At 40.2% G+C, this 121,896-nt stretch overlaps 1 long non-coding RNA gene across 1 annotated transcript; it reads left to right on the top strand.

Annotated features, from left to right (window-relative positions):
- Positions 1–17,993: 17,993 nt before the first annotated feature.
- LOC135315636 (uncharacterized) lies at positions 17,994–100,489 on the top strand. The gene is made up of 4 exons (XR_010375124.1): positions 17,994–18,070; positions 73,123–73,219; positions 91,442–91,612; positions 100,407–100,489. It is a non-coding gene; the product is annotated as an uncharacterized LOC135315636 (long non-coding RNA).
- Positions 100,490–121,896: the final 21,407 nt, after the last annotated feature.

Raw genomic sequence — 121,896 nt, 5'->3', positions numbered from 1 at the left:
AGAGCTTATGAAAGGTTTCCTTAGGCAGATTGGAGGCAAAAATCATACTTTGGGTTTGGTTTGGGCCCCCCCCAAAATTTGAACCATTACAGAAGGTTTTTTTTACCCTTAAATTTCCACATCTGACATGGTGTAGTGTCATGAATGGCACATACATGTGAGCCACGGGCTGCTGTAGAGCATAAGGAGCTTTCTCCTTCAGCCTATGAATGAACAGCATGAAGAATATCTACAGAAGTGTTTAATTTGAACTCCCTGTGGACGTGTAGTAGCGACCATGGAGAAGTGCATCATCAGGGGAAATCATCTGTGGGTAAGATGTCTCTCCAGAGTTCCTCCAGGTCTCTTAGAAGTCAACCAGAATTGTACATGCATTCAGGATTAGCTGTGTAGTAGACCTTGACTGAAAAATGGTTGGGTAGGAGAAGAAAAGGACTCTGCCATGGAGTGCATCTGCTGTAACATGGACTCTGCCTCAGACACCCTATATGGTACTAGAGTTGCCTCTTAAGATTCTGTACTGGTGGGAAGAGTTAGTGTGGAGAGGTAATGTAGGGACAGGTCTCAATGACAGAGGGTGTCATGAAATAAATATGCTTGTCTGAAGTGATAGACAGCAGTGGATGAAGCTGGAGATATCCAAAGGTGTCTGAAGGTATGCTGGGAGCCTGGGATGCTGACACCTAACTGCAAACGGGCTGAGGAACAGCAGTGTAGTAGAACGATGCTTGTCCTTGGATACAAAACTAAAGCTGGATTAATTAGCTGCTGTTATAGGCTACTATTTTGTAAGAGTATCCTCCTAAACTTTAATAATTCCTTTAGCAAAATTGGTCTAATTTCTTCCACGCTGGTTGTTTCCCTTCTGTCTACCTGGGATTGTGTAGAGGATGCTGGGTAACCACGTGAACCCTGTCTGCAGGTGTGACCCTGAGCCGTGTGTTTTGAAGAGACCTTTAGTTAATCGAACTAATTTGTTGTTGATGCCAGAATCACCTGGCAGAACGATACCAAATACATATATGTTTCTGCCCACATAACTGATGCTTCTGTAGTCAGAAGTTGGCTGCTTACCCAGGCCGTTACTGATGGAGAAGAAATGAAGCAGGTGGGTATAATCAATTGTTGCCTTTTTCAGAGCAATTAAAGTGACAGTAATTGACATTCACGCACGTCCAGAGAGCCACAGACTCAGTAGATTATTCTGTAGTACAGTTCATTTTACCTTTCACGTTGCTAGAAAAGTCACTATATTGCCAACTCATGTTCCTATCAACAAGGCATGAATATTGATGTCAAAATGAACATGAAAAACGTTTTAAAAGTAGGAAGGACCCACTTAAAATCTTTCTTTCTTTCTATAGCCTTGTCCTTTAAATTCCTGAGGTGATCAGGTCTTTGCAAATTCTTTTCTCTGCCGAAATTTGACCCAATGTGAGATCTAAAGGAAGAACAGACTCAGTTTGTCCCCAGCTCAGCTGGGAGGATGGCTGCGATTGCTTTGGCAGTGAGCGTTTGATTCAGAGTAGCAATGTGGAGTAAGTTCTCATTCCGGCTGCGCTTGTACAGCTTGATATTGCAAGAGCTGCATGAGTAAGACTCTTTCTCAGACATCTCTTTTGTAGAACTACTAGCTGATGACAGGAATGTTATTTTCTGGAGAGGTTGGTTGACATCCATCTTGGGAGCTGATAGTTAGGGTTTGGATATGCCAGAATAGTCCTTAGGAAACCAATTGCCAAAGTAATTGGAAGTCTTTGCTCCACAGATAACGAGCAGGTCAAAAATTAAATTAAATTGTAAGTCAGAATTTAGTAGGGTTGCGTACAAAATAGTGCGAGCGCATTTGTCTGTAGCTGCCACAGAGCCCAGGCTGCCTGGGGAAGCGGTGACACCTGTATCATTGCAGTATTCAAAACCAGTTCACGCAAACGCAAGAACACAAGAGGGCATCCAGAAAAGAGAACCTACTTCTACTCTGAGTGTGGCTGCTGTGATTTCCTTTCTTTCCCATGTGCAAAACAGTCACTGAATGTGTGACTGGAATGAGGTCAGAGCCAGTACTTTTCCTTGACTTATCATTGAATGCAACAAAATCACTTAATTGTAGAGTCACGTTTTGGACTGTTTAGTTTTAGCTTTGAAGTAGCTGGGGACCTTCCAAGAAATTACCGAAATCTCTGGAAACCACTTTTTTCCTGAGTTCTTCTGAAGTTATATATGCCATGTACTTACTTCTTACTCTTCCTCATCCAAGTTATTATTGCTTCTCAGTTCCATCCCTTCACACCTCTTTGTCTTCACTTGCAGAGAAAGAGAGAACAAAGCGTTCTTGTTTTTTTTTTTTTTTACTTTGCCTTTTTCTTCCACAGGCATACACTTTTGTGATCGGTTGCAGTTAAGACTCCAGCTGAAGTTACACTTAAGTAAAAATTTTGCACTTCAATGTGGATGGTGAAAAAAATTGTTATTTTAAACTCCAGTAACAAATTCCAAGCATTGGTCCTGCTATATCTCCTCTCACAAGATTTACTTTGAGGTTGAAGTAATGGGGTTTGAGTTCTGGAAAGTAATATAGACTCGAGAGAAACTTTAACCTTGACCGTTAAGGGCAAAACTACTCCAGTGATGATCTGCTGGATACAGAAATCGTTGATTTACTAAGTACAATTCCAGAGTACAAATCCACTAAAAAAGTTGCTTTTGATCTTTTTTGGTTTTTCTTGTTCTTTTTCTATTTTTTCTATTCTTTTCTTTTTTTTTTTTTTTTTGGTCAATACTGAATTTGCAGCCTGTACTATTACATTTGATGTTAGAAATGTATTTATATCCAAGAATCTGAACTTACTCTAACACTGGTGTATTGTTTTTGAATTGCAGCTATTATGTCCATAAAGTCATTCATATGAAAAATGATGATATTAAAACGAGTGAAATAAATGGTAGGAAGGAATGCTTCACCTGAAAAGGTGCCCGTACACAGCTGCCATTGGCTGTAGGTAGAGCTCTCTTTCTGCTTACTTTAAATATGAGGAATGACACTGAGGGAGAACGCAAGTGGGCCATGTAAAAAAGAGAAGGGATGTTTTTTCTGCAGATAAATAATCTGTGACATTAACTGGTGAGAATATTTCATGATTGCTGGACCTGACTGAAAACCTGAAATTTTTATTTCTTAGGAAACTGGTAAGATAAAAAAAAAAATATCCATGTTGTGAAAAGATGAAAATTCTTTAAAATCACAACTTAGAAAAAAGGCACTGCGTCGGATCTATTTCGTTCCTATACCACAATGCAAATAAACCTATGCCGTTTTTGGTTTTGCCTGCACTGGCTCTGACTACTCCAATGGCATGGCATTCTCAGTTGCCCTGGCAACCTATTCCAGTAATTCATTATTTTTGTTGTTAGAAAAATTGGGGTTTTTTCCCCCCAATATATCACCACAATACATTGACCGTTGCTTTTTTGTCCTAATCATGAAGAAGGGGAGATGACTAGTCCCTTCCTTTCTCTGCAACAGCTTTTTAAGCAATTGTGTCTGCCCACATCTCATGTTCATGAGGTGAGCAACCCATCTCTGAAAACATTTGCCTCTCACTATATTGTCATATGAGAGGATACTTTAGAAAATGGATGGATGGTCTTCCCGCGGAGTATTCAAGTGAACTCTGCAGGGCTGTACCAGCGAATCAATATCCCTGAGCATCAAGGAGATGATCTCAGGTTTCTAAAGCAATAACCTTGATATATAATATGTGCTACATGATTTTACATGGATGCTGAGCCCTTGAAAACAGATGTTGTGACATAGTTGTAATAGCGTAGCTTAGTTTAGTTGCAGTTTCCATTGAGAAACAGTATTTTGGTGTCCGAAAAATTCCTGAAAAAAGAAAAGAAATCCCCTTGGTGCAGTTGTTTTTTAAGGACTTGAGCCCGAATTTTTTGGTTTAGGTTTGTTTTGGGTTTTTTCCTCTTTTAAATTGTGACAAAAAAAATTTTAGTCATTGTTGCTTTTAGAAGGCTTTTGCAGTCTAATTCGTATATGGTTATAGAACCAAAACTCTCAGCTTTTACCTGTAACCAAGAAAGACGAAAGCTCAAAGGCTGAAAAATTTGTAACAAAACATTTTTTACACTGAAAAATGAACGCTCCATTCAAATGCTAGGCTAGCAGGACTTTTCCCCACTTCTTTCCTCTTCCTTTCCCAATGGAAATATGTCTGTTCTGGTAAAATTTCTGGAAGAGTTCATCCAGATGAATGAAAATTCACCTCAGATGTTCAACAGTTTCAGATCCAGCCAGTATTTGTGGTTAAGACTCTTCTCAGAAACCAGGTTCAAATTTGTGCCTTAAGCTGGGTGATGAAGAGACTCTCCCTGACCCAGGGACTGGGGAAGGCTGCCATATCAAGTGTTATTCCAGATTAGTAAACTGTCTTGATTACTAAACTGTTGGACTAGATGATTCCTGAGGTCCCTTCCAACCTGTGACTCTGTGATTGATTTTCAATCACCATAGAACCCAAATAAATTTGAAGTTTTTTTTTTTTAAAAAAAAAACCAAACCCCAAGAAGTTTGTAGCTGCCAAGGGAACAGATAGTTCAATAAAGGGTATTTATGTGGGTTCTGAGAGAAATTGGATGCCTTTCCTCAACAGCACACAACAGCTTTTATTAGAGACTGGCATGAGCGGATGTCTACTTTTTATTCAAAAGCATTAAAAGTACCCCGTGGCAAGTGCACTCACACTGAGGGTACGCTCAGACCGGTATTTGGGTAGTGCTAACTGTTCCAGGAACCTGGGGTAGCTCAGATTGGGTGCTCAAAACTGGAAAACATACATCTCATTTCCTTTTATATAACATTGATACAAACCCCCACATCAAGACCTTTCTCTAAAATCTTAGAGCTCTCCCTGAAACATTGTGGAAGCAATTCTCTCAACCCCAGGCTAGCAAGACTGACTTTGAATCTTTTTCAATTGATGCAGTGTTGGGAATGATTCAGGAGGAATAGAAGTTGCAAATTTTTTGTTTAGTTAATGAACTTAGTTTGTTTCAATGAGAGAAATGTGTTTTAGAATGCATTGTTCAGAACCTTGAAAGTCCAAATAATTGTATCTGTTGTTAACAAAATGCTTATGTACTTGTACCCCAGAAAAAACTCGTTAATCATCTGTCATTTGCTTATCTCCCCAGTGGGTAAAGCTTAGAAAATGCAGCTTGCTCCACCGAGCTGGCTTTTGTTGCTGGTGGAATTGGTACTTGGTGCCACGCCAGTTCACTTCTGTAGGGGAAGGGGGTAACATGGCCTTGCCTGGCAATGGAGCTATTTTGGGCTCGAGAGGTAATGAGAGGTTAACAAGTGTGAAGAAACGTTCCGGCTACCTGGTTTTGATAGCCCATGCATCCCGGAAATTTAATTACATATTAATGGCTGTTTTCTGTGCTACTAATGTTGTGAAACGGCCTGTGAGGGAGGTGGTCTCAATTAGCCCTTGCATTAACATTTTGTCATTAACGTGTGCCAGTATTGATGCTTTTAATTGCACGAGACTTGAGGAGAGCTCTGAGTAATCACACAGGGATGCCCGGTTTGACTGAAGTCTAGCCTCTGAGGTCACAGCAATAAAGAACAATTTGGTTTGGTTTTTAAAAAAAATGCAGAAATAGGGCAATCAGTGGAGATATTCTATTTTTACAACACTAGAAGTGTTTTAGAGTCAGCTATTATTTCTAAGTCAACCTTTCCTCTTTAATGGTAGAGAAACTGTCTGTGACTTATTTTTAAAATCTTGGGAAACTTCAACTCAGTTTCCTTGTCTGCCCTTCATTTCTTTTCTGTTGACTCTCTCTCTTCCAGTGGCTCAGCCTTTTAAATATTTCCTGCCTTCCTGTCGGACACCCGCTTTGTTATTCAGCACAGTGACAGCATAGCCTAGTCACCATGACATCATGCTCAAGGGTCAATATTTTTAATTCAGGTAAAATTAAAGGGAAAATTTTTAGTGCCAAGTGATTTTTATCTGCTTAAAACCTCCTGATTTAGGAAGCACAGGACTGTGAAAAGGATATGCTTGGTGTATGGGAGAGGAGGAGGCTGCGAGGAGACCTTGTCACTCTCTGCAACTGCCTGAAAGGGGCTGTAGTGAGGGGGGGTGTCGGTCTCTTCTCCCAGGTCACTAGCGATAGAATGAGAGGAAACGGCCTCAAGCTGCATCAGGGGAGGTTTAGACTGGATATTAGGAACAATTTCTTCACTGCAAGAGCGGTCAGGCGCTGGCACAGGCTGCCCAGAGAGGTGAGGGAGTCACCATCCCTTTAGGGGTCCAAAAAATGTGCAGATGTGGCACTTCAGGGCATGGCTTAGGAGACATGGGGTGTTGGGTTGGCAGTTGCACTTGATGACCCTAGAGGTCTTTTCCAACCTTAATGATAATTTAATTAAAAAAATTAATATAAAGATGTGATTTTTTTTTTTTCTTTCAACCATACTGAATAGATCTATTGAAGTCACAGCAATACAAGGTTTTTGTTTTTAGGGGAAAGTATTAGTCTGGAATGTTTCACCCTATGGAATTATGTCTCATTTACCTCTAAACCTACCTGTTTTCCCTTGAAGTTTACATATTACTGACACTAGAATATGTAGTTTGCAGTTCCTTAACATGTTCTTTATATAATAGGGTTTATGAAGTTTTCTCTTCTCTAGCCAGGTCGTGCATCATCTGACCAGGTCGCAGATCATTTCACATAATCAGAAAACCTGGTTAATGCATTTACAATGTCACAAAATGAGTTCCTTTGCAATCTGAGCTGGAGCTCATCCAGTCTCCACTTACCCTGATGCTGCTTTTCCGAGTTTTACTTCCACATCAATGTGGATGTTTCCATTTCAGTACACAGATGCTTCAAGTTCTGTTTTATCAGTCTTGTATGGAAAAAAAGGCAAAGGATTTATTTAACTTTTCCTGGTCATCTTCCAAACGTGTGACCACTGCTATTTGTTTCAGTATAATTCAATATAATTTCCAAATTTTAACTGGCACGACTTTCAACACTTTTTACCTCTATTAGAGCAATTTTTCAAATATGTTTTAGTCATCCCTACTTCTTTTGACATACAAAGTGTACCATTTTTCCTTTTTGTCTGAGGTAACTTGCTCTTGCTCCACCCAAGAATATTTTCCAGTCTAAGACTGTTCTTCGCTAAAGCCAGTCTAACAAAAAAGGCAAAGAAATTTGTTGGCTACAACGTCGACAAATATCTGGATCATCACTGTTAACTACGTCCCCCCACACACTGGAAAATTAGTCTTCCAGAATAGCACAAATCCTCGTTCTTTCTGTCTCTCTAGTAACAATGCAATGTGCTTATATTTAATCCTGATGATATGCAATACTGTCTCAACTTTCTTCCAGAACCACCTCTCTATAATCATTCCCTAAAGGGATATTATATAAATTGACTCTGTTTTAGCCATGCTGTGGCTTTACCAGCAGAAATGCTGCCTCACTCTCAACGTACAGATCTGTTATACTCACTTAATCTTTCCTTGCACGCAGCACACGTTTGTTAACTGTATATGTGTTTGGTCCCTCAGAGGCTGACCTCAATCCTCTGCTTTTGCCTTGTTCCCTGCTCTCGCACGTGGTATTTCAGCGCGCCTTAGTCCCCTTCAGCAGCGAGCACTGATTTCTCACCAGCGTTGGTTCGGTCTCAGTTGCCACGCAGGACGTGGCTAGGCGTACGTCCCAGTGTGCCTAACGGGCCTAGGGTTGCATATTAACCCCTGAGCTCTCCAGTGCCACGTTTTAAACCGTACATCTATGAGATCTTGCTGCTCTTGTACGCGTATGTATTTCAGGAGTAGTGTTAAAAAGTAGGGTATGCAGCATCACAGTTTAAGTGGGCTGAAATACATTTTGGGTTGGCCTGGATGATGTGAAATAATGCTGCAAAAAATTTTAGAAATATTAATTAAAGGTAACTCTCAAATAAAGATGAAATGCCTGTTTTAACAAATAATTCGTTTAATAAATGTTAGGAATATCAACAGCAGTTTAGACAGGCCATTTATCAAGGACAGCCACTCCCCCTTGACATAGAAAGGATATGGGTGTGGAAAAAAGTTCATTTATTGATTTTTAAACCCAGAAAGTGAGAGAGACAGTAGTGAAAAATTCCAGCAGTCTTTTTTTGGTGTTTGCTTGGTGGTTTTTTTGTTTGTTGGTTTTGGTGGATTTTCTTATTTTGGGGAGGTGAGGGGGTGTTTTGTGTTTGTTTTTTTTAAACAAAGATGACTTTCACCAAACTTCCAAGAAGTTCCTGTTATTAAAAAAAGTTACCACTTACTTGAGAAAAGTTTCACAGTAGCTGCATGGATGTTTGCTGTAGGTATTCTTGTGTATATATATATATAAATCTTGAGGCAGCGGTTGTCTGGCTTCTTCCTCAGCTGAAACATTAGAGCTGAATAAAAGGCTGATATTTTTTTTTCCTACTGTTTGCATGAATTTAATTTTATTTGTATTATTTTACATTCATTTATTTTTCTGTATTAATATTTATGTCAAAATCATTTCATACCTTTATTCATTGTAAATTGACCGGTTGTTTCTAAGCTTGAATAAACTTGGATGTTAGGAGAGAACTTCTTTGTAGGTGCTCCTAAAATATCTTTTAAGAATAATCCACACCCTTCTAGTTTTGATTTATATGGTAGTAAATCTAACCTGAAACTAGCAACTGGAAGAAAACTTTGTTCTTCTGCACCATGAGAGCTTTATTACATGAAGAAGAATATTCTTGTTGTGATGTGTGTATGTAGTGTCACTTCGATTTTAAGTCCTCAGTGACTTTGAAATTAGTGGTGGCAAATGAAGTGCTTTTATTTATCAGCCCCTAATGCAGTCAGGCTTCTGCAGTGTGTATCATATTTTTGTAAATGTCACTGGCCTAAGGCCCCACCACTTCCTGCCGCATCCTCAATTCCATGTAATAACTTACCGTTGGGGTTTGACTATAGAAGTCATCGTTGGTTTTCCTTTCATTTCTCACCTTATTTACTGCTGTCATGTTTAGTCTTTCTTAGTACCATGCAGAAACCTACAGAAAATGGGCTGGTGAATATCAAAGGTAAAAAGCACTGGAAACACAGGAAGATGGTTGCCGTGGTTTAAGCCTAGTCAGCATCTAAGCACCACACAGCCACTCGCTCGCTCCCCCTCCGCCCTGTTGGGATGGAAAATTGGGAATCGGAAAATAAAAAAGCAAAACCTGTGGCTTGAGGTAAAGACAGTTTAATAGGACAGCAAAGGCAGAGAAAATAATAATAATGATAAAAGAATATACAGAACAAGTGATGCACAATGTAATTACTCCCCACTCACCGACCAATGCCCAGCCCGTCCCCGAGCAGCGATGGCTGCCCCCCGGCCAGCTCCCCCCGCTATACACTGAGCATGACGCCATATGGTAGGGAATAGCCCTTTGGCCATTTGGGGTCACTGTCCCGCTGTGCCCCTCCCAGCTCCTTGTGCCCCCGGCAGAGAGGCACACCTTGTGCTTCTCAGGGAAGCTGAGAAGTCCTGGACCTAGTATAAGCACTGCTTAGCAACAACTAAAACATCACCATACTATCAACACTATTAACCTCCCTGGGCTGCAGGTCCCAGCCTGCCTCACCATGGTCTTCCCCACGGGCTGCCGGGGAATCTCTGCTCCAGTGCCTGGAGCACCTTCTTCCCTCCTTCACTGACCAGGGTGTCTGCAGGGCTGTTCCTCTCACCCATTCTCGTGCCTCTCTCTCCGGCTGCAGTTGTGCAGGGGTATTTTTCCCCCTTCTTAAATACGTCACCCCAGAGGTGCTCCCGCCGCCACTGATGGGCTCGGCCTTGGCCAGCGGCGGGTCTGTGCTGGAGCCGGCTGGCGCTGGCTCTATCGGACATGGGGGCAGCTTCTAGCAGCTTCTCACAGAAGCCGCCCCTGCAGTCCCCTGCTACCAAAACTCTGCCATGCAAACCCAATACAGAATTAAAATATTAAGTTTTATAAAGAAAAAATGTATTTCCCTTGGGTTTTTTTTTTTCATGTGAACATGCATGAACACACACAAATCTAATTCTTTATCAGAAAGATGCTCAGCACCTGGTTAGAATTTAGCAAAGTGGAGAAAGAGTCTTAAAATGGGGGATTTTGGAAGAAAGCCTTTTTTTGGTCTCACTAATATTTTTTCCTCTTAAATATGCTATAGTAATCAATGACTATTATAAATATGAATAACAGCCAAAATGAATAATACATTATGCAATTAACTGTCTAAACCAAATGCAATGCTGCTATTTTTACTGTAATTTAGGGAATCTTGTGTAAAGGATTCACGCTAGGCTGTTACACATACTAGTCAGAAATGGTTTGTAGTATCATGGATATAATAATGTATAATGGCAGAAATGGAGAGAGGTGTAAAGAGAGTGTCAGTTTGATTAATAATGACAATTCTGAGTGTGCTGTTTCCCAGCCTTGCCCAATTATGACATTTGGACGTCATTTTTAATTTTCACAAGTTTGAGCTAGTAGAAACAGTAGTGTTAGTCTTTCCAAATTCACAAAGACCAGACCTCTACACCTGTTAGACAAACCACGGCTGTTTCTTTTGGTTACCTTTCTAATTGAATGGTGGGTGAGATTTAAGTGCAACTGTATTCCTGTCATGCATGCTCGAGCGCTGGATAGAAATATTTTCTCCTCACTGCTGAGTAGGTTTGCATCTATTTTTTCACTGCAGAAGCTACAATCTGTATTTTGATATGTATGGTAAGATTTAAAAATTTGAAAAGAAATAATCTGGGTAATTTCACTAACTGGAGAAACTTGGAGAGTTTCTCTGATCGTGTTATCTTTGATGTCAGCAGAACTTGAATTCTGGACATCTATGCATAGGATGTTCTTGATATAATTTTAAAAATACATGCTTTTGTTGGTATTGAGATAACTGCTGCAGATAAAGCAGAACAAACAAAAAGAATTAACTTTCTCAGGTGCGGCACCTGCCAGTTCTGGTTCTTTCTGTTCTTGTCCTTCCTACACGGAGGCGATCGTGCAAATGAAGATCAGAAAAATAATCTGGGCATTGTGTGTAGGGCCAAAAGCTGATAATTAACATAAGCCTAGGTAACTTAGAAGTTACCTTGTATTGTAGCCTTGTTGTTTTTTTTTTTTCCAGAATAGTTTACTTCAGCCATGGTTCAAGTGTTAGAAAAAGAACTATAATGTTCCTGTTGTGAGGAGCTGTTCTTACATCCAAGGCTTGCAGTGGAGGCATATGATTCCCATTTCCTCTTACTGCTCCAGTCAGGAGGAAACAATACCTAAAACTGAGTAGTTCTGGTCCTTCTGTCCAGCACTGGGGGCTGCTTGAGGAGTCCTGGCTGGCCAACGTGGAGCTTCTTCCAGATGCTTGACTCTCCTCTGGATTGAATTCTGTTCTTGCCTTTCAAGAAGGTAATTCTTGCAGAATTTACCACCTCTTCCCTACATCTGTCCCACAACCTGAGTTTGTCCCATAACTGCAGCAGTGTCCAAAATACCAGGCACATGGAGGAGTATAGCTTGTTCTTAATGGTGGTAATTAATGTTAGATTTGTAATATTTTTAATTTCACACAGAATTCAGAATAGTTACTAATTTGACTGGTCTCCAGGTGAAAATGTATTGCGTTTCAAGGGGATGAGATGGGTTCTCAGCCAGTCTTTTAGCTGCAGGGAATGGACAGCAGATACTTGGGGGAGCTGGTGTATATAAAGAGCTACACCCAGGAAACCATTTGCACCACACCAACTTTTATTAGCCAGAGACAAAACGTGTAACTACTAAGAAGCCTTTATTAGCACCACTTTTAATACCGCTACCAAAAATACCTACACGCAGAGCCACCGAAAACATCCCAATTTGTAAGACTGGCTTAATGAATTTTGGGTGCGTTGCTCTCCAGGGGCAGACAGGAGGGGCCACGGCACCAGCCGCCACCGCGGCAGACGGCAACTGACTGCTGTTCTGCGCCAGCTCCGCGCCACAGCACTCACCGTGCCTGTGGGAATAAGGCACACAGTAGCTGTGACCAGTTTACTTTATTATGTGAAATTACTTTAATAAAAGAAGTTAATTAAACATCTCGCATGGGTAATCTCTTCCAGTGTAGACTTTTGGAGAATTTATTGCTTTTCCTTTTCGTTGCTTTTCTTTAATTGATACTTTTGTTTCCTTGAATTCCAGAATCAGTCTGTCTGCATTAAAAATTATTTCAGTTTCTGAACAGAAAATCTGTATCAGGAGAGGGAGATGTTCTGAAGCTAGGAAGTATAAATCAGGAGATGTTCTGAAGTTTCTCATGAGTTAAGGATTCATTTCTTTGTCTCAAAGAAATGAGCCAAAAATATCCTTTCCGAAGAATGTTTGAGGTTGGATTTTATTTTGGTTTGGGTTTTTCCTCAAAAAGACCAAACAAACTGGGTCTGGGGCTTTTTAAAAATTTCCCAACAAGCTGATATTTCTCCAGGGGACAATATAAATTTTATTTTGTGTATTTACATGAAAATTTGTTTTGTAAATGAAACATCGTATTAGTGCTACACTATCGGTATTTGAGACTTCAAAGATACAGTCTTTCTAAAGAAAAGCAGGGAATACGGGCATATTTTCCAGTGCAATAAATACTGCTTTCTGTTTTTTCAAAATAGGACCTGTACAAGTTAAAAATACATGAAACTTTAAAACTCATTGATAAAAAGTTTACCAATCTGAGTCTTCATTTCCCCCACCTTGGCATGTTAATTTGTGGAGCCAACTCCTCCACGTTTCAAAACATCCAGGAAACCTGTTAGGCCTCAAATCTGTGTTCTACTCCCTGGCTTTGCATGTATCTATGCAATTATCTCAAATTTTTCATCTTGTTCACCAGGTTTTGTGCCACTTCTCAGTTAAATGGGATTTAATTTCTTCTGCAAATGTTGTTTGATTAGCGGGAGTAATTTGTTTCCTATGTGAGTATTTCTCAATTAACTGATGAGCAAATTTGGCTGGGAGGTTTTTGTCCTTTCTTTCTGCTTCTGTATTTTTTCCCTGTTTGAACCAGAGGTTTCAAGAATCCCCATTACGCTATTGCTCTCTTGTTGTTTACTTCCTAACAAAAACCTGCCTTTGCAATTTATTTTCAATAATGTCAGCAGATAAAGACAGTTTTGGTTTTCTCATTTATCAAATAGATTTTGTTCCAAAATCTGTCTTAGGTAAGGAAGAGCCTTTACTAAAAGATCTTAAGGGTCAGCTGCCACCTTCTTCTTCTGTTTTCCAACCATGTATATCTTCCACTTCATCAGCAAAACAGCGTAAAACATCTGAATATGGTTGGCAATTTTTTATTTTTAAAAATTGGCCAAAATATCTGAAGAAAATTTGAAATTTTCCCACATGATTAAAAATATAGAATGTTCTTGACCTACTCTTCTTGAAAATCTTTACTCTCTTTTATATATTGCCAGGGATTGTTATTTACAATAGATATTGCTGCCTTTCTTCTTGTTGCACGTTTCCAACTACACAAAGATATTTACCCAAAAGAGTTCCCCAGATGTGGCATGTGTCTTGGGGGTAACTGCATTAATTTCTCCCTTTATTTGGGTATTTGTTCTTCTAAAAATTTAGCTGCAGCTGCAGCCACTATGTGAATTATGAAAAATATTGAGGCCAATAATTAACATCTAAATCCTTTCTTCAAACTGAAAGGGCAATTTAGGTTTAAAGAAAATTATATTTGGTGTTTAGAAGATTAAACCTTCTCCAGGCTAGAATATTAGTTCTCCCAGTCATGCAGTTCAATAACTGACCCTTATTAGCTATCTCTGTTAGATCAGTTTAACCATGAAAGGTGAAAACCTACTTTTATTAAAGTTGTTGGCAAAGCTCCCAGTGACCTCAGCAGAGCCAGGATTTAGATGTAGAAAGGGCCTCTCAGAATTATGGTCGGGTTAGGAGAAAGAAAAACTTCACTCCTATTTCCACAAGGAAAGAAAACCTGGAAATTTAGTGGATGAATGTGTTTATCACAAAATTCTGCTGGTCTCTTTTTTTCCTGTGTATGTTTCAGCTGGATGACATTTTTGAGTCTTTACTTGTAGCGTTAGTACTGAGTATGTAGGTCTTCACAAAACAAAATCTGAAACCCAACTAGCTTTATCCTGTGAAAAAGCTTCCACTGCTCAGTAACAAGCCGGAAACTGCAATAAAAAAACCCAACAGATTTTTGGATTCTAATTTGAAAACACTTTTTCATTGATCCTATGGAAGAAAAGAACAGCACAGAATTTTAAAATCTGTACTGCAGCTCTCGCTATAAACTCTAGCAGGGTTGCTTTACTATCTGAGATGCATGTTTGAGTGTGTATAATTGCATAGATTAAACCCAGAGGCTATCAGTTTCCCTGTGTCTAATAAACATGATCTGTGCAGAACTGATTTTTCTTGGCCAGTTTCAAGATGAAAACACACTTTTATCTGTTTTTTCTGAAGTGTTTGTTGAGGTCATTTCACATACTGCAGCAGGAGAGGTGAATATTCAGTGTTTTCATGAGATAGACAAGAGGAAAGATGATAAAATGCCACTCAAATGAGTTGGCCTGCACCAAATGAATCCAATCTTAATGAAGAAATGAGACTGGAATAAAACATATGGGCAAGAAAGGCAAGGCACAAGCACAAAGCCTAATTTTTTTCATAAGCCCCATGTAGCACTTCATCTTTCATCTTCCCCTTTGGACGTTATTCTGGAATGCGCGCCACGCTCCCATCAGGTGTTGAAATGTTGGGGTGGAGGCAACTTGGATCCTTTTATCTTTTATTTATTTATTTATTTTCTCCCTTTTTAATACTCCTCTGAGTCCCTCTGTATTGTTCCTTGCCCTTCAGCTGCACAGAGACGAAATGCAGATGAAGAAGCCAAACAGGGTGACTCTGTACAGGTTACCTGAGCGATGGCTAGGTGGTAGGCTCTTCCGCCGGTCGTCTAGGGCATGCGTCCTACAGAACCTCCAGTGAAATCGGTCTTATCAGTCAATTGGGTTTGTTCCTCCTTCTGACTAATTGTCCCAGCCAGCAGAAAAGACACTACAATAACACGGGATCTTGAACAATATAACCCTATTGTTACTTAATGATGTATTGTAAAGGCTGTAAAGAGTGTCTAACATTGATCCAGAGCATGGATTTACACAAACTTTCAACTTTCAACATTTTTTTGCAATGCTTTTTGCCCTACCATTTATTTGAAGGTATCAAACGTTATCTATTCCCTTAATAAACATCTGAAATACAGAATTTGGCAAACTTGGTGAGACGTTTGCTGCATCCACACTGACCCATTTTCCAGCTAGTCTCTGACTGAAACACTAGAAAGAATCCAAAAAAAGCAAAAGGAAAGTTTCTCTCTGCTGTGGACTGACATTTCTAAGAGCTGCTAGAAGGAAGCCCTGCCTCTGATAGTTCACGTAGCTTTTCTTTTTATGTCAGAAATTCAGATGTAGACATTCCATAGAAAAAAACCTATGCTATTAACATGTTGAGTTGTTAAATTAACGTTCATTCCAAATCCCATTTTTAATATGAGGAATTGTCTCCAGTGAGAAAGGCGCTTCATTTGAAACTTTATAAATACATTCTGCCTTTTTACTTCATTGTGAGCTTGATTAAGTGAGGCTGTGTTTGTTACTTGATTTTGAACCTATTGCTTAATCTGTTTTTTTAAAAGTGCTTGGACTACATTAGCATCTCAGCTACCTAAATAATTATTTTAATTTTGTGACCATATGGCAGAAAGGGAGCGTTAGCGCATGTTTTCGATATCTATAGTTATTGATATATGTAAACCTGTAAGGAGGGGTGGGAAACCAGTTATTTAAAGTGACCTAGGGCACCTTTTTCAGATAAGTCTGTGCTGACAGACTGGAGCGAAAAGAATCATTCTAGGCAATTTTCAGCAATGTATAAAGAGCTGAAGATTCTAACAGCTCTGTTATAAATACATAATTGACTTTTCTTTAGATTATTTTCTGGATGAATACTGTAGAAAAATGAGGAAGCACATCAAGATAAGTTTTAATGATGAAGATTTTCCGCTTGTTCACACATGCTAAATAAGCTTTAAGCATCGAGGATGTAAATACAAGCGTTCGTTGTGGCATCCTACAGATCAAAATAACTGCACTTAGATCTTTGTGATAATATAGCGTGCATAATATCTTCTTCCTCAGATGACCATGTGTTAGCTTAATCTATTTACCACTGTTTGATTACACAGCATATAGTACCAGTAGTAATTTTGCCCAAGCAGGGATAAGTTAAGATTATTATAATGGATTTTTCAGCTCTTGAGTACTTGGTTTCTCTATTAACAGGGTTTTTATTAGGGGAGCTACGGATAGATATGATGACCTAGGAGAGCATCAGGATTTCTATTTACCTCTGAATTCATCTTGCTTCCCTATCTACTAACAGAAGCTACTAGGAAAAAAATAGATCACTATCAGCTAGTTAATTGGAAATATAATATAGGTAGAAACAGAATAGAGATGTTTAAAAGTTGCATACATACATTTTAATAAAAATATATTTTAACTTTTAAGCCCAATACTTTTTAATTGATATTGTATAAATTTAATAACAATATTTTTATAGCACGGAAACCTTAGGCGTAACTTTCTTATCAGTAAGCAGCAAATGTGGTGAGCTGGCCGTGACTCTTTGATTGTTTTAATTCAAAAAACTAAAAAAATCATCTCATTTGTAAATATTACTGAAGAGGTTCCTAAAACATGGCAGTAAATTTTCCTCTTTGCTCTTACAGCTTGAGCCATCAGTAGGGTTAAAAAGAGAAGTGGTTGTCTAGCAACACTGACATCTTTATTCCTTGTTTTGATAGTACCAACCTAACAGCATCTGCAACTAATGGGAACACAGAGGTTGGAGTTCTTTCTATGGCTCCATATATGAAGCAAAATGCAATTTTAGTTGTAGGCAAGAACCTAAATATGACCTTTGTTTCAAAAAGATAGTGTTGTCATTTTTAAAACCACTTAGTAATGCACATTTACAGTAATTTTTAAGAAGTGATTTTAAAAAATTATATTCCTCAGAACTGATTCCTTGCTGTAGATTGAATAATTTAAATTCATAAATTACAGTATATAACCTTTGGATTCATTTATCTATCACTAAAAAACATATGATATTTTCAGCTCTTTTTTTGTTGTTTTTTTTTATCAACTTACAACTAGATTTATATGATGATGTTTTCTGCTGAATTAATTAATTTGCACTTCCTTTCCTCAGTAGTCTGAGGTGTCTAGTGACAAAATTTCTTTAAAGCAGAGGAAGAGTAGGCTGACAGCATAAGGGAGGAGATGGCTGAGCTTGGGAAATGGATGATTTCAAGATATTCAGCGTAAACAAAAGACATTCTTAAATGTGGAGAGGGTTCAGAGAATAAGACAAGACTGCAGAAAGATGGTGCATCAAAAGAGAACCTGGCAGATGCAGTCAAAATCTAAGAGGAAGCAAAAAGAGGTAGAGAAGGTCTGGAAACAGGAATGTAGTTCTGAATTGGATTCAGATGTGAATTCAGGTGTGGAAGATGTAGTTAATGAGGTCCTCTGTGACTAAGTTAATAGCTTATTGCTGTTAGGCTTGCAAAGGCAGGACGTCAGTGAAATGCTACTAGTAATGCTGCTCCCAGGAAGGCTGAATGCAGTGGTTTTGTTTGTTAATGGGTAGTTTTGTGTTTGTACAGAAAAGGACTGTAACTTGCAGGATAGAGGTGAATTTTTTCAGAGGTAGTGGAGCGGTAGTGGAGTTTTCTTTAAACCAAGTATTTCTAAATCAATATATTTGATTTTGAATTATAGAATTTTGAAAACAAACAAACCAAAAACACCCAAACACACAAGAACTAGGATATTGGATTTGATTTAAAGTTCTCCTGGCTCAGCATCCTGCTCGTGACAGCAACCCGTGAAGGTAAGAAACATTATACGTATAGAAAAACTTGCCTTCGGTACAGCTTTCTCGCTTCTGGGAAGTAGTTTTAGAACGTCTCAAATCAGAGGCTGGATGTGAATCATTGTTTTCATGGGTACTGTTGGATATGTTTTCCATTAATTCCTCTCTCCATTTTGGATCAATTTATACCTTGGGTCGTGGTGCTATCTGAACAGGGAGCTGCAAAATAGTCTTGTTTTGTACTCTTTTTGTGCTTGTTTGAGCCAGCTGCCTCATAACAACACTGATTGCCTACATATCTTGTATGATGAGAAATAGTAAATATTAATTTCCCACTCACTTTCTCTGTTTTATTAATGATTTTATAGCTTTCTGTGATAGTTCTTCTCAGTCATTAACTCCTTGAGAAATGCCTCTCTTGGGAGGCAAGCCCATTGCCATGAAGCCAAGGATAGCTGCCTGCCTCAGCCCAGCAGGTAGGGCATGGTGCAGGCATCCATTTACACTGGGTCCAGGGAACAGATGGCCAAGGAATGTGACTGTGGGGAACCTTTAAAAAATGGAAATTACAACCTGGGACATGATTTATCCCATGAATGGTGAGCAAGATAATCAGAAGTACTTTATACCTCATTAAGAGGACTTGTTACCTGCAATTGCTAACATTATGAGAAGTCTTGGAGTAGTGCAAGGTTTTTAATAACTCTCTTATAAGAAAAAGAAATCTCTCCTCTTTCTGAAGATAACATTGGTGCTCACTGATTTTCTGAGGTATTCCATTTAAGTCTCCCAGAAATTTTTGTAAATCTTAGGCAAATATTATCGGCCCTAGATAGATTTTTTTTTCAATGATCTGAATTCTTTTAGAATATTCTTTCCAAGATATGTGTTAATACAGTGGATTCTCATCCGAAGCTGAGAGAGTCAATGTCATATCTCTTATACTTTGAGAATGTACATGTGATTATCACAGAAAACCACTAAGTGTGAGCATGACCGAAAAGTCGAAATATTGGAGTGTAATATCAGAAATGTATAAGTTGAGCAGCCTTGGTACATTTAATTATGCGTCTGATGAAAGTTTCACGGAACAGTTATCTCTCCTATTTTTGCTGTCCTTTTATTAAAGATTTAACAGAGGAGATACAAATACGTAGTTGTACCGTATTTGCACTCTTTGCTGGAGTCCATAGCTATATGGACAGCACTAAGTAATCTGTTGTAAGTGGTCTCCTGGTCCCAGGGCTTTCAGATGACACTGTGTACACAGCTGCTTTCTCTCATCTGCGGGTGGGCTAATCAGACACTCCGAGCTGGTGTTTCATCTTTTGGAGACAGGAAAATGTTGAGGTCCTGCTTGCGCATGGTTATGGAGAAACGTAGCACATTTAGACATGACTGAAGTTCCCTTGCAGAAGTTTTCTCTGCAGTTTCAACAGGATCAGATTTGAGCAAGAAGGGGCTAACCCTCCACCCCACCCCAGACCATAGCGATGGGTCAGGCTTTAGGAACTTGGAAGCAAATGGGATGAGGGAGAGTAAAATAACTCAGGGCAGGACTGAAGATGTAAGATGATGTTTAAGGAATGAGATGGGACCCAAAACGGTGGGAGTTCGAGGAAGGGGGTCTTCCTTTGTTTCCCTTCCTGGAGATCTGCTCGCTGGCCCCATCGCTTGGGTGGGTCATTGTCCTGAGAGTAACAGGACCTGGCTCACCCCTCCGCCAGAGCAGCCCATATACTCTTTGGGTCTGTCTGTGGCTTTACTAGTACTTGTAAATAATGAATAATAGCAGTACTTCCCTACCGACTCCTTATATGAATAGGTCAATTTTAAGCTCCAAAATGTGCCAAAATGAGTGTGATTAGGCTGATACAAACCTTGCAATGGAACGGGACAAGAAATGTAGTGAGGTTTCACAAGTGGTTGAATGGTGGTGGTCCCAACACCTGGTCTTAAGAGCAAAAATTTTTAACTTACGTAGCTATAATAGGTGTAGCACCATATTTTTTACACAATTTTGAATTGAAGAAGTACATTACAAGGAAATACAGTCAGCATCAACAAAGCAAGCATAGGTGCTCACTGCAGGGTGAAATAAAACAAGAAAAAAGTCTGAAATCCTGAAATATTTTCTCTAGAGATCAATGGATCTTTTCCTTCCCTTCTATCACCTTGCCATCTCACAGTCATTTTTCCCTTGCTCTTAGTTGTTTAAGCTTGTACTGGTTAGAACTAGGACTTCATTCATCGCTGTAGGAATTGTGGCTCTTCGAACGAAAGCTTGCTTTTCAGTTTCTGCTAATGCATTTACTTTTCACACATTCAGATCATTGGGTTATTCTGTTGTATAGAGCCCATTGCAAGGGTTTTTCTTCATGTTTCAGAATAATATTGCCAGCTTATACCTTAAGGAAGTTAGAGTTTGGAGGGCTGTAGGTTAGAGCAAGGGTTTAACTGGTGTCATTTCAGCAATGTTTATTATACTCATCTTTGAGCAAGCAAATTTATTTATTCTTCTGAGCACTTCTTTGACTCTGGAATCGTCACTGCGTATTAAGGCTACTGTGACCGGTCATATTTAAGTGAACGCCTGTCCCATATGACCTCTAGAACTATATTGTAACACAATAATTGGCATATCAGAGCACGGTCTCCACAGCTCACTACAAATTAGCAAAGGTCTGCTAAATGTGTCAGTGCCACTGTAGGATGCCTTGTTGCCTGAATTTTCTCCAGACTAGTTTTAAACTTCCCATACACTGAGAATTATGTTGTTCTTCCTGTAAGATCATTCATTTCACGGTGGTGTTCTTATTGCCCCACTGGGTAACAGTCTTGGGCTCAGTATTTAAAACTTTTACTAAACCTGTATCCCACACATCAGTATATTGCAGACATAGGCGTGTGTAATCCATCTTCTGGCTTCATTGTTAATACGCTTTCAGGTGTCTGCAGACTGTTATGTCTTCCCATCCTGTCTCCATTTGCAGCTAGCCAGCTTAATAAATATTTAATTATATAAATTTCCCATCATAAATCAGTTCTTCCATGCTCTGAGCTGTTCTGCTGGTCTTTTCTTAACTCACTGCAATTTGTCAGTATTACAGCTAACATTATGTCCTGCACTGAATTCATTCTTTATAGTGTGCTCACACTAAAAACCGTCTAAAGGTCAGGCAATTATCATTTCTGCACTCAATGATGCGTTGTCTTCATGGATTTTAGTCTGAAGCTGGACTAAGCCTGTGCTGGGTTTTGGTATTGCTGCAACATGGGAGTGTCAATCTCCCACGCTTCTCTTTTGTTGTTAGTGTTTCCCAGATTTCTTCCACTCAGTGAATAGCCAGCCACATGTGGATTTCTGTCTCCCTAGGTGTTTTTTATGTGCATTTTTCTAAACTGAAATTCATGCTGTCATTTTCTGCCCACTAATGCCTCTGGCTCTGCCACTAACGTTTCTAGCTCTAACTGATGTTCACAACTCTTTCTGATTTAGTATTGTCTGCAAATTGCACCAGAGCATTATAAAGATATTAAAAGAAAGGCAGAGCTCATTAAAGGATTCTAGAAGTCATCTTCCCCAAAACTGAAAGTGTTCTCATCAACCATCTTGTCTGCTGTCTCCAGAGGTTATCATACTTTGCCATATCAGAAATCAAAGCTCATGCTTAAAAAGAATAATAATCTTCTCTTTCTGATCGGTGTCTTATTTCTTTTTTTTTAAGTATTCTTCCCTGCTCTTTAAAATACAAAATTGAATAAATTTGTGGTGTGTATAAGAAAGCCTGGCAAGAGATTTGTCTCATTGCAAAACTAAGGCTAGAAGTCAGCTTATTTAAAGGGATCTGCTTATTAAAATGGAAATGGGAGAATTCTTCAACAGGAAGAGGAAAAAATGAAGCCTCTTAAGTCCTTCACGCTCAGAAAACTATAATGTGTTGTCCTGAGACATGTTTTGGAGAACTGCACTACTCCTCAGTGCTATTCCTGTACAGTTCTAGTAATTTGGCTAGATTTCCCTGGCTGCCCTCCCAGGTGTCATAGGAAAAGAAAATAGAGAATGAGAGATTGCGAGACTTCTCAGCTTGGTGCTTTGAGTGAGAGTACGGCACGTGGCGGGTGGAAGTCAGCTGACTTGATCAGGCTTTGTGCTCCCAAGTCGAGCAGGTTGGCCCTGTCTGCTGTGGTGATCTGTAATTTACTGCAAAGACACTCTGGATGTACCAGGCGCCCCCGCTGACGAGACCCTCTAGCCGTGACAAATGGAAGCTGGTTACTGCCTCTTTGGATGGGGCACTGAATGCTGTTATCTGGAGAGGATTATGGTAATAATGCCAAGGAATAATAGCAAGGAACAAAAGGAGCAGTGGGCAGCCTTGCCACCCCACTTGAAATATCTCTGCCTGTTCCAAGTCAGTACATTTCGACTCCCTGAGGGCAACTGCACACGCTTTTGTTAGGAGAGCGAGGTACGTCAAAGAGCACCTGGCACCGTAAGCTCTCCCAAAGCTAAATCTCTTGCCTACATGCCAGTTTGCCACATGGCTCAAATGATAACTGGAAAAGGTGAGAGAGAAGCCACAGGCTTGCGGAGTGGCTGCTCTAACACGGACACATGGTAACACAGTGAGGAAGCTGGCGTAATCAGATGAATTACCACGGCCTCCCGCAAGAAATCCGAGATGATGGAAGGGATCCAGACTTGGGGACAGAGGCAGCTGTGAACAAATGCTTCCAATTTTCAGTGCGTCACTGGAGACACAAACTGCATCCAACAGTAAAAGGATCAGTCTTAAAGGAAATTTCTTTATAACAACAAAAGGCAGCCTAAGTCCTCTGTTCCGGCTTACAGCCATGCTTTACTGCCAGGCTAAGCGAGAGGTTTGTGGATTCACAAAAAATACCCAGTGTCTTTTAATATACAGTACATGTCGCATAAAACTCCAAATGTATTATCCACCATTAGAAGAAATCACAAATTAAGACTCTGCTATTCTGATGTGGAATTTCGTACCCTACAGTAAGCTGAAACAAGATCAGATATAGTGGGAAACGGAAAAAACAGAGACACCCTTCCATGACCCTTCAGGATGCCCTCTGCTAGAACATGGTCTGCTCTTTAATTGTTTACTTACTATTTTTTATTTCTTTGGGTTCTCCTGCTGCCTCCTCTACCTTTGCAAGGTCATTTCTAACAAAGGGCTAGCACGGAGCCAATGGAACAGCTTGCGCAGTTATTGCTACCGAGGCGTTTTAATTCTTGGACTTTCCCCCTTTCCTGGGGCAGCCATTTAAGAGACAGGTCTCCCACCAGGTGCACAAAATGCTCTTCCAAAGAAATGGGAGCTAATTGCTATCATTTTGCTTCTGAACCTCAGGGCCTGGGAGCCAACCGTGGTCTGTAAGACCAATAGCTTGAAAAACCACAGTACGGTGGGCAGTTTGCTTTGATATGTGCAGGAATTAGGAACAAGCTTAATGAAAGAAGTGTTCATGAGGTCTAATTTCTCTAGTTTTAGTTTAAATATTGTTTAAGCTGCTGCCACGAAGGAAGTAGGAAGCTGCTCATTAAGGAAGCAGATGTAAGAAAATATTCCTGTAGTTTGAAATCGGTCCCCTGTGGTTTAAGACAGTGGATCTGCTTTTCATAAATACGCTCCTAGGTCTTAATGCAATGTTTGCTCTAAGTGGAAGAGAAGTGATGTTCTCATTGGTTTCTGAGTATGGTCTCAACTTCTTAACTTTTTGGAGTTCCTTCACCGTCACAGCTTTTTGCCAAAATAGGATGATACCTTTGTTAGGCCACTGTCATACTCCTTTGGGAAAGAATGGCTGTAGCCTTAAACAGACCTAGCACCAAGAGCTCATCTTGTATTTGGAATCTCGGAAGCATTGTGGATTTTTGTAGGATTGTTATTTCTTAGTTATTGTTAAACAGCCTGAGAGTATATACATTAAGGATGAAGCTGCAATGGCCAGTCTGAAAGAAATAACAGAAATATAACATGAAATTCTCTGTTCGTACTTTGGAATAAAAAGGTAGAGTGAGAAGTTTTACTAGAACTTTTATGATTAAATCTAACAAGATTAGTTCAGACTCCTTTTGAAGTTTGCTTTGTCTTCAGTGTTGCAGTAGGCTGGATGTGATGTACAGGTAAACATGAATATCTTTCAGTATAGTTTTACAATGCTAAACTTATCCCCCCAAAGTCTGTGCTACTCTAAACCTCTGGTGCATTATTGCTGACCTTTGTTTAGAATTAAATAAACCAGCTTGTACTATAAAGCACAACGTTGGCTTTTAACTTGGATGTCCAGTGAAATGTAACACAACTCTTCAGAGAGGGGAGGTGACCTGCTATGAGATATTTATTGACTGGCACGAACAAATTCTGCTTCCCTCCCATTCTGCTTGGAGGCGTTCTCTCTGTTGATGTATGCAGGAAAGCAAGCAAGAAAGGCTACACTGTGTAAGTTTATTCACTAAGTAAGTATCCAGTTCTATGGAGTTGGCAGAAACATCAGACTAGCAAGTCATCTTCTTTCCGCGTCCTTTTCTAACACCACTTTCAGTGTTACCTTGTGTGTTCACACGGTCCTTATAGGAAATAAAGCCATGAAAACTAAACAGCCCTTGTCTCCTCCTCAGCAGCCTTGGGAGTTCTTTGCCATTTCATAGCACAGTCCTGATGCTCTCCTGAGCTCTGCAGAGAGGTTTACATAAGATGTAAAAACGTATAAAGGGGAAAAAGTTATCATTCCTTTCCTTCTCCCTCCCCCCATTTTCTTTTGTTCTGTTAGCAGTTTCCCCTAAATCTCACCCTTTTAAAGAAGCTAATTACTGCTCTTCCCTGGCATGCATTAGCATTATGCTGTTGTCAGTCTGTCAGGTGCACTTAGTCAGGGTTTAATAGGCTTGCAGTGAGCTGCAATTAAACTCTGGAATTAACATTTAAAGAGTGTTTACATGACTTCCTCTTTCCTTCCTCCCCCGCAGCAGTTTGCTTAAAGATGCAAGCAGTTTTCTGGTTTGTTTTAATTGTTATGTAAGGAAAGTACTGAAGAAATTCATGAAGTTGACTTTCATTTAAAAATTGTTATATTTTTTTGCAGCTCTTGGTAAACATTACAGTGCTATTTTTCAAAAGAAAAATCATAGCAATTTAAAACCATGTGGTCTAATGCAACCCTTGTAACCGTACTAATAAATATCACCAGTGAAAAAGGAGAGGCACTGTTGCTCGCACTGAAGCGGTTTTGTTTTCCCCTACGTCCTCAGCAGAGCGAGAGACTCCCTGGCCTGTTCTTCAGGCCCAGAGGCAGAGGAGACTTGCATGTGCATGAATTACTGCTTTCTCTGTAGCCCCATGACCATCTTCTTTGCTGCCTGCAGGTCTCAGCACTTCCCTTGGACGCTCAGAAACTGGGAAGGAATAAGATGGACGCATGGACTCTCAAAAAGTTCAGAGACACATTGATTGTTTGTACGGCTTTAGAGACTCTTTGTGCAGATGAGGATGTGCTTCCTCCCCAGTCAGGAGGGATCCTTTGTGCCGGATCAGTCCAGGCAGGGTCCTTTTGGCTTTCACTTAGGCCGGCTCTCCTTCCTCAGCTGGCCGACAGCTCTTCCAAAAGGCCTCTAGGCTCAGGAAAGCCCCGCGCTCCTACCTGTTGTGCAGAAGTCACCTGCGGGCTGAAAGGGCCTTTGGAACTAAACGATAGATGCACGTTTGGCGCTGTGAATCTGCATAGAGCGCTGGTGGGAAGCCTCGTAGTAACGGCTACCGAGGGCTGAGTTTTGGGGAGTCAAAATCCTCAGTGGGGAAAAATTAAAATCACGTTAGACCTGTGTCAGTGCCCTGCCAGCTATATTATTTTACTACAGCTGAGGATAAGCACTAGAGCGTGGGGGTTGTTTTTTCAGCTTAGGCAGTGGATGCAAAAGAAGAATCCGTTTCCTTTCTTGTACAAGATGACTTTCCAATTTAGCTCTGAAGTGTTTCTCAGATATTCCTGCTTTTCAAACAAAGCACCCAAGTTTGAGCTCCCACATTTGGCGAGTTTACTGCTGCATTGTACGTTGTCATTTATTTGTTAATGATTATTATCTATGTCGCCTTTATGTAATCCTTTTGTGACTCCCTACTTTTGCTTGTGAAAAGTGAGGGCAGCAGTACCTCGGCTTGAGAATTTTCAGGCAAGTTTTGTACCACAAAGCTGTGCGGATTAATGGTCCTCAGGTGACACAGGTCCCAACGGTTCCCCTTATTTCCATGTGCAGAGATTATATCTGCTCCAACCTAAATTCCCTTTTAATTAAGAAGCCATTAATCTCTTTATTTTATTACTTGCAAAACTATAGGTTGGTAGTTGAGTGAATTGTGAAGGTTTTAATTTAAGAGAGCTGGTATTTTTTTGTCCTTCAATATAAAATTAAATTTTCTTTTAGGTAGGCATGCAGGAACTTTATGGAACTAAACCTTGAACTCCACATAATTCACAGATCAACACTAATGCAGCCACATTACTGCTAATTGTTGCCTAAACCCATCAGCCACAAGTGATGAGACTAAACCAATGTTCACCTTCAGTTCCCCTTCCTCTGTTTCTCCGTAACTTCAAAACTTGTCCTATTTCTCTCTCAGCACAGCTCTTATCAGAAGAGTTTATAATGGTATCTAATGATGAATTCTATTGAACTGGTGGGAAACTACTAGCTTTGAAAGCCATTCTAATGGTGCGGCAGAACCAGTGTTTGGACAGATGAAACGAATCCTAAATTGAAACAGAGGATTTTAAAATAATGTGACTGGGGCGGGGTTTTTCTCACCATAGGATGGGGTCAAAACACAAACATTTGTAGGTGTCAAAGCCCTTCGTGCTCCACCATTAGTGTTAATAACAGTAGCTGATCCATGAAAGTTTTTGCTGTCCAGCTGGTGATCGGTCTCCGTTGGCTAGTTTTTGCCTAGGCTGTGTAAATTATGCCATTTATATCAGTATTTGACATTACACAGATCTTTCAATTCAGTTTTTTAATGGCTTCATCTCTCCAGTCATTTCAATTTCCTACACTATAGTGGAGTCTGAAGGAAACGACTTGTTTTGCAATATCAAAAGCTGACACTTGGAGCAGGAAATGCTCAGAATAAAATAATCTGCGTGAGAGGCGTAAGGGTTATTTAGCCAGTATCGCCCCACCCTGAAGACAGTGTTCTTGTAACACAGGGACATTTTCATTTCTAATCTACTATGTTGGGGGGGGGGGGGGGGAGGAGGGGGAAGACATTTTCTTCATATCTAGGGCTCTTTGGGCCCTTGACTCGTGTGTTACTGGTGTGTAACAGCAGAGGAGAGTTCCTTTTCCTGTCCTTAGCACGGTCTCATCCAAGGCATCGCAGCTATGTAGCTGTCCTAGCAGCAACAGTAAAACACAGACTGCAAGTGCTGTGTACGTGAGTCACACTAATGCCAGACACTGTACAATTTGGCTGGAAAAAATGACTGAAGAATGCTTTATTTTAGGTGAAATACTCTGTCTTACTCCTTAACTTGAGGACACAATATCAGGTTACAGGGCAAATATGCTTTAGGATGGGTGGTGTTGCAAGAAGAAATTGAGAACTTTGAAGACACGGTGCTGTAGGCCAGATGGATTTAAAAAGTAAAAACAACCCACCACACAAATCACTCACGAGAAAATGATCCTATCATGATGTTATGCTAATCTTTGAGTAATTCCACTTTGCTGAGACAGGAGAGATGCATCTTTTTATTTGTTTTCTACCTCATAAAAGATGTAAGGTTTATGGTATTGGAAATCTAATGGTACCTCTCTATTCAAGAGCAATATGTAATAGCAATGACAGCAGGTCTACACTGCCCTATTTATGTTGTTAAGCTTTGAGATGGAAGCTAGCGATCTAGCAGGACTGAGCTTTGCAGTTTTCAGTATGGTACTCTGCATATCTTTGGGAAGTCCCATGAATATTGCCATGTACGGTCCTGCCAATAGACAATTGCTTTCAGTAGACATGGGACCAAATTAGCTGCTGAAGTCTTGGCAGAGGACACCCCTCCGTGTGAGCAAAGTTGCTAACCCAGCTGTACCCAGGCTGGAGGATGAACGAGTGCAGATTAGCACTTTCTGGCTTAGAAGTCCTTTTGCAGAGTACTCTTACTAGGCCTGAGCTCTGATTAAGACCAGTAGGGAAAAGTTCAGTAGAACTAATTGGCAAAGATACCAGCTTCACCTCTATGCTGAAGGCTCACCAGGCCCTAAACCATTCCTTGCACTACCAGGAGTTTGGATTGGGACTGAGGAAGAATTTTCATGGTACTGAGTCGTTATAGATCCAAGGGCAAGAACTTCAAAGGTGTTTGGTGAACAGGTTTGCTTTCATCTCGTGTGTCCAGTAAAGGAGCGTTTCAAAGAAACGAACAAAGTTTTCTGAAATTGCTGCATGTTCTTTGCTCCTTGCAGAGACTCAGACTAGTTTCTCAGAATAGATGTATCAGTTATCTTTTTACACTAAATGAGCTCCCCATTGAAAGGGAGGGAAGCTGGGCTGAAATTAGAGTGGTAGGCTGAGATCGAGTCTCTTCAGCAGCTAATGTTTTACACCTATAGCTATAGAAGTCATACTGTGAAGGGTCTTTTGATGTTAGTGATAATCTGTGTTCATTTTTAAAAAAGTCTGCCTTTGTGCAGTTAACATTTCAAAATGAAAGATTGTCAGAAGTGTTGAAAGCTAGTTTTGCTGTGAGCATTTTTCTTCCAACACTAGACAGAAAAGGCATAAACCTGTTGCGGAGTTTGTTTAACTAATATTCCAGGATGCCGTGGATTTGTTACTCAGATGATCTGAAATATTAAAATATTCCAGTTTCTTATTGATCTAATAAGAGGAGACTACAGCCCTTTGGAGGGTGTTTAGACACATTTGTAGCGGTAGGAAAGGTACCTGGGATGATCGGAAATGCTAGCTGCCTGCAGCCGGTCTCACTGCACTACTGAGCTACCAGTCTGAGAATGGGTAAGGCATGAAAATGTGAGATGATTAACAGCATGAAGGATTTGTATTGGTATATTGGACTTAAATTATCTTACATCTTGGCACACTTTTACTAAGTGAAATATCGGTGTTTGTCCCTAAAGAGTTACATCAATGTAAAGAATAGCCTGCATATTACGGAGAAGTCATTAACCGTGCAGGTTTCTCTGTTCACTGCATTATCTCTTCAGCAATGCAAATCTTAACCTATGCTAATGTGATAATGGAGAAATTGAGCCCAAGGATGTAGGCAAAAGCAAGTAATTATGCAGTAAACCCCCTTCTCATCAGCAAACCAGGACTGTGATCTCTTAGGAAGAAGAAAGGAGTTGGACTAATGAAGTCAGACATGGAATAATAGTGGTTTCCTTTTGGATTTTGCAAGGAAGTAATGCATCATCTTGTGGACGGTTTCTCCCCTCCCCCCTTCTCTCTTTTGAAATACCACAAATTTTTAAAGGAACTTTATGAAAAAACATTTAGAGATGAGTTTGTTGATGACTGAAACACGTTGAAACAGAACGACCGTGTATGTTGATATGATGTAAAAGATGATTCTGTTTTTTCACCAGTATAAACTCTTTTCTTTACGTGCAGCTCTCTGATAAATTTTTTAGCAGGTGAATTGCATTAATTATATTTCAGAAATGAAAATTAGATTTATAGTATTCACACACTTTCACTTTTAATAAAACCTCTATATTGATGTACTAGCAATAACTCTTGGAGCTATGAGATATATAGGAGTTAATAAAAAGCCTATCAATTTTAATTCAAAATGACAGAATAGCTCCTGATTTTATTATGGTGTAAAACCATGATGTTCTCTGATATGATATTCCCACCCTGAAGAATGTCCTAATTTAATCATAATTCCTTTATATTTCTAGCGATTAAATAACATCCCTTTACTTACAGATAGAACATTTTATGTACCAGATTTTCATTGTTTTCTGTCTCCTTCTGAGCAGTTGCAAACAGTTACAGTGCAATAGGGTGAGGCCTGGTGGTTCACTGAAGCTGGAATATTTTAACAAGAAGCAAAGGTTTTTTCAAGAATACAATGTTTTAGAATAGTATATGGTGTATACCATAAATCAAAGTACTTGCATTAGGTAGAGGAAGATGCTTTTCTGTTATGTTTGAAGAACCTGTGAGTTCTTAATTTGAAAAACTGGAATTCTACCCCAATGACAATAAAATTCTTACTATTAGCATTGAAAAGGGACCATGATAACAGGCCTCAGAACTTGTGACACTGTCGGAATGCAAACATTTTTAACATTTTTGTAGGTTTTTATCATTTCCTCTGAGCGCATACCATTCAACTCAGAGGACTATAGCACCTCTATCTACAAGAGGAAGACCAAAAGAAATATTCCAGTGCCTTTTTTAAAAAAACTTTTAAATAGTTGTGAATTTCTTTCTGCAAAATGTGTAGTACCAACTGAATGCTGGTCATCATCATGGAGCATTATAAAGATTTTACCAGTGCTTCTCTGAGGGCACCTGAGCAACTCACCTTGGCCTTCATCGCTCTTGAATAATGCAACCGTGTTGAGCACATACCAATGAAGTCTCTGTGCTATATGTTTCTGTAGTCTATGCATGGAAGAGATTAAGCACAGGCCAATTGTAGGACAAGTGCAACGTTGTTTCTGTATCCTTTTAAGCCAAATGTGGAAAAAAAATATTTTCAATTATTATTTCCTCCATGAAATGGAGAAATGAATGTATTTATGGGTAAGGATCCAGGAAAATGCTATAGAATTAAGCAAAGAGGACATAAAAATCCAAAAATCTTTTAGGGATTTAGGCTCCTCTCTGTGTAAGTGACACCTTATGTTTTGAGACTTACTGTAGAAGAAAGATGGGAAAAGGTCTGATGATTTCAATTTCTGATACTATTGAAAATCGTTTGGGTCATATGGCACTTAAAGGAAAACAAAAAGGCCGGAGGAGTGCGGAGCAGCAGCGATGAGCAGGTATCTCAGCAGCTGTGTAACTGCAGAAGCTTTATTCTTAAAAGGAGAATGGGATTTTTATGGTTTGCCATAAATCCATCTCAGAGAAGGCTTTTTCTATGGCCTGATGGAAGATTTTTGTTATCATTAGGTGCAAACATCGTGGTGGAAAAGATGCACCTTGGAAAGAGGACAATCGTTCGGAATACCTGTGAAGTCAGCTAGTGCGGTTGTCCTCTCAGTCTGTTGTTATACACCCTAATGGTCATGAAAAATAAATACATGACTGTTAGCTCTGCATAAATAGACCCTGAGCAGAGTAAACTGGAGTGGCCCTGGTGATTGCGATTTACCAGTTAAGCCTGTAATAATGTTTCAGTGCGAAGTCTGCTTGATAGAACTGTAATGGCTTCAAATTATATGCTTAGTAATGCCTTGGCAGTTTACTGCCAGCAAAATCGAAGACCGTGGGAACAGCAAGGTACGTGCTCAGGGCAGCTCTGTTGGAGAGCTAAAACTTAGAACAATAATTTGTTTTTCAGAAGCTTTACACTTGCTGTTGATACTGAAGGAAATGAGGATCCAGTTTGGCTTTCTGCTCTAATATTGAGCTGGTATTTGCAGAAAGAATAATATACATGTGTGCATGCATGTGTGTCTGTCTTCTATACTGGGGAGTTCAGAAACAGAATAAATATAAAACTGAATGAAGCTAAGGGTGGCTTTATTTCTGGAGCTCTAACAGCATTTTAAACTATATTAAATTCCATTCACTAATTCATAGTTATCTGATTAAGCTAAACTATGCCGTCGTCTGTTCCTCTGTAGGTGATGCGATTCTGAAAGAAATACTCTGTTCTATGTTGGACCATTCCTTCAGGGCATACAGTTAGATCCTCCCTCCCATGATAAAATCAGTTGCCCTTGGGACTTCTGGGGTGAGAAAAATTGAGGCATCGTCTGTTTTGATTGTTAGATCTTGCAGTCTTTCTAAATAGTGCAATATTCCTGAAATTTAATCAGTAGCTGATGCTGAAATCAAGATATTATCGTGGCTTCCAACTGGTATTTGAATATTTTAAGTTTAAATAATCATCTGTGGATCGGTGTGATGTAATGGAGCAGAGAACATATTCTATTCTTGTCTAATCCATTCGTCCTCACTTGCCAACTTCTTAAGCCTGTCCAAGTCTCCATTTTATCTTTCTTCCCTTCTTCACTGTACAGGGAAGTGATTTGGTGACTTTGCGCTAACTTGTGTGACATTACTGCCAGAGGAGATGGAGCGGGCTGTTTTGCCCAAGACGCTTTGAAGTGAACCCCTATGCCAGACACTGTTTCAGTACTGCCTGCGCTCCCTTGGGGAGGGTGACTCACCCATTTTGCACATGGGGTCCTTCTTATATTTTTCCATGATTGGTTTGTTTCTATTTATATTTGCAGGTTTTTGCTGGAAGTGAGTTCCACCACTAAATCTCCTTCTCTCAACCTAGTCCGTTTCTCTAGATGCTCGTATGTCCTTCCGTGCCTGTCTAGTTTGCACTTCTTTCTTGTTGCCTAATTTATTGCTTAAGCTAAAAAAGTGAGGTTTGGGAAGCTACTGCTATTTTAATAGATGACAACTTAAGTGTGTGCTATTTATGTCAGTGGAAGATTTGCCAGCATTGCAACATCTCAGGGTTGGTTTGGTTTTGCCTTTTTTCCCCTCCCTCTCTCCGCTCTCCAAGAGTTTTGTTTCTTTTACCTAGGAATAAAGTGGATGATCAGCCTTAAAAAGATTTTCTGATCGGAGAGTATATGCTGAAAAAAGTCTCACACAAGTGACAATAGCTTGAAAATGAGTTAAAATTAGAAAATTTTAGGGTTTTCTTGTAATTCCTTCTTAGCACCTTTTGGCTTTGCTCTGGGCACTATCTCTAGTTTTTCTCTGCAATACACTTCTCCTTGCCCCCACCCCCACTTTTAAATGAAGCTGAGGTTGCCTTGCCTTTTATCTGGGATGTACAACTTTAAAGCAGCACATATCAGAAAATATTCAAAGTATGAGAGTGAAGAGTAGTACTGAAGTTAGTCTGCATCCCATCAGCTGGCATTTCCAGAGCAGGAACAGCAACCTGGTATTAGTTGCACTGGGTTGCTACTAGTAATTGAACTGGAGTAAAGAGGTAATAGTGATGTTTAGTACAACATATTAGAGGGTGTGTATGATGGAAAAGCCCATCTGGTGTGATCTTATTTTATTGATAACCACCATCATCCTGCACTGTTGCAAAAGTCTGTTACTGATTATCCATAAACTGAAAAGACCGCTCTTTTCAGGTTAGGTGATTTGCAACTCATAGTTGTGCCGTCTTTGCCATACAGCCACGTTCTCTGTCAGTGGAACTAAAGACGACTTACGCGGTGTGCATGTAAAAGACCAGAGACCTTATTACTGAATTCAAAGATCAGTCTGTTCTAACCTGCCTTTATTTGACTCTTTCTGTCCCATTACCAGGATATATTAGAACACAGCACATCGCCTCCAAGTATACATTCAATCACTAGGCTGGCAATGTGCTGCAATTTGGTGATGCATTCTGTGCTTGCTGGATTTATAGGGAAATCAGCTGGTGCATACTGATGAGCCTCACTTGGAGACAGAGGTGTTTGTAGTGTGTTTGTATGAAGACAGCCAATACTTGGGATAGATATGGAGGGAAAGCAGACTTGTTTTTATTGTGCTAAATGTTGCAGTAAAGACGGTGCCCATTTTTTTCCCCTGCCATCCTGCTGTGCATCTTTTTAAGCACTTCATCGTTCCAGTCAATCACGTTGCAGCAAATTGGATTTTATTTAAAAATTTTAGGAAAAGTCCTTTATCTGGTAAATGTTCAAAAATTTAGGAATGTTAAAATCTAATTTTTTTTTTGCAAACTGCTTAACTGGTAAAAATGTAAATTTTGCCCATTGAAGATTATAACCCCTTTTTCAATTCTGTTTGAATAAATGGAATTTCTTCAAGTGAGTGACTATAATGCAGTCATTTCTGTACATTTTACTTTCTGTCTATTATTACATTAATAACATTTCCAGCTTTGCTGAATATACAGATGGATTAAGTTTTGTTGCTCTGATTTCTCATTTGAGATCCATGATGAGTTGATCTGAAGGATGGGGAATTTTATTAACCAGTGCAACCCAATGATGTGACGAATTAAAGTGCAATCAATTAATTGCTGACAAAATAGCCTCTTGTAAGTAAATAGGTACGTATTATGATAAAAGAGCGGAGATTGTGTCGTGTTGTAACACTGCAGGAATACAGGCCTTATGAATTTAAAGTTCTTGCTTATGTAATGAAATAATTATCTCAGTGACTCTCTTGAAGAAAAGTACAAAAGAAAACATGCTGTATATGAAAAGAACAATGCATATTCTAATAGTTACATTAATACTAAAGGGGACCCTGAGGGATTGTCCCCTTGGTGGGTAACTGACAGTAATACAGATTTTAGTTTCTGTCTTGCCATTCCTTTCTCCTGTTTCAAAACTGAGCTTGCTGTCCCTTTTTTCTTCAGGTTTCTTTACAGCCTGTAGACAAACTGATAATTCTCTGACCGAAAGGCCACAACTATGTCTGCTTTTGGTCATGTTTTCCTCCTCTGCATAAACCTGCACGTGTAGCAGGGTCCCCGCATGCTCTGCTTCTGCAGCCCCGTGTGGATTAGCCTCCGTTTTCTCACTGTTTTTGCGACAAGCTGCTGCGGCGCTGCCTGGCTACTCACTGGCTTTGGCCACGACATAAGATAGCTGAGCCACAGTATCTGGTTTGGATGGGAGCGAATTCATGCCGTGAACTGACAAGGTCTAGAGGCTTTTAAACGTCTGTGGTTAGAGCTCCTTTCTAGATCATTTTTCTTTATGTGGAGCGTGAAAAGACATGATTCTGTAGAACACAGCAAAGCAGTCTCAGGACTTGCCTCTAAGAGCTGAACAAGCCCAGAAGTAAGCTTGATCCTCCTAGAAAAGCATATGTTTGCTACTCACAGGCAGGAGATAATATATATGGTTTCTTGTACAGGTGCGTGTACACACGCACGCTGTCGTGGGTCTGGTGAGGAAAGTGTCTTCTCCTGAGGACGCTGCTTTCTTCTATAGGTTTCATAGTTTTGCCAGCCACTGTGGTAATTCACAGGTATGTGCTAGGTAAAACATTAATAGCAGATTCCAGGAAAACCAGGTTGTCACAATTTGCCATTAAAGTGTCAGATGCCGGAGCTGTTTAGGATGTCTTAAAAACGAAGTCATGTACCACGCAAGTTGGTGGGGTTTTTTTTGTTTCTTAGTTGGTTTTGAGAGCAGGGGGGTGGGGAGAGCACGTGGGTGTCTTCTCTGTCACTTGGGCTGCTAACGTTCTTGATCACATTAGGAAGCAAACTCTGGGAATCTTGCATTCTATGTAGCACCAAAACAAAGCCACGTATGTGGAGTGGAAAGCAAAGGAAACCAGAGGGTGTGTGTTGCAGCTGAAAAAAAATTTCAAATGGCTGTTTATCCCATAAAAGCCCTTCCCATGAGAATTAGTAATGAGTTAAGCCTGGACTTTGTTCCCTGATCCAAGATTCCCTTTAAAAATCTTGCAGTCCAACAGTACTTTTTATGCCAATACAAAAATACAGAACTTTCAATAAATGGTGTTGACCCTCCCCAGATCAGAAAGGATCTTTGGGGTCTGGCTTTGCAAATCCATTTTAGTACTGAGCAAAATAAATTGCATCCTTTTGGGCAGAGTCATTAAGCAAGCTCGTTGGTAGATATTTAATTTCTGGATGCAGTATCTTATAAATTTTTCAACAATGCTCTTCGTGGTTATAGCTATTTTGGTGGTGTTCTTGATTTCTCAGTGTTGTGAAATATTAAACAAACTTTCAGAATTGTTCCTAAAGATTTGGTTTGCAACTCCTCCATAACACTTGTATTAAACACGCCAGATCTTGAGGAGCTTATGTGTTTTTTTCAGTTCAATATAATTTCACATAAGGGATTCTAAGGCCAATGAGGACTTTGGTATTTCTGATCCTAGGCTGTGACTCACCTTACTGAACCAATAGGTTCCAGGCTAGAAATAAAACTATTCAAATGGTATGAAAGCTCACATAAAGTAAATGATTTCTCAAAATATTCTGAGGTATCATAAGTGGAACAACAGTTCACAGTCAAAAGAAGATTTTGTATTTCCAGATGCCTTCAGAGCATGAAATAAATCTGCTACTTTCCCAGAGTAAAACCTACAAGTATCTTAGTGAAGTCTAGGAGTTCCAGCTAGAGAAACAGTTGGAACATGAAAGCAGTTCAGCAAACTGCAGTGCAAGCTCCCAGGAGCTGGGGCCGGAGAAGTTCCTCCCATGAACATTCTGGTTTTGTCCAAATCCATGATTTCTCATAAAAAGTTCAAGATTTCAACAAACTGACACATTCTGATTAAAAAAAAAAAGTTCAGCTGAAAACCTCCCAGTTAGCTCTTATGTCGGTGTGTTTCTCATGTTTCTGGAATATGCAGATGTCATGTTCTGGCTTCTTACTTATCTTTCAGTTGCTGAGGGAATTGGAAAGCAATGAAGTGACTTGATTGGATATGAACTCCAAGCTTTCTTTTTAATTTTCAGGACTTTTTAACAGATTTATTTCACTGGAAATAATTACACTTCTAGGACAAGCCTTAGGCCAAGGAAGCTGCCTGTGAGAGCAAAGCTGTGTGAGTTGACAGAGCGCCCTGATGTATTCCACACGCCCCGCACAGCCGGGTTTGTAAGGGCTTGTCCAGAACGTGGTGACAGAGGCTCGGTGAATTCAGCTCAAGGCCAGTTTAGTTGCAGAGGCGCAACAGTTCAGACGTGTCGTTGCGATAAAACCCACTTGAGGAACTGAACAAACTTCAGAAAAGGACTAGGAGCTTCAGGCTCTGGTGGGTACAGAAGATGAATAGGATCACGTGGGTACATCCGTGTAAGCGCAGTGCTGCAGCAAAGCATTACTTGAAAATACTTGCATGAAGAAAGTATCTTCCTCCCTCATGCTCAGCTGGCATTGGCACGGTCCTCTCCCCGTCACCACCCCTAGATGTTCTCCAGCAGGCATTCTCAGCTGGTCCCAGGACAGCCTTGCTCTGTCTTCACCTGCATTCATCTGTCTCTTCAAATACCTGCTGAAAGAAAACACTTTTTCCTCCTATAGCTGGTTTTCCTTTCATTTCTCTCTCCTGAAATTCTGATACATGATTAGGATGCTTGGAAACATCTTGGAAAGCTACCAAAAAATACAGTAATGTTGAAGGAGAAAGTTAAATTGCTGTAAATGAGTCTGTGGAACTCTTCTGCAAATCAAAACAAATATATTAAAAATGCCAAAGATGGGAAAAAAGCGCGGGGGGGGGGGGGGGGGAGGATCTGTAGGGGGTGGTAAGAAGGGGAGAGGAGCCAGTGGTACGTTTGACCTGGATTCCAGAATTTCATGCCTGGAATCTAAATCTTTTGTTTGGTTGGTTTAGTTTGACTTCTAATCCCATCTGCAGTGCAGCTCTGGTGATTTGTAGCATACAATATTTCCTTGACATCGTATCTCATGCACATACGTTGCTTAGTCATTATGAAGAGGGTTTTGCTTGTCCTCTACACGATTGTATATTTATGCAAAGCATTATCACTTCAGTGAAATCCAGATGTTTTCTTTACGACCGTATCTGATAGGAAGTGGTCTGAGAGGCTCAGAAGCCTGCCACAGGGAAACATCCCTGGGGTGGTACAGCATCAACAGAAAACAGCTTTAAGAAGTCTCTCCACAAAACTGGTCATGGTTTCTTAGGCAACCTTTTCCAAACGTGGTGAGCCTCAAGCTGCTGAACTTGTTCATTTTCCAGTTTGTTCCTTAAAAATCTCCGGAAGTTAATAAAACCCTCAGAGTCCCATTTTTCCCTCTTTGTTTTTGACTTTTTTTGATGGAAAATCTCTGCTGGCTCTCGTGTAGCTGCCATCTATAGCTTTTCCACCCTTAGTAAGATTAAGATATTTTGGTATAGCTTTTTTATTCTTGGTAATGATCACAGATTTGCTTGGGGCTGGTGTTGTGTGTAATAACAGGCAGTGGAGTACAGATCCGGCAATGCGATGGGATTTCTCTTATGGGTAAGGTTGTTCTTTAGCCTCAAGTTTTTGTTTGATAAAGAAACTTGTTGCAAGATGAGAGGAATTCCTCCTTTCTACAGACGCCTGGCTTGGCCCTGCTACTGCACGCTGAAATTACGGAAACAATAAGGCCTTATACTTGTTGCATGACTGACGCTTCTTTATTCTTGTTTCCCAAGGAGCGCAGGCATAATGTTTTTTTTTCCAGAGGTATTTTTCAGAGTGAGGAGGAAAATGAAAGTATTTTCACTTATGCAATCTTTTTCTTTTTCTACATCCTTTGCAATAAATCCTATGAAAAATTACAACACTTCTCTGTTGCAAGACAGCTGCATATAATTTTTTCCTTTATGGAAAGTGAAGTCTGAAAAAGTGAGATTGGAAAATGGAACAGCTTTTCTGTGGCAAAACTTTTGGAAGGATATTTTCTGTGTGCGCTGTGCATCCAACTCTGGTGTCAAAGCTTAATGCTCTGTGAAGATCTCTGATTACTGTCCATGTCACAAGATCACAATGTGTATCAGTGCCTAAAATTAAAATGAAACAGAAATGCCTATGTATAGGGATTGACTTGATAGGAAAAGACGCATTTGAAGACTGAGAAGAAATGAAGTTTATTAGCAGAGTGCATGTATCTCCTGATCTTTGAAAAATATCTTTCACTCTTACCTGCTTTGTTTATGCGTTCTCAAGAACCTTGATAAGTCAACAGAAGTAGTTTCAACAACTAAAGCTAAAACCTCATGAGGTAAGCCCACGAAGCTAGCTGTTAGAAAACTAATCTAAACTTAATTTCCACTTTGCATTTTGGGTTTTGAAACAGGAAGTTTTCAAATTTTCAGGATTTTGTCCATAGGGTTAAAATTTTTGGCTGATGAAAGTTAAGATTCTCACATGAACAAATTTATTCTTGTTATTTTAAAGAAAAAACCACTAATACAACCTCAAGTTTTGATAACTAATAACATGAAACACTCTGTGATTCTGAACGGTAAGTTGTGTGTTTGATGTTTTTGTTGCCATTGGTAAAGGTAAAGAAGGCATTGAAAGAAAATTTACTTTGACACTTTTTTTCAAATATTCCTTGGAGGGTAATTATGAAGATTGTTGTTTCTCCTTGTCATCTGTCTTTGTATTTAAAAAGAATATATAAATGCTGGGCCAATGCTTTATTGTTGAAATTGCTCCGTTATATTCAGTAACGGTAATAAATGGATTCGTCTGTGAGGCAAAATGGCTCTGATACTTCAAATACTGTAGAAAAATGTCATTTAATAATGCTTTTTAAAAAATTTTTGTTTTCATGGAGTGACTGTGGGCTGAGTAACCTTGTATAAACCATTTATACGAAAGAAACACTACAAGTGGCCTAAGACGTTCCTGCTTCTGTGTTGCTGGTATGAAAGGCTGTAAGAGGTAAAGAACAAAATTTAAGCTTTCAGTAATGCTCACGGAGGTTAGTAAAAGAATCTGGCGCTCAGTAACTGGCTGTACTCTCTATAGCAAAGGTACTTTAGGAAGTCCTGTCCCTGATTCCTGGGACAGATGGCAAAGAAAGAAGAAATAAATTTGCATCTGTGTATACCAACAGTAAGGACTTTCTGAAACACACTCGATGTAGTCAAGGTGCGCAGTGTCTTGCAGGGGTGGTCTTGCCAGGACTTACGAGGGGTATGGATGAAAAATATAGTGCCATTCACATCTATTTTTATGTGGCTTGTCAGGGATTGATGCTTGCTGGCACTTTTTCAAGGCAGGATGCCTTTCTGTTGTAAGAGCTGGGTAGTAGTACAGGACAGTAGTGCTTTCTGGCTTATTTTCAGCTGTATTAAATCTCAAGCAATAACCCAAAAAGATGAATTTATGGAAATGGTTTTGCTTCCGAAGTGTCTTACTCTTCCTTCCTGCTCCCCCTTCTCTCTCCTCCCCCCAAACGCTTGATATCAGCATTTTTAGAGCCCAGTTAATTAGTGTGAATGTAGCCAGAGTTCATGTTGCACAATTTTATATGAAGAATTTCCGTGAGATATTTTCCTCATCTGCTATTGCCAATATACAAAATAGTCCCAAACGTAGCATTCCTTTTGCTCTCCTCTCCAAATTGTTCCACGTAGCATATGTGGAGCCGGTTTCTTTCATTGTTTTCTAGGTGGATAATCAGCACTTCTAAGCTTAGTTCTCACATCAAAAGCAGGTAAGGCGCTAGAGCATGTGAAAATCATTTCAAGGAACGATGCCATTCTCTTCAGTGGTTTGTCTAAATTATAGATGAAATTCTCCCTGAGAGAGAGAGGGGTATGTCTCAAATTTTAGGCTATAATTTTTTTGTTGTTTTTTTTTTCCTCCAACAGTAATGATTTTGTATTGATAATTTTCTGCCTGAGGTAAACAGACACTTTGCTGAAATATGAAAAGTGTGTTTTGGTCTTGGCAAGCACTGTGATTTTAGCAGGATAAAAAGTCATCATATTTATTAATCCACTAGTATTCAAGGACAGGGAGTACTTGTGCGGCAAAGGGCACTTTGCATGGATTCAAACTCTGCTTTCTGGGTTATCACGTCCCCTGCAATAAAAGCAAGAGTCCCACAATAGGAAAAATACCTAAAACCAACAGGGAAGCAAACAGTGCCGGTCAAATGGCACCATGAGCCAGCACCGTGCCCTTGTGACCGAGAAGGCCAAGGGTCTCTTGGGGTGCATTAGAAGGAGTGCGGCCAGCAGGGCAAGGGAGGTTCTCCTCCCCCTCTGCTCTGCCCTAGTGAGCCCACATTTGGAGTGCTGCGTCCAGTTCTGGGCCCCCCAGTTTAAGAAGGACGAGGAACAGTTTGGGCAAGCCCAGCGCAGAGCTGCCAAGGTGATCAGGGGCTGGAGCATCTCCCGTGTGAGGAAAGGCTGAGGCACCTGGGTTTGTTCAGCCTGGGGAAGAGAAGGCTGAGGGGGGATCTCATCAGTACCTATAAATATCTAAAGGGTGGGTGTCAGGAGGATGGGGCTGGGCTCTTTTCTGTGGTGCCCAACGCCAGGCCAAGGGGCAACGGGCAGAAGCTGGAACACGGGAAGTTCCACCTGAACATGAGGACAAACCCCTTCCCTGTGCGGGTGCCAGAGCAGGGGCACAGGCTGCCCAGGGAGGCTGTGGGGTCCCTTCCCTGGAGACATTCACCCCCCGCCTGGACGCGGCCCTGTGCCCCTGCTCTGGGGGTGCCTGCTCACGCAGGGGTGGGACGGGGTGAGCTCCAGAGGGCCCTGCCAGCCCCCGCCAGTCTGGGATTCTATGAAATGGACACTGCTACATAGATGCTATGCTCTCCCTAAGTAACACCAGTGATAATATAATAGCAAGTAGTATATGTTAAGCAACATCAAGGGGTTTTTTAATTTTCCTACATCCTTTTTGAAAGGTGTTAATGTTGTGTTGCCACATTGAAAGTAAAGCAGCTAGGTTAAATACCTGAACAGGGAGCAACCCCTTTGACTTGACTGCAACAATGAAAAGAAGCACCTCTGAGTGATGAGTAAAGGCGGTGAGGATACGTTTTTTGTGTCCTTCCCCTTCATGCTAGGTACCTGTTAGAAAAAATAGAGCAGAAAAAGAAAAACTTTTTCTTTACTGGAAAAGATCCCTGTGACACAAGTTTGTATCACTGAAAAACCTTATGCTTCACTTCGTATAATGTTCTGCATTCCCAGCAGAAGTCTATATGACAGAAAAACGGCTTCTTTTTAGTTAACAATTGCATTCCCAGCAGAGCAGCACTTCCCTATCAGTATGTGAATGCATAGTGGGACAAAAGAATGGTTTTTTAAACCAAAACCTTTACTAATTTTTTATAACAGAGTAAATTGGATATTCTGTCTGTGTTTTTAACATTACACAAGTACCTCATATCTCACCATGCAAACCAAGGATGTGGGTGCATAAGCATCGACTGCTGCACTGCCTGTAGTTGTAGAAAAAAATCCGCTTTCTAGCTGCAGCAGCTTTTTCCCTTGTCCTCTCGTGTCATGAGTAGTTAATACGAACGGTAATGGGGAGCGCTCTGCATAGGAGGGGGATGCTGCGTATCCACGCTGCTTCCACAGCACTGGTGTGACTAGGACATAAGAATCTGCTATGTGAAAATTGAGTAGGTTTTCTGTGTCCCCCCGTATGTCCCATGGTAGATCTGTCCCAGTACAAGGCATCTAAAGGAGATGGTAAGCAGTGCCCCATGCCTGTAGTTCACAAAAAGTAGTGTCTACTTCTGCCCTCCAATTAATCATGATATAATTAAGTCTTAATTTATCAGAAGTTCTCACAACAGTGAGATAGCAGAGAGCGCCTCATAAAGAACAGACAGCATCTCAGGAGGTAGAAATCTCAATTTATGATTGTTTCCTCTCTGTAAAGCATCGGTGTATGCGTAAATGACCGATAATACCCACCTGACTGGGAACAGGCAGAGCCTCTATGATGACGGTGGTGGGAGAGTGTAACAAATAAACCCCACGCCTGTGAATACATCATTCCTGCTCCAGGCCCGTGGAGGGCTGAGGCGCAGAATGACAGGCAGCGTGTCCTGAATCACGTCGTAGCATTGCGAACTACTACTTAGGAATGAAGATTTCTTAGCAACTCTGTTATAGTAAACACCACAAGCGAAGATGAGCTGAGTTGTTTTACAAGGAAATCGCATGAAATTCTGGTCTAACCAGCACAGAAATTGTTCGTGAAAGCATACTAAGCGCTGAGGAGTGTAAATCTGTGTCAAAACCAAAATTGCTTGCATTACGGAGAGAGAAGCATGACACAATTGTTAATAGTGTGGAGAGGCAAGAAAATTGGAAAACTAGGACGCTCTGCTCAAGGTGTGAAAATGACATAAGTATAAATGCCATCCACTGCTTGTAAAGTGAATGTAACTGCTTTCTTGTCACTTTGCTAATTGCTTTAGAGGAGCCTTGATTTTGCAGCTGTGGCAGAAAGTAAATACATGCTTGTTAGTACCTTAGAATGAAGCTTAATTCTTTTAACAAGAAAGAAAATTAAGCTGGCTGTGCTTGCTGTTTCATTTTATATGGTGAATTATATCTTGTATCAACAAGTTACTGTTCTCAGGCTATATATTTATCAAGATGTTTGTGGTTAAGTCCATGAAGGTACAGTCAGAAGCTGAAATAGCCTTGTGTTTTACCTACTTGTGCATTTCCATCCCTTTGTCCCATCGCAGATACAATTAATTCATAGCAGGCTACACCGGCTGACAAAGTGCAATCTTGCCTCTTTAGATAGATTTTTTTTTTTTTTTGGGGGGTGGGGGGCATGGTTTTTCTTATTGGAGCCCAAAAGTGTTAAATTCACTGTGGGGGGAGAAAATAAGCTGTATTTTCAATGTTGGTCCCCTGTACTAGTTTACATCTAAAACGTTATAGTGTTACTGAGAGAATGTAACTTCTGCTAATGCCAGTGGGCATTTACAGAAATATTTTGCAGCAATGCCATGGGTACGTTTATGCAACAGTTATGTACATTGCATAAATTAATAGTTGTCACTTAGCATTAACAGTTTTAATTGTCGTCATGATTTGGCTGGTTTCTTCCTTCATTGCTGGTATCATACAGTGGCATCCACTGCGACTTCCCTATCGTATTCCATCTTTCTTGATTGAAAAGAAATATCTTTCTCATTTCTCTGTCTGAAATATTTCCCCTTCTTTCTGTATCTCCTACTACCTCACAGCCTTACCCATCCTTCCCTAACCAGTTAGAAATTAACTAATGCTTATATTGCTAGGGCTTTTTAAAATTACTATCTACTTTTTTGCTTATTATTACTACCTACTAATGTGTGTTAAGAGCTAGCTGAGGCTGAGAGCAAGCAGAGCTTGTTTTCACATACAAGAAAATGATTTTTCCTCTGGACCGTACTAATTTCACATTGAAAATCCTCACGGCAAAAGACTAAGGAACTAATTTCAGACAAAGCTACGTGACTTACTCTCACACTTCTAAATGTATGATGCCTTTTTGGTATCTCCTTGGCAATTAACAGCTGTGAAAGTCAGCTCGTGGTAGGCAGGAGCTGATGCACTAGATTAGCCCATTAAAAAATTCTGGTCTCAGCAGGCAGGGCCAGGAGCAGAGCAGCCCAGCTGCCTTTTTGTCAAGAGGACTTGCATCCTCCTGGGCCACAGGTAAGAACTGCAGGTCCTCGGGCCCCAGGAGCGGATTAGTTGAGTACAAGTGACACTAAACATTTGTGTTGTGATGACCTTTTTAACAAGGATTGTCCAGGTACGAAAAGAAAAGATAAATGCAATTAACAAACAAGGCAGAATTCTCTGGCAGATGCGATCTGGGGATAGTTGTATGGCTCCATACCTGTCTGTAAATAAGGCCTTGTTTCCCCTTAATCTGGCACATACTCTCGGGTGTTAAATCTTATTGCGGCAAATGATTTTGTGGCTGGTTTGTTTGTTGGGTTTTTTTTTTTCCTCTCCTAGTCATACTGATTAAACTCTGCACCTGAACTATTACTTAGTTAAACCTTCAGTAAAAGGTCTTTTAAGAGATTATCATACAATATTTGTAGTACCAAGTTTAAAGTAAAATTGAATTTGGGATTTTTTTAAAAGCCAGTTTAACAAAGAAATGATTACTGAAATTATTTTTAAAAAAGTGAAAGGCAGATTTTCAGTTTCCCTTGCAAGGCACTGGCAGTCTGTTTCTGCAGGTCGCTCAAGCCCTAATACTGGAGAGCGCTTTGCTTCAGACACGAAGTATGTAAACCTCCGTGAGTTTATGTGACGCCACTTTATCTCCCCTGCACCCCCGTGGAATGCGAGTATTTGCCATAAGGGTAAGAACATACTGAGCGCTTTCCCGGAGCCTCAATATTTTGAAAGTGAATGGGACGGCCACACTGTCTGTCTGCCTGCTCACCTTGTAGTCCCACATGCTTTCTGTCAGCTTGTCTGTTCATGCTGAATTATATCTGCTTTCACATGAAGATTGACTTAAGCTGAAGAGATTCAGTCATCTGGAAGTGATGGCTGAGTTTGATTATGCTGTTTCTGACAAAATTATTCCTTTAAAGATGCCAAATTTGTACCGTAAGGTTCAAGTGAATTATGGCTGCCTTTGTTTAATTGCAGTTGTTAGCCTGCTTGCTATTCCGGCTGCTGTTTATGAAATGCTTCTGTTGAGACTGGAGTCTTGCAGGCAGAAGTGGATTGCTCTTCTAAGAATTTAGAGGATATCCAACAGGGCATTACATGTCCAGAATTATAAAGAATATATAGCACTTTGAGAACTTAGAGTGCCCTATGTGACCCATAGATGTGATAGTAAAGTAGCAGCCAAAGTTCATCTGGCAGATTTAGTAAGCAAATATCCCCACTAGGGAAATAGGATCATTTCTCATACCACACTTCTTTCCCCTTTGGGGCCTACTCAGACCTCACGCTGTCTCTAAATTATTAAATTAGGTCTTCCTTGATCACGCAAAGGTCACGGTGCCTAATGTGTGTTAATGTGATGGAAGTGTCAGACACAATTAGTTTCAGCAGTAAAACATGGGTTTATAACCCTAAATGCAATAAATTAAAGCATGCTGTGGTCAGGGAAATTTCTGCACCATTAAGGTTTGATGAGGAAGTTCATGTCCTCTTTAGGTAGGAACGAGGAGCACTGGTACAAGGTGGTATGATATGCTTCACCTCTACGATTACTATTACTCCTCATTTGAGATGTTATATATCAAATGAACATGTAACCTCAAAATTCCACTTTCCCTCAGAGAAAGCCAGGCAGTAGACTGCTATACTGCTTGCATATTCTCTTTGCTGGTATCCTTACACTGAGAAGATTCCAAGGCACGTTTTAGTCATCAAAACATCTTTAAGTCTCGACGCCGGGAAGGGTGCATGCTCTCAGAAACAGATCTGTTTCTATACAGCTTGCTACTGAAACTTCAAACCTCTGCCATGAAAAATTCAGCTATAAATAGCTGTGGATGATGGAAGTGGGTGACCCAGGAGGGAGTAATAAATCTGACTAAATCAGTGAGTTCTGTAATCTGTCTAATGGAGCAAGGTTTTACAATTAACTGTGACTGTATCCGCTTCCTGTCTGTAAACAGGAGGGTTAAAAAACAGCAACCAGAGAGTAGCAGATAAGCAGGAGAGAGATGGATCAATTTTAACTGAAACTTCTGGTAGCTTTGCTGTTGAAAGACAAAAGGCAATGCTTAGTTGTGGTAAATATCATTGATGAACCAAGAACTGACCTGTAGGAGCCCGTTTACATTTAGAGTGTATCCAGATCTGTTGCAAACTTAGACAACGTATAGAAACAATGTCTTTCAAGGAAGTAAACTGTCTTCCCCTATGAAAAGTGATCCTCCTGGGGAAAGTATTGCCCTCTTAAGTGGTAATTCAATGTTTTTAATAGTCCTGTATTATTGATGTGGAATAGTCTCTCATGAATTGTGGTTTCAGAATGGAAAAAGAGGCTTCCCCTTCTCCAAGTAGAAGGAAGAGACTCTGCAAATTGGTTTGCACGTAAGAGAAGTTGGCCAAGTCTGGATGTCTGGCTTCCTCTGATGGAGGAATCCTCTTTGACTGGTTGAGTGCAAAAATTTAAACCTTGGATTAAAGTCTTCAAATCTGGCAGAGTTAGTGAGGAGAAGTGAGCAAAGTTCCCACTGCTGCTCAATGGTTCTTATCTCAGTGTCATGCGGTTTTCAAGGGAAATATGCTGAAATATACTGATGGCAGAAATAACGAGAGGCATCTTTAATTCTGAGGAAAAGACATCTAGAAAAAACAGAGCAGTAGACAAATCAGAAGAGTGAGACTGAAACAAGGTAAATGTCATCGTGGTCTCTTTGGGAGGAGGTAATCAAATGGATATACATAAGCTCAGAGAGTGTTGATTAGGAGTTGGAAGTGAAGAACTGACGGAAGGGAAAATATAATTTGAGAGTGAGCATCAAATTGAATTTGACTATAATGCAATAGTACCATGAACTGCAGTGCTCTGGTGTATAAAAAGAAGAACTTGGTGTAGGAGAGCTGTCCCACCGTGGTTAAAGTACACCTGGAAAACATCTGCTTTGGTTTCTGCACTTATAAAACCACAGCATGTGACTGCTGCAGCAAGATGGAAAATCAAACCTGAAAGAAATAATCAAAATAACAAAAGCCCTTTTCCTCTCACTTGTGCGAAGAGTGCCTGGCAGCTAGTGCTGCTCTATAAAGCTAGAAAACAAGACATGTAACATCAACCAGTAGTCTGAGTTCATGATCTTTTAAAACAAGACGTTGTTTCCTTTTTCCTCTGAAAAGGAATGAAGCTCCAGAAACTGTGGAGAAACCCAGTGCTTCCCTTGAAGCTTTTAGAATATTCAGTCCTAACTTTAACTTTTAGTTACAGTAGAAAGGCAATCTGAACGTAGAACAGAGGAAAATGTCCTGCTACACTGAGAACAAAGACATTAACCAAGCCTTTCAAGAGTGATGGGTAATAGCAGATGTTGGTGGCAAATCCCACGTGATTTCAACAATGATCCATTTTTTAACAAAACCAGAATTTGCAAAAATTGAGTTTCTTTTCAAGGCATCTCAGATTATTTGTTTATAGATGGAATATTTTCTGTGGAAAACCTTGACCCCTTATATTGACTGAGAAATACAGAATATGCTAGTCCTGGTAGGATATTTATCTCCAAACCACGTGGTAGACCTTGCTAGGTTTCTTCTGGTTTGTGGATTATTTTTTTCATGTGAAGGGGGATTTTAAGCACAAATGCTATGTATGGGGTGATGCTTTTTTTATTTAAGTTTATTTTACACTGATACTAAATGTGTTTTTAAAAAACAAAAATGAAGAGGCCTGTGCAAATCACAATAAAGCCCTTAATCTACCAAACTGCTTCAGCAAGATCTCATTGGCTTTAATATGATAATTCTGGGATTTAAAATTAAATATATGCACAAGTGATTTGCCAAATCAAGACTGTTAGAGATGTCATCTGAACTGATTTGCTGTTAGAGTGATTTCATTTCTGTGCTGTTGGTGATTTGTTTTTATTTTTCCATAATGCGTTTTAAGGTTTTTCATTTAAAACTGTGAAATACCTAGTAAAGAAAGGATTGCCAGCTATGGAATAGAAAATATATTATGATTGTGATCCCCCTTTGCTAATGACAAGAGGAGTTACAGGCAGTCCTTCCTGCACAATTCAGTGGATTTGAGTTTGCTTTTCTACTGAGTCAGCACATGCTCTCACCGTCCCTGCTTTTCTAGGCAGAGGAATCGAGGCACAGAGTGTGTAAACAACTCATCCACACCGTGTGCAATGACACACGTGAGCCCGGGAATGCAGCCCGCTCTCTGAATCTGACCTGCACACAACCAGCCCTGCAGCATCTCCGAAGTCTCAGTTGAAGTATCGTGGCTAAGCCTGGATTTACCTATTATATATTGATAGGTACCAATATATAAATCAATTATAATGCTGCTATCTGCAGTTCCAGGAGTGGTGGTGGTTCTGCTGGGACTTGAAGATTGAGATCGTTACCTAGTAGGGGCAAGCTTTGATGGTTTGAGAGATTGCCCCAGCTCCAAACAGGTAGATGTGTAGTCCCTGAGATCAGAGACCTCGCGTTCAGAAATGCTCGGTGTCATAAATCGACATCTTTTTAAGCTCGCTATTATGTCAGTCTTTCCTCCCAAATAATTTCCCACATAAAAAGTGTATTGATTCAAAAACATGAACATCTGACAGCATTCTAACATGACTGTGGAAAAAATCCCCTGAGAAAGGAATTGTGTCCTATATGTTAATGATACTATGCTTAGGAATCATTAATGCCACCCTTTTAGAGGATTGGCACCCATCTGTAAAGCTCATTAGAGTTTTGCCTAATTCTCGATGTACAACGCAGAATCTCTGCCCTGTTGAGGCACAGTTTTGCTTTGAGCTGCTTTGTTACCTTCTCAGGAGACAAGAGTTTGTTAAATTTGCTTGTGGCATTTTTAATCTTAACTTGCAGTTTCCTTCCAGATCCATAGACCATTTCTAAGAGGCCAATGAAAAGGAAAGGAAAGAGTAAAGCCTACTCTCTGTAGGCTGAAAGGTTATCATGCAGGAGTCCAGCATAACCGGAGCATGGTTAGGAATCTATAAATCAAAAGAAGTTGACACCTGTTTGCCTAAAACCCTGACCTCGTTCTTAGAGCTTCTTGCAAAATGGATTCCTTCAGCTCTTTCAATTTAATGTGAACTGCACCAAAAGAAAAATCAGTCTGATGGTGCTTTTCCTTACTCGGAGGAACCTTCCCTAGTACAAGGTTACATCATTCTATAAGTACTGTGTGTTTGCGCTCCCAGGCTGCAGGCTGGCCCCAGGGTGCTCAAAACTTGGCTGAGGTCTCTTCCAAATTTCAGAAAAAGCTTTCTAGGAAATTTGCCCAGATTTCCTGAAAGATGCTCCTGTGTCCATGTTACTATCTTGACTTTCATCTTTTTGTGATGCCTGTCGAATTCAAATAGCCTTGCTGATCTGGAGTCCATTAGGTAAGGTTTCTTGCTTTGCCTTCTCTGTGATGAAATATAGGGTATTATTTTTTGGTACTAGGTTTCTTTAAACCTCACCAGCTGTTCATATGGGACAGCAGAATGAGCGCTCTCTTTGTAGCCTTCCCATTCTCCTCACCCCAGTGCGTGCTGCACGGCAACAATACTGTTCTTACTTCTGGTAAGAAATCAGATTTGCAAAGGGGAACTTAAAACTGCAAGAGAAAAGTGAACTGGAGGTTTGAATGAGGCCCAGCAAGGATTTCTAATTCTGCTCCTCTTAGGGCTGCGTTTTGGCACTCTGACTCTTGGCCAGCATATGTCCCTGTGCAGCAGAAGGAATCATTCCAGCAATCTGTGCTAAGACTTGTCAAAGTCTAAAGTAAAATGCAGGTATCTTATCCTGGTTTTGTCCTGGGCTTTTACAGCATTGTATCCTGCTAGTAAACTAGAGAAGGGGAGGGGAAAAAATGTAATTATTTTGGTGATAATTAAGTTTATTGATTACATATTTTAGACCTTTTGCATCTTTTCTTAGGAAATGGATGTTTTATACCATTTGTGTCTCAAGAGAAAAAGAAGCTGGTGATGACGTCCCCAAAAGAAGAGTCCCTTTAGCATAATCGTCTTTAGAGACTATATAAGCTTACTTCTCTTTTTAATTAGTTGCATTTATGATCATGATTGGTGTGTGTCTTGTCATCCACAGAACATCCACAGAAAGGTAGCAGACTTGTGTGTCCTATGGCTCCTAGCTGCACTGCATTTCATTACAATCACCTTCATTATAAAAAAACCTCTTAATTATGCTCAAAATGCTTTGAAGTTGAGAACAGTGCTGTAACGAGTCAAAATGTATATATGGTATTTTCCAAATGGCACAGAAAAGATGGTGTACGTGGTGGTGCAGGAACATATAGTGCTACGTAACTCCGGGAGCAGAACCGTTGACTAGAATGCAGATCTCATAAATTAAACTCCCTGTGCTGCACCTGAGTAGCCAAGTGACCTTAGGGAATACCCTTACTCTTTTTGTTACATTTTCCCCTTTGATAAAATAAGAATAACGTGACTGCAGAGGGGCTCAGTGAGGCTTAAATCATATTTTCACAAAGTGCTTGGGGATCTTTTAAGGCAGGGCGTGTATAACTGTGATTATTATTTCATCATTTTAATCTTTTGAAGTGCATGAGTGTTGCCAGATTCTGTCAGCTTAGATGCATATAGGTGTAGTGATGTCACAGATACGTTTTCTAAATAGCAACAATATTGATGATGTGAATCTGCAATGCCAAGAGTTGGGCAAAATTTTGGGTTGCAGGTGTAGTAATAGCCATCATAGAAATGTGAGTCTCAAATATTGTCCCTGAGGAGAGATTCGCAGGGTCTTCCAAGAGCTTTAGGAAGGGATGTAGCAAGCTGGTCTGCTTTGTCCACCCAGTTTTTTTGTTTGTTTGTTGGGTTTTTTTTTGATCTTTGAATATACAAGGATTAGTATTTTAAATACACTTTGATTATATTTTGGTTTTTGGCTCGAAAAGTAATTATTTGAAATACAGCTTGTGTTTTTGTTGGGGAGGGGCACGGATCAGAGGGGGAAACTGAGTGCTAAGAAATGTTCTCAGGAAAAACTTGTGAGCTGTTACAAAGCTGACAGTTACAAAAATCCTCATGTAAGCTTAGCGAGAAGTGCTCCCTGTTGTTCAGAGCACTGCAACTTTTTAAAAGCACTCTGGCCTCAGAAAGCAACCGTAATAGCCAATTCTGACAGATGGTATTAAGCACACGGGCAGGGAACCAACGCGGTTTTGATACTTTACTCCCATTGCAAGCTCTCTCAGCGCATGCCTCGTGGGTTAATAACTTGAGCTCTCACAGAAGGAATCCTGGCTTCTGGTGCAGCAGCTTGTCGCAAGACGTGGTAAGAAATCGCACACGATTTTGAGCTTGTAGCCTGTGAGTGTGTGTCACCCTGGTAACCGTTTGCACCTGCAAGCATGAGTTGTAAGAGCTGAGGAATTGTAGGGTGATTTTAGGTAGTCTTCTGAGCATCGGAAATTCTTCATAGACAAAGCCACGTAGAATAAAATAGACCTTTATTTTGACATTCCAGCTGCTTGGTGGGCAGGACCAGGGCACCTGCTCGAGTCATCTGTCCCACTGCAGGACCCGTGTATGCTGGCTAAGGGTCTGGCTCCTTTATTTAACTAGAGCTGTTTTAGATGGTGGTCATTATATGCCTGGTATATAGGAAGACAAGACAGAGTTTGTCAGTAACTACAGCATTTCATTTTTAGGGTTGTCAGACGCTTGTTAAGAAACCATAAAGACTGACCTTTTTCATAGTTTAAGAAAGGCGCTTGTCAGAATTGAAGCGTGTCTTAAAATTCAGAGTCAGTACAGGGACCATGCTGATAAGCTGGTGTTTTATTCTGCAGATATCTTTCTAATAATAATGGCATTTGCCCTCTTACAAAACCCACCTGATCTGAGGAGCAGGTGCTTATAAATTGGATAGCTTCACTGACTTTAGAGGGGAACTGACAATGAACACCAGCTGAGGATCTGTTCTTGAAAGTTTTACCAATGAGATATTGCTGTTTTGTAGCACCTTTCGTCCCTGTGTCTCACAGTGATTTGCAAACATTAATTAAGTCTCATAGCACCTCTCTGATGTATGTAAGTGTTGTTAGTCTTCGAGATGTGTGAAATATTCATGACAAAATTGGAGGTGTTCAAAGTTTATGTTCCTCACAAGCTCAAGGATATTAAGGAAATGAAATGTTATTTGAGATTATCTGCATCAGAGAATTGGTCTGTCTCTTCCTCTCTTTCATATACCTGTTCACAGCCAGAACATCTATAGGGTTTGTGAATAGATGCCTTGTTATTGTTCCAATTTTCAAAAGTAATGACTGGTGTTCTTTCACATACTTGTTGTATTTTCATTCCTTGTACTTCCTAATTAGCCAACTCTAAATAGCTGTCCACTATACAAAAGGAGATTGGGCGAGTGACTCCCTGTCTACTCAAGAAAAGTGCAACTTCTGGTAGAATTTACCTGGGCAAAGATTTATTATGAAACTGCAATGGGAGAAGGAAGCTGTAAAGCAGGGGAACTGGCTATTGTTTGATTCGACCATAACTATAAAGGAATGTTTTCCTATTCATATCACTGTGGGTGTGTCTACATTAGTAGTTCAGAACAGTATTGGGCTTTTGAAGTGAACTTCCACTCCCCACTCCACTCCATTCATATCACAGACAGGCCTTGTAGCTCATGAACTGTAGTTCTTTGGGATAAAACAGAACTAAAAGGTGTGCCCCAGCCACAAGTGGGCCAGCCATTCATGGCCAGATTAGACTTCTCTGAGACCTAGCAGCAGCTGTTTTGTTTCCCAGATCCCATTCCTCTTGCTCCCCCCTAATGGGGACCTATCCCATGAGTCCCAAATACACCCTTCTTTAACAAACTTTCTAAGTCTCAGCTCCCTGATATTTATGAGGATGACCAGAGTTAAACAAGAATTACAGCTCTTGTTTTGGGTCTTCTTCACCCCATGCGGTAGGGAAGGCATGTCAGAGTGACTTCAGTGACCCCATTTATTTTCTGCACAATGCTTTTGTGCTAAAGTATGCTTCAGCTTATGTAGAAGTCTATTTTGTTTACCCTGTGCCCTTTAAGCTTTGGTTGGTTTGTTTGCTTTTAGTAAATAATTAAGATTGGTTTTCTTAAAACTGCTTTGCATGATGTTGTGCTGGCTCTAAAATAGTTTGGGTTTAGCTGGTCTAGCTTTGCTGTGATTAAGTTGCACATATTTTCCAAATGGTTAATGGCCTCTGATTTGATATAGTTTTTCAGCATAATTGAGCAAGCTTTAGGGAAGGAGAAGCCGTGGCTATTGAAAAAAGTTTTTATTGGAATATTAGAACTGTCCACATGATCCACTGGACTGGGATCTCATGAGTATGTAGCAAAGAGGACTACAGTGAAACTAATATACAAGATACTGAATGATTCTTTGCTTCCTATGTCTAATATAATCTATATAATTTATCACAACTTGCTTTGTGAACTTTGTTCACTGTATTAGAGTCAGAAAACCATAAACTTCCCATTTCAGAAAGCAGGTGAAGTGGTGTGTTCAAGTACTTTGGGGACTTTTCTTTAGGAACAGTTGGCTTTCTTAATGAAAATTGTTTAAGAAAAAAGAAGCTGTGACCATTCCTATTTTTCAGGTCAATTTGCACTATGTAAGCATTTTAAGCTAGGGAATATCCCTTTAATATAGAAATAAAATCATAAAATAGAATTATAGAACCTTCTAGGTTAGAAAAGACCTTTAAGAGTGAGTCCAACTGTTATCCCAGCACTGCCAAGTCCCCCACTAAACATGTCCCTGAGCTCCACATCTACACATCTTTCAAATACCTCCAGGGATGGCGACGCAACCCTTCCCTGGGAAGCTTCATTCAATGCTTTACAACACTGAAGAAATATTTCCTAATACCCAGTCTAAACCTCCCCTGATGCAGCTTCAGGCCATTTCCTCTCATTCTATCCCTTGTTACTCTGGAGCCGAGACCAACGCCCCCCTCACTCCAGCCCCTCTCAGGCAGCTGCAGAGAGCGAGAAGGGCTCCCCTCAGCCCCCTCTTCTCCAGGCTAAACCCCACCAGCCCCCTCAGCCGCCCCCCAGCACACTTGTGCTCCAGACCCTGCCCCAGCCCCGCTGCCCTTCTCTGGACACGCTCCAGCCCCTCCAGGCCCTTCTTGTCCCGAGGGGCCCAAACCTGAGCCCAGCATTCGAGGTGGGGCCTCCCCAGTGCTGAGCACAGGGGCCCCATCCCTGCCCGGCCCCTGCTGGCCACACCAGTGCTGACACAAGCCCGGGGGCTGGTGGCCTCCTTGGCCACCCGGGCACTGCTGGCTCATGCCCAGCCGGCTGTCAGCCAGCACCCCCAGGGCCTTCTCCGCCGGGCACTTCCCAGCCCCTCTGCCCCAGGCCTGGGGCGTTGCCTGGGGTTGGTGTGACCCAAGGGCAGGACCCAACACTTGGCCTTGGTAAACCTCACACACTTGGCCTCAGCCCATGGATCCAGCCTGTGCAGGTCCCTCTGCAGAGCCTTCCTGCCCTCCAGCAGATCCACACTCCTGCCCAACTTGGTGTCATCTGCAAACTGACTGAGGGTGCACTCGATCCCCTCGTCCAGATCATTGACAAAGATATTAAACAAGACTGGCCCCAGCACTAAGCCCTGGGGAACCCCGCTTGTGACCGGCTGCCAACTGGATTTAGCTTCATTCACCACAACTCTCTGGGCTCGGCCATCCAGCCAGTTTTTTACCCAGCGAAGAGCATGCCCGTCCAAGCCATGAGCATATGCTGTCTTATTCAATTGGTTTGATAAAGCTCTAAAGGTGGGAGGCCAAAGGAGTGTGCAGAATGCTGAAACAAAACTCCAAAAGACCAGAAGAAAGTATGCTGGTTTTAATAGTCTATCCCGCTGTGTAGCTCTGTGTTAAAACGAATCCTCCTGCCCACACATGCATATCACAAAGTAAATTGGTTGTTATTTTGATTTGCTTTGGTCAATGGTTTGTGATAATGAAATTTCATATCATCAGACAGATTTACCAAAGCTGTAGATGGCGGGGGAGGAAAGGAAGCTCTGTAGCCGTGTGGACATATGCGAGTGTGCTACTTTTTAACCCTTTGTGAAGAGGTGCAGTTGATGGAATTTTTGAAGGGTTAGCAGAATCTGGGAGATGTTTCTCTATGATAATTTACCAGTAATATTTTCCTGTAATACCAATACTCTGTATATGCCAAGAAAATTCAGTGCTTTGAGTAATCGTGTAGGGGTCTATAGTGGTAAAAATAATAATACTTAAAAAGACCCACACAAAACAATCAAAAACAAAAAACCCCAAAACAAATCAGTGTTATTCCTTTCGTCTTATTCATAGAATGATAGTGGTACCGACCCACTGCTCCTGAAAGACTACAGAAAGCCTGCTGGAAATCAACTGCAAATTTCCTCAGTCAGAAAATTATACACCAGCAGAGGCTAATTTGAATGGTGAATGGTTACAAGCTGCAGTGTCTAGTTCTAGAGATGAGCTCAGATTGCTGTCCACCAGGTATTTGGGGATTCTGTCTTGGACCTGTCTATCTCTGTAAGAGACACTGTAATGATGAACGAGTACCATTTTCCCATCTTGGAACTGTCAGCTGAGAAGGATATATTGGAAATGACATCAGAGTTCATATTCTAGGCCTTGGGATATGCTGCAGAAATGTTCTGCTGAGTCACCCTGGTAACCAGCCCAAGTGCGAATCATAGTTCTTCAGAGGAAAACAAAAGGCAGGGCAGAAGGGCTGGTGGTTCTCTAATGAGAAGGAAAACCAAGCTATCAAGCCCAGCAGGCTACAGTGGCACCTCGAGTGGAGCTTTGTGTAGGAGAGAGGGAGGAGCAAAGTGGGATATTTTGCCCCTGAATTTTTCAAAGTGGAAAACCTGAAATAAGCTTAGAGCACTGCAACCTTTCAGCTACCAAGTATATTGAAGAGGCTGTCACGTAAGGAAATATTAGGCAAAGAAGAGCAAATCAAACACATTTTGTGGCTATTGACTTTAAATAGCAAAAAGATGGAAAATTTGACTTTCCAGTCAGGTACACATGATCGGCGTAATGTTGTGTTGTGCTGTAATCATTAATTTGAAAAAGAAGAGTGTTGTGTTTGGATCTAATCTAGTTAGGATCAGTTCTCTTTTTAGTTACTACTGTATTTTAAGAAGGCAATTTTTCAACTCTCTGCTAATGTAATTTATCACCTACATTCAAGGCTCTGACAAGATACCGGCTCTTGTGTTATGCATAGTAATTACTGCTGCCCTCTTTGGATTTACTCTCTGTATTCTTTCTGTAGCTGGAGTACTTCTGCTCCCAGTTCTGCTTTTCTGGCAAGGATATTATAACAAAGCAAAAGTGTCATAATTTCTCATCACATGTAATATATATAGACTGTGATTTTCCTTTTTATAAAATGAGCTGTAGAGAGGCTTGGTATGAAGTGTGTTACATTCTCAAAATGAAAAAGGTAAATTCGGTGCATTAACTGGCTAGAGGAACGACTTGTAACTGCAGTTCATTAGGGATCAGGTACAAAACAGTTGGCAATCAGGACTCTGATTAAAAGCTATGTACCTACCAGTGACTGCTCGATGCATAATTAAGGCAGAATCTTTACAGACTTCAGTTTATGCTGAATGATTGTAAATACTCAGTATTTGAGCTGTTCGTTGACATGACCCTTCATTATAGGCTTCTTTAGCCCTTTCATGATCTAAAGGATACAGAAAGCATAGCGCTAATTTAGCCACAGTTAGAGTTCTAAGCTCAATTTTTCAACCCGAGACTCTGTCTAATGAGTTATCCAAATTTCAATATTTACCAATTATAATTTCTAGTTACAATTAACTTTGAGAGGTCTGAAAATTAAAACAGCTCAGTTCTGATATTTAGTAACCTCAAAGCAATCAGCTAGAGTAAATGTAGGATGTCAGCTATCCTTTTGGCTCTAGGATTTACCATTACTACACTTTCAGAGCAGCTTTGTCTCATTGCCACCCAGGCAAGTTCCATGTTGCAGAAATTTCGTTGGAAACCAATAATACTCGTGCAAAATATTACATATAAGGAGTTGTATATAGGAAAGTTCATCTGAATATTTCTATTAATTATAAAAGCCCTGAGAAATCATGTGCAGATTCTTACATCACATCTTTTAGAAGTGAATCTGTGGATCCTATGGATGATCCTATGCATGATGGATAATTAAAATCCTTTTGGATTCTTACTTTCTCAGATGCTCACGCAGAGAGAATTTACAATCTCTCTGCTCATTGCTGAAAGCGGAGTTCTCATGTTAGTACAACAGCGATCCAGAAATAATTGCAGTCTCATAATGAATATGAACATCCAGCTGGGACTTCAATCCCAGCAATGGAGGCAAAAGGGAATGCATTAAAGCTGAATTCGTGTTAGTGAATTGAACCCCCATGTTGTGGTAGAACAATATGTCTATGCCAGTTAGAAATTAAAGGAGAAAGAGAAGGAGGAAATGAGCAAAACTTCAGAGAAGGTGGCCTGGAAAATTATTAATGTGTTTGTTCAGGAAGATATTTTTAATGAAGTGCCTAATATCCTTGTCACACCAAATTATTTTCCTGCAGCTTGGTTGATCAAGGTTAGAACTACTCTAATCTCATCTCCTCCTCTTGAATTTGGTGGCATAGATACAGATGTTGGCCTGTTCCATAGCACCTTTTTAGTCTTCTGACATTTTCAGCTCTGTGCTGCAACATAAACAGATTTGTGACAGGTTTTTCACAACAACATTTTGTCTGAACAAGCATTCAGTTCAAATTTCTTCTACCAGATGAGTCTACAGAGTTGTGGCCACAAATATCTTAAATAAAATGTTGCAAAAATCAGTACATTTCCATGAAGTAGGTGTACATCAACCTACACTGTATATTGTGAATGGGGAAGGTTTTGAAGACCACCTTCTTTATCGGTGCATTCACTTCATCCGTCTGTGTTGTCAGCTAGAACCACTGACTTCTGTGAACCTGGTTCAAAGTAATTGCTTTCTCGATAATTACAGCCATTCCTCATCGTCTGACAAGGGAGTCAAAACTGACAGCTCGGCCATCTAAAGGAGGAAGAAGCAAAGAAGAGAAGTGGCAGATTCTGGGAAGTCTGTCCTGCGTGCAGATCAGCTCAGGAAATATGTAGTTCAAAAGGGAGTAAAAAAAGTCGTTGGTCCTCAGAGCATTAGTTTAATATGAGAAACATTTGAGTATTCACAGGTAGAAAGAACATTCAATCCAAATAAGTAGTTTTAGGAAAACTTTACATTTGATACATTTCTGCTCTAGTAAGATTCGTTTTTTGGTTTTTAAGCGACAAAACCCCCTCACTAATAACAGGACAATGATAAAACTGCTACTACTTCATCTCTCGGTACTTATGAATTTCATTGAGAACGTACGTTTTTGCCAGCCCTTGCTCTTGCATGCTTGTTGCATTTCATTTTTTGATTTACTTGTGTTAACTTCTGCAACCTCGATTTCTGCAGAGTCAAACTCATCAGGAGTTCACATGAAGACATTTGACTCTTAAGATCTTCTATTCAGCTCCTTCTGACCCTAGATCAAGTATCATTTAAAATTAATGATATTTAAAATACTTAAGCCACAAGTCGAGGGAAGAAATGACCTTGTGGAGGTTATTATATGAATTCTGCTGTATTATCTTTGGCAGTAACTGTGAATGCAAATGATCTCCTAGCATATATAGAGAATATGTTTAATTTTTTAAGTCAGTAGCTACTAATCCAAATGAGGGTGGTTTACTACCTTGATATCTCCTCTGGGAAAAAGAAGGAATCCAAACAACTGTACTTGAAATAGCAAATCTATAGAAATGGTGGAAGCAAATTACTAATAAAATTCAACTCTCTTCGTCTTTGAAGGCCTTTGTTATGGTGCTCTGTAATAAGCTAAGGAGATTCTGTTATAAGGCTGACTTTCTACGCGTGGAGACAGTGGAGTTTTTAAGGATTTTTGCTAATGTTAAGTAAAATTTGTATCAGCTTTAATTTCCTTACGACTAGGACTGTGAAGTAGCATTTGGATTCCCATCTTTCCTACAGAAAGGAAGGTGACTAATTCAGATGGATGTACTTTTTTATTCAATGAATAATCAATTAGTGTTCCATAAACCAGGTTACGACCCCTTGTACCTTTGTCTTTCATATGAAGTGTCAAACTAAGAAACCAACGGGTTACTGAGGGTTGCACAGCACGCTTTGCAAAAGTCATCTTCAATTGATAATGGTGGCACTTTTATTTTCAGTGTCTTGTAAAATTACCATTGAAGTTATAATTGATGCTGTGTAGTGTTGTTGAAAGCTGTTAATAATTTTTACAATACTATTTACCTCATATATTGCACCTCATTCTGCTGCATCTGAAAATTTTTAGGAAGGGGAAGAGAGTATCATCTTAATTTGGGTGCCAGTTTGGTTATATAGCTAAGAATAGTACGGGGCTTTATGGCTACGCCTGCTGTTGTCTTTGGCAGATCACACCACGGGGGAAAGAAGTCAGTACGTTTTGATGGGGAACTTGTACCTCTGAAAAAGGTTTTGATTGTGAGCAAGGTGGCACAAAATCAGTTAAATGGAGTTGTCCTGGATTTCATCAGCGTGAATGAGATAAAATCTGTCCCGGAGCCTGACAAATGTCCCCGGACTGCTTGTTTCCTATCAGATGTGATAGTGTTTTCACTATGTTTTTGATGAATGTGTTCTGCAGTAAACTTCTTCCTTCAGAGACATCTTTTTCTGAGCTCTCCTGTATGAAGTGCAAAGGCGTTCTGCCTGCCCTGTTATCTAGGTTCCATTCACAGCACATAAAATTATGACATTTTATTCTTTATATAAATGTATTATAGGGAAGTAAAGCAAATAAAAAGTAATGAGAAGATGAGCTTTGATGGTACTGTAGAAGGAATGCCGTATTTCAGTGAAACAAGTGACAGCCAATAATGCTGCCCTGTTTTATCTTTTTGAACACCTTTTACATTTCATTCTAGTGCTGTGCATTAATTCACATAATACGCCTGTTGATAACAGGTTTATTTAAAACTCATTAAAAGTTAAGAAAAATGAGATTTGCATAGAAAAAAGTGTCTTTGGAACTTTCTGCATTTCCCCCTTCCTCATTTCTGCAACCCTCAACATACTCAGCAAAAGGCTATTACGGCAGATGTCAATCAAATTTCTGTTGGCATTACTTGTCGGTATTTCTCACGTAAAGGAAGCAGGCATATGATCCAGGCCTGCGAAACGCGTGAAGGCTGTGAGCCTAAGGCAGTCTTAGCTGCCATTACTGGGAATTGGGAACCACTTAAAAGCACTCCAGCAAGGTAGAGAAGCCTTGTGGTCCAGTGATTTTTATTTCTGAGCATGTGAGACCTTGGTGTTTGTTTGGAGGTGCCAGGCTGAGAGCCCTGGAGGGAGCGGCTGTCGGCTGGTGTGCTGACAAATGCCCTCCTGCATCTGTGGATCCCCTACAGCAGTAGAAATGCAGATATTTTTTTATTTATTTCTTTTTTTCTCCTGCTTATTTTGTTCTTGGCTGTATTCCTAACTCTGCCCACGAGGAGGCATATGACTAGCAATTCTTAAAAATCTGGGGATGTGTGATCCCTGCCTATTTGAAACTGGGGGCAAAAAGCCCTTATAAACCATGAAGTACATTAGTCATGCCTAAGTATCTAATAGCCTTTTCCTTGTAGCTGCCCTACAGTAAATCTTGCATTATCCGTTGTGTTATTTACACTCTAGTATATGTATTTATGCTATAGCATGAAGCTGTTTTGTAGGTGACATCTAAGCAGATGTCACTCTAACCTCTGTAACTCTGAATGTGCTGTAACCTCTTTAACCCGTTTGCCTTATCCTATCTGTCACACTTATTTATGGGTTTTCTGTGACACAATATGAAGTAACGGTTGCCACAGGAACTGCTGCAGTTGCGAACAAGCAGCCACATAGCTATCGCTATACCATGCAAGGGCAGAGGGACAGCACGGGCAGCTCCACGAGGGACGAGAGCCATGCTGTCCCTGCAGCTGAGACATCCGCTTTGTAGCTACACCCTTCTAGCCACACCGTGTGTTTGGGGTAATCTTTGCACATGCTTTCTGGAGGTCAAAACGTTAGATGCTATCACCTGGCTGCAAGGAATAAGTAGTTTTTGCTTTTGAAAGGACTAGATGGAAAGTTGTTAGCTCTTGACTGGCAGCAGAGGTGTTTTGAGTACGTTGACTGCACACTGATCGGCACAGCACTCTGGGACCTTCCAGGAGCTCAGCTGTAAAAAGCCAGGCTTATTAAGGAGCACAGAGAAGTACATTTCTCTCACACTTGGAATCCAGCTACTGACATCAGTGTTTCATTGAATCATGAAGCAAGCTAGTCCCAGGCTGTTGGCATTTAGGTAAAACATCTTCCATGGGCTGAAGGAGGGGAGGTCAGCGTGAGGCAGCCACGTCTCGTGAACGTTCCCTCGTCTTCCTAAGAAACAGGTTTCTGTATTACCTGTGGAATTCTCTTCCCTTTCTTCTCCACTTCCATAATTTGGGGTGATAACAGCTCTCTCAGTGCTTCTGCCTCTACCATTTGTTGTTACCTGCTAAAGGAGCTGGGAGAGCAGGGGCTGTGCTGCAATAGCATAGGCTGCAAGTACAGGCGGGGACTCCGCTTCCTAAGTCCACCTGTGACATCTCCTTGACTTGCTGCCAGAAAGAAATGATTCCTCACTGTTTTGAAGAGGGGGTCCCCTTTTTAGCTTCATTTTCCTCAGTAGCCCACTGATCTTAATGAAGAAATAAAGCACTTTGCTCCCCTCTAGCAGTCCACGGTGGACAGAGCGAAGGAGGAAAAATTATTTTAGGAGAGAACAAAGCTGGGAAGGATAAGAATGAGTTGGAGGAGGGGGGAAAGAAGACACAAATCTTTTTCTGTTAGTAGTGAGTGAACTCATGTAAGGGTTCCAAGGATGCCAGGTGCCACCCAGCCACCCTGTTGCTCCTCTCCTCAGCAGGATGAGGGGTGGGAGAAAATGAGATGGAAAACAAAACCCACTCGTGAGTCAAGATAAAGGCAGTTTAATAAAAGCAAAGGCTGCATGCAGAAGCAAAAGGAAAACAAAGCTTTTATTCTGTACTTCCCACCAGCAGGCGATGTCCAGCCCCTTCCTGGGAAGCATGGCTTCAGTACACGTAGCAGTTGCTCTGGAAGGCAAATGTCATAAATAACAAATGCTCTCCTTTCCTCCTCCTTTTTCCTAGCTTTTATTACTGAGCAGACATTGTATGGTATGTAATATCCATTTGGATATTGCATATTCCCTCACCCCCAGCCTAGTGGGTGAGGGGGGAATTTTGGAGAGGCGGCCTTGATGCTGTGCCAGCGCTGCTCAGCAGCAGCCAAAGCAGTGGTGTGTTATCAACACCTTTCTAGCTACCAATATAGAGCACAGCCCTGTGAAGGCTGCTGTGGGGAAAATTACCTCCCTCTTAGCCAGACCCAACACACTGCTCTACTTGATATGTTGCAGTTTTTATCAGGATTTCTCCGCCTTTGTATTTTTTTAACAATTTAGGTACAACCAGTTATAACAGCTACATCTTTTCATTGTTTGGATTGAGATGGAGAAACTGTCAAATTAAAACAAATTCTTCATTGTTAATTGTTTTAAAAATATATATTTTTAGAAAAAGAAAAAGTGTTAATTCGCAAGTCTAATAAAAAAGGCAAGCCAGTGGTTGGCGGGGAGGCATTACACAGGTAGGACTGTGTACATCCACCACAGTACAAACTGAATTTATCAGTCTCAGAAAGTAGGGGTAGTGAACCAAAGCTAATGAAAGGTCAAGACTGGTGGTACTTTATAGAACTCCTTCAGTGTGATAATGCTTAAGAATAAGAATTGAACCTCTAAAGAAAGGACTAGGATAGCTTAATAAATGAAAGTATATTCTTGGATAAAAGAAGCTAGCTGAAGGACTGGGTGAATCTCAGTCAGCTAGTTGTTCCTATCCCATTGCTTTGGTGTATTTCCATCCTACTTGTGGCTTTATAATGTGTTAGGATGTAACAATGGTGATTTATCTTTTGTTGTGCAAGCTAACTGCCAGTTTTACTGCATGAAGCTGTTTTAATTATCTGCCCAGAAGAATACAAGACAAATTAAAAATCATAAGGGAGCAGCAGGTATTTTTGAAATTAGATTGCTTTCACTTCTACAATCCCTGACCCACTGTCTGTCTTGTGAGGTGAAGCAATTGGGTAGATGTTAATGTAAAAGTGAGGGAATGGAAAAGAGTGATATCATACATATCTATTAAATTATTGAAGATTCGGAATTACTTTCTTGATGGAATTTTTCTCGTGTTAATAGTATGCTTCAGCTCCTGAGCTCAACAGTGCGCAGTAAGTCTTGTACAAGTACCAGCATTTATAAATTAATATATTACACTTAGAAAATGTGTATGATCTTTTTAATACATCACAAGATACCTCTTCTTTTTGGTGTTGTCCACTACTCACTTTCTTTCTTTTGTTAAATTACGCATTCAGCTTTCAGCTCTGAAGAACACCGTTATAAGTGAATTAGCACATAGTACAGCTGCCATTCATATTTCTACTGTACGTCACGTTTCTCCTTTCTCATCATTCAGGTTGTATGGCTTGCAGAAAATTACTCTACAGGTGCATATGCAAAGATTGACTCAGCAAAGAGCCCAAGAGCCCTTCAAGCTAAGAGAAAGGAATGAAGAGGAACAGTATGTCAAGGAGCAGCTGTACAAGATGTCTGAGAAAAGAAACTAAGGAAGGGGGGGCTGCTGAGGCTTGGTAAGAAGCCCAGGAGCCAGCCTTGGGAACCAGTGATAATACAGGACGTGAGTCGGTGTGTGTGAAAGTGATGAGGATGTGGGGAGGGAGAGGAATGTTTCAAAGAACTTTCTGTCCTAGGATATACGTGAAATTGGTTTCTTTTTTCCAAATAAATATGGAAGGCTGAGATGGTTGAGTCTGGGATAGGGATCCCAGAAGGACTGTAGTCTTGGTGTCCGTTCTTCCAAAGGAAAAGATGGCAAGGAACCCAAAAGTAATGCCATCACACGAAATTTACAGGAAGACGTAGCTTGTCAGGCTCGTTCTGTGAATGACCAAGTACACCCAGAAAATATCCACTAAATAACCCAAACTTGTCAGTCCTAAAATCAGTGTTTCTTACAATTCTTCAGAGTAATTAGGTAGCTCGTACGCATGCCCCAGGCAGCCCTGCAAAGCCGTAAGTGCGGGGTAGAGGTGATGTATTTTTTATGAGAGTTAAAATATTTATAGGTAGCAGCTGAGGTAGCTGGAGACAGAGGACTGCTTTCAGCTTGAAAAACCTACTAGATAGGCAGGTTAAAAGTCCAGACCACTGTGTTGTGTCAGCATGTGTGCCGTTTACGGATGCTAGCGTCATCCACGTGCGTGCAGACGGACCTTTCTGTCTGATGTCAGAGTCCTCCCGATGTTTTCTGTGCTGAATTGATTTATAACTTCTTGACATCAAGCCTAGGAGCATGTGATGGGCTTTCAGTGAATGTGCCAGCAAATTTGGTAGCTGCATTTGAGTCGGACTTGTTGTTCTTAGTGTAGTGCTGTCATGAGGAGGAAGTAAATTTTGGATGGTGGCATATGGCAAGAAATCTTTTGTTTCATTTCAATTTTAAGCAAGATAAATATTTTTTGTTTTCAAACCAACTATTCAGGATTTTTTCTCTTTTGTACATGTCATTTGCTGTAAAAGTTTTCATTGCTTTGAAAGTAATTTGGTTTCCGAGCTTGAAAATGTGTCCCATTTTGGTGTGGGTTTTCATGTCATTGTATTATCTTGCTAACCAACATTTTAACTCAAGTGTTTATTCTAAATATGAAGTCATTTTTCTGAGCATCCATTTCTCATGGGTGCTTATATTGCCATTGGTTAATTGGATAGCATTAGAAGGAACCTGGGACAGAAATGGATCTCAATGACGCAGGTGTTTTAGGATTTTAGGAAGAAAACACAGATGTAAACCTAGTTCCCTGCTGTGGCATAGATTTGAACAGCAGGTTTTGTCTGTTCTTTGGGAGTACAAATAAGGAGAAATTCAGGAAGAAGCACCTGTGCGTTTCAGGGGATTAATTCCTCCTGGTATGATGCTACATAAATAAATCAATGTCTACTACCGGTTAACATTTTTATTCTTTTCTTGCCTTGCTCTGACAAAGATGGAGCTCCCTAGATGCTGGTGGCAGTTTTTCTGGGAGTTGACTTGGTTGGTTGTTGGGTTTTTTAAAGTGGATTTAAAAAAAATTGTAGAACTCTCAAAAAGTCTGATTTTATAGGTTGGTGGATAAGAGATGAAGTATTTTTGTTACTTTTTCTTTAAAAAAGGCCAAGACTTTTCTCAGTGTCCCACAGTATGAAGGAACTGAAACATGCTCTCTAGTTCAGTTTTATGGGGTAAAACACCTTTCTGTCACTGGGCACCAGCCAGTCCTTTCCTATGTCCCTGTTTGCCTCGAAGCCTTTCTGTATACCTGTGTGCCTGTATTCAGGGACGCTCCTGAATGACCTGTAAGCAGACTAATGGCATTTACATAAGCAGAGAGCTGTACTGAAAATATTGCCCTGTATTTATGGGGTAAAGTGCTGCTGAACGAAACCACGCGAGGAGCATTTAAAGTTCTCATTTGCCATAATTTTAATTAATTGGGTTGCTCTCAGTGTTGTAATATTGTCTCCAGAATAAATGGTATTAAGCTAATGTAAATAAGATAATTACTGAGAGGGGGTTGTAATTGAATAGACAATTCGTGTATGATTAAACCCCAACTTTCTGCTACATTTATTCATTGGACATTAGTTTTAAATTATTTTATTCATTTATTTTTGCTTTAATTAGTATGACCTAATTTACATTTGTGTATAGCTTCAAACATTTAGGGACGTATTGGAAAAATTTAAAAAGCAGGTATGAGTAATTTCAGTCTTTGTGTTCTTGAGCTCCAAATGAAATGGATGTTTAAATAAGTAAAGTAGTAGAAGAGAGAAGGTGCTTCAGGAAATTTCAGCACAGAAACATGCAAGTTTTACCAAACAGCAGTTGGTTTGAATGGTTTTAGTGTTTAGAATAACCAATGTCTTATGAAATAAAGGTGAAAGTATCAGTTTTGCGTCAATAGTAATTATGAACATCCACTGTTTCACTTTTTTTTTTAAAGCCTAAACTTGTAGCATGGCTTTATCATATCACAACAGAAAGGTGGACTTACCTGTGATTGACTGAAAAACTATGGGTGGATAGCCCTGTATCAAACAAATTGTCAGCTGCTTTAAGGCCAGTTATTTTTCAAGGGAGTGGTTTCTGGTTACTCTGTTGAATACATATTGCAAAAAAAAAAAAACCAAACCAACTGCAGCCTACAGATACTTATCTCCATTTTCAAAGCACGTACTCAGTGTTCAGGACAGCCACTGGAATAGCAGCCCTATAGGCTTTGTTGCAAAACCTGGTTTAAAACAGGAACTAACCTTTCAAGTTTTGCCTCTTTGCTCTGCCTTTGTCCTTTGTACATAAAGTCGAAGGAAAGGCACAAAGATGAGAATAGCTGTTTCACCTTTTTCTCCAGTTATTGGCCTTTCTGCCAACTGCAAACGCATTGACCAGTTGTGGGTACAGATAGGTGCAGCATGCGGGTGCGTATGCATGCATGTAACTGACCCGACAAACAACTTCATTAAAGTCCTGGTCACCAAATTTCCGTTAGTCACTGTCATCTAGATTTGTACTGATGGTTCAGGTGGAAAACATTCCAATCCCTCTAGTTTCTGGAAGAAAATCTTGCTTAAAACCCTTGCAAGTACTTCCCGCTCAAAAGCACGCCCCTTGGAGATGTTTTACTCAGTGACAGACATAAGGTTAGTGTGGAAAATGTAGGAAGCTGCAGCAGAGCAAACATTAAGCCCATGGTGCAGAATAAGATACAATGAATTGTATAAATATCTCTTTTAAGGCCTGTTTCTGATGTATCTCTGGTACCTGCAAAGCTGCTGTTGCAATTACATGTCTTAAGAACATTTAAGAACAGTACTTTCTTTGAGACAGCTGTGTAACCACGCTGATTTGGTCTGGTTTGTTCACCAAGGGCGATTCACTGATGTGCACCCATCATTTAAGTTTAGCTAGCAATGATCAGCCTAAAAGCCACTGCTGTAGAGTAAGAGGCATCTTGTACTTGCAGCATCAGGGGTTTTTTTGAAAGAGTAGGAGGCTTTCTTGGAGACTACCTTCGTTTTCCATAATTTCTGCCTTGCTCTATGGTAACATTCCTGTGGCTGAGCTGTTCATTGAAAGAAAGGTCACACACATCACACGTGTCTGTTCATGGGGCAGCTGCCATGTTCTCTGTTTCTCTTTGACCTTCCGTAGCATTTAGTGTGTGTAGACTGATGGGAAGTGCTATTTCTGGAAGAAATCATAGTCAAATTATGTAATACTCTGATGTGTAGTGGTCTTTAAAAAGAATATGTGGATTTTAGCTTCAACACAAGAAAGAAATGCAAATGCTTAACCCTTCCACCCATGTGCACGTGCAGAGAGATGTATGCTGTGTTTCTCATGAAGGTGAAAAGATGGTATTCAAAGGAAAAGAAGAAGGAGAGGCCATTTAAATAATTCAAGGAGAGGAATAAGTATCTTCATCATCTTTTTTCTCCAGATTGCTACTTTGATTCAATTCTCTTTGGTGGTGGCGTTCATGCCACTGCACACCTGCTGTTGCTGCTGTCCTGATCAGTCCTATTGTGTCTTAGTTTTTCTTAAGGATTTCTTTCTGGACGTATAAATGGACACCTTTCAAAGCCCAAAATAGTTAGTGTTTAGTCGGTGGTTTAAATGACAGTGAAGGAGAGGTGATCCAGAAGAGCTACGGATGTCACTGTAAGAGACTCTATTTATTTGTATCTTTGCCTGTGGGTCACCATTTTAAGTGTATGTGTATTTATATATACTTTAGAGAAAGGCAAGTAGCACACTTCAGTGTATCAACACATATCAGTGTATATTTCCTAGAAATACATAAGTTTATGCTAGAGGAGGGGACCTCCTCATTAGTATCAAAATATGCACTAATCAGCTTGTTAGCCACCAAACTTCTACCTTTAGTAGTTGAAGCAAGTATGGGGTCAAAGATTTTCCCATGGGATTCACGATCTTTCTCTCCTGGCAATTAGCTTATAAATACCGGCTTTTTGATGTAATCAGTCCATTAAAAACCAAACAATAAGGTGTTCAGATATCCTTTTATATCCCTGGGGCTTACAAGTGCTTTGCACTGAAAAGATTCGAGGGTGTCCAAAGGAAATTGATTCAGCCTAAGACAAGAAGATCATCCATTCTTCCCTCAGTCTGACGGATACATTTTCATAAGGGGTCTCTGGGAGCTCCTCTACATCCCCCTCCAACATATCAATTGCTTTAAGTAACTGATCTTGCTTAATGTAGTGCTGTAGGTGCTTTTTCATTTGATCTGTCACGAGTAAGTTCACAGCTGCTAAGGATATCTCTTGCAAGATCAGGCTTTCTCCTAGTGCTAGATGAGTCATGGAAATCAGAAAAAAATTCATTTACTACTTAGGCAACTTCTACCTGCAATGGACTGGAGGCTGTCCCTCTAATTTTTACAGGACTCAGAAGCACAGTTGTGCCTAATACTTGTCTCAGAAGTCCCATTTATGAGTAATGCCATTTTTTCGATCAGGCAGTCTGGCGTGTACAAGCACTTTGTGTCTATCCGCCCACGCTTTGTCCTTTCTGTCTTCGTCTGAAATACTCCACTCTGGGGCTCAGTAATACAAAATTGATGAACAAATAATATGCTACAAGTGGGAAAATATACTGCTGGGTGAATGGGTTGGTTGTTGCTGCTTTTCAAATGCCTGAGCTTTAGCTAGAACAACTCATAAAACCAGAGCCTTTCAGTATTGTTTTAATATTTCCCAGCTCTTTGCATTAAACTATATGTACTCTCATTCAAGATAAAGCATTGGTGTAGTAAAATAGTTTTATTCTATTGAAGGAGAAAAATGCAAAGCTGTTACCAGTATATTATTAAAAATAAAACGCGTACCTGGCTCTTTCTCTGTTTTCACCATGTACACAGTATTCTTAATCATAAAACATATTTGTACATTATTGAAGGTTTAAAATATACTTTCTATTTTCCTGGCAATGACAAAAGATTGAAAGATCCCATGGTGTTAGATAAATTCTGAATACAAACTGAGATTTATCTCTGCCTAGGTTATGAAGCAGTAAAAATGTGGTCGCTACTGTTAATAGTGGTTATTACAGCATGGTTATGCTGCCTAGCTTGGGTGTACAAAGTTATCTTTTGCTGTCATGAGTGACATTAAAACCACATTTTTATCCCATGGTCTTTATTCGGCCAGTTTCATGGTGCCGTAGGTACAGAAGCTTGTGTTTTTACTGCAGAACGTCGTCCTTTTTGTTCAGTTCGGCATAGGCTTTGTGATGGGTTAGGTTCACATGGTGAAAGCCATGGCCTTTTTTTGCTTACCTGGAGCCTCTAGTGCGATTAGAAATGGAAACGGGAGGTAGAAGGGGAGGTCAGGGCCCTGAGGTGACTAAGGGAGGTATGTTTTGGTGCAATGAAAAAGTGAAAATAAGACTATTCCAAGACTAAGAAAGGAGGAGATGAGTGTTAAGGAAGTCAGTGAGGAGCAGGTTACTTCAATAAAAATGGAAAACAGGCCTGGATGAGCAGGAATGTCAGAGAGAGACATGAGATAATTTATAATCTGGGTGATACAGAGCATTCTGCATATTGCATTATCAAAAACAGCTTCCCAAATGACTCTGGAGAGTTCCTGCCCTCCCATCCCCTTCCTTGGCCTACTCGTTATCGTTTCTCAGGTACCGCTGCTTGCGTAGCTGTTTCCTTAAACCTCTTTCTTTCAGAATATTCCAGCATCCCCTGACTTTGTTAGTGCCTTTTTAAAGAACACTCTTATGCAAATACCCTGCAGCACTTGGACCAGTTGTCCTACAACACTGTGAAGACCCAGTAAGAAAAGCTTGATTTCTTGTTTGTAGAATACTTCTTCCTGGAGTATAAAGGAGGTCAAAAGAAATTCTCCACAGGAGGTTCAAGTTCTGCTTACAGTTTATCTGTACAGTCCTGGTGATTGCAGCTGCTTTTCAAACGGTGCCCTGAAAGGAAAATTTGTCCCTGTAATTCTGAAGCTGAGAAAAGAGGAGAATTAAGACTTTGCCTAATTAGTGCTACCTTTCAAAGGTCTATTTTAAGCTATCTTCCTTCAGCCTGAACCATGTGATAGTTTCCAAAAATGTAATTTAATCATATCTGATTGCTTGCTAGAATCTGCAATTAACCTGGGTGCAAGGGAATTGACAGTATTTGCATGGTGATGCATAATTTACCGGGAGTTGCTTGTGCCACATATATGTAAAGCATGTTGGCTGTTTAAATTTATTGGCCAGAAAGTTTTAAGCTTATGATTGACTAATTTTTATTGCTCCCTTTAATTTGTGTCCCCAGGATGACTCAGATATGAAACACCATGTAATTATATTCTCTGTAGTACCAAACTTTCCTTTGCAATTATGCCACATTTGTAGTTGTTATTTTGAAAGATTCAAAACTACCTATCTAGAAAGTTATTTTTGGGGTGCAATTGGTTGCTAGGTTGAAGCTAGATTTTCAAGTAATTCTAGACATATTGTTGAAGAAAAATCTTAAATTAATTCATTGAAAAAGTAGTTCTCATCTCACAAGACCTCTGAAAAAAAGATGCGTTAAAAAGGATGGAAGTAGTTTTAGAAAATATTCTGTTAAGACTAATATTATTGTCCTATGGGGGGGTTGGTTCTTTCATCATTTGCATAATGAAAAATAGCAAGAAAATGGAAAAATTGGCCAGCTCCCTGCAGGAAAAGTTTGGGACTGTTTGGAGTGCCTTTCTGAGATCCAGATTTGTACCCTAGTCCTACTCTCAAGCCTTCTTGCATTATAGATTTCTGAATACTGGCCAGTGCCAGGAGACTTTCATGTAGTCTTTGTACTTCATTTTCACTATGGTTTCGTGAGGTAAAACTTTAGATTAAGGTAAGCCTCAGCTTAAGTCTTGGTTCAGGAATGACAATTGTTACAAGTTTTCATACCTCACAATCTGACAGAAAGGTTTCTACCTTCTGACATCTCCCTTCTCTGTCAAACTTGGAAATTCAAACAGTCATTCACTGGAAAATTACTGTGAAAATAGATTGAGAAGCCAAATATTTTAACTGGAATACTTGCCTATTCTAAACATCAGCAGCAACTCTGAAATTTAAAAAGGTCATAGGTACTCCGTGGTGGCCAGGAGGTTATCAGAAACTATGGCTTTAGGCTCCCATTTAGGTGCAAGATATTGCAATAAACCCGGGCACAAATGAGAAAATGACTTTTGCCTCGTGATTTTGTCAGCCAGACACACAAGGTTATGCAACTTTCATTTCCCAAGTACAAAGCAGTAAGTGTATGCCGAGAGCGTAACACGTGGGGATCAGCAGTCAGTTCTACGTGTCTCGTATTACGTGTTATTTACATTGAAACCGGGAAGCAAATTGCTCGGTTTCATGCATCTGAATCCATTTACAGCCTTTTTTTAGTGTTCATAAAACTGGTGAATACTCCCTTTTGTTGAAAAGATTGTGCAGATCTTAAATTTCCTGAGGAATAATACGTTCCCATAAAGCTGTCACAGACTCCAAAAAGCAAAAGATAAGGGGAAAACAGCACAAACCCAACCGACTTGACAGTTTATCATTGTGTGAGCCAATTGCAATTGATGTAACCGTATCAGAGACTTGCAGGTGTTTAGATTTTAAGATGACATTTGAGACTGTAGAAGTAATATTTGCAGCAACAGCCTTGATAAATATAATCCTGTCTGAAGCTCCATGTGCACGCTGTACAACTGGTACTTCAGAAGAGGAGAAAAGGTTCATTTATAATCACTTGCAGAGAAGTTAACAAAAGTTACTAAAAGCTTTTTTGAGACTGTGAACTGCCAAACCCTGCCAACTCCTCTAGCCAAAATAGACTGCCAAGTGATTTGCACAAAGTGTCTGTGGAGATCCAGAAAGGCCAATCTAGGGATTCAGATTTAAGTATTTTGGGTTGGTTTGTTTTTTGTTTTTTTCTGGTAGAGTCTACACACTTCAAGGAGTGGGTAGTGCCCCCTTCAGTTTGCAGCCTTTCTGGAAGAGCCTGAGCATGACTTCTGAAGTGACCCTGAAGACTGGGGAAGAGAATACTGTATCGCAAATAAACATCTCTCTGTGTATCTAGATTTAGGTTCTTGATGTTCTCTGCTGATGGAGAAGCAAGAGGAGGAGTCGTTCCCACATTTGTCCTTGGGCTTTCTTCCCTTTCTGCCACCTTCTACCCGGTTTTGCCTTCCCACTTGATCTTTTTCTGTTCTCTCCTATTTCCTTCCTTCAGATCTTTATATCATTGCATGTTGTTTTCATTCTTCTTTTTCATTTCATCACTTTGTAGGTTTCTAATTATTACTCCTAAGTCACTAAAATGGGATTCTTTCCTGTCTTGCAGAGTCAGCCTGTTTGGAGACGTCGCCCGTGATGAGTGATTTCCAGAAACACCAACTCAGTGAAGTCATGGAACAACAGTGAAGGTTAACTGTCCAAAGGTAATTAGAAATCTCTCTACTATTTTATTACCATGAAAGCCTCGTTCCTGCCAAGGATGGTCTTGTTAAGAAGATGCCAAGTCTCAAGGAGACAATTCAGCAATACAACAAGTCGTGCATTAGTAGACTCGTAAGAGGAATGTAACGGATCACAAAACCAACAATGCTTAATGCCCTTCTTGAAATAGAATTGGAAGGCGGTGATCCTTCGTTGCATGTAAAATATTAGATACACAATCTTGCCACGATGATTCAATAAATCTGAAGTTAAACCTCTTTTTAGATTTGAAGATCCCAAATTGACGTTTATACAAATATAGAAAAAAACTTACCTGAGGCAAAAATGTGGTAAAGTTTGCAAAGCCCCTGTGAGCCAGTAAAAAAACAAAAAGGCAGCTGAGTTACCAGGAGAAGTGAATACCACTCAGTATATCACCCCCAAAAAATTATTTCCTATGCACAGTGAAAACCTAGGAAGTTTGGGGTTTTTTTTATGCTTTTATTAAGAATTATAATTCATGTGGATTTGCAGAAGTGTTGATGCAGAACTCTGCCTGACATTTTGCTTAGTCAGTGAGACAAAGGATGAGAGCTGGCCTTGTTAGAACGCTGCAGGTGGTTGAATATACCGGGAAAGATACACTTCACTGGGAACTTTGAATTCAAGTTTTCCTGTGAATTGTCACAAATATGCTTCGAGTACCTTTGTGTGCTGATGCAGGTTTTCCAGCGTGTTTCAGGAAATGTGTTGCCATTTATTGCTTCAGCTGGGTATGAGGGGACTTATCACCGTTCTTTAATCTCTTTGTAGGCTTTAAAAAACCCTTTTAATATATTGCTTTGTGTTAAAAGTTGTCAGCACCGCTGGCAAGCACAAACGATGAACACGAAGGAGTTGTACTCTTCTGGATGTGATTCATTTTGGCACCGTGCTTGTTCCCATGGCTAAGCCCTGTGTGCAGTGCTGTTCTTGTCAGGTTCGTTATGTGTGTTTTCTCTTTCCAAGGTATTATGTCTTCACTGTGAAACATTCATCCAGACTCAGATTTGGCAAAGACAGCCTAAATCTAGCAGCATGCTGGTTTCCAGTAAAAAATAATTTGTTCCCTTGGAGGAAGGGAAGGGATTTGGATTTTAAAATGCTTCATTGTATTTTTTAAGACAAAACCTGCTTTACATTTCCGTATGTAACATTTCACAAGCGGTTGCCTAGAAGTGACCTTGAGGATCATTGAGTAAAGTATAACACGTTATGGGAAATTGCAAGTTCTGTTTTTAAATGTTAAATTCTTAGAGAGTAATAATAGCTTCAGAAGTTCGATGGTCTTAATGTGCCTGTTGACAATATGCTTTCCTTTCCAGCCAAGAGCAGTATATAATAAATTAAATTTTTAAGTATGTTTTCCCCTCTAGGAAATTAGCCTTGAAATTATAACATGGCTAAAGAAACTGGGGAAAGACACAGGTATTGTACATGATCTCCCAAGCTGGCTGTGAGAGACTTGAGAGGAAACAGAAATGGTTTCAATCTTTTCTAAGCTAGATTGTGTTTATACAGACAGAAATTCCTACATGGGATTAAACTGAAGGTTCATCTAGTTCACTCTTCTAACAGAGGCTACACAGGAAAATAAGAGACTCTCATACTAAACAGGGGTAGGGTTTAATTGCCTCTATATTTATTTTATATCTCATCCCAATTGCTAATAAAGCTTAGAGCTTATGATGGATATGACACAAATATGAAGAGGTATTAGTATTTAATACTGTGCTAACAGTCAGTCTCCAGCCAGATCTTCTCACAGTACATAGAGTGAACAACATATATAACATGTAAATATCAATGGAATTTTGTTGCTGGGGAAAAAAATATATAATCCTAAAAAAATTTGCATGATCAGCACTAACGCTTGAGGGAAGTGGTTTTATTTGCATTACAATATAAGCTATTAATTTATTGCTGGTTGCCTTTCAACTTCTGTAACACTTTAAGGTAAATGGATGTTTATCTGCACTGCAAAAGCAAAATCCTTCATGGCCAGCACAGATTTGTGGTGAAATGGGACCAGTTCTGTAGTGACTTTGGAGGCTATAGGGATGTGTTTTCCAGGAATGGCTACCCAGGGCTTCAGTATACCAGTCCACACTTCTCCTTTTCATCTTGGGTGTAATTTTTTTTTGCTTTACATAATACAGTTATTCGATGAAACGGTGCCTTTTAATGATAATAACGAATAGTTGGTTGTGGTTTTGTGGAAGTTTAAGGAACAAAAAATATGTCCTCAAAAATATTTATTTAACAGACTTTATATTTTGTTTACTCCAGCAAACTTTTGATCTAACACCAATGAAGAATACCGAGTACACAGTCCAGGAGTCTGAAATTCTGCTTATGCCCAGGTTAGTTCAGGAAGAGGTTGCAGCGGTGATGCCTTCCCAGTGTCATTCTCGTCATAAGCATTAGGACTTGGGAGCAGCTGTCTGTTTTTGTCCACAATATTTGCTGCTCTGAAGCTGCCAGCTTAGACGCCTGTTGCAGGGTGAATGCGTGTCACTATCTGTTAGGCCTGAGGTGAAAGCAGTTTCATAGAAAATAGGAAGCTGAATGTATTTTTATAATAGAATAATTTTGAAATGAAAGTTCTGTTTCCTGAACTATTATTTCATCTTCTGACAAATAAGGAATTGCATATTTCAGTAGTTCTTATTTCAGTCAAATCTGCATAAGTTATGGTACAGACTTCAGGCCAACAGGATTTGTGTTTTAACAGGTCAGAGTCATTATTATTACATGATTATATTAATCAGTGTGATGAGTTTCTGGGCTTTGTTATTCCAGTTAAATAGTCACTTCTAAAAGTGAAGGGTTTGAGTATGTGTTGCTCAGTTATTAGAAGCCATTGGGATGCATCTTTCAGCCAATATATTTCTAATGCAGTTATCGGTTTTAAAAAAATACAGTTGTGCGTTTTAATCTGTTATACTGCCAATATTGAAGGAAGTCTCCCTCATCTTTTTTGCTCAGTGAGATAACTTGGCTGATAACCTTTATACAGTTCAGGGACTTACTTCATTGCTTTCTAATAGAGTTTCTGGAGAGTATAGTTTTAGATTACAATGTCGAATGGCCATAGTGCCTCAGGGAAATATGTTCTCATTAATGGACTTGTTAATGATTATCACTGAAGAGACTCTAATAGTATCAGATGTAAATGTTGTCACAGACCTCTGTCTTTATCATGCAGTTATGGAGATGCATCATTAATTCACACAGACTCGGGGCTGTGCAAATTGATGCAGTATGATAATGCCTGAAGGAAATTAAAGGCTGTGCATTATCAATTTAATATTTCAGATTTCTATTTCCAATTAATACAGTCTAAGAGATAAGAGGAATTGAACCACAACAGCAGTATGGGTCATTACGGGTCATTCAAAAGAGATCAAATTTGGACTATGTCTCTTTCAGTTCCAGCTTCACTGTGCTCCTTTGCGTCCTCTTTGAGAGGGATGTGACAAATACAAACCTGTATCAGTGAAGTCTCTCAGCTGCAAAGTTAAAAACATATATGCTATACAAGCACAAAAAACCTCTGGCAATATGAAATAGTTTACAGACTCTAGAAAAGATTTTAAGCAATTTCCTTATCAGGAATTACTTACCTTTGTTCAAGTATAGCAGTATCTTATTCCTTGATCGTGACTCTAGGTTTATTCATAATGCATTGAGTGCAATATATCAGAACCTGTCTCAAATTTGTAGCTTTAGGTACTACATATTAATAGTATATTTGTTGATTATTTGCTCAAATGGTGTAAGAATTTGATTATGAATATTTGGGTTGGGTTTTTGGCGGGGATTTTTTTGGTAGGAAACACCCTGGATTATTTCTTTGTTGTAACCATCTGAAATATCAGTATTTTCAGAACAAAAGAGAAATGTAATTGGCTTTATATGCAAACATGAAGGCAAGCTTTTAGAAGTCATAGTGCACTTATAACTATGTTGTCACTTGTGTTGGAAACAGTAGAGTAAATACGTGGGTGCTAGGAGAGAATCAAAAAGTTGCTTTTCAATGACCTGTTTTGCTATTAGACTGTCCTATTGGGTGGGCCTCCCTAAATGAGGCGGGGGGGAGAGAGGGAAGTGAGAGACCAAATTTTATAAATGGTGGTGGTGTTAAGTTGTCCTAAAAGGAGGACAAAACATGAGTGGCTGAAAGTGTTCCTTGTGCTGAACTGTAGCTGGTTGGGAAGGCATGAATGAGAGAATTCAACTCCAAACTCACCAAGGGCAAATGTATGGGGTGTAAAAGAATTTGCCTTTGAAAAAGCAAATGGGATATCCCTAATGAAAAAAAAACCAAAGTTAACCAAGTATGGAGCTATTATTTTAGATCAGTGAAGAATCAACAAAACCCTGAACCAAGCACGTACATCAAACTAGGGAGTCATTTATCTCATGCAGGAGAAAAACCACAGGAGCATGTAGAATAATGAAAAGATGAAAAGCATGCTACTAGAACGCTATGTGGAATTGGGAGATACATAGCTTCTCTTGAGTCTACTCAATTATATTCCTATTTGGAAGAAAATGCTGTAAGAACATATTTTGTGTCTGTCTCTGAAGCATAAAGCAGCTACAGCATTAATCTGTTACAAACTGTGAAACCTTGAGAGAATATTAGTGAAAACTGTTTGAGGAATAGATGAAAGGAGTCAATGATGGTCCAAGTCAGGAGGGATGCTATCTCAATCTGTATGCCCCATGCTTTTACGGGTACAGACGAACGATTACGGCAAGTAAGGTCTTGCAGAGCTGTAAAAGGTGTAAAGATGGGTATTGACAATGGAAGTTTGCACCAGAGACTCTTCTTTTGTGCAGGGCAGCAGTAAGGGAAGTCACCTGTGAAATCAGATCTTGACACAGCTGTGGCACAAAATTAATGCTTGGTGCTATGCTACCAGCCATCAATGCTGAGCCACCGCTAGCTGTGTGTTTTCTCCTGGACGGAATCAGTCACGAGATGTGTAAGGTGCCACAGTTACGCTACACAGTGAGTGAGCAGAAGCTAAAACACAAACTTCTGAAGTAAAGCTTCAGCACTTTTAGCTGCACAAGAGGAAGAAATCCTGAAGAAAAGCTTTATTTCTTGTATTTCCTGCCCACGGTGAAGTACACTTGAGTCTCAAGTTGCTTTTCAGTTCTTGATAAATCTATGAAATGAAGTATTCTAATTACTTATCTCTAATGAAAACATCTGAGATTGGTCCGGTGGTGCTATAAAATGTCACTTTATTACATTTCTTCTACGAGGCAAGAGAGGAATCAGTGCTCCTTTTTCTGAAATCTTACCTATTCCTCTGGCGTTATTCTTGCTGCAATACACTGTGCTCTTTTCAGAATTCCCAAGACTGAGGAATAATGCTCGCTTGTTTCCTCTCAGTTGTTTGGACGTTGTCTTTTGTAGGGGGCTGCCAAGCCTTGCAGATTTTTGACGATGCAAAGAGTGTATTGTATGACCTGGAATGATTACCTGGTGCTGTGAAAATCTGGAGAAGTGAAGCATTAGCATTTTTTTGTTGCCATGTTAACTCTACTTTTCTCAAAGGTAGTTCTCTCTTTCTCTCTCATCCATCCTGGTATGATGCGGTTTTTATGTTGCAGTCTGTGCAAAGTATAAAATTTGCCACCTATTCATCTCAGCCTCTCGGTCACACTTCTCACCTGCTTTTAATTTTCCCTTAGGAAGTCATTTTCTATCCCCATTGCAAGGTTCTAATTTTAATAATCCCAGTCCATCCAGAGCTGTTTCCCCAAAGGAATATTGCACTGCACACACTACTTAGTGTGTTGATATTTCTTGTTAGTATGCAGCGTCAGGTTAGCACCTCTAGATAACCTTGATAAATTAAAAATTGCCTTATCAATATTCAATCAACCTAGCTCATTTATCCAAATGTCTGACTTCCTTGCTGTCAGAGCTGAGCTAAAAAGGCGCTACAAAAGTAAATGGAATAAAAATTCTATATTTTCCTTTTAAACAGAAATTAAATCAGTCTGCTGCTAATGTGTCGCCTTAAACACTGTGGTTTAGCAACAGTGAAATAATATACAGTGGCAGATATGATATCACAATATGTTAGTTTTCATTAGACTGTTATTTGTTGAATACTGTGACCATCTAATCAGCACTTTATTAGCAAAATTTGGGAAAGGTGGGTTTGGTCTGCCCAGTTCTTTGCAATACCATTGAGTCTTGCAATTCTTCTATGTCATTTTTTTGATTTATAAAATTTTGTCTCCCAGAGGGCTGGAGGGCAGGTGGGGTGAGCACCTCCTGAACTCATCATCTTTTAGCATACCAACAGCTCCATAATTTTCCAAATCAGATCTCCCTTTGTCTTGTGCTTCGTTGCCTTTGCAACTTAGAAATCCTCAAACATCCCGTTGTGTTTGCACAGCAATCGTTATACGGTAGTTTTCTGTAACCACTCAGTTAATCAACTGCTTTTAGTGCCTTGGACCAGTCTTTGTGTCTGTTCCCCATCACCTTGGTTTTGCGAATCACAGTGTAAGTTATTCATGGGAAATGACGGTTGTTTTTTAACATTAGAACAAAAATCTAACAGCACATCATGTGAAAGGTCAGGCTCGGAGAAATCACCAGGACAAGGTTTTCAAAAACCGTGGTGATTTTGGGTCCTGTACTGTGATGCCATAAATAGGTCTGATCGTCACTAGGCAGAGGGGCAGCAGCATTGTCACTTCTCTCTCTGCTTGAGAACCGCTTTCTTTGGTGTTCCGGGTGTTAGGCAGGGACTCTGAAGCTCCAGCATGTTCTGTGATATGTTCCTAAAAATGTTCATGTGCTCATTTCTCAATAGCTTTCTGTTGATGAAAACTGTCTGCATGGTCAGTCAACAGAAGGCAAAAAGAGGCCAATCTTTTATCACAATTCATAGACCTCATTAGTTTAGATGTAACATGAACCCTGAAGGCCCTAGCTCATAAAGTCAAAGTTTCCTGGGAGTTTATCACCTAGCTTCATTTTGTACTGTAACAGCTGTCCTGGAAACAGAGGACTTCAGCAATTCCCTGATTCACTTCTGCTTTCAGTGACCTCTAATTTTGTGGCGAAAATTAATTCCTTATGAAGCTCCAAAATTACTGGGGTTTGTGTTTTCTGTTGTTCCTGTTGCCAGCTCAGAAATGCACTTTGCTGGGCACTCCTTTTTCTACTAAAGTTATTCTACATAGGTTTTTGCATTAAGATAGTAAAAATTATTTCAGCCCTACCAAATTAAAAAACATAAGGTCAAGCAATTTCCCTTTGAATTAATTTAAGCAAAACATTTAAACAAAATTTTGTGCATTTAAAACATTACATTTAAACATAAAATATTACTTTATAAGGAAAAATAAAAAATACCTAAAAATTACATAAATGTGTAATATGTTTGTTTTACAGGGAATTTTATTCTCTAAGTCTTGCATCCCTGTGAAAAATGAATAATTTTCACCATTCTAACAGCTTGATAAACTGATTAAAATATTCAAGAACATTTTGTATCCCTAGACTGCTTCCACAACACTCTCCTTATCCAAACTTGACATAGCCTTATAACAGAAGCCCAATAAAACTACGAGGACAGAATCAATGAAAAGTAATTTTAGAAAGTCCCTCCCAAGATTTGAAAGTTTTCCTGGAAAATATGCAAAAGGATCAACATTTTATTCTTGAAAACATCCTAGTAATTTAAAAAGGTGCACCTAGTAAATTAACTTCTGAATTTTGCAGCTGCCCAAGCATAGGAATATTTGAAAATTTTAAGGCTATTTTCTTAACTTCATTCTTACATTAGAACTTGCAAATTGGAGTTTGGTAACTCCTCAGAGAGTCTTTATAACCCCCCAGTTTGAGTTTGATTAATGCTCTAGGCCGCTCGTTGATTCTTCAGCTGTTCTCGCCTTCCCCCACGCCCACCTCAAGGGCAGTTATTTTAAAATTAAATAAGTGTAAGAGGGGTTTAATAAAATCCTGTCGAGTGTCAAAGGTTTGTTTCACTTTAAAAGCTCAGTACAATTGTTGCTGATTTTAAAGGAACCAAAGAAAATGCTTCAGACAGTGTGTATGCACGGTGGAGAAAAACACAAGGGAGGGGAGGGGGAGTGCAGGCAAAGAACTGCTGTTCGAAATTTTTTATCTCAGCAAGTTGTTGCACTTTTATATTAGATAAATATTTGTGTGTGTTTCCTAGTGGGATAAACAGTGCATTTTTAAGAAGTGAGCAATTGCAAAGCATACGCAATATCGAAGATGCCATTTGATATCAAAATCTTGCTCTACTAGTTTCGCTGTAATCTAGGTAGAAATGTAACACAGGAATGACCTTATTGTACGGTTTTGCGTCAGTAACTACTTTGTAGTTTGGTCCAACCACACATTTACCCTGGATTAAAGCTGCCAATTTGAATTCTATAACACAAGGGCCTGCTTTATTACTGAAGCAGTGCAGAGAAGCAGCGCTGTCCTGCTGCTGGTATTACTGCTCACCAAACAGCTTTCCAGAAGCAGGAAGAATAAATGTGCCCATTTCAGAGTTGATTATCTGTGCTTAGGATGTGTGGTCCTTCTTTAAATCACTAGCCCTACAAAGTAGGTTTTGTACGGTTAATCTGTACCTCCTCAGTATATCAGGCTGCTCTGGTATATAGCTCCTGCAGGGTAGGCAGGCGCCCTTGGGGATGCGTGGCTGGAAGGCGCTCGATGTCCTCTGCTTGGTAACTCATTTCCTTCCACTCCAAGAACCATTTTTTTTTCCTGTGGGGTCTGGAATTATGGACTAGGATGGAGTAAATGAAAGTACCTGAAATGAACAGCAGGCGAGGAGGGGCTGCATTCTGGGACACTGGCCAGAGGATGGAAGTCAAAGACTGTTCTAAAGGTACAAAATACTTCTGTGTTTGAATAACAGCAAAGAGGAAAGAAAACACAATTACCGGTAACAGAAGCTTGATATATCCAGGCTGGAACACGATTCAGTGGGTAGGAAACTTTGGTAACCACAGTAACAGTAGGCGGTTTCACCCTTCAAGTTATTCATCCTTGCAGCAGGAATTTAATAGAACAGTGGTGGAATTTGTGCTTGTCCCTTGGAAAAGATAACACAGACCTTGAGGTTGATAATGTGGAGGAGAAAGCTCTTTCTGAGTTTGCATTTTAATAGAAAACCTGAAGTTTCCACACAGCTTACTGTCTTGTGTGTAACTGGTCGAAAGTCTGTCCAAGGACGAACTAAGAGAAGAACCTCTTTGTTTTCATTTTGCAGTTTCATGTTAGCTTAGTTCTGTGTGATGGAGATTTTCATGATACTGTACTGGAAGCTGTACTTACTTGGCTACCTGTGTGCTATGTATTTCCTTTTAAACAACGTTTAAATTTCATAGTAATTCACATTTTGAAGTTAACCTTAAAATCTGCAGTTACTAACTGCTCTTGCTGCTTAAAGAGTATTAGCAACAGATCCGAGTAAATCTCTGCCTGTGTTGCAGGCAATATAAAATTTCGGAGTACAGGTTTTGTCTCTAATAATGGAATGAAGGGATCAGATCTTTTAACGTGAAAGTGGAGGTGGAAAACCAGTATGCTTAGTGTCTTTTGTAAGATCATGTGTGCTGTAAAGTTAACATAAACATTCAAATACAGAGCATCCGTAGCCGTGTTGGAGGGGGTGAACACAGTGGCTGGACAGACTTTTTTCCAAAACAGTTTCATAGGAAGTCTACACTAGTGCGTACGTCTGTGGGAGATGATGGTGGCAGATGCATGTCAGCCTAACCTCAGACAAGGAAAAACAAGCCAGGGTTTGATAGGAAGATGAATCACGTTATTTTGTTGATTTCTTTAAGTGTCCCACTAAATTCAACAGAGAGCAATTTGGCCCAGATGTTAGCCCCAAACCATTTACTTTTAACTGTGCTTTCCATGAGATACTGCTGATCAAAGAAATGAACTCACACAATAGGTGCAAATTAAGCTTTTTCTTAATCTCTGATTGTTAATGACTTAGTTCTATATTGACTGCTGTACGCCTTTGCAGGACCGCACAGAGCAATATTTACTGCTGTTGGAGAAGGAGGTTTCAATTTCTCCAATAGCTGGCTGGCTTGGCAGGGCCGTGTTGAGATGTGTGTTCCGTGGTGGACTTACACAGGATTTTCAGAATCTCTTTTAAGCCTTCAAAGATGCTGAGCAAATTGTAAGTTGGGAATGTTCTTGGTTTATTGTGAGACTCAAATATGTTCATGCTAGAGAAATAATTTGAGTGTTTGGATATTATTAGCAGTACAGACTCAGAAAAAAAAAGTATTTAAGAATTTACAATCTCCTGCTGCAATTAGTGCATATTTTTTAAAAATAATTCTTAAAATAGTCTTTTATTCTCTATAAATTTTCTTCCATGAAGTAGAGCTCCTTCAATATAAGTGATGATAATGGTGCCCTATTTTTCATCTTAACCTATTACAGGTCTAATATGTGAATCATCACATATTCTATGTATAATTGCCATTTCTGTCCTATACTTCATGTTTAGATGAAATAAATTGCTCTTGTTTTTTCTCTTTGATCTGACCTAATTGGAGAAGCAGAGGAAGAGCAAAATCATTTACTTCATTTTAACAACTGGTAAAAATTCTTGGCTTTATTTCAGCTCGGGTAAAACAAAAAGATGTCAGTGTAGCTTCTGAAGAAAAGAAAATGGCTTGAACTGAAAAGGTATTAATTTCTACTGTATTTTCAGCTTCCTCTGTCATTTATGGAAGCTGATAATTCTTAGAATTAATGTCTGAAAAGGGAATTACTAACACAAGGATAATAAGTGCCTTGTATCCCCTCTCATGGACAAATATACACTCACCGCCAGGTAGGTATATACGTGCCCCTTACCTTGACAGGCACGTTAGGTATGTAAGTGACGTCCTGGCTCACTTATGTTTGTAAGTCGCCAAACGTTTGGTCATCTTCGTGCTTTGTGAAGGGTCTTTGGCTTTTTGACTTGTGAGAAGCAAAACACTTAACAGCCAACCATTTTGGTGGGTGGCCACATCTGCAAATGATATTAATTAATGAAGTTTCCTTGCCTTCTGCAAGGAAAGCCTAGTTTACAGTTGCATTAAGATTCTAACCCTCACTGAAAAAAGTACTATCTAGTGGCATAATTGGCACAGACTTCCTTCTCTAGGGAATATTAAAAAAGAAACCACAAGATAATGCTTTTTAATTTTTTTCTAGTGTAACTAAATTCACACCTAAATGGATGCATTTCTGCTGAAAGGTATGCAAGTAAGGACACTCTATACACTGGGCTTCGCTCCTGAAACTTAATTAGACCACAGGATTAGCTTGACTGTCAGGCTTGAGCATGAGAAGGCCTACAGATGAATATGAAGTCAAGCACGACTTTGGAATAAACTAAGAAAAGAGTTTTGTTCTAACACCTCCTCGTAAGTTTTCTTTTACAATCACAAAGATATTCAGTCATGAAAAAAAAATTTCTGTCTAATGATCTGAAGTGCAGTCCCAGGCACACATGGGAAGACACTAAGACTGCTGGGGAATGACCCGGTCACCTCCAGAGCGGGACAGCAGCAGTCCTCCTGCCTTTTCCATCCTCTCAGATCTCACGCTGCGTCTCCTCTTGCAAAGCACCCCGCTCCCCCGCAGCAGAAGCCCGCCCAGCAGGAGCGTATTGCTTTGCGGGTTCAGCCGGGGGGTCTCAGCAGACCTGCCGGCTGGGCTGGGTGCTGGTGTGCTGAGGTTGGAGAGCCCCAGTGTGTATCTTGGGTCCCCTGAGCTCCCTGGGGCATCCTCTAGTCTGCCTCTGAGTGTAGAGTGCAGGTAAACCCTCAACAATTTAAACTTTTTAAAATACTCATAGGTAAGTAATTAAGTAATGCTTTTTAGCCAATTAAAATGCTTAGGCCTTCGCTAAGCAGCTGATGGCAGCCAACCAGTGCTGGCAAAGATTACTGGTGACTTTTATTTTAAAATGGGAAATCTAATAAGCGAGACTTTTTGCTAGGACGAGAAAAACATTTCTTTGCCCTAATGTTGTATTGTACATATTTTTCCACTTTAATGATAAGGGTAGCCAAAAAGCATGGAAAAAAATCTATAATTAGCTCCAGCTCTGTAAGTATAAATCCATATGCTAGTTAGCCTTCAGAAAAAGAGCCATTTGTGTTAAATTCATTAAGGCTTTCCTATTAAAAACCGAGCACCCATGAATTAGTTTGACAGAGAAAACCTGCTGGAGCGTTTGCTTGGATTTGGCTTGGTATGCTCCCAGCCTCTGCCTTCACTGCAAGCGTTGCTGCCAGTTATTTCACCCAGCCTGGCCACAGCCACAGCCTTGGAGCCCAGAGTGGTGTGATGGACAGATCTTGAATTATGCTAACTTCAGCTGTGGCTTGTGCTTGAAGTCCCACTGCGTTATTACTTTGATTCTCAGCGGAGTTTGAATATTATGCCATGGGCCCTATTAGGCTGGCTCGTTCAGACTTGAAGCATTTCTTAAAATTGCTGGAGGTATCGGTGATTCGATGGGAGTTCATTTATAAAAAACACACAGGTGTATAGCTTTTGCCAATGCTGCAGTGAAAGAAGGCTGAATAAAGATATGAGTAAGTCACTCCCATGTAAGCAGCTCGCCAGAAATGTTCACAAAGTTGACAACAAATTCAGCTTGTGAGGCCAAAACGTTTTCATTGTGAGGTGTCTGGGTAATCTCGAAACAAGCTGCTGGTTTGGTTTGGGGTTTTTTTCCTGTTTACATTACAAAAATCTCCCCAAAAATCCACAAGTGTTTTTTCCTCTCAAGGCACAGACACTGAAAGGAGAGGTGTGGGTGATGAAGGAGGATGCTAAAATAGGAACAGAATTTATAACAGCCCCTGTTCTGTTGAAGCGAGTTCTCTGTATTATCATGAATTTCTAACCCCCTTCAGAAGCTGCAATACTGAACCAAATTTGTTGTTAGCTTTGTTGTGAATTGGTTTAGACCATGACTTAAATTATTTGATTAACAGAGTTACCTGCATGTTGAGTCCTCCACAGTTCAGGTAGGGAACTGTCTACTACATTTATCCATCTTCAGGAGATATGCCATTCTTCTGCCTTTTTTTTCTTTAAAAAAGGTAAGTGTGCAAAGGATTTAAAAAAAAAAAAGTTGTAATACTGAAGAACTACTTAAAATTGTGTTTTAGCAGTAGTTTCCCTCAGCTTCTTGACTGATACTCCGTGCATCTTTCACATGGTTAGTTTTTCTTAGCATAGGCTGGTAAACATTATTCTGCACTCTTTCCTCTAAAATTTAAATACATTGACTGAGAGCTTGTGATTACCCCCCTGTTTATTATCACCCAGGCTCAGCTTGATTGAGTCACAAGAGATGGGGAGGGAAGGTTAGAAAAGAAGAAATACACAAAAAAAAGAGATGATGGTATTGCCATAAATACCTTAAAAACGCTTGTTGGAACACATAGAAATGAATGATGTTACAAAGAATATTGTGCTTCCCAACCCATGGATACTGCAATTAAGCTCCTACTTTGTTTCCAAATCTATTTATAGTTCCTAGATTATGTGAAGCCCTTATGAAACTGTTTAGTACCCATGGTTACCAAACACTTCTCATAAACTAACACGCTTCTAGTGCTGTGATATATCAGCAGTTTTTTGTCTTTTCCTAGCAGTAGTTTTCTGGTAGAAGTCCTCACAGGTATAGATAATAAAATCCAAAAATATCCTCTGGGTTTGCAGTAAGCTGTGTGTAACGTTACTTGTTCCTGCACGGCTTTGCTGTCAGCACGGTATTGTGGCGCTTTGGAAACACAGCCTTGGCCTGCATTGTATTCCAGCGAAAGCTGTCAGTCTTCAGGACATACCGTTTCTAAATAGAGGAGAAAGAGCTGAAAAGCTTTCGTGCCTAAATCTAAAATGGAAACTGCACCTAAGCCACACAAAACTCCCTTTTTGTTGTCCTTTTCTATTGAAAATGTAAGCAGACAGCAGCAACTGTTGCAGCTGTAATAACTGTAGCGTTAGAGGTCCTGTGATATTTTCTTATCATGGTAGGATTCACACTTTTTTTAATGTTTTGTTCTTTTTATCTGATGATTCAGGAAATGTGTGAAATTGAGGCAGTGATGCTGTGTCTTATGGATTCTCTGTGATATAGAGATAGGAGTATTCACCAAAGACTTTTACAGCTATGAACGATTCCCTGTGAAGGGAAGAAAACTGACATAATTGGCATAATACAGGGAAATTAATGCTATTATTTCTTGATCCTGTTGTTTTTTCTCCTTTTCAATGCATTAAGCCATTCTTTGTTTTTCCTTTTGTCCCTCTCCTCTTTTGACAACTCTGATAAGTGTATCTCTCACACACACACAAAAACTGTGTGATGCCAATGGGAGTTATAACAGGGAAAAAAAATGACGTTTACAAACCCGGTTAGTTTTATCTACTCCTTTCCTTTTCTCCTCTAACAATCCCTTCATACGTGCTATGTATATATCTAATTAAATCAAGTAGCAAAAGCCAACGTGGCGCCTATTCGTACGAGTAATTCGCAGGTACAGTCTGATTGCCATCAGAAGCGGGTAATGTTTCGGCACTAATGGACCATTACAACGAGCGGGCATTATAGCCTCAGCACTTCTTTTGTGTAATAATGTTGTCCTGTGCGTTTTCTGCTTTTCTTGCTGACAACAGCCTGAAGTAAAATCTCAGCTCAACCAGGTAATCCGCCTCATCCAAACTGCTCGCTGAGGAAAAACAGCTGGGTAAGGAAGTATTTGGAGTAACGTTAATATTTCAGAAGTGTGTTTAAATCATCTAGGACTTGTATTGTTTCCCACTCTGATCATACTACTTGTTTTTAAACAAAAGCTTAGAGGAATCCATTCAATTCACAGGAGAGCTACAAAAGTGTAATGCTTCCATTAACTCCTGCGAACTGTTTGTTATATTATTGTAATTCATCTCCCCCTTCATGTATGTGTATTATATGGTAAACACAACAGTTAGAAACATATCTAGAAAGCTTATTGCTCAAAACAGATTTCTGGAAGGGGGGGAAGGTAAATAGTGCATGCGGAGCTTTATTTGTGGAACATAGATTCTTGTTTCATTTTATTATTGTCTCCTAAGCAGCACACAGGGACTGGTATGTGCAGTGTTGTTATTTATCAATGGATAAAAAAGAACTTTCTGCTCACTTCTCTCGGTGTTTATGCTGTCATCAGGGACTGAGGTGAGCAGAGAGGGGTTCGTGGCCTGACAGGAGGCGGTGGCTGCTTCTGCCCCTGGCTCGGCCGCTTTCCCAGCCCGCCACATGCTGAGCCTCACCAGCAGCAGCTTCTCCTCCTCCTCGCAGCGCGGGGCTGGGGCCGTGCGAGGTATTCTGCAAGGGCTTGTGCAGAGAGGCTTCCCGTCAGGAACGACTAAACAAACACCCACTATGTGTGTACAGGGTTGTTTAGGAAAGGAGAGACTATGTGACCATGTGCTGCTAAACCACATTATACCTGGGGAAAAAAAGAGAATTTTCCCTTCTCTTTTTAGCCTGGCTATAACGCTTAACAAACTTGGCATAGCTGGAGCGTGGAGAGTCTATCTGTAGGAGGAACGGATCGGGTGTCTCAAGGCAAAAGGTGCCCCCAAATGCCTATGTGATTGCACTGCGCTCCTCACCCAGCCATGGAGGAGCTCTAATGTGGGAAACGTGCCACTGTTGGGTGAATTAGCACCCGCTAAGCCTGTCAAAGAGGCTGTGGCGAGGGGTGCCCTGTGCTGGCTGGGGCAGGAAGGATTTCTGCTTCCCCAGGTGCAACTGCACGATGCCTTCAGCCCATGTCAGTGCAGCTGGGTGCCCAAATCACTGCTGACCCTGCCCCTGAGCCAGCCCAGCCTGCTTAATGCAGTCTGTTTAGGAAACTGCTCTTCGCTGCCTCTTGTTGAAAGGCTTGTTTCTTCACGAACTCCAGATTATCCCAAACTGGAACGTGTTTGTGCAAATGCTTAGGTTATGTACATCCAGGACCATGCTAAGGTGACAGTATTTGTGGTCTGAGCCCCTGTTGACAGCCTGATCTCGGCATCTGTTGTGTGAGATAATTGGTGTGTCTTGGCTTTGTGTCTAGCGTTAGGCTGAGCAGAAAGATGAACACACTGTGCAGATTAAGGTTAAGCCAAGAACAACATTTCCACAAATGTCGCTGGAAGTAAGTTTGTCCACAGCATGATCTTGCAAATGTGATGTGTTTCCCCATGAATCATTTACTCTTTCTTCCAGATACTCATAAGTTTTGTGTGGTTTTGTTTCTTTGTGATTTATGTGAACAAATATCTGTCATCACGTTGTTCACGGTCTCTGGACACTGTTATTATTTAACATCACTGTCATCTGGGCCACATGAGATCACTCCCATTATAGATTTAGATGACTGAACTTTTTTAACATATAATATTTGATCTGTCTATCTAAAACGTGGTGAATTCTAACTACGAGTGTGAATAAAGCTCTAGTTAAAATATCACGGAGCAGCAGAAGAAAAGCAGGAAAAACAGGTATTAGAGAAAACATAATCGATTGGAAGAAGAGTGAACGATGCCCACTTCAACTATAAGATTTTTGGATTGATAGTGATTTGTGGTTTAAAATCCATGTGCAAGCAAAAAAACTAGTTAGTGTTATTAAAAACCTATCTGTCGACTTTGTTTAAGGCATGCTATGAGAAACAACAGACGCATCTCTGTTTATGTACAAAAGTGATCACAGAGAACTTTTTTTTATGACTGTAAGTTTTAATTTTAAGGGTCTTATTAATATGTCACTTGCTGTTTTGTGAAGTGTTGCTGTCCATGTCCAGATACTCACGAAGGCCAGTCCACTTTCAAAATAAAGAATAACTGAGAGGATTTACCAAAATTTTGAAAGTGAACATATTGGAGTCTCAGTTAACGTCCTCCTTTTGCCCTGTCACAAGCAGTGACATAATGGGCATCGATATCTGTGACTTGAACTGAACATTTTAGCTTCAGATTTCAGCATTTTACAAAAGGAAGAATACCTGCCTTGTTGTGATCCTCACAATTTTTAGTCATTCTTGAGACACTTGTGCTCAGATGCAACCTCTGCGGTGGTCCCTGAGGTTTTGTGAATTACTTGCAAACCTGTCTAAAGCTCTTGAATATTATTTTTTTTTTCTGTAGTGATTTTTTCTCCCTCCCTCCTTCTCTCCCCCCTTCCCCAATCCTCCAAAGGTAAGATCATTTTAAAGTCAAGTTTTCCCCAGTACATGTTGGGGAGGACGAGCCCTAAAACACTAGTTTAAACCCCCTCTCCACAAAGCCCAGATACAGCAAAGATGACTCTGCATCAGGCTAAGTGTATTGTACTTTTTGGCAAAATGCTGTTTCTCCCTCCTCCTTTTTTCTCACTGTTTGCTGTTCACTTATTTTATTTCTTTTCAATATTTTTTTAAAGTCTGAATGCTCCTTGCTTCACTTTTTCCCCCATATTTGTCCTCCTGAGTGGGATTTGATCCTAGTAGAGCTGGGGTTCAAGGTGATCTTTTAGAAGCAGAATTTGACTGGGTTACACATTAACTACAGTAAGTACATTCATCTCTTATTGAATATTCCCATATTTAAAGTGAAAATCTTAATTTCACCTTAGAAGATGCTACTAACACTTCTGTAACATCATTGTTTAATAAAAAAGAAGAAAAAGATCTAGAAACTTGCTTTTTAATTATATCAATCTAAGCAGTTTCATACTGTAAATCATACTGCATAATACTATAATTTCACACTACAGATGTCTAAATCACAGATTATAAATGTAGCCTGTAGCTGCATGGCTGCGCGCAGTGATCACATTTTTCTAGGTTTTTTTCTCTGATAATTTAAGTCGTCTTTTAGGGCGTCTCATATCGGTGCTACAGACTGTCTTGGCGATGGTTTGGTAAAAGGCACTCTTCTGTCCGGTTTGAAACAATGTGGTGCCACAGTTCAGTGGTCAAAAGCAGAGCTGTGCAAGCGGGCTGTGCTAACAGAGGGTCTGTATCCTGGTCTGTGGGCGATGATAATGGCTTGATCCGCTGCCCTTGCAGGGTTCACTTAGTTGTTTTCTTTCTGCCTTTTGCAGGACTTGTGGTTAAAGGATTACGTATGCTGTTCTGCTGGAAATGTTAGTGTGTTGATCAAGTCAACAGTCTTGCAGCCTCTATGTGTAGCACAGCATGATCTTGGATATCATCAGCAAAGAATGTGAGCTCCTCCCAGAAAAGAATTTGCCTTCCAGCCATGAAAATGCAAGGTTGGTGGTGGAAGAGGGGAACTATGAAAAATCACCAAGAACGCAGGTGCATTACAATAAAATCTGAGCAAACAGACGGGATTTTATTTCAGTTCTGATTCTGATGGCACTGCTTATTTCTCTTCATCTGGCAGAATGTACTCAGGACACATCTTTTCAGTTCTGTTACTAATTTTTAACCGCTTTTAATTAAGGTTAGATTGGATCATCACTGGTGTAAATAAATCTTTAAGCTCGCTGTCCAGTGAACACAGTGAAGATGCCAAAACTTCTATGGGCTAGAATTAATACTGTGGGGAGTTGTGCAAATTAATGGTAATGGATTAGGACTAAGAATAATTAAACAGTAATGAATTTTCCTATTTCATTATGTGTGTATTTTATGAAATCACTAGGTGGAATTAAGCTTTGAAATCTGGAGGAAGTTTGCTTTTTACTTCAATGGCATTATATTCTACAGCTTTTGTAATCAAAAGGAAAAACAAAGAACACAAACCTGTTCTTATTTTTTATCACAACTGTCCCTCAGAAACTGCTGTGTAGCATGATATTCCTGCACATATCTCTTGGAAGGATGGTGGATGTATCTGCAGATGCAGGTGCACTGCAGGTTTGTGCATCGGTTTTCAGTGCTCTCTGCAAATAGTGGTTTCATTTTCTTTTTCTCTGGGGTCTGGGCATGTCATTTATTAGACAATCATGATCCTTATCTCCTCCTGGCAGAAGACATCATATTTCTATCACTCATGTAAGACTCTAACTAACAACCTCCAGCATTCTCCTGAGACCATGTCCTCCGTTTACAGTTTTTAAATGAGCTGACTTGAATGCCTTTTAAAATCTATTGCTGCGTTGTCAGCAGGTTAATTCTGCCTGTCTCATTGTAGTCCATGCCACTGCAGTCATTTATTTGAAACAGTTGAGGTCATTCTGCTATTTACGCAAAGCTTCTGAAGAAATCATGTTGCAGTATAAGCAGGGTTTCAGAAGCATTTAATCCTTCCTTTTGCAGTAGTTTCATCTATCTTTTTAATTTTATAATTCACATAATCACTTTTGCAGGAGGTTAGTTGCTCTTCTAACAGAGTATTTTATTGCACTGTCTTGTCATCGTAAGTCTTCATGCTGTCAGATGCTAATCCTGCTGTCCTGAAAGATTCCCACCATATGAGATATTAACTGCATGTTTTATGGTTGTTATCTTTATGTTAACTATACTATATGTATCGTTAAAGATCTGGGCAGGTGTTTGTCTGGTGTCTCTTGAGCCTGCAGGGAGAAATATGCCAAAGGGGAAAGTATTTCAGTGAGAATGGGTACAGATTTCTCCTTAAATCAAGTTTTGAGTAATTTGTCATTAGCTGTCTCAGCACGTGCAAAACCTTTTCGTACCAGGAAGTCCCCCTAACGAAGGCTTCCTCACTTTGTTGCAGCCTCAACGCTTGGTCAACACTGGCTGTGTCTTCTATGTTACGCTGCCAAAACGTTTGATAGCGGAAAGGATTTTATGTCAATGTTTTATATATTTTTGGCAAATAGCATTCTTTAAGCGGTATCACCTTGCTATTACAGGAGGCAGGTGTTTCCCCCGTTACTCTCCATGCGAGGTAATACCGGTTGCACTCAGAATTACCTGGGATAGAAGCACAGAGTGATGCTGGGGGAGGGTTTGCCTATCAGACATAGGGTGCACACCTGGCCAGTGGTGGTTTCATAGCTCCAGTCTCAGAAGACTGAGCAGTGGGTCTCCTGAACCGAGAGAGATCATTACAGCAACTTTTATAAAACCGGTCTTTTTGGATCCTAGAATTCAGTTGTTAGGTTTTGTCCTTCTAATTTCCTGACGAGTGACGATGAAGGTTGCAAAACTTATGTTTGTCCCTTAGTCAAGAGACGCCCTCCTACATACATACAATTATATTGGGAAATTTTGTAAATAATCAAATTTCAACCTACTGTGTTGTTTTTTGTGGTTGTGTGGGTTTTTTTTTAATTTGGCATGCCACATGCTTTTACAAATGGCAGGGCTGTTTCTTAAGCAGAGACTGAAAGGAATTTAATCTCACTTTAAGTAGCAGCTCCACACAATTTAAAAGTCAATAGCAGTTCCTCATATTCCTCTCCCCAGCCAGGGTTTAATCAGTATTTCATTCTAAAACGAAACTGAAAATAAATCTGATATATGATTTGGGATACAGTTTATAGGAGTGTATGTATGCGTGCACATGCGTGTGTGTATGTGTGTGTACATATATTTCATATGTATAAAATAATGCTTGGTAGAATGGTCATCTTTTGTTTGTTTGGAAAAAAATTTTTTCCTTTTACACAAAATCATTTTCTTCCGTACTCATGTTTTGGTTCTCGGAATTTTACTACCATAAACACTTCACACAGGTTTTCACACAGGGCTTTTACTCTTACACTCAACATCTGGTGTCACACAGGATTGGATCCTTTTTCCTCTTATTTTGTTCTACAGAACAATTCTAAACCTCTGATTTTGTACCACGGTGATCGATTCCAAAGGAAGAGAGTAATGTTGCAAATACAGAGTTACAACTTCACGCCTGGCTTAGCAGCAGAAGAAACTGGATTCAGGGGGTCTGTGTGTTTTCATACATATACAAATATCTAACATTGAACAAACAAAGAAAAAGTGGAGGAGAGGACTGTCCAAGTTCATTTCTTTTCCTGTAAATGTCCTCTCTTCTTTTTGCAGCTTGTGCAGTGAGAAGGCTCCACGTTAATTATAGTGAGCTATAATATAGTTTCTAACTAATCTGAAAGGCATAAAACATCCCAGACACACAGGCTGCCTGCAGGAAGCCAAGCAAGTGTCAGACTGAGGTTCCTTTTTAAGAGTTAGGGAGTTTATATGCTGCTGTAGGAGCCCACTGTGCAATTACTTCACTTTCATAGTCACAGATTGCCACGGAAATCCTTCTATCTGATAGTATTTGATGAAGCATTTAACATTTTGAACCACAGTGGACTTGATAGAGTTCAGAATGAATCTTGAATATTTTACTTGGATGAAAAGCATCTGAGAATTTTTTTGTCTCAATACACGACGTTTTTTTAGTTTAAGAGAATCTCAGTCACTTTAAAACTATAGTATTGAAAATTCTGTGTGCTGCTGGAGATGCTATAGAATAATTTTTATAAAACACCAAAAAACTTCCCTTGGTTGCTTTGGCTGTTCTTATCTCATCATGAAGTATGTATTAGCTCTTTGAGGTAGCTGAGCAGTCCCATTGTCCTGGGCACTGAAAAGCATAAAATTACTGGCAATCACTTTGCCATTGTGTTCAGAGATTAAAGGACAGGACCTAACAAATGAGGCAGACCTTGAGTCAGAAGATGAGGAAGCATCAGAAAATGTGGCTAAACAGTATGTCTAGCACAGATTAGCTGTGAAAGAATTCTCGGCCGGTCATCCCTTTGCCAATCTGTTTGCCAAGGTAAGGTCTTGATTTATCTTTCAGGCAGTATTGATTTTTACTTTTAATCTTGAATTATATTTTTTTATTCTGTTTTAATTAAGATTTGCTATGGTCTTGTATGCTTCCAGGAATGTGTAAAGAGTATATTGTGCCTTAGCAAACTCTACTTGGACGCCTACTTCTGCGGTGGTTTTCTTCACTCCCGTCCTGAACACCTGAATGACCCGATCCTGGCAGCACATATTTTTATCAATTTATCATTTTTCTAATGTAAAAAGCAGCATACAAGGATTTATGTGAAGATCTTTGAGATGACTCAACTCTTGGCTTGCATCTCTGCAGCAGAAGGCTGTGGTTTCCATTTCCACCTCGTGTACTAGGCTCATACCCAGTGCTTGGCACTGTATTTCAGTGACAGGGGGTGTTTCATTGTGGAAGATGTCATCCTGAAGATGACATGATGCACTCAGCTCTATTGTTTCTCCATCTGGAAATGAAAACTCCAAGGAATACTTCAGAAAGAGCAGGAGTGTAGCTTAGGGCTCCGCCAAACGTTCCTAAAACCATTGCCGCGGCAATGCGTGCGTGAGATGTTCAGTACATGACAACCGTGTTTCTGCCTGAAGAGTTTTTGCAGCATCACTGTCTACATCGTTTTCATCAGCGCGCACTGCATCTGTTGTGCCATTTGTAAAACACTCAGATCTCTATTAGCAGAGCAGAAAATTTTCTTTGTGCAAGCGACAGCGACTGCAACAGGTCAGCTTTGCTGCTGCCTCCTCTTCCTACCTCTGGAGAGGCGTATTCTTCCTGTTGCTGCAGCTACAGGGTGAAAGGCAGTTGTACCAGTCAGTGTGTGGCACCGCTGGAGCACTTAAATGCATCTGCCGAGGGAAATGCTCTAGCCGGTTCCTTATTTTTCAGTGATATGGAGACAGAAATTCTTTAATTATGGTGCATGATGGAGGCAGTCACAAGGGGCAAGTATTGACAGTTTATAAATGTCTTTAGTAAAGGAGCTGGATGTATCTAGGGAAAATAGAAGATTTTTAGTTCATTAGGATATCCTGCTTGTAATCTGCCCTGAAAAAATAATTCTTGATCTTCCTGAAGTCTACATAGCGGTTGTCATCTCTGTCTGTCTGTCTGTCTATCTTGTTACCCCAGCTTTTCTGTACTTCTCTGTAAGCTTATTAGAGCTTTCTGCTCCTGTTTCTTTCCTCCTCTCTTAAGAAGAAATAAAGAAATAAGAAATCTTTCAAGTCCTTCCTCCCTGTTTGCTCTTTTGCCTTTGGCTTGAGAAACATGAAAAATGCTTGATCCTACCTATGAAAACCGTGATAGCCAAGGACCAGACTTCAGCCTTGTGTTTTCAAGCTCTTCAACAGGGAACATGCTGGTGAATCTGCTCAGATCTAGTCATAGCCTGTTAATGAGCTCCTTCTCACCCAGTGAGCTGATAGTACGTTTCAGATGGGTTTGGGCTTAGCTGCGCACAAAGAAAATGCTTCTGTTCTTTCTGTTCTCTGTAGGCTGGGCCATTGATATTGTACTGTACAATATTTACTGCAGTAGGTTTTCATGCACTGAGGTCAGAATCTACTCTGCTTACTCCTGAAATTATTATGTGATCATTCCAAGAAAATCTTTGGCCAATGGCTTTCTATCTATCTACTTTGCTGAGCCTAAATGCTATTAGGAGACCTTTTTGCAAACTTTGCCCCTAAATGGCTGTAGGACCTACAAACCCATCAAGTTTGCACTTTCTTGCAAGTTGAGAAAGAGCAAACCCATTTATGATTTGATTGGTTTGGGGGTTTTGTTGATGTTTTTGTTTGTTTGTTTAAGTTTCCTTTAGAAGCCTGCTTAGGAACTCTAGAAAAACAAAGCTGTAATTATGGGTCAAGTCTTGCATCAGGCACCAACATGACGTGATTGGACAATATTCAGAGTGCAATTTGGATGCTGATGGTGTTAAAAAAAAAAAAAAGAAAAAGAAAAAAAATAAACCCAAACAACCAAAACCAAAGAAAACACCCAGAGAAACAAACAAAAAAACCAAGTCACCAAAGGATTCTTCCTCTCAGTTTAAGTAATTTAAGGTAGCGTGGCTTCTCTTCAAAAGTGATTTAAGCACTTGGTATATAAGGTCGTCTTTAAGTCCAAATCTCTTTTCTAACACACAGCTGAGCACATTGCCTAAAAGCAATTGGGCCCAGTATCATTTTTCCATTGGTGCTTCCTGAGGCTGCTTTTATCCTGTAAGTATTCTTACTAGACTGTTTCTCCTTTTAATTTCTATCTAATAGATAGCAATGAACACCTGTCTGTGAACGCGCCCAGGTTTTATGTGAACAGTTCTAAAGTTTGCACCAGTGGGTTCCTATAAACTAGTCTGTCTTATAAGATTTTTTTAAATATCTTGGCCTTCAGTGGCCATGGAAATAATTAGCAAGCAACTGTTTTTGTAGTGGTATGACAAATTCTTCCACTTACCCCTTGAGGTATATGGGCACAGACAGTGGAGAAAATAATAAGAGGAAAATTAGATGTCAGGAAGCTCTCAAATTAAAACACTGGTTGTCACCTGGTGTGACGAGTACCTAGAGTTTAACCCCAAAGTATGTCGTTTTCTGTTACATGTATCCATGTATACTTTAAAAACCAGTGTTTTCTCTATTTCTGACTATTTAGTGTTATAAGGTCAGAATTATTACAGGCAGCAGAAATTATTAATAAACGGACAGTTAGCCTTATTCCAGCGTGTTTAGAAATGTAGAATAACCAGAAATTATACTGGGACAAGCTTGAGTTTAAATAGCTTAAACAGCTTTGCTAGCAAGCAGAACCCCAGGTCTGTTCTGGGTTTATGATCCCATTGGACTGAGGCATTGGAGAATGCTCTCTGACCCTTCCTGCAACTACAGTTTTGCTGCTCCTGCAAATTAAATATGACCATTGCTCCTGTTCAGAAATAGAGTTAGAGATCACATTAGCATGAAATGAAAATAGTTTTGAGTGCAAGTGTCAGGCTGCTGGATACTGTCATGGATTTGTATTCTCAGCAAAGTATGGCATACTTCAAGTAGCTACCTATATAAAACCACACAGGTTTAATGCTTTCCTGGGACTTCTCTCAACGCACAGCTGACCAGTGTGCCAAACATCTTCAGTTACTCTCTAGGTTTCATTAAAACTTAATTAAAAATTATTTTCTTGGTAAATTAGATATTAGGCAAAGTTACAGGCAGTAGTGACACCTCACTGTACTACAAATATTCAGCGAATGGGTTGGTTCGGCTTGCTGGGCCCTGGTACCTTTTCATATTACAGTGAGTGATGCCGGTGACCAGGACTGGGGCGGCACGCTGTGAAGTACCAGCCTTGCTGATATCAGTAGAAAACTTGTCTGCTCCTCCCTTCACCACAAATCTTAAAAATGCACTTTAAAGGTGTATCGGGATGAGCTATTATCCCTGGGCAGGGGATATACCAGGATCATACCAAGAATGCCATCATGTTCTAAACCCCTAGTATTCACAGCCTCTTGGAAGTCACTTTGAAGAGCTGAATCTTTACCCGTGTGTGAGCTCAGAAATAACTCCTGATGGAAGTTTGTGGAAAATAATTCTGAAAAGTATTGACAAGTGAGAAAAAATATGTTGTTTACTATCATGAAGAACATCTTGCATCGTTGCAGGTAGTATAAATGTTCGAGTAATACCATTTTTGTCCTTGCAATTCTCATGACACAAAACTTCATAACCCTAAATTAAATTTGTCTTACTGTCCACAGAAAGCAGAGAGCAGGCGTCTTCAAGAGAGTCTCGTGTGTGAGCGACGTTGCATTCAAAACATGCTGCCGTTAGGGATTTTAAGTAGTTTTCTTCTTTAAGAAAAATATGGCAGTTAGATGCTCTGCCAAAAATTTAGTGGGTTGTAATACAAAGATCTCTACAGAGATCTGGAAAGATGCCCCTTTGGAACGTGAGTTTTATCAGCAGGGATCAGAAGGAAAGATCAAAACAAATTTGAAGTTTTAATAAACAAACAAGTTTCCATCTTCATTGCTTATGTTACTGCTTCCCCTCTGTTACGTTTTGCAGGTATTACGAGATTGCAGGTAGCAGATGGGATTCTTGTTCTTCATTAGACTTTAATATCACTTCATATATATTTCAAATTTATAACAGGTCTCATGAATTCAAATGAGATGTTACCGTCCGCAGATACAACCGCGATAGCAGTTATACAGCTTTTAGAAAATGGCCAACCCCAGGTGTTGACTCATGAATATTTATACACATCAGTCATCATGGAAGCAAAATACAATTTGGACCTGATCCTATTCCCAATAAAATGGATAAAAAACACCTAGTACTAGAAATGATTCTTTAAAAGACCTCTGAGAAAAAAATAATTCTTCCCCACCCTCATGTGTTTCCACAAAGAATGGAATGGGCGGGAGAGATCAGAAAATGAAAACACGACACGGTATATTTTTTTTATTATTGAAAGGGTACATATTTTTCCTAAATTTGGAATATATTCTTATTTTAAAACATTTAAATAAACTCTTTTTTACACAGAAAATTTAAGTTCTGTCACAATGTTTAAACTTAAGCAAATATTTTTCATGCTAAATTGCATGAATTTAAATATTTTTAATGATGCCTGTTTAAGTAAAAGCATACATATTTTCTTTTATCTTTTAGTCAGTAAAGATTTTATTTTAGTTTTATGTAACTGGAATGCAGCCAAGTAGATTTTTCTCACTTGAAAAAAAAAAACTTACTCAAACCTGGAAAGTTTCAATTCCAACATACAAATTTTTGGAATGTTCTAGGAAAAAAAATAGTCTGTAATTGAAATGGGATAAAAATAGATACCTCCAAAAGTATGAGCTGTAGGCCAGATTGTGATTTTATTTACACCCTTGTAGAAATTAAGGTGTTTCCGTAAAGGAACATTGTTAGGGGTCGTCTCGTGGCACTGACATCGGTCTCATGCACATGGTTGTCTGACAGAGCAGAGGTGAGATGTAGGAATTCTTATCACTTGAGAAGGCCGGGTGGTTTGGCAGATGAGGAAAATAGGACCAAAGCCAGACTTTATATGGAATTTGTGTTTTGACTCTTTCCTCATTTCTACATTTTCCTGCTTTAAACAAAACTCCACGAACCAAGGAGGCGGTAAAAAGGGCAGGAGAAAATGCTTGTGGCAATAATAATGCATGAAACTACATGCAAAAAGTACCCCATTTGTTTTTATCAATTTAGAATGTAAATAAAAGCTTGTGAAACATGATTAATTGTTCAGAAAGACCCAAATCTGTCCTTTTGTCCTAGTGACCACGGATGGTGAGAGAAGTCATGCAGAACTGGTGGCTATGTTCTACTCCTTTTCCCAGCAGTCCATCATTTTCCTGCATTGGCAGGTAAGGTATTAAAGTATTGAAGACCTAATGATCAGCTCAGTCTGGGAAGGCGTCTCTCTCTCTCTTCAGAGCTAAAGAACTGAACTGAGTTACAAAAGATTATATACAAGTGCAGTAGCCAGAAAAATCAGAAAGGAGTAACAACTTCTCTGTTTACTTCAAAGCGACAGTTCTCTAGCTACGGAGAAGAAAAAAGTTGATTTCATGAGGTGGTATTGCTATTACTTAAAGGACCAGAGCTACGCTCGAAGAACTGCATGTGTTCAGTTGTCCTTCTAACTTGTGTCAACTTCAAAAACTAACTGCAGTTTCAGGAGCACTATTACTTGAGTAAAACACACAAATGGAGGGAAATTATTGCAAATATGGCAAAAGTGATAGCTTGGTTCACTGTGACTGGTCCTTGAGCATTTATTATATGAGCGTTTTTGAATAGCCGTTATGTATTTGTGATAGAGACTTTGAATCCCGAAAGATTTACATAAAGCACTTAAGGATGCTATTATGTTATTCCATTTAAAACATTTCACACTTAATTAGGTAACAAAAACAATATCTGACTTTGGTCTTTAAATTTTAAGATGGGCATAGTCAGAGTAAAAAGGTAATACTTTGATGGAAAAAGAATTAGCTTGGGAATTATTTGTAATGTGCAGTAGAGCCAGGATATAATTGTTAAAGAAGTTCTGCTTTAAAGGAAATACTAGAGGACATAAATGAAAATTCTTTCCTATGCACGATCAGAGAAGAACATTAAGTAGACCGCCCATATCCATCATGTAGGCAATTTTGCATTTTCTCTCATTTATTTTTGTTAAAAAATTTTAAATAAAATATGCAGATATATTTGAGGAGCACAGTTCTGCATAGGTCAAGGGCAATGTCACAGACTCACAGACTGGTGGGGGCTGGCAGGGCCCTCTGGAGCTCACCCCGTCCCACCCCTGCGTGAGCAGGCACCCCCAGAGCAGGGGCACAGGGCCGCGTCCAGGCGGGGGGTGAATGTCTCCAGGGAAGGGACCCCACAGCCTCCCTGGGCAGCCTGTGCCCCTGCTCTGGCACCCGCACAGGGAAGGGGTTTGTCCTCATGTTCAGGGGGAACTTCCCGCGTTCCAGCTTGTGCCCGTGGCCCCTTGGCCTGGCGTTGGGCACCACTGGAAAGAGCCCGGCCCCACCGTCCTGACACCCTCCCTTTAGACATTTATAGGTACTGATGAGATCCTCCCTCAGCCATCTCTTCTCCAGGCTGAACAGACCCAGGTCTCTCAGCCTTTCCTCACAAGGGAGATGCTCCAGCCCCTGATCCCCTTGGCAGCTCTGCGCTGGGCTTGCTCCAGCAGTTCCCTGTCCTTCCTGAACTGGGGGGCCCAGAACTGGATACAATGTCCAGGCAACCCGTGGCATTGTCATTGCTCTGTTCAGTGCAACTGTGTAAGAAAGGGCAACCAGTTTTCCTCACGCAGTCTCGAGACTGATAATCAGGTACAGGCAGATGGGATTGGTACCACATCTAAGAAGGGATTCATATCAGAGGGAATAAGTGGCCTAGAGGAGTTAGATGGCTGTTTGCAATTTAAATTGTGACAAAGCCTCAACTCTCTTGGGATATCAGGGTAAAAGCAGTCAGTGGCAAACACCATGGGGTGTCTTTGCGCCACCGGGGAATGTATTCTGTATTTGCTTGGTAACTGTAACCACTAACAGAAGCCTGCCATATCTAGAGAAACAGCTTAGTGCTTATTAAGTTCTTGGAATTGCCCAAAACAAAGCAGAAAGTACAATCAGTTTTCTATGGACTCAAACAATTAAGGCAAATTTGAATATGTTAAAAACATCTATCTGTACTTATGCAGAAAAGGGATTAGGACTCAGATATAACAGCATAACCTTGTTCAGGTCTGTGTGAGGCGAAGTTTGGAGCTCTGTGCTGCATAATGATGAGAATTCATACAGAAACGGTGCTTAGAGAGAAAAGGCATTTTAATTCATATCTTCTAATTAATTATCAACCAAATGTGACATGAAGGCACCATAAGAGAAGGAAAGGGTATAAGACAGTTGCTCTAGCACTTAATTTATTGCCGTAAGGAGCATCAGCTTTAGTTACAGTTTCATGACTCGGCATTGCTGGGGTTGATAAATTACAGTACACAGGAGCATTAGGCTCGTGTGAAATCTAGTGAAATTTGGGTCTTAAAAAGAAATGGGGTAACTGACTGTGCCGCGTTCAGATTAGTGATTCAGATGTAAGACAGTCCTCCAGAGAGACCGTAATGTTCGGTGAGAAAATCTAATTGAACCGCTCCAGGAGCACATTTCATCAGATCAGCGGTGCTGAAGACTGATGTGTTCTCTAGCCACAGAGCAGAGATATATGAGTGAAGGAAAGCTTTGCCCTGTCCCCAGCAATGTGCTCTAACTCTGATGCAGAAAGGCCACAAGTGGATCTGGAATAAATTTTGTGCAGCAGCAGCATAGCTGCATTTGAGGAAACGCCGTATCGGCAAGGCTGGAGAGCGCTGCATGACCGGGAGATGAGAAATCAATGAATTGGCAAGCTGAATCCCCATCCCTTCTGACTCCATCGCTGAACCTGGCAGCATCTGAGATGCCAACGGGGATGATATTCTATATAATGTGACTATACCATTCATCACAGGGAAGCAGGTTGCCCATAAACAATAAAGCCGCTGTCAGACCGGTTGTTACTGGCCTAGACTAGTGCGTAACGCTGGCTTCTCCCGCTGCTCACACCGCAGCAGCCAGCTTTTCCGGACCGGGGTTAAATCAGCATCGCTGCCTGGTGAGGTGTCTGTGCAGAGGTGGCGGCATCCTCTCCAGCCTCCCTTCCCCTCTCCTTTAAATCCCGCAAGACCCAGGAAGGTGGCAGGTTTCTGCCCCCAGGAGAGGACCGGTTTCGGCCCGGGCGATCGCAGGCGGTGGGGACGCCGCGAAGTCCTGGCCCTGCCGCTCCCCCTCGCGGCTGAGACACCGGCCCAGCCCCCTCCCAACCGCTGCAAGAGAGCTGCAACCTGCAGTCGTTTTTCCCGTGTTCCACATGTACCAGAGAAATCGGAACATTTGGTTTCGGTACAGTTTATTCTCCCCTAACGAACAGCGCATTTATTTTCATCTTCTCTCCCAGCCCTTTTTCTCCCAGTCCTGCCTGATAGCAGCAGCAGCAGCAGGAAACATGAAGAAAATCAAAACAGGGCTTTGCAAGGCTTAAATGCAGTAATTCAGCCTTATCTTATGTGCTGAATACACACTCTGAAGTGCTTAACAACTGCCCGATCACGTTCAGGGGGATGCTTCAGCCCGAAAGATCAGCAGTGCTTTCCTTATCCTCATCGTCTTCTGCCACTGAAGGCTCCCGCTTTAGGAGTGGGTGTCTGCAAAGTATTTTGATGGTATTGATCTGCTTTAATCACACCTGGGTTAAGCTGTTCTTCCAGCACCTTAGCAGGCATATACAGCCTTTAGAAGCTATTTCAAACCGCTACCACGTTGCATTGTGGAAGCTGTAAAAAGCGCAGCGGATCCGAGAGCGTTGCGATAAGTGTGGTAGATAAGTTTGTCATCAAAACTTTCATATGAAAAAGTAATTGTTATTTAGTACGTTACTTATATAGATATATGGAAATTCAAAGGGCAATGGGATGCTTTTGGGAAAAAACCAAACACCTCATAAACTCACACATTGGAAATGCGTATTAATCTGGTATGCGTTCTTGTCTGTACTTTTGCTCCTCAAGCAGAAATTAGGAGATAAATTGATTTAAAGGGGGAAAAGTGACAGATACGTAATTCTTGTGTTTAATATTAAAGGCCGGGCTGCAGAAGAGCCCGTAGGAGGCGGCATACCAGGAGAGCACGGCAGCCTGCAACAGGCCTGTGGGAAGGTAGAGGGGGGAAAATTACAGAAAAATGTGGACAATGCCCTAAGAGAGTATAGCTGAAGAAAGCGTGGAAAATAAGGGCAAGTCAAACTAAAACACACCAAAAAAATTTTAGGGGTTTTAGCTTTACTGTCAGCAACTGATGTTTAGGTTACTTGATATGTAGAAATGATAATTCTTCCTTATTTATCTGACCATTTGTCTAGTTTATATCCCAGCATATATGAAATTTAGATACTACTGGTAGACAAAAGAAGAGTATCAATATAATAACTTACATTTGTTTTACGGATTTAATTTTCTCCCTCTCTCTTCACAATGACCTGGAGCTAGTGCTTTAAATATCCTTGGCTCCAAAATACAAGACAATTTATTTTTATGTCAAGATAGCGAGGCATTTAGATATGAAGTAATGGACTCTCATGCTTTACAGTTAATACCGGTTTCTGGCTTTTTCTTGATATCTTTATATCTCTTCAGCTCATGATCACCTCTGCATGCCAGTTAGAAAATACAGAAGCACCATAAAGACAAGTTTTAAAGAGCAACAGTACATTAGGTAAAGAGGAAGCCATGAAACCACTGCCAGGCTCGGAATGTCTCCCTCTAGAGCTCTTCTGCGGTTCTGATTAAACTGATTGAGCTGACGCCAGGTCAGCAGACGAGAGGTACCTTCTGAGTGATATCAGACCTTCTCTCATTTTTACAGCCACCCTACATTTTTCTGCCCACATCACAAGAAGGTATGTCTGTACCCACGTTTATTGTTCTTGAACACAAATGAAAGGAGAAATAGTTTCTATAGAATTTTAGGTAATGGTCTATAGGAGCAAGAAAATGAAGTAGATTTGGATGAATGCAGTACTGTACTCTTACTCATTGTTGTTATCAGAATATTTTTATTCCTTAGTGGTCCTTTGAAACTATACAGAGTGTTCTTGGTGAAAAATCATGGATGATTAAGGAAACAGATCAGAGCAAGCATATTTTTCCAGAATAAAGTCATCCACAGTCCTTTGGTAGAGTTTGTTAGGACATGGGCATATGTAATTTTGGATGCAAAGGCATTCAGATATGCTTCCCTTCAGCTTTATGAGTACCCCAGTTTTCTAGCTTAATATATTGCTTTTATTAAATACAGTGCACTCAGTAGTAGATGACATCTTTATTATCTAAGTGGCTAGAATAATGGCTAAAATTTGGCAGCAGTCCCATTTCTTTCCCTACCTATCCCAAATTCAATTCAAATTCTATTTTTTGTGGCACAAGTGACAGTCTGTGATAATTACATTACAGTAATTTAAACCACAACCTCTTTAATCTCATGTAATTTAGATGCATCTAAGGAAGACAGCTTGAGTTACAATTTTTGTTTTCTAATATCGGAAGTAATGTATGTAGATGGAAACTAAATTATAAAAGTTTGTTTCATATTGCTTTTGCGGCCGTGTAATGCTCTCTGTTAGATTGGTATTACTTGAACTGTGCTCAGAATTTACAAAATTGCCCCGTAGGATGTGATTAGCACTGTTATTTGTTTGAGTCCTCATAATCCTAGAAACCTGTGTTCAGGTTTTCATTTTGTCTGGCAATGAAACAAGAAGAGAACAAATATTAGGGAAAAGATGGCATTTGCGATGAGAGCTAACTAGTATTTTTATCAGTTTTATTTTCTGCTCCAGAATTTTGGCTAGAGGACAGATCTAGAGACTTGGGATATCATCATGACTTTGTAGCTTTTTGGAACGCCCAGGAACCAGCGAGAATGATGTGCTTTCATTTCAGAGACTACAGGTTCCAAACAGCTATCTCATTCCAAACCTAGACTAGGAGGGGAGTGTAGAAAACAGAGAGCCAGTTAAAAACTGAACGTATTATTTTTGTGTTTAAACGGACACAGAATATTAGGGAATTACTACACGAAGGGCAGGTAATTTGACCTTTTTGGCTCTGGCTAGATTGCATGCCCTCGGGTAGGATTTGATGTAGAGCACCAAAAGTACAACTCTCCGAGGAGAGTTCAGAGTCCGACATGTTCCTCAGTACAGACACCGGCTACCTTTTAATAGACATAATTATTTTTTTCAGCCAGGAAATTCTGCATAACAATAACTTCATAGCAGCACAGGTCTGTTGGATTCAGGTTTCAAGGAATGGATAAAAGTAATTACTTTCCTTACTTAGTTTCCCTACCCAGCAGGTTGGTTCGTTTCTCAGTTTTTAACAAATGTCGTTCTGATCCGTCTGTGTCTCCTTACGTCTGAGCAACTGGAACGCTGGTGGATACAGCAAGCACATGTTGGTTTGTCTCAGTAGCACAAAACGGTTCTCGCTGTAGTTACTGCTGGGTAGCCACTGGTCTTCCTCGGGGCGGCTGGAGTCTGCAGCAGAGCAGTGAAGGGAGTCAGGGCTCCAGCCCGCAGCCTCCTGCTGTGCTCAGGGAGGACCGAGGATGCTGCTACCTCGTTATTTCAGTAGCGTTAAGATGAAGCAAGCAGGCAGCAAGCGGGGTATTCTCCCCTGCCTACACTGCTGCTCTGAGTTCTTCCTGATGCGTGACCCTCATATTTGGATCCATTCATCCTCCTACAGTGAATTTTTTTCCAAGATTGAGTCTGCAGTGTGGTGCATGTAACTCTGAAAATTGGACTTCAGAGCGCCATGGAAGTTTACGAGTCTAAAATACAGGAAATGAACCCAAGGGGGTTTGCTTTGGTTTTAGAAAATTGTTTTAATTTTTAAACTAATACCATGAGCTTCTAGGCATAAGTCATCATTTTTAATGCCTAGGAGGGAAAATAATGAACTGATTTGTGTACCTAAAGGAAATATTTCTGTCTAGGAGTATATCATGCTTGAGGTTTGTAGCTAGACATATGGCCAATGAGCCATTTATTGTAGGTAAGTGTTGCATATATTTTATGCTAATTATCTGTCCAGATATTAATTCCATCAGAGACAAATTAACCAATATCCGCAAATACCTTATGCTTCATGTTCCACATATTGTTAGGTTAGATGTCATGACAAAAGGTTGACTGTTCTGCTTTTTCATGAAGAAAAATAGCACAGAAAAGAATCCTACCTAATGTAGTCACAGGTGCTTAAGTCAAAATACCTCTGTGCAGCGTGGCAGACACAGGAAGAGCCTTGCTAATAAAGAGATAATTGCCTTGTTTTCTTTAGAGGCAGATCATTTATATCATGACACGAAATTCAAGGAGTCCGGTAGTGACTTGATTCTTTTCTTTGTCTGTCAGGTCAGCTACAAATCCAATTGATTTTAACTATATTTTTTTTTTAATATAACATGGCAAAAGATATTGCGACAAATACTCCAGCATATCACTTTGTATCAAAGCCCAAACCATTTTGATATATTTTTGGAATTTGGTCGTAATATGACCTTTCTTCCACTGGAGGGGTCAGAGGGTTCAAGGCGCCCTGCCTTCTGATCTGCGAACCGTATCTCAGGAAGTGTGGGAACCAAAGTTATTGTACCACCCTCTATGCAAGCCCAGAAGTGTGGAAACCCTTCCCGCTAATTCTCTCCACTTAGTCTTGCTTCAGTTGGTAAATGCAATGAGTCAGCCTGTATCAACAGCGATCATCCGATTCCTTGTGAAAAGAGTATCGCAACACACCTGAAATAGCTTTGGCTGTTTAAATACTTGTTTTTTTCCTGAGGATAAAATGTGGTTGTGATGACATAAGCCTCAGCCTGGGCTGCATGTGTCTTCCCAGCATCGGCACTGGATTGGGTATACCTAGTTCATCTTTTAAAGCTTCCCTGCTCTTTGTACCGGACTAACTAGGTTAAAATGAGGTTGAGGTTATCTACAGCACGGCTGTGGTGTGCATTGCCTGAGGTCAGAGCGGTCCCAGTCCGGTCTGCTCTGACTCCTCACGAGTGGCGCGATATACTGCGCTCTCCTAGGGATTTATTTTAGAGACAGCTGCGTTTTCTGCATTGCTGTTATTTATACTGAAAATGTAAACACAAGTCAATAGATTTTAGAAATAATTTCTTTCTCATTTCCCTTTCAGATGTAATTAAAATGGTTAAGTAATGTGATAAAGTTGTCAGATTTAACATGAAATTCTTCAGAGCATTCAGTGAGAGACTATTAGTTTTAAGAGATCTAATTCAATAGGTTTCTTCAATAACTTCTAAACAGAAGTAAGATCACATTTCCTGGACTAAGAAAATATCTGACTAATCTTTGTGTGTTTTTCTTTTAACCCAAAATATAGCTTTAAATTGCCAGGATTATGCATTTTAAATGCATTTTATCATCGTTTCTTAGAGGTCAAAATTATATGCAGACACTATGCAGCTGAGATACTTTCCTTATCTTAAATATTTTGGGAGCAAAACACATATTAAGCGTGGCTAGCTCTATCAGGTAGGGATCAAATGTGGAAAATTAGGGAAGAAATGGAAGCTGAGACAGTCCAGTTTGGTGTATATCTTTCACTTGTTAGTAAAAAACACACTTTTAAATACTTTCACAATTTTGGTGACTCCTTATGTGATTTTAATTTAAATAAATGATTCTCAGGTACATCTGGCAATCTCCAAAGACCAAGGTGAGCATGGATGAGGACTGATTCTAAATCACATGGAACTTGTTTAAGTCTATACAAAGCTGAAGCAAGGGTACACCTCCATAGTGGTCACCTGGGAGAGCTCGTTAAAAGAGTGAGTGAGAAGGAAGAGGCTTTAACTTCGTAGTCTAATAACATTGTGGGGGAGACTACAGTAAATGAGAAGTTCCCACCTTCTGATTCCACTGAATAAAGAACTGTAAGTGAGAAGGCTTGTAAAATATTGGAGCTCCCCTACATCTGAGGATGACCGCAACTGATACATGACGTGCAGTTTTAGCGAAGAGCAGATTATAAAATATTAGAATAGCCTAGTATAAACAGCTGGCTCAAATGTTTTGCAGGTATAAAAGGACAGAAGAATCATGGTTCCTTCATTCATATGCTGTGTAGTCTTGGTGTATAAATACAGCCTTAGCATATGCGCATCTTTTTATTATCACCACTCACTTATGCCATTGGTACCTATTATGCTCTGTATGGTTTTTATCCTCCATAATCCTTTTATTGTCTCTGCGACTTTGCAAATGTACTCCACAATGCTTTGAAGATTAATTCCATAATTAAAGGACATAGTTAAATAATGACATTCCGGCTTGCTTATACTGAAGTGGCACATACAATCTTCAACCGTTAAACTACATCTAAAAGCATATTTTGCTCGAAGTAACAAAGCACGAGCTAATATTTTCAAAAGAAGGACTTGCAGCTGTGGATTCATGATGTACCAGGTAAGGATGACTCTCGTTCCATATATTATACTTTGGCTGGAATATACTTCACTTAAGGTGTAATGCTTAATTCATCTCTACTATTGTTGTATGACAGTAGAAGCACCTTTCCCGTTTATTAAACAGGAAAATGCTTGATTTGACCATTACACCGGGGCAACAACCCACGACTGAAGAGGCAGTGCTATATGCTGAATCAAAAATCTAAATACCCTACAGCACAAATCACTCCAATTCCTATCTGATGCCTTGTCTGCCTATAGGTAAGCAGGTCATAAGCTCATTCAAGTGGAGTCCTGTTTCTTCAGTTACCATTTTGTTCTGATAGCTGCCTTCATTAGAGAAACCTGTCCCACATCTCCTGCCATAACAGTGTCATCCCGCTGGCTGAACAATAATGGACTAAGCAATTCTGCCTGCTGCCAGAATTCAGCAAGGCACAGATGGAAGTTACACTCATCAGATGTTTGAGCAGCAGAATACCCTGCTTCTAGTCATTTGTGCTGAAGTGCTTCACCTGGGGGATTACTTAATCCACTTGGTCTCTTCAGTTTTGGCTTGAAATGGAACCCTGATGATGACTTTTTATAGTTAATGGTCCATCAGATATCACTAGGACTTCCCTTAACTTGCAACCATGGGGAAAAAAAGTGACGTGTTAAGATTAAAATATGAATTCTGTCCAGTTTGGGGTTTTTTTTAGATAAAAAGCTGTATCTGATAGAGTGTTATAGAACTACTGAGTGAAATACTGTCTGTCCTGTGAGTAAAACCTTGAGGCAAGAACTGACTGAATCATAACAAATGTTTCACTAACTGCCAAAAGACCTGTAGGAAGCATGACCTTGTTGGGAAACTGAGCACGTGTAATTTTGACTAGATTCATCAATGTCATGTGTGTTACTTGAAAAAGGTTGAACAAACTACTATAATGTCCCAACCCTGAGCAGGCTATGGAGGGTAAGGGCGAATTTCAGGCAAACATGAGGGGGGAAAAAGAAGCCATGGAGTAGGTTTGATGGAAAGGGTTTTACTGAGTCTGAGGCCTCGATTGGAGAGGAGGGGATCGAGAGTGGATTTATAAGCTGGGGGAGGTAAAACTGGTGAATGACCTGAGGAGCATGGGCCCTGCTCAGAAGTTCTTGGCCTCAATGTGGCTTAGTGAGCCAACATCCGTGAGCTATTTCAGTAGGATGAACTGTCCTGCATAGATACCTCCCTCTCTCTCTCTTCCTTTCTCTCTCATTCTCTGCCTGGAAGAAAGAATGCTCTTTTAGTTACCCTATGTGATGTTTTTTCTTTTGGCAATCTCTGCTGTGAGGGAAAATAAGGAATCGAAAAGCAGTGCCCTTTCCATGGAACAAGTAGCAACAATCCTGTAATCTCTATTTGAAATCTGTTGGTAACTGGAAATAGGAATTTGATGGTCTTTCTCTTAGAGTTTAAGAAAAGGTGCTGGACTGCCAAGATTAACTCTTCCTACTAGTGTTTGTCCTCCTGTGTTCCTTGTGTATTTTCTGAAACAATTCCTGTTACCATAAGCTCAATTTTATCACTTCCTAATTACTACTCTGAGTAAGGTCAGGTTGTAGGTTGGTTTGTTATATGGAAAGGTATAGAATTAAGATTTCTTAAAGGTTGTCAGAGGATGAAAAGTACAGAAACGGTTCCAGCAGGGCTACATTTGGCCAGAGCAGTGCTAAAGTCTGTTCTTAAGGGTCAGCCCTTGGGATATCCCAGAGTAATGAGATTCTGTCAAAGCATAAGCCTTCTAGCAACTTACTTTAATATCTGTATACACACATATATTAATATATACATACGTATGCATCATTTTTACCTTTTCTTAGTCTTTGTGGATCTTTAGATTGGGGTGTGAAGGGAAGGGGCGGGGCACAGGTGGGGCGACAGCCTGTCCAATCCCAAAGTAATCCATGTTTTACAGAGAAAGAGGGTAGCAACAAAAAACTAGTTTAAATGCAGAGTAGCACATCTTTTGAAGTACGCTGTACTGAGGACAATTTTTTAGAAGATTCTACAACCCTCATAAATAATTGGTCTTTGTTACTGAAAAGCCAGGCGTGTGTACAGGTGACATAAAGTGTGTCATGAGGACGACCTGCAGCAGAGGAAGCAGCAGCCGGTTCAGTGTGCTGCTTCCTTCTTCACTGTGTCAACACTAAGCCTTCTGTTGTTTGTGATCTCTCTTGTGGTCATAGCTTCAAGTATGGAAGGTGTCATTCCTGCTTACTGTAAACTGGCACAGCTGAGAAACCAAAGCTCCTGTCACTTAACCCATAGGGTACACGTATACATGTATATGTATGAAGTGCATGATTCTAAGGGAAGGTTTTATGTTAAGGATCCTTAACAATTGCAAAATGACTTATGTCTTTCATGTCTCTCAGTTACGTACTTTAAAGATGAAGCAGTACATAATTTGCCAAAGTTTAAAGCATTTGCATTTTAGATATTAAACATGGAGCTCTTTTCATGCAGCCATTGCAGTATGTTCTCGTACCTTGTTTTGAACGCTAGTGCTGGATTTTAATTCTCCTTTCCTGACAGCAGTACAAAATGCAGCTCTAAATTTATGCTGTTAATACAGAAAACTTGAGACATAAATCTCAATTGCAAAATTATCAGTGTGACAAGCATGCAGTTGTGACTGAGGAGCATAAATACTGCAAAAATGGTGGTTTTAAAGCATGTGCATGAGGCTGCAAGTAGAGCGGTTCATTTTCTTAAAAATATCTGCCTACCTTAAGATTGCGGCTGCACAAATAGCTCTGTAGCATGGAAATGTCAGGACGCAAGTAGGTGGGTTCAAATGTTAAAAATGTGCCACCATTTTACTAGAAATTTTAAATGCCTTAGAGGGCAATTTCAACAAAGTGAGTCTTTGTAGAGACATGAAGTAAGGAATGCTCAAACATGAGGAAGCGTTCAAACATTTATGGTTTAACGGGACCTGTCTGAAAGACCAAAGAATAAAAATGTCTGTATGACTGCTGAGACTTTTGTATGTATGTATGTATGCAGAGAATTCCTATCATAGATGTTTAGCACGCATTTAGGGTTTTTTTGTAGTACTGGAACACGTGCACCTTATTCCGCATCAAGATACTCTGATTGCAAGTAAACAGTTGAACGATAACTGCTACCACCAGTTTCACATCCTCCTGTCCTGGTGCAATCCCTAAATGATAACAGCCAGCTCTAATCCGGCTCAGACTTTCTAAAATAGGAACCAAATTTTTATGTACTAATTAGAAAATGAAGAAATGGGATGGTAGCCTTAGAGGAGAAAAGGTAGATTAGGATGTGCAATTGTTGATTTTCTGTTTATTCATGGCTCTAACTTCTTTCTAAGTTGATCCAAAGGATTACTGGTTTATATCACATAGCGCTACAAACCTGTTTTAAACTGTTGCTTAAGAGTGACAGGTTTGGATATCCTTAAACTGTGATACACGACAAACCCTTAGAACAAAAAACAAAAGCAACATTCAGAATCCAGATAGAAGCCAGGTACATCACAGGCCAGGATACCTGCAGCGCAGCGCCGGAGGTGGCTTAGGCCACCGAGGGCTCCCGAGCTGGGACTCCAGCAGAGCCCTGCTCAGTGCTGGCAGCTGGGCTCACCCAAGGGGCTGTGGCTGAAGAGACGCTTGAAGAGGGTGAGGGCAGGCGCTGGGTTAGAGATAATATCTGTGAAGGATAGAGGGGAAAGAGCCTGAGGCTGACCTTTGTGCTAGAGCAGGGAGTGAGAGTGGAAGAGGCGTTCCTGGTCCTGCTTAGCTGTACAGCATCCTCAGGGGAAGAGCTGGTTGTGGCTGCAGCAGGGTTTGGTGAGGTAACGCTCCAGAAGCACCTCAGTGCCAGCGTTTAGGCAGGGAAGGCAGTGACAATTGGGAGGAAATGTTGCTGAGCAAATGATAAAAACAAAAAAAGCTGCTGCTATTTGGAGTATTTAGATTAGGTGCGCCAGCAGTGCTCCTTTTTTTGTTTATTTTCTTTTGATATGCAAAAAAAGAATAATCAAGAAGAGAGTTTCTGTATTGTCAAAATTGTATCAGTTGAACCTAATTGCACCATAAGCCCACAAAACACTAGTGACAAAAGGGCGGTTTTCAATGGGTCTATGAGCAGGGTTAGAAGGGCCACATCTGTGTAGATCTAGCAGGCGTAATATGTACAAATTAAAATACATAGCTGGCATATTTCTTTTCTCATCATTATAAACGTACTTTTTTATTTCTGGAAATTTTCTGCAGAGTTTTATTTGAGAACCATTTCTGACTCTGGCTGGCTGCCAGAGTTTTAGCGCTTCCCAACCTGCTACAAAACTGAGGTGAGCACTAGGCTTCAACCTCGCCGTCATGGTGGAGTTGTAGCTGCTTAGATGCCAAAGTACACTTCTTTAGACTAGAGTCTCCTCAGTGTTGCTTTAATGTCAGTGGCTTCACAAGTGGCATAACATAGGTGGTAAATTCAGAGCGTACTCCATTTTTGTTAGAAAACTGGCCTACCCTTTCGTAGCGCCTTTCAACATTTTAAAGCAGGGTTAGAAACTCTCCAGGTTTCATTGCAAACACTGTCCCTGGAAAGAAAATAATTTAAAATCTAAATCAGATATGAGCGCACTATAAGGAAGGAATAGGAGTTCAACACCTGGTCTGCACCTAAATCTAACATGGTAAAAATATATTCAAGCTTGTCATTTAAGCCAGATTTTAGAAGGTAGAAGGTCTTGTATTTAGACTGTCAGTAACCAGATACAGGAAGGCAACACTGAAAGCGCTAGCTCCCCTGAGGTCACAGGGAATGACTCGGGGTCAATATTCTCCTCTGATAAACAGTATGAGAAGACCTGACCTTTGGGTACTTGAGTGGCTCTGGCTTCATATAGTGCCAAGATTTTTATTCCTTTTATTCCTTTTAGACTGTTTCAAGGAAAACCACCTTCTCTGTCACTTCTCAAAACCTTGATCTTAGGCCACATTATTACTGAAACTGAGTTAGTAACCTAGCATGTCCTGCTTTTGCAAATCAGGGCTCAAGGAATAAATCATTGCCATTTGGAAGCATGTGGAAATGTTCAGCTAGAAGGCACTGCAGAGGTCCTATAATGATTATCTGTGGTAGACAGCCTTATGAAGTTCTAATAATATTTTGATTATTCAGCTCTGATAGCTTTTGAGCACTGGGATACAAATTAATGAAATAATAAAAACTGACATTTTGATTGCAGGGGAAAAACCATATGTGAATCTCAAAAGAAGCATCATCAGTTCTTTCCCTTCTCTGCTGTAGATATGGACATCTCTGTGGAATGCTTTCCACAGCAGCCTATGATTAGATACCTATTTTATGTCATAAATAGGAGCGGGGAAAGAACACTGGGAATTCCAGACGTGGTCTGAGGAATATGGGCTGAGGTGAATATATTGCAGCAGAAAAATCTTTTCTGTTTGTATTTCAGATTTTGGCTTTCCTGCTAAGTTCAGCATCATGCGAATTGACTCTGGCAGAGGCATGATTCAGAGTTGTTACAGTCCAGGGAAATATCTTCCTTGCTTTTATTAAACTTTTGGTTAGTCCTAAATATAGAATTTGGATGGTCTTAAACAATAGCTTGCAGAAGCTTACACAGACACTCTTTCTGGTAGTATCAAATATTCCGGAAGCCTGATTATGATATAGGATTGATCTCCATTATGCCATGAAGTAGGTGTATCAGTTAATTAGCTGTCGGCTGCAATTCCTTTGTTTGTACAGTGTAATTGTTTACTGTGGAAAAAAAAAATCAGATTATTTGTTTAGATTAAGTATTTAAATGTACCTAAAATAGAGTAGCATAAGGGAGAAATTTGAGATCATTCTACTAATTGCTTAGCAGGCTGATGGAAGGTTGAACTCCTAAATTACTCCTGCTTAAAACTTCTGCAAAGAAACAAAAATTACAGAGTGAGAGTGCTTTTTCTGCTTTTTAGTTTTCATTTAATCTTCTTTCAGTGAAGCTGCATTCAAAAAAGGTGGTTTGTTTTGTTTTGGTTTTTTACTGAGAGTCTGTATTTATGTAGATGACATTCCGATGACATATTTAGTGTAATAATGCTGAATTTAACGTAACGTGTGGCACCCATTAAATGCGTCTAAAGTAATTCCTATTTCTGGCCTCCTGTTTTACAGATGATACATTGATGTGCATCATCCTCTTATTAAGAGTTTATAATTCTGGACTTGACTTACACTGGTGTCAGTCATTCAAAGCAGCTTATCTGTGCGTATCTACCTCTTTTCATGGTTGGGAAGATAAATGTATATTTAATAGATCCAGTCTGTATGGTTTTTGGCTGCTGATTACAAAACCCTAAGCTTAGTAAATTGGATTTTAGTGCAGTTCTGTTTGAACAAACTCAGTGAATCCAGAGCAACTGTGAGCTCAGATGCAGTTGGGCATTAGCTATAGCTAATGAGAAAAACAGCAAAAAGGGATATTAAGAGACAGGGTTGTAAGTGCTGGATTTTGCTTTCAAGGAGGAACTGTAAAGCAGAAATACCCCCATAATTATCCCCTCGCCAAGCTCATCACCTTATACTCAAAGAATAAAGGCTTCCAAGCATGTTGGACACCTGCCCCATTTCTGAAGCCCGCTTATTTTCAGGGAACTTCACAGACCCTTAACTACGAGCAAGGGGAAATGCATCTGGGAGTACTTACATGCCAAGGCTCTTACAGCGTAATGTGATGAAATGTTAGTTTACTGCCCTGGATTTCCAAATTTTAGGTGATTTTTACCATTAACTTTCCTTTTTAATGGCTTCTTTCTTGAAGTTATTAAAGAGCTGTCCAGGAGCACTCATGCTATGTAGTAAAAAGCAGCAAATCAGGATGAAAAGTGGTAATCAACACATCTTGATTTAATATAGTTACTTTATGGAGCATGAGCAGCTAAAGGGAGTCAACAGCTCTGACAGTAATCCTGTCATTAACTCTTCCAGACCAGGCGACTGAGCAATGCTGCTGCATCCAACGCTGAGCACATCAGTCCCAGGACTGGTCCTGGCTCCTGGCGACAGCTCCACCGCTGCAAGCCCATGCCAGGCTGTGGCCCTGCTCGGCATGGAAGGCCAGGCAAAGAGAGCAGAAATAGAAATGAAATGGGGTAAAAAGGGATCCAGGTACAGAAAAATGTCTTTCTCTCATTTGTCTCACTGGTAACTATATCCAACTGTTCTTCATTAAGATGATGTTTAGTACAGTCCCCCTCACCCCGCCACATATGGCTGGAAGGTGTGTGAGCGCAGCTGATCTGAAGGTTTATCAAGTCTTCTGATGATTTCATCTGATTATGTGGTGAAAGGCTAGAGGAACACGAGTGCACCGTGCAAAATGTGAGGGGAATAGTTCACAAGTAAATATTGTGCTATGGATCTTTCAATTCTAGATTACTGTATTTAAATGTGCTCTGGTCTGGTAGTGAATTAAATCTGTCCCTGGAGGAGTTGTTTCAGAAAGTTTTGAAAAATAATTCTTCATGCCTTATTTTAAAGAAAATGTAACATTGTATAATATATAGTCCAGTTCAATATTTTACACTAAAGCTGGACGTGTTTATAAACAATTTTTTTCTTATAATATCAACAAGTAGGATATGAAAGGCCAAAATAAGGGAAATTCTGTAGACTTAAGAACTCTTTTCAATATAAATTGTTGCTAATAATGAGGAATTCATTAACTAGCTGGGAATGCTCAGCCAAAATCCTTACCAAGCACGCTCAAAATGGCTTAAAGTTGAAGAATTTCTATTTGTTATTATGGCAATTAAAAATGCTTATATTAAAACTAAAAGGAGTTGGTATGAAAAGTTAAAGCTGTCTGGACTGACCGGAAGCATCGTTCTGACTCCCGTTAAATTCTGCCGAAATCTGATATTTCTAGAGGGGTAAAGGAAAGAAATTCAGTTTTAACTTCAGAGAAGGGCTGAAAATTTTCCACTACCAAGTTAAGAAAAAAATATAACACTAATGCAAATGTATGTGTCATAAGAGATTGAGAGCTCAGCTCTTGCAAGAAAATGCTATTAAGGTGTCAAAGCAATGAAAAAAACAGTATAGAATAGAGGGCTGCTGAAGGTTGTGAGAGGTCACGTAATCCATCTCTCTGCCTGAAGGAAGGGTAGAAGAATAGTGCCTTGAGAGCAGACCTGAAGGCAGTATGCTTTACATCTTCGCTGACGCTAGTTAGGCAGAAAAAGGTAAACTTCTGATTCCAGCAAGCAAGACTTTCCACCCTTTTCTCAGCTTTTTGATGCCAATGGTGGCTTGTTTGCTCAGCCTTGTGCATTGCACTGTAGCTTCAGTGGCAGAAGGGGAGGCAGCTTTGCCCCTTTGCCTAGCAAATAAGTCACTGCATTAGTCCTCCCCAAAGGAGCCTCCCGCAATTCTATACTCTACCTCAGTTCTTGCAAAACTTTTTATTATTGTCTCTGAATATTATCAAGGTCTTCTCCAGTTATTTACTTTGCTACCAGGTATCTAGAGTTTTTCTATGGCTTTGCGCTGGTATTTGTGGTCTCCCTGGAGGGAATGGCAGAAATGCATCCCAAATATGCCATGCTTGCACACAATTCTTATCTTGCCACTGTCCTCTCAGGACAGGTATTTGGGTAATATATTTTTCTCTTGCTTTCCACATTTTCCTCTTTAGAACTGTCATTAACAAGAGCATCTAATACCATTCAATGCAAATATAAGGAGAAAGGAAGTAAATTTTTGCACTTTTGTTTCTTGCAGAATTCTTGAGAGCGGCCGAGGTGGTGAGGAGGATACTAAAGAAAGATAAGATGAGAAAGACACATAAAACAGCGCCCATTTTCCAGCCAAAGGAGCCTCACAGCTTAGCTAGTATATAGAGACTCAAGTCAAGATGTGCTTCTAATGAGGCCAGTATTAACTCACCATAAGTACTTTACCTTACAGTAATGCTAATTCATCATCATGGCACTGCTATAAATAGAATATCATCACTTCACATTTTCCAATAAATGGAATATATTCTGAACATAAGGAAGGTAGTAAAATTTGTGATTCCACACAGTAACACACAGCAATTGTTACTTACCACAGAACCCCCTCTTAATGAATGCAGAAGTAGGGGTTAATGCTGATTTTAATTTCAGAAGAGACTGGATTTTCTCCTGAAATGAAAATTTATATATTTCCAGTATATCTAGGTCAGTGCAGTTGTTTAGTGTATGTGGAAAATTGACTACAGTGTACATTATTCTGCGATGAAAGAAGAAATCCGCTGTGTAACACTGAAGTCTTTTCACTATTGTACCTCCTTTGGTCAGGTAACTTTACAAAGCCTGATTGGGCAAACTTGCACAGAAAGCAATGCCTCTTTTCTGCTTAAATAATTTTACTAAGGCTGAAATGAAGACTTAAAAAGCCATTACTCAGGCAATTACAGGAATTTATTTAAGAAAGAGATAAATGCAAACATCTGAACTTTTTTGGATGTATTCCGTTCTGGAATTCCAGTTAAGGCCCATAAGGATCAAATCTTGTGGTTTGCATTTGTAGTAAAAGATTAGGGATCCCTTTTAGTTGTTACAGCCTGTGTCTAGTGGTTTTAAGAGCAATCTGCAAATGTTTACAAAGCTGTAAGACTAAAGAAATTATTTGCTTTCATGCAAATGCAGTTTCTGTTCAACTCATTCTCTTCAGCTTCTCAGATTCAACTCATTGGATCATGAAGTGCTGAGGATCTTCTTGGAAAAAATGGACTATGTGGACCAAAAAGAACAGAGTTTAAATACATTAGAAGAGCTGGGTGGCACAGTTCAGCCTTTTCTAGAAGGAAACAAAAGACACACAAAAAGAGTAGCCTACTGTGCTGCCTTTGGCTGGGATAGAGTTAATTTTCTTCACAGTGGCTAGTACAGGGCTGTGGTTCGGATTTGGGCTGAAATCAGCGTTGATAACCCAGGAGTGTTTCGTTCCTGCTGAGCAGGGCTTGCACAGAGCCAAGGCCTTTCCTGCCCCTCACCCCACCCCACCCGCGAGGGGCTGGGGGGGCACAAGGGGTTGGGAGGGGACACGGTGGGGACAGTGACCCCAGCTGACCCCAGGGACGTCCCACACCACACGGCGTCATGCTCAGCATATAGAGCTGGGGGGAGGAGGAGGAAGGGGGGGATGTTCAGAGCGAGGGCATTTGCCTTCCCCAGTCACTGTTACATGTGATGGAGCCCTGCTGCCCTGGGGATGGCTGAGCGCCCGCCTGCCCGTGGGAAGGGGTGCACGAATTCCTTGTTGTGCCTTGCTTGTGTGTGTGGCTTTTGCTTTACCTGTTAAACTGTCTTTATCTCAACACAGAAGTTTTCACACTTTTACTCTTCCAGTTCTCTCCCCCCATCGTGCCACGGGGGGAGCGAGCAAGAGGTGGTGTGGGGCTGAGCTGCCAGCTGGGATTAAATCATGACACCTACCATTATAGACAGAAGTCTTGTAAGGTAAACAAACATGTTATAAAAGTAGAGAAGAAAGATCCACTTCCTCTTTTCAGGGTAAGATAATGTTTTTGTTTCGATAAGAGCAGCTGGTGTAGCATAGGTAGAGCAGCTTCTGTTAGTCACTTCCCTCATACAGATTTATTCTGAAGGGTCAATCAGATGGGGATTGGGTTCACAAGTGTTTTGGGCACCTGCGGGGTTGCAGATTTTATTTTGTCCTCAGCTGAGAGATACAGCCAAGCTGTTGCGCGGACGGTGGTGATACACTGATGGCATAAGCAATGGCAAATTAGTGTGTACAAGAAACACTATATTCCTCCAAGAAAAAACATTTCCAGAGTTACTGCAGCTTCCTTGGAGATCTGACTGAAGTAATTCTCCGGGATGTTAGTAACACCAGTGCGACATACAGGCCGTCTCGAAGGGTTTCTTGTTCCAGGATCCCTTTGATGCTGAACCCCCTAGATCTTTGAGAACTCCAGAGCTGGATACCCATTAAACTTTTCATTTGGGATACCCGTTCTCAGCTGAACTGACATCAAAATAAACTCACAAATTAGCTATGCATTGGTATGCAGTGCTCTCACATGCAGGTCACTCAGGAAAATAACGTGGCCTTGCTCAGCAGGCTTCTGGAAGCTGCCACTCTGCTACGCTGTGCTGAGAGTAATTTAGGTGTATTGTACTTCTGCGTCTTCCTCAGTCCCTTGTTCCCAGAAGGCGTGGTTGCTGGTGGAAAAATATTCAAAAGTGATATTTTTGAAGATGACTTGAGACTTCAAAAGCTCTTCATTGCCAAGCTGCTGGGCAGCTTGCTTCTCTAAGGAAGTCAGCAGAGAGCAGTGCTGCAGAATAAATAGCAGCTCAGCATAACCGTTACCTAAACAGGTGATGTACAGGCAGGCGAAACGCTTAGGCATGGAAGTAATAAAATCCTATTACTCAAACTTGAAATCAGTAGAAACAGAGTGGTAAAAAGAGAACAATGGACAAATAAGTAAGTGAAAAGGTGGATCCTGTTAGTAATTTCTGACTCTTTAATCTACTTGGGTTGTCACTTGGTATAAATGTGGGTGTTGCTTTATATGTTGTCAGTGTATCATATTTAAGTAACATGTTGTCATATATAGGATAAATGATACAGCGAGCCGTAATGAGGGCGTCACAGTAACAAATTCACCATTTTAGCATTCCTGCTTGGATTCCACGTTGAAGTTTGTTAGCTACGTGCTTCCTTCCTTCCTTCATTTTGTCATCAGTGAAAATTAATTTTCTGGTATTCTGCCCTTCTTATCGCTTTTGGACAAACAGAAACCATCTGCTGGGCAGTGACTCACTGAAAGGAAGTGAACGTTCCTTCTTACTGCAAGGTGATACTAGTGATGATAAATCCTCCAATGACCTTACTTATCTATCATTTACTAGTCAATTCATGGCTACATGTGAAGAGGTGTGAGGTATCCTATGACTATCTAAAAAGAGGTTAGAAAACATTGGAAGAAAACAACGGTTTATTTTTAGGGTTTCTCTTGTACTTAGGAAAGCTGTTGGGGACCTATTCCATATTTTTGAGAATTATGTCTGTATTTAGACATGCTATTCAAACCAGCATCTTAAAATTCAGCTTCTTTAAAGAA

This window comes from Phalacrocorax carbo, chromosome 13 (assembly GCF_963921805.1).
Source record: "Phalacrocorax carbo chromosome 13, bPhaCar2.1, whole genome shotgun sequence".
Lineage (NCBI taxonomy): Eukaryota > Metazoa > Chordata > Aves > Suliformes > Phalacrocoracidae > Phalacrocorax > Phalacrocorax carbo.
Note: the sequence above shows the minus strand (reverse complement) of the source record. Positions and strands in the feature narration are given on the sequence as shown.